General features: G+C 46.2%; 2 protein-coding genes across 2 annotated transcripts; one reads left to right on the top strand and one right to left on the bottom strand.

Moving 5' to 3' along the window:
• Positions 1-26,486: 26,486 nt before the first annotated feature.
• Positions 26,487-77,173, bottom strand: IFT57 (intraflagellar transport 57). The gene is made up of 11 exons (XM_038766144.1): positions 76,926-77,173; positions 69,272-69,434; positions 65,130-65,248; positions 60,535-60,625; positions 56,415-56,483; positions 48,760-48,882; positions 35,836-35,907; positions 34,268-34,399; positions 32,050-32,112; positions 30,122-30,188; positions 26,487-26,812 (listed from the first exon to the last, which is right to left on the bottom strand). Exons 1-11 carry the CDS (start codon positions 77,171-77,173, stop codon positions 26,634-26,636), a joined length of 1,326 nt encoding a protein of 441 aa, XP_038622072.1. The 3' UTR covers positions 26,487-26,633.
• Positions 77,174-105,965: 28,792 nt separating this feature from the next.
• HHLA2 (HERV-H LTR-associating 2) lies at positions 105,966-129,056 on the top strand. The gene is made up of 8 exons (XM_038766143.1): positions 105,966-106,111; positions 108,716-108,773; positions 110,536-110,859; positions 113,218-113,475; positions 115,158-115,475; positions 123,808-123,906; positions 126,739-126,800; positions 128,982-129,056. Exons 1-8 carry the CDS (start codon positions 106,100-106,102, stop codon positions 129,054-129,056), a joined length of 1,206 nt encoding a protein of 401 aa, XP_038622071.1. The 5' UTR covers positions 105,966-106,099.
• The last annotated feature ends 743 nt before the right edge of the window (positions 129,057-129,799 follow it).

Below are 129,799 nucleotides of genomic sequence, written 5' to 3'. Positions count from 1 at the left end.
CAGGTTGTCCCAAGGGGGGCTCACAGTCTTCATCCCCATTTGACAGATGAGGGAACTGAGGCCCAGAGAATAATAATAATATTGACAGCATTTATTAAGCGCTTACTGTGTGCAAGGCACTGTTCTAAGCGCTGGGGAGGTTACAAGGTGATCAGGTTGTCCCAAGGGGGGCTCACAGTCTTCATCCCCATTTGACAGATGAGGTAGCTGAGGCCCAGAGAATAATAATAATAATGACAGCATTTATTAAGCGCTTACTATGTGCAAGGCACTGTTCTAAGCGCTGGGGAGGTTACAAGATGATCAGGTTGTCCCAAGGGGGGCTCACAGTCTTCATCCCCATTTTACAGATGAGGGAACTGAGGCCCAGAGAATAATAATAAGAATAATAATAATGACAGCATTTATTAAGTGCTTACTATGTGCAAGGCACTGTTCTAAGCGCTGGGGAGGTTACAAGGTGATCAGGTTGTCCCAAGGGGGGCTCACAGTCTTCATCCCCATTTGACAGATGAGGGAACTGAGGCCCAAATAATAATAATAATAGTGACAGCATTTATTAAGCGCTTACTATGTGCAAGGCACTGTTCTAAGCGCTGGGGAGGTTACGAGATGATCAGGTTGTCCCAAGGGGGGCTCACAGTCTTCATCCCCATATGACAGATGAGGGAACTGAGGCTCAGAGAATAATAATAATAATGGCAGCATTTATTAAGCACTTACTATGTGTCAGGCACTGTTCTAAGCGCTGGGGAGGTTACAAGATGATCAGGTTGTCCCAAGGGGGGCTCACAGTCTTCATCCCCATTTGACAGATGAGCGAACTGAGGCCCAGAGAATAATAATAATAATAATAATAATAATAATAATAATAATGACAGCATTTATTAAGCACTTACTATGTGCAAAGCACTGTTCTAAGCGCTGGGGAGGTTACAAGATGATCAGGTTGTCCCAAGGGGGGCTCACAGTCTTCATCCCCATTTTACAGATGAGGGAACTGAGGCCCAGAGAATAATAATAATAATAATAATGACAGCATTTATTAAGCGCTTACTATGTGCAAAGCACTGTTCTAAGCACTGGACTAGAAGGGGGAGACAGGCAACAAAACATGTAGACAAACACCATCACTATTATTATTATTAGACCGCAAACTCACGGCGGGTAGGGAACGCACCTATCGACTGTTACGTGGTGCTCTCCCGAGCGCTTAGCCCAGTGCTCGGCCCCCAGCAAACGTTCAATACACTTGCCTGCTGCGTGACCTCGGGCAAGTCACAGAACTTCTCCGGGCCTCGGTTTCCTCATCCGTAAAATCATCATCATCATCATAATGTTGGTATGTGTTAAGCGCTTACTATGTGCAAAGCACTGTTCTAAGCGCTGGGGGGAATACAAGGAGATCAGGTTGTCCCATGTGGGGCTCACAGTCTTAATCCCCATTTTACAGATGGGGGAACTGTCGTCATCAATCGTATTTATTGAGCGCTTCCTGTGTGCAGAGCGCTGGACTAAGCGCTTGGGAAGTCCAAGTTGGCAACATATAGAGACAGTCCCTACCCAACAGTGGGCTCACAGTCTAAAAGGGGGAGACAGAGAACAAAACCAGACTAACAAAACAAAATAAATAGAATAGATATGAACAAGTAAAATAAATAGAGTAATAAATAGGTACAAACATATATACACATATACAGGTGCTGTGGGGAAGGGAAGGAGGTAAGATGGGGGGATGGAGAGGGGGAGGAGGGGGAGAGGAAGGAAGGGGCTCAGTCTGGGAAGGCCTCCTGGAGGAGGTGAGCGCTCAGTAATTATAATCATAATAATGCTTATTTGTTAAGCGCCTAAGGGGGGTCAGGCACTGGTGGAAACCCGTTCCAAGCAGCGGGGCTCAGTGAAAATCAATCAATCGTATTTACTGAGCGCTTACTGTGTGTAGAGCACTGGACTAAGCGCTTGGGAAGTACAAGTTGGTAACATATAGAGACCGTCCCTACCCAACAGTGGGCTCACAGTGTAGAAGGGGGAGACAGAAAACAAAACATATTAACACAATAAAATAAATAGAATACATATGTACAAATAAAATAAATAAGAAAGAGCCCGGGCTTTGGAGTCAGAGGTCATGGGCTCGAATTCCGACCCCGCCACATGTCTGCTGTGTGACCCTGGGCAAGTCACTTAACTTCTCTGAGCCTCAGTTACCTCAACTGTAAAATGGGGATGAAGACTGTGAGCCCCACGTGGGACAACTTGATCACCTTGTATTCCCCCCAGCGCTTAGAACAGTGCTCTGCACACAGTAAGCGCTTAACAAATGCCATTATTATTATTATTATTATTATTATTATTATTATTATTATTATTACGTGGGGCTCACAGTCTCCATCCCCTACCAATCAGCAGTTCCATCAGTGGTAATCATAATAATAATGATGACGATATTTGTTAAGCGCTTACTATGTGTCAAGAACTGGCTTAAGCGCTGGGGTAGATACAGTTCCTGTCCCACCTGGGGCTCACAGTCTCCATCCCCTATCGATTAGCGGCTTCATCAAGGGTAATCATAATAATGATAATAATAATCACAGTATTGGTTAAGCACTTACTATGTGTCAAGCACTGGGGTGGATCCAAGCAAGCCCGGTTGGATACAGTCCCTGTCTCACGTGGGACTTTCGGCCTCCATCCCCAACCCATCAGCGGCTTCATCAATGGTAATAATAATAATACTAATAATACTAATAATACTAATAATGATATTTGTTAAGTGCTTACTGTGTCAAACACTGGACTAAGCACCAGGGTGCATACAAGCAAACCGGGTTGGACACAGTCCCTGTCCCACGTGGGGCTCACAGTCCCAATCCCCATTTTACAGATGAGGGAACTGAGGCCTCAGTGGCGGAACCGGGATTAGAAACCATGACCTTCTGGTTTCTATCTGCTATACCATTCTGCTTCCCACAGTGAGCTCACAGTCTACAGGGAACTCTAAATAAATACCACTGAGTGAAAAATGATATTCAGTAAAGGCCACTGATTGAAAAGTGGGATTGATTCCAAAGAAATCAGCAGCAGCAGTGGTATTTATTGGACCCTCAGTGAGTGCGGGGCACTGGATTAAGCGTTTGGGAGAGAAAAATGCAACAGACTTGGTAGATATTCTCCCTTCCCAGAACAAGTTCATAGGCTAGAGGGGGACACAGACATTAATATAAAGAAATAATCTATAATACATAATAAACGTATTGATGAAAAGCCCAAACAAGACTCCCCCCACCCATCTACGCCGGGTGATAAGCTCGTTGTATTATATTCTCCCAAGTGCTTAGTACAGTGCTGTGCACACAGTAAGCTCTCAATAAATACCATTGATGATGATGAAGATGACAGAGCCTGGCTCAAAGATATGCTGTGACATGATTTATGTTCGGTTTAGCCAAGACGACTGAAAAATGGGCTCAACTCTAGCTCCAAACTGAAACAAGGACAGGGCCTTTGAAAGTCACAAGGAATGAAATCATTCATCCTGAAGCGAAAACCCATTGCAAACTACCTTTAAAGTTGCTCTAAAATGATGTAGTTTCTTGTCAAAGAAGTACAGCCTTATGGGTTATTGTAGTGCACTCAATTGTTCTTCTCTTGCTCCCTTGCTGGAAAGAAAAAAATAAATTATTAAGCAAGCAGCTCTGTGAGCTAAAGACCCACTGAGGGAAGCCTGATTGCCCATGGATGATAAGGAAGAGAAGGAAAATATCAACCAACCTGTCTCTCCACTTCCTACCTAATTCATATCTCCCCCACCACCCCGGGGAGAATCTCTTAAAAGGTCTGTGTCCCTTCCCTCTCGCTCAACCGGTTTTCAGCATATCAATCAGCGGTAGAAATCGAGCACTTACTATGTGCAGAGCACTGTACTAAGCGCCTGGGAGAGTACAATAGATTTAGCAGACACATTCCCCACCCATAACAAGCTGACAGTCTAGAGGGGGAGACAGGCATTGAAATGAGTAAATTAGTCATTTATAAAATATAATTCAAAGATATATATGTAAGTTCTGTAAGGGTGGGATGAATATCAAATGTTTAAAGGTCACAGCCACAGAAAGGAGAGCAAGCTGGAGAAAAAAAGTGTCTTGGAGATGTGATCTTTCTTATGCGTTGAAGGTGGAAAGAGCTGTGGTCTCCCTCCCTCTTCATAGCCAACGGAATTACTGTACACCCCACCATGCCCCCTTCAAAGCCTTATTGAAGGCACATCTCCTCCAGGATGCTTTCCCTGATTAAGTCCTCTTTGCCTCTTCTTCCACTCCTTTCTGCATCGCCCTGACTTGCTCCCTTTATTCATCCCCCCTCCCAGCCCCAGAGTACTCATGTACGTATCCGTAATTTATTTATATCAATTTTTGTCTGCCCCTCTAGACCGTTAGCTAGCTGCGGGCAGGTAACATGCCTACCAACTCTGTTGTATTGTACTCAATATCTAAAACTGAGCCTTGAGGGACCCCCACCGTCAAAAGGTGGGGGGCAGAGGAGCCAGCAAAAGAAATAGAGAAAGAGCACCATCCGATTTGGCGAGAAGATCATCAATTACCTTAGAGAGGGCTGTTTTAGTGGAATGAAAGGGACAGAAGCCAGATAGGTGGGGGTGAAGGAGAGAAAGTGGAGACAGCGGGCATAAATGAATAAATTTGGAGAGAGATGGTAGGAGGAAGTTGGCGGGGGCAGGGGTTAAGGAAGGGTTTTTTTTAGGATAGGGGAGACAGACACACAGCAGGCATGTGGCTGATCCGGGATTAGAACCCAAGACCTTCTGACTCCCAGCATGCTCTAACCACTAGGCCATATCTCGTGCAGTCCCAAATCCCTGGAACAAGAGGGGAACTGAGCCCCCTTTTTCCTCTCCTCCTCCCCCTCCCCACAGCACCTGTATAAATGTTTGTACAGATTTATTACTCTATTTTACTTGTACATATTTACTGTTCTTTTTATTTTGTTAATGATGTGCATCTTGCTTTACTTCTATTCAGATGACTTGACACCTGTCCACATGTTTTGTTTTGCTGCCTGTCTCCTCCTTCTAGACTGTGAGCCCGTTGTTGGGTAGGGACCGTCTCTATATGTTTGCCATCTTGTACAGGAATCAAATGTCTGACTACAAGCTTCTGCCCTCATTTTCAGAGCAAAAGTCGAAAGGGAACATTTGCTTTCACGTAGTGGAAAAACCCTCAGAGTTGGCCTTTCGTGACCAGAAAGCAGCAAGTTTTTTGATCCCCATAACAGTCTCCAGGGCAGCAGCAGCACCTCTAAGATCCTGGGACAGTGCGGTCGATAAACCTCTAATTCAGGGAGAAGTCAGGCTGAAATATGATTAATCGCATAGCAGCGTGGCCTGGTGGGTTGAACACAGGCCCGGGAGTGAGGGGATCTGAGTTCTAATGCCGGCTCTGCCACTTAACCTACTGTGTGACCTCAGGTGAGTCACTTACCTTCTCTGTGCCTCAGTTCCCTCAACTGCAAAATGGGAATTCTCTCTCCTACTTTGACTATGAGTCCCATGTGGGACCTGGCGATCTCAGGCTCAGTACAGTGCTGGTCACTTACTGTGCTTAACAAATATCATTATTATTATTATTATTGTCTACAAAATGGGGATTCAATACCTGTTCTCCTTTCTACTTAGACTTCAAACCCCACATGGGATCTGATTAATTACCTGGGGTGGGTACAAGGAACTCTGGGTCTCTTCTGACTATCCTCTCCCCAATTTAGCAGATGAAGAAACAGAGGCACAGAACTCTGCCTCTGTTTCAAGCACTCTATCAAGTTGGTTCGAGTTGAGAGCCCCTGTCTACGAATAATAGAGCAGAACGATAGCAGTAATTTAGAGAGGGTGTCTTCTCTTTCTGCTGCAGGGGATGTTATTTCATCATCATCATCAATCGTATTTATTGAGCGCTTACTATGTGCAGGGCACTGTACTAAGAGCTTGGGAAGTACAAATTGGCAACATATAGAGACAGTCCCTACCCAACAGTGGGCTCACAGTCTAAAAGTTATTAAATGTTATTTGCACTAATGTCTGTCTCCTCCTCTAGACTGTATGCTCATTGTGGGCAGGGAATGTGTCTATTATATCGTTGTATCGTACTCTCCCACCTGCTTAGTACAGTGTTCTGCACACAGTAAGTGCTCAATATATCCGACGGACTGACCAACTGACCCACAACCTGCCCTACTAGGGCCGTGGCTCTGGGTTAGGGTGAGAAATTTCAGTTTCTTCTCCAGTTTCTTAAGCCTCCTTGCTACATAAGAATAATACTGATGGTATTTGTTAAGTGCTTACTATGTGCAAAGCACTGTTCTAAACATTGGGGGGATACAAGGTGATCAGGTTGTCCCACATGGGGCTCACAATCTTAATCCCCATTTTACAGATGAGGTAACTGAGGCCCAGAGAAGTGAAGTGACTTGCCCAAAGTCACACAGCTGACAATGGGCGGAGCCGGGATTTGAACCCATGACCTCTGACTCCAAAGCCCGTGCTCTTTTACATTGAGCCACGCTGCTTCTCTATGGCACTGCTTCTCTACATGGCACTGAGGTGCTGCTACTGCAGAGTTGGGGCACTGGGGGAGGTTCTTCTAAACCTTTTGACGTCCCCTCTGTCCAAACCATCTCTCAGTTTCTAGTGAAGCAGTGTGGCTTAGTGGAAAGACCACGGACTTGGCAGTCAGAGGGCCTGGGTTCGAATCCTAGCTTCGCCACTTGCCTGCGGTGTGGCCCTGGGCAGGTCGCTTCTCTTCTCTGTACCTCAGTTGCCACATCAGTAAAATGGGGATTAATACCTCTTGCTTAGACTGTGGGTCCCACGTGGGACAGGGGTCCGACTACCTTGTATCTACCCCACCGCTTAAAACGGTGCTTGACACATAGTAAGCGCTTAACAAATAGCATTATTACTCCATTTATTTATTTTATTTGTACGTATTTATTCTATTTATTTTATTTTGTTAATACGTTTTGTTTTGTTCTGTCTCCCCCCGTGAGCCCGCTGTTGGGTAGGGACCGTCTCTATTTGTCGCCAACTTGTACTTCCCAAGTGCTCTGCACACAGTAAGCGCTTAACAAATATCATTATTACTCCATTTATTTATTTTATTTGTACGTATTTATTCTATTTATTTTATTTTGTTAATACGTTTTGTTTTGTTCTGTCTCCCCCCGTGAGCCCGCTGTTGGGTAGGGACCGTCTCTATTTGTCGCCAACTTGTACTTCCCAAGTGCTCTGCACACAGTAAGCGCTCAATACAATTGAATGAATGAATTATTATCATTTTTAGTTCCTCCTCAGGGACCCACCTGGGTTACTCTTTCCTTTTGCCCACAGGAGACAAACCCGCTCAACCTTACCGGAGCCCCAGGGAGTCCAGAGCTCCTCAGAGCGCAGAGAAAGGCAAGCTTCAAGGACGGACTTTGAGCTCCACCTAAGGAGAGGAGCCTTTTTAGGGGAAAGTGGAGCCTAGTAGCAGAGCTGCAGTCTGCGTCAGAGAGGGATGAGATGATCCGACTGCTGCTGAGGGGTCCGTTTCCCCATCCCGCCCCAGCACCAGGCTCAGAAAAGCAGGCTCGCACCCACCCCCAACCCATCAGCGGCAGTTTGGCGTCGCTGAGTTCCTTTCCTCCAGCTGAGTTCCAAGCCATCTGTGTGCCCGCTCTCCTCTGATAATCACTGTGGGATTTGTTAAGGGCTTACTCCATGCCAGGCACTGTAATAAGCGCTGGAGTAGATACAAGCTAATCAGATTGGACATAGTCCCTGCCCTACGTGGACCTCACAGTCTTAATCCCCGTTTTACAGATCAGGGGAAATGAGGTAGAGATTGAAGTGACTTGCCCAAGGTCACACGGCAGACAAGTGGCAGAGCCAGAATTAGAACCCAGATCCCAGACCCCTGCCCTACCCACTAGATCAGCCTGCTTCTCATTCTTATAATTATTATTATTGTATTAAGCATCTACTTTGCATCAAGCACTGATCTAAGCACTTATTATTATTATTATTACTTTTATTGTATTAAGCATTTACTTTGTGTCAAGTGCTGTTCTAAGCACTGGGGTCAATGCACGTTAATCACTGGGGACACAGCCCCTGTCCTACTTGGGGCTCGCGATCCTAGTAGGAGGGAGAACGGGTATTGAATCCCCATTTTGCAGATGAGGGAACTGAGGCACAGAGAAGTGAAGTGACTTGCCCAAGGTCCCACAGCAGGCAGAGCTGGGATTGGAATCCAGATCTTTTGGCTCCCAGACCTGTGTTTCCACTAGGCCACGCTGCTTCAATAATCAGTCAATCAATTGTGACAATAATAATAATAATGATGATGATGGTATAGGTTAAGTGCTTACTATGTGCACAGCACTGTTCTAAGCCCTGGGGGAGATACAAGGTGATCAGGTTGTCCCACGTGCGGCTCACAGTCTTAATCCCCATTTTACAGATGAGGGAACTGAGGCACACAGAAGTGAAGTGACCTGCCCAGAGTCACACAGCTGACAAGTGTGACAGCTAATAATAATAATGATGGTATTTGTTAAGTGCTTACTATGTGCACAGCACTGTTCTAAGCACTGGGGGGGGATACAAGGTGATCAGGTTGTCCCACGTGGGGCTCACAGTCTTAATCCCCATTTTACAGATGAGGGAACTGAGGCACAGAGAAGGGAAGTGACCTGCCCAGAGTCACACAGCTGACAAGTGGCAGAGCCGGGGTTTTGAACCCATGACCACTGACTCCAAAGCCCGGGTTCTTTCCACTGAGTCACGCTGCTTCTGCTTGTATTTATTAAGGGCTTAGAGTGCAAAGCAGTGAACTAAGCACTTGGGAGAATCTCCACCCCTCCTTCCCAGCTCTAGCAGATCTGTAAAGGTCTTTATACTCCGATACTTCTCCCTGCCCAAAAATTATTTTAGTGCCCATCTCCCCATTAGGTTGTAAGCTCCCTGTGGGCAGGGCTCATGTCTGCTAACTCTATCAGACTCTCCCAAGCCCTCATTACAGTGCTCGGCACAGAGTAAGTGCTCAGTGAATGCTATGGACTGATTATATATAATGGCGTTTATTAAGTGCTTACTATATGCAAAGCACTGTTCTAGGCACTGGGGAGGTTACAAGGTGATCAGGTTGTCTCACGGGGGGCTCACAGTCTTAATCCCCATTTTCCAGATGAGGCACGGAGAAGTTAAGTGACTTGCCCAAAGTCACACAGCTGACAACTGGCGGAGCCGGGATTTGAACCCATGACCTCTGACTCCAAAGCCCGGGCTCTTTCCACTGAGCAACGCTGCTGATTGAGGAAAGACGGAGCAAAGGAGACTTTCCCATCAGGCTTATTTTCCCTGGCGGGGGGAACCTCATCTAGAGGCCGGGCAATTATCGCGGAAGTTGGGATGCCTTGAGTCCCGGCTGAATCCCGGAGTTTCTCGCTTGTGTCAGCTGGCTCCTTGCGTCTCCGGGAGAGTCTGTGGTTTCTGGGAGACACAAAACCATCTGCCTTCTATGTTGGGGCCTTCATTTGCATAGATATTGAATTCTCAATGTCTGTCCCTCCCTTGTTTGTGCATCTGTGCTCACACAGGCTGCTGCCGTGTGTCTGTTGGTGTGTGGCGGGGTGCTTTTCCCACCAGGCGAGCTTGCTGTTGCTGCGTTTTCTGGCCCCGTGCTGGAGTCTTTTTTTTTTTTTCCTTACCGTATTTGTTAAGCGCTTACTATGTGCCAGGCACTGTTCTAAGTGTGGGGTAGATCCAAGCTAATCCGGGGGGACCCAGTCCACGTCCCACCCGGGGCTCGCGTCCGTAATCCCCATTTTCCAGAGGAGGGAACGGAGGCCCAGAGACGTGAAGCGACTTGCTCGAGGGCCACGCAGCAGGCACGTGTGCAGCTGGAATAAGAACCCAGGTCCTTCTGACTCCCGGGATAGGGCTCGCCCAGGATCCTCTGCAGCCCAGAGCTTGGTGGTTTGGGGGCCTGAAGAAGAGGGTGAAGGAGAGGGGGGCTTCGCAGACTCCGGGACCCTCAGCTGCCCTCTAAGCAGGCCTGAATCCGGCTGAGGAGGATGTATGCCCAGTGGGGAATGGCTCCCTGGGGAAACAGATCCCTGAAAGACCCATTGACTCACCCAGGGGTTGGCTGGAAGGGGGTGGATAATAATAAAATAATAATAATGATGGTATTTGTTAAGCGCTTACTATGTGCAAACCACTGTTCTAAGCGCTGGGGAGGTTACAAGGTGATCAGGTTGTCCCATGGGGACACAGTTTCAATCCCCATTTTACAGATGAGGTAACTGAGGCCCAGAGAAGTGAAGTGACTTGCCCAAAGTCACACCGCTGACAGTTGGTGGAGCCGGGATTTGAACCCATGACGTCTGACTCCAAAGCCCGGGCTCTTGCCACTGAGCCACGCTGCTTCTCATAATGATGGCACTGATTAAGCGCTTACTATGTGCAAGGCACTGTTCTAAGCGCTGGGGAGGTTACAAGGTGATCAGGTTGTCCCACGGGGGGGCCCACAGTCTTCATCCCCATTTTACAAATGAGGTAACTGAGGCCCAGAGAAGTTAAGTGACTTGCCCAAAGTCACACAGCCGACAAGTGGCGGAGCCGGGATTTGAACCCATGACCTCTGACTCCAAAGCCCGGGCTCTTTCCACTGAGCCACGCTGCCTCTCCGTTGGGTGGATGTGGAGGAGGGTGAGGTCCCAAGGGGTAATGGTCTCCTCCCTTCTCCAGAAACGGCCGGGTGACCACCCTCTTCCCCCTCTGTCCCCTCAATTCCTTCACAAGGCCCTTCACTGATCTGGGAAACAGGATGGCCTAGTGGATAGAGCACAGGCCTGAGAGTCGGAAGGACCTGGGTTCTAGTCCTGCCCACCACCGCTCGTCTGTGTGTGACCTTGGGCAAATCACTTGGCTTCTCTGGGCCTCAGTTCCCTCAGCTGGAAAACGGGGATTAAGACTGTGAGCCCTCTGTGGGACAGGGGCTGTGTCCAACCTGATTAACCCTCTCACGGTCGCACCTGGAGAGTTTCCAGTACTCTACCAGTCTCGACAACAGGAAGGAGAGTCAAGCAGAAGTGTACCTCCAGCGCTTAGAACAGTGCTTGGCACATAGTAAGCACTTAACAAGTGCCATCATTATCATTATTATTATTATTATTATTACCCATTCCATTCCTAGCTGAGGCAGTGGCTAGCGAGTGGAAGGCAATCTCCTACAAGTCAAAACTCACCTGTGCTGGGCAGCAGTGGCACGGGAGCGAGTCGAGGGCGGAAACTCAAATTTACTGTGAGGAAGGAGGCAGTGGTAAACCGCGTCCACACTTTCACCAAGAAAACTCTATTGATCCGCTATCAGAACACTTGCAGATGGAGGTGGGGCGTTCTGGGAGAGATGTGTCCATGGCATCGCTATGGGTCGGAGATGACAACAGCACAAGATAAGAAAAACAACCCCATCTCTTAGTACAGTGTCTGGCACGTAGTAAGCACTGAACATATAGCACAAAATCTGGGCTGCTGCTTCGCTGAGATGGTGCTTTCTGTGGTTAATCTCGTTAGTCTCTCTTTCAGGAACGGAAAGGTTCCTTTCCTCTGTCTTCCCGCCTTGGTCTAAAAATCCTTCATGTGCCCATCTTGGGAGCAAAGGGAAGCTGCCAGTAGAAACTAGAACTAAAGTCATCAGGGGTGCTTCTGGGGCTCGGAGAAGGATGCTAATAATAACGATCGCGGTATTTGTTAAGTGCTTACTGTGTGCTGAGCACTGCGTACTAAGCCCCGGCGTAGGTACAAGATCATCAGGTCCTACATGGGGCTCATAGTCTGAGGAGGAGAGAGGAATCCCCTTTTTTTTTTTGCCAATGAGGGAACTAAGGCACAGAGAAGGTAAGTGACTTACCCGAGGTCGGACGGTTGGTATGCGGTGGAAGCGGGATTAGAACCCAGATCCTGTGCGGTGGGAAACAGAAGCACCGATCGGAAGAGGAAGGCGGAGTGGCGGATCAGCGGTCCTGGGACCTGCAGGACTCAGGATTCATTCATTCATTCATTCAATCATATTTACTGAGCGCTTACTGTGTGCAGAGCACTGTACTAAGTGCTTGGGAAGTACAATAGAGACGGTTCCTACCCAACAGCGGGCTCACAGTCTAGAAGGGGGAGACAGACAACAAAACAAAACATATTAACAAAATAAAATAGAATAAATATGTACAAGTAAATTAGAGTAATATGTACAAACATATATACATATATATGTATATATATATAAAATAGAGTAATAAATATGTACAAATATATACATATAAATATATACATATATATGTATATATGTTTGTGCATATTTATATATATAATTTATATTTTTATATAAATTATATATATTATATATATTTATATATATAATAGAGTAATAAATATGTACAAATATATACAAATAAATATATATATACATATATATACAGGTGCTGTGGAGAGGGGAAGGAGGTAAAGCGGGGGGGATGGGGAGGGGGAGGAGGGGGAGAGGAAGGAGGGGGCTCAGTGTGGAGGAGGTGAGGGATGTTGGCGGCCTGTTTGGATCCTGAGGAAACCGCAACCCAACCTAGACAGGGCCTTGTGGGGTTTAATGTGCCCCAGATGGGACTGAGACAGAGGGACCCCCCAACCCCGATTTTGGCACTGTCTCCCCTTTTCATCACCCCGATAATAATAATGACCCTGCTTCTCATTATGCAATAACCACTTGATTTCACATAGAGCAGAACCAGAGGTGAAGTGATTTATTTTATTTAAATTTATTTTTTCCCAGGCTCACAAACCATGCCAGTGGCAGAGTTGGGGACCAGAGGCCAGTCCTTCTGACTGGCAGTCTCACGCTCTGTCCATTAGCCTATACCGCCTCAGTGTTTGATCATCCAGTTCCTCGCATTTGTAGTTGTCGAGTCTTTGGCTGGGAGTGTTGAGGTCAGCCTTTTGTCAGCTATCTCTGCTATAATAATATCAACAATATTGATGGTATTTATTAAGCGCTTACTATGTGCAAAGCACTGTTCTAATTGCTGGGGAGGTTACAAGGAGATCAGGTTGTCCCACAGGGCGCTCACAGTCTTAATCCCCATTTTACAGATGAGGGAACTGAGGGCACAGAGAAGTTAAGTGACTTGCCCAAAGTCACATAGCTGACAATTGGCAGAGCTGGGATTCGAACCCATGACCCCTGGCTCCAAAGCCCATGCTCTTTCCACTGATCCACGCTGCTTCAGCTTCACGCTGCTATACAGGATCGCCTTCTCCCTGTCTTCGCTTCTCCTCTCAAAACTAGGGGTTAATTCAAGGTTGAAACCCTTAAGTTAGAAATATTGCTCGTTGCTGGGTTACGGGGGTTTTTAATCTAGCTCCACCTTCCGCACCCACTGTCTGCCCAACATCTTGACTTAAAAAAAGCTCCTTTGTTCCTTGCTTGTTCTGGCAAACTGGTTTGTCTGCAGCTATGTTTTTAAATAGAATTTAAGTGCTTACTTTGTGCCAGGGAATACACTAAGCACTGGGGTAGATACAAGATAATCGGGGGCCCCACATGGGGCTCACGACCTTAATCCCCGTTTACTAGATGAGGTAACTGAGGTACAGAGAAGGGAAGTGACTTGACCAAGGTCACACAGCAGACCTGCGGCAGAGACAGGATTACTTCCACTATGAAACACTGCTGCTCATTTTCCAACTAGAATGATGGCATTAGGTAAGAGAAAAAACAAAAAATAGTCCTGCCGCTGTCTGAATTTCTCATTTTGGACCTTAGAAGGGCCAACAGAAGTTAGAACTCTGAGTGAATATCTAGTTGTGGTTAGGATTAATCAATCTATCATATTTATTGAACACTTACTATGTGCAGAGCACGGTGCTAAATGCTTGGGAGAGGACGATATAATAATATAACAGAGTTGGTAGGCACATTTCCTGACAATGGGCTTACAGTCTACAGGGGAAGACAGACATTAATATAAATAAATTATGGATTTGCATATAAGTGCTGTGGGGCTGAGGTGAAGTTGGGTGAATAAAGTGAGCAAATCAGCATGACACAGAAGGGACTGGAGAAGAGGAAATGAGGGTTCAGTCAGGGAAGGCCTCTTGGAGGAGAGGGGCCTTCAATAAGGCTCATAAGCTGTGGAGAGTCATTGTCTGTCGGATATGAGGAGGGAGGGCGTTCCAGGCCAGATGCAGGATGGAGGTGAGAGGTCGGCCACAAAATAGATGAGATCGAGACACAGTGAGAAGGTGAGCATTAAATGAGTGAAGTGTGCAGGCTGGGTGGTAATAGGAGAGTGGTGAGGTAGGAGGGGGCAAGGGAATTGAGTGCTTTAAAGCTGTTGGTAAGGAGTTCTGTTTTAAACGTATTAAGTCTGAGGTGACGGGAGGACATCCAAGTAGAGATGCCTTGACGGTGGGAGGAAATGTGAGACTGCAGGGAGGGAGAGAGAGATCAGGGCTGGAGATGTAGATTTGGGTGTCATCTGCATAAGGATGGTCGTTGAAGCCATGTGAGTGAATGAGTTCTCCAAGGGAGTGGGTGTAGATGGAGAATAGAAGGGGACCCAGAACTTAACCTTGAGGGTCACCCACAGTTAGAGGGTGGGAGGCGGAGGAGGAGCCTGAGGAAGACACTTAAGAGTGAGTGGCCGGAGAGATAGGAGGAGAACCCGGAGAGGACGGTGTCAGTGAAGCCGAGGTTGGATAAGGCTTTCGGGAGAAGAGAATGGTCGACGGCGTCGGAGGCAGCTGAGAGGTCGAGGAAGATTAGGATGGGATAGAGGTTGTTGGATTTGGCAAGGAGATCACTGGTGACCTTTGAGAAGGCGGTTCCTGTGGAGCGAAGGGGATGGAAGCCAGTCTGGAGGGGGTCAAGGGGAGAATTGGAGGAGAGGAACTTGAGATAGCAGGTGTAGCCAACTTGCTCAAGGAGTTTAGAGACGGATAGTAGGCGAGAGATGGGGTGATAAGTGGAAGGATCCTTGGGAGGGTTTTTTTTAGGAAGGGGGAGACATGGGCATGTTTGAAAGCAGTGGGGAAGAAGCCATTGGAGAGTGAATAGTTGAAGATGATAGTCAAGGAAGGAAGAAGGGAAGGGACATGTGCTTTGATAAGGAAGAGAAAGAGCTAAGCGAATCCTCTCCTTCCATCCAAGGCTCTCAACCTTCATTATGGTCCCCAGGCTGAAACCAGCCCCCCTCCGTGTTGGAACCAAGACCAAAATTCTTACTGGTTCAGATGGACTCGCCTATCAGATGGATCAGATGGGCCCAATGATCAAGTTAATAGTATTGTTTTGGTTCTTCCAAAGGCTCAGGACAGTGCTCCGCACACCGGAAGCGATCAACAAATAGCACTGGTGATGGAGAGGGTGATGATGCCCCAGCTGCCAGGGTATTAGATGATCACTCATCCTTCGGGCCTGGTCAGCTCAGAGAAGTTGTAGAACAACTGGCGTGGCCTCAGGGCTGGTGCATAGGAAAGGTCCTAGCATTTATTGGTGATGATTACAACAGTGCTCTGCGCATAGTAAGCTCTCAATAAATTCTATTGATGGATCGATGATATCACTTTCCAGTTAATGGTGAGCACCATGTCCAGAAAACATGGATGAAACCACTTAAGAGGCCAGACATGATGCTTCTAGAGAAGTCAGGGTAAAGAAAAGGGCAAATTAGGAGCAGAATTTTCCTTCTCCAGACAGAAAATAGCCACTTTTGGAGAAGTCCAAGGGTTGGAATAAGGGCCTTCATCAATCGGCTGATAGATTTCTCGGCATGCCTACTTTTTTATGGTATCTATTAAGTGCTGACTATGTGACAAGCACTCTATTAAGTGCTAGGGTAAAGTCATCCACTAGGCCACACCATCTCTCATTCATTCATTATAAGAAATGGCGCAACCGCTGCCATGTTGGAAAATCCATAATGCTGTAGTACAGGGAGTGGGAAAGTAGGGTGTGTGTTGGGGGGGGTCCCTCTTCACCTTCTCCCCTCCCTTCCAGCCCATCTATGCTCATCTTGGGGATTGTTCACACTGTCCCCCAGAACCGAAAAGTTTTTCAAGGCCCAGCTTACGTCAGAGCGTGGGGTTTCTCCTCGGAGATCAGAGTCCCTGGGAGAGGCAGCGTGGCCTGGTGGACAGACCACCGGCATGGGAGTCAGAAGAACCTGGATTCTAGTTCCCGGCTCTGCCACCTGTCTGCTGTGTGACCTTGGGCAAGTCACGTCACTTCTCCATGCCTCAGTTACCTCATCTGTAAAATGATATCATTTTCCAGTTAATGCCGAGCACCGTGTCCAGAAAACAAGGATGAAACCACTTCAGAAGCCAGATACGATGCTTCTAGGGAAGCCAGGGTAAGGAAAAGGGCAAATTAGGAGTAGAAGTTTCCTTCTCCAGAGACCCATGTGGGACGAGGACTGTGTCCAACCTGATTAGCTTGGATCTATCCCAGCGCTTAGCACCATGCCTGCCACATAGAAAGCATTTAGCAAATACCATTTGAAAAAAAGAGGTGGGGGTGAGCCCATAATAACATGCTTAACAAGCCCCGATGAGCAATGAAGCCTTGAGTCGGGGAGCCTCCAGGGTGAGGCAGGCCAGACTAGCAGACAGAATGGGGGGCCAGGGACCCCCAGCTAGCCCTGCTGGGATGCCCGGACAGGCCTCACTCTCCACCCCAGGGGAGAAAGAAGGCCCACTCCACCATGCTCAAATTCTCGGCTGAAAGACCGTTTGTCAGAGCCAGGGAGGATTCTTGCCCACGCCAGCAACACCCTTCACAGCCTAAAATAGACAGCCGACGAAAACGCCTCCAATGAGAGTCCCAGGAAGAGAAGAAAATCAGCTGGCCAGCTTGGCACTTATTGAGCTGGAATTTCTTCAGCACCAGAGGCTCACCCGAGCCCTGATTTTCTGTTTCCGGCCATCCGGAAGGACTGGATCCACTCGCCCCGAGCTTGGTGCTGACTCAGGCTAGAGATTGTTGCCCATTTTTTCTTTTTATAGTGTTTGTTATGCTCTTACTATGTGCTAGGCATTGTACCAGGTGTCGGCGTAGATACCAGCTAATCAGTTTGGACGCAGTCCATGTTCACGTGGGGCTCACCGTCTTAACCCCCATTATCCAGATGAGGTAACTGAGGCCCAGAGAAGTGAAGTGATTTGCCCAAGGTCACACAGCAGACAGGTGAAGGAGCCAGGTCCTCATGCCTCCCAGGGTCTACCCACTAGGCTTCGTCACTTCCTCTCCCCCCCAGCTCAGAGGACCCCGAGCCTGGTCTTCCAACAGAGCTATCCTCTCCATTTCCACTTGCTGCAAAGCAAATTTTCCAGCTGATTGCCCAAATGAATTACCATGACGTTGGCTGTGAATTAGCTCCGGGCTCTGGGCTTACAGGCAGGCAGCGGGGAATCTGTGGGTTTCTTTCGTTTTCTTGTTTTATGGTATTTGTTGAGCGTTGGAATTATGCTGGTCCCTGTGGGCACAAGAAGGTGGGGTGGGATCAGAGGGTGGACACAGTGCTCCCTGCTGCCTGTGAAGGTGGTAAGAGTGCTCTCTGGTGGGAGTGGGCAGTGCTCCCTGCTGCTCATGGAGATGAACACAGTGCTCCCTGGGGAGGATGGGCTTATTGCTCCAGGTTGCCCAGTGGAAGTGGACATAGTGCTCCCTCGTCCCAGTGGGAGTGGACACACTGTTCCCTGCTGTCTCTAGAAGAGAGCCCAGTGCTCCCTGGGGGTGATAGGTACAGTGCTCTCTGCTACCCGGTGGGGGCCTGCACAGTGCTCCCCACTGCCCGATAAAGGAGAACACAGTGCACCCTTGGGGGTGGGCTCTGTGTCTCCTCCTCTTTTCATCTCCAATCACGCTCTCCAGCTGTGCTCCGTCCGCTTCCAACCCCAGGGAAAGTCGAGCCAATTTTTCCCAAAACTCCTCCATGGGTTTGAGGAGGACCGCTCCCTTAATTCGCGGGTCTGAAACCCTTGCAGTCGGTTTGGCTAATTGACTCATTTCATTGTTCCAACGGCAGCTTGGGGCTTTAGGAAACCGCTATGCGTAATTCTGCCAAGCATCACAGGAATCCCTAGTTTTGAGCCGAGAGTCGGTTGGTTCTTCTTGGACAGGGCCACCAGTGACTCCTGGAAGCCGGGAGGCTCAGGACAGTCAGCTCCCCGGCTGAAGTGCCTCTCCCCTGCTTCCCCCCCACCCCCGGGGTCCTTCAGGACAGTGCCCCAGTGACTGCACACAGACCTCCCATTGTCTGCTCTTGTTTTCTAAGGGCCAGGGCGAGCGGGAAGGCCAGTGGCACCATTGTCCGGAGGCAACCGGGGAGTGCAGATGACGGAGGGTCAGAGGGCAGAGGTTACAGGCTGGTGGGGGCGGGGAAGGGGGAGGACCTTATTTGCTTTAGATGTTCAGGGCAGGTGACCGGATAGAAGCGGGGAAGAGCCGATTGCAGGGGGAAAGGGAAGTTGGAGACGGAAATTGGGAAATCAGACTCTCCCTAAGGAGCAGCCTTCTCTCCAAAACAGCAGGCGCACCGGCTGAGCCCAGATACTTAGGGAGTACTTGGACTGAACACTTATTGTATGCAGAAGGCTTGGCTGGGTGCCTCCTGGGCACATAAGCATGAAACTGAGCACCTACTCTGTGAAGAGCACTCTGCTGGGCATCTACTGTGAGCTTGTAATATTGTATTCATTCGATTGTATTGACTGAGCGCTTACTGTGGGAAAATCACTGTACTAGCGCTTGGGAGAGTACAATATAACAATTTACAGACACATTCCCTGCCCACATGAGCTTAGAGTCTAGTGGGGGAGACCTACATTGAAGGGGAGGAGAGTAGTTGTCGGACTTGAGAGAGGGCTTTCCAGGCCAGAGGCAGGATGGGGGTGAGGGATCGGTGGCAAGACAGACGGGATCAAGGTACAGTGAGAAGGTTGGCATTAGAGGAACAAAATGTGCAGGTTGGGTTGTAGTAAGAGAGTAGCGAGGTGAGGTAAGAGGAGACAAGGTGATCAAGTGCTTTAAAAAGCCAATGGTAAGGAGTTTTTATTTGATGCGGAGGTGGATGGGCAACCACTAGAGTTCTTGAGGAGTGGGCAAAACATGTCCTGAAAGTTTTTGTAGAAAAATGATCCGGGCAGCGGAGTGAAGTCTGGACTGCAGTAGGAAAAGACAGGAAACTGGGAGGTCAGCAAGGAGACTGATACAGTAATCAAGGTGGGAGAGGATAAGTGATTGCATTAACGTGGTAGCAGTTTGGATGGAGAGGAAAGGATTTTAGCGATGTTGTCCTATCTTCACTAGAGGATTTAGTGATGGATTGAATACGTGGGCTGAATGAGAGAGAGGAGTCAAGTATAACGCCAAGGCTACGGGCCTGTGAGACAGGAAGGATGGTGGTGCCGTCTACAGTGACAGAAAAGTCAAGGGGAGGAAAGGGTTTGGGAGGGAAGATAAGGAGTTCTCTTTTGGACATGTTAAGCTTGAGGTGACAGGAGGACATCCAAGGAGAGATGTCTTGAAGGCGGGGACGCTGCGGGGGGGGATGCGAGACTGTGGAGAGGGAGAGAGATCAGGACCCAAGATGTAGATTTGGATGTCATCCACGTAGAGGTGGTAGTTGAAGCCATGGGAGAAAATGAGTTCTCCAAGGAAGTGGGTGTCAATGGAGAAAATAAGGGGACCCAGAACTGAAACTTGAGGGACCCCCCACAGTTAAGGGTTGGGGGGGGGTCCCTGGCAGGCTGGCTCGGCAGCTTCAGTCTGGACCAAGGGGCAGTGCCACTCTGTCTCCCTCAAACGACCCTCATTGAGGCTGGCAGAGGTGGGAGTTTCTTTCCTTCAACCCGTCAATATGATGGACCCCGTAGGAGACAGAATTCTGCCAGCGCTGAGGCCACAGCCAATATCAATATGATCCTTAATACTGTGATGTCAATCATTTTGTATTTTTGAGCTCAGTTGAAATTGACTTTTAATTAAGTATTGTATCATTGCCTGGGTCTAGACTTTGCCCAATCTAACTTTAGGAGGCTCTGATCTAGGCCCCTAGCAGATAATTGTTTATTCTCTGAGGGCAGGAATTGTGTAATCTAGTTATAGTGTCTGTTCCTCAGTGCTTAGTTTAATGCTTCACACAGAAAAAGTACAATGCTTAGTACAATTCTTGGCACCGAGAAAACACCCACTAGAGTTCTCTTCACCAAGCAGGGGCTCAGTAAACTGCTCTGCATCCAAACCCTATTCTCCCCCTGACTTTCCCATCGCTGTAGATGGCACCATCATCCTTCCAGTCTCACAAGCCCATCACCTTGGCGTTATCCTTAACTCCTCTCTTTCATTAATATCCTTTCCTCTCCATCCAAACTGCTACCACATTAATACCATCCCTTATCCTCTTCCACCTTAATTTCTGTGTCAGTCTCCTTGCTGACCTCCCAGCTTCCCATCTCTTCACACTCCAGTCCATACTTTGCTGCCCAGGTCACTTTTCGACAAAAACGTTCAGGACAAGTTTCCCGCTCCTCAAAAGACTCCAGTGGTTGCCCGTCCACCCCAACATCAAACGGAAACCCCTCACCACTGGCTTTAAGGCATTCATTCTCCAGATTGTGAGCTTGTTTGGGAAGGGAATGTGTCTGTTGTATTATACTCTCACTTGTGCTTAGTATAGTGCTTTGCACACAGAAAGCGCTCGATGAATACAACTGAATGAATGAACTCAATCACCTCGTCCCCTCCTACCTCACTTCACTACTCTCCTACTACAACCCAGCCCACACAGTTCACTCCTCTATTACTAACCTTCTCACTGTACCTCCATCTCATCTACTTCGCCGCTTACCCCTCACCCACATCCTGCCTCTGGCATGAAAAGCCCTCTCTCCTCAAATCTGACAGACAACGACTCTCCCCCACTTCACCTCCTTATCGAAGGCCCATATCCTCCAAGAGGCCTGCCCTGACTAAGCCCTCCTTTCCTCTTCTCTCACTCCCTTCTGCATCACCCTGACTTGCTCCCTTTATTCATCCCCGTTCCCGGCCCCACAGCACTTATGTACATATCTATAATTTATTTATATTAATGTCTGTCTCCCCCTCTAGATGTAACCTTGCGTGGGCAGGGAACGTGTCTACTGTTATATTGTACTCTCCCTAGTGCTTGGTACAGTGCTCTACATACAGTAAGGACTCAATAAAGATGATTGAATGATTAATTAATTAATAACGGCATTTATTAAGCACTTACTATGTGCAAAGCACCGTGCTAAGCGCTGGGGAGGATACAAGTTGATCAGGTTGTCCCACGAGGGGCTCACAGTCTTAATCCCCATTTTACAGATGAGGTAACTGAGGCACAGAGAAGTTAAGTGACCTGCCCAGAGACCCACAGCTGACAAGCGGCGGAGCAGGGATTTGAACCCATGACCTCTGACTCCAAAGCCCGGGCTCTTTCCACTGAGCCATGTTGCTTCTCTGAATTGAATTCTATATTGAATGAGTACTCTCCCAAGTGCTTAGTATGGTGCTTTGGACACAATAAGCGTTCAATAAATACTGATGATGATGACACTGACTTTCTCTTAGGGCATCGGGCAGCCACCTACCTAGGCATCATAATTCCAAGGCCGCACTGGGCAACCGGAGCCTGTTGGTTTGTTACCTTGGTCTTTCTCGGTCTGTGAGTCAAGAATGTGCGGCTGATAGAGAAGCGGTTCACAACAATCCGGCTGCCGCTTTCTTGGTTAGCGTTCCCCGAATCCAGTCAGCAGAGTGTCGGAATGCCCGGAGAAGTGATTCAGAGACTTTTGAGGAGGCTCTTAGCTTCTTGTGTGTGTACGGGATTTCCCAGAGGGTTGGAATTGCATTCTGACGCCGTCTTCCAGATTTCTTCTCGTGTTTTCAAGCACGGCTGAGTAGAACGGAGTAGAGTGGCCTAGCGGAAAGAGGCCGGGACAGAGTCAGGAGATTCGGGTGTGTTTGTTTTTTTAAGGTATTTGCAAAGCCCGTACCACGTGCCAGACATTGTACTAAGCACTGGGGTAGATACAGGTTGATCAGATTGGACACAGACCCTGCCCCACAAAGGACTCACATTCTTAATCCCCATTTTACAGATGAGGGAACTGAGGCACAGAGAAGTGACTTGTCCAAGGTCACACAGCAGTGGCAGAGTTGGGCTTACAACTGGGAGTCACTTGGCCTGGGAGTCGGAAGGACTTGAGTTTTAATCCCAGCTCTGCCACTTGTCTGCTGTGTGACTTTAGGCAAGTCACTTCACTTCTCTGTGACTCATCACCTCATCTGTAAAATGGGGATTAAGACTATGAGACCCATGTGGGACAGGGGCTGTGTCCAAACTGAAAAGCTTGTATCTACCTCAGTGCTTAGAACAGTGCTTGACATATGGTAAGCGCTTAAGAAATACCATTATTATTGTTATTATTACTATGTATTTGTTGTATTTTATGCTCCATCTCTGCCTGCCTATCTCCACTTAGACTCTAAATCTCGTGTGGGACAGGGAACGGGTCTGACCTAAAGACCATATATTTACCCCAACACTTAGCACTTAGTAAGTACTTAGCAATCCCGGCTCTGTCGCATGTCTGCTGTGTGACTTTGGGCAAGTCACTTAACTTCTCTGGGCCTCATCTGTAAAATGGGGATTAAGAGTGTGAACTCCAGGTGGGACAGCGACTGTGTCCAACCTGATTAACTTGTATCTTCCCCAGCACTTAGAACAATGCTTGGCACCTAGTAAGTGCTCAACAAGCACGGTAATAATAATAATATTAATAAAAACCTTACTCTTGCTACTGCTATAATCATTAAGCATCCTTACATTACTATTCCCCTTATCCACTATTTATTTTGTTGGTCTCCCCTGTAGAGTCTAAACTCCTGTGAGCAGGGAATAAGTCTACCAACTCTGTCGTATTGTACATTTCCAAGTGCTAGTACAGTGCTCTTCACACAATAAGTGCTCAATAAATATGATGGTTGACACAGCACTCTGAACACATTGAGAGATCGAAAAAGACCATCGACTGATTTAGTGGCATTTGTTAAGTTCTTACTAGGTGCCAAGCACTGTCCTAAGCATTGGAGGAGATATAAGATAATCAGGTCAGACACCATCCCTGTCAAGGGGCTCACAGTCCAAGGGGTAGGGAGAACAGATATTGAATCCCCATTTTACAGTTGAGGAAATGGAGGCACAGAGAAGGAAAGCGGCTTGCCCAAAGTCACACAGCAGGTGGGGTGGGTAAGGGAAAAAACAGCGTTGGAGAGTGGTGAGATCCCACCAACACTTCCACAGCCGGCTCTTCCCCTTTCCTTCTGAAAACTGGCGATAATGGCGGTGTCTCCAGAAATCCTGTGGCGTGTTCTCAGTGCGCCATATGTTGAGAAACAGCCTGGGCGACTGATTGAGCGAAAACATTCCCTCCTGCTTGTAAATCTCAGCTGAAACATCACCAGCTCTGGGAGACTTGCTATTCTCCGTAGATTTTCCCGAGGCGGAGATGGAGTTAAATGTTGGGCTGGAGGGGAGAAGAAGAGGGTGGGATGGGGGGATACAGGTTCAGCCTGTGGAACTTTAACCTCTCTGAGGGGAGCTTTGGTGAGGAGAGCCAGCTGGATGCCTGCCCGCCCTGGAAATTACAGTACCTTCTGCATTGCCATGGCAAAATCCCAGCGCGTCAGAAACAGAGACAGATTATCTAGTCGCCAGGGGAGGCCCTGGTGATCATGATGTCTGAGTTCTGGTAGCGATGCCTCAGAGATGGGCTCTGGAATGGGAAACTGGAAGCCATTTTCAATCCCACCGTTCCTTGATGCACTGAAGAAAAAAAAAATAATAGTACTTGTTAAGTGCCAAGCACTATTCTAAGTTAATCAGGTTGGATACAGTCCTTGTCCCACAAGGGGCTCGCAATCTTAATCCCTTTTTTCCAGATGAGGAGCTGAGGCCCAGATAAGTGACTTGCCCAAGGTCACACAGCAGACAAGTGGTGGAGGCAGGATTAGAACCCAGGTCCTTCTGACTCCAGGCCTGTGTTCTATCACCAAGCCACATTTAGTGGAACAAGCGAAACAGATGGGCCCAGGCCTCCAAGATCTTAAATCCTTTTTATTTTAAGATGGGTCGCCTTGAAAATAGGCATTACAAAGCCATCTTGCCCTATAAAATCATATCTTACTCTTTTCTGTAGTGATTGAGTTTTAAGTCTACTGCATTTTTTGGGGAAAAAAAGTAATTGCGGTATTTAAGTGCTTACTATGTGTCAAGCGCTGTAGAGAAGCAGGGTGGCTCAGTGGAAAGAGCCTGGATTTGGGAGTCGGAGGTCATGGGTTCTAATCCCAGCTCCGCCACTTGTCAGCTGTGTGACCTTGGGCAAGTCACTTAACTTCTCTGGGTCTCGGTTACCTCATCTGTAAAATGGGGATGAAGACTGTGAGCCCCACGTGGGACAACCTGATTACCTTGTATCTACCCCAGCGCTTAGAACAGTGCTTGGCACATAGTAAGTGCTTAACAAATACCAACATTATTATTATTATTATTAAACACTGGGGCAGTTACAAAATAACCAGGTCACAGTATAAGGAGAAGGGAACTGAGGTTCAGTGAAGTGACTTGCCCAAGATCACACAGCAGACAAGGGGCAGAGCGGGATTAGAACCCAGGTCCACTGATTCTCAGGCCCATCTCCCTTAAACCATGCCGCTTTGCTGATTCTGGTATTTATTGGGACCTTACCATGTGCTACAAGCTGTGCCAAGCGCTGGGGAAAAGACAGATGAACAGCCATAACCTAGGTGAGGATGTGACCAGGAAACAGGGCAGCCTGGTCTAAGGAAGGGTCTGTCTACAGAATCACTCCCAGAAGCAAATGGCACTGCCTCGGACCCCCGCTTTCAGCTACAAAGGAAAATCATTTAGCGATCAAAATGAGAAAAAAACAACATTTATCAATAGAAAGTGATTGGGCAAATCTCCCACAAACCCCCCAGCCCCCTAACTGCGGTATCTGTTAAGCGCTTACTATGCAGGCACCGTACTAAGCGCTGGGGCGGATACGAGCAAAGCGGGTTGGACACAGTACCTATCCCATGCGGGGCGCACAGTCTCAATCACCATTTTACAGATGAGGGAACTGAGGCCCAGAGAAGTGCAGTGACTTGCCAAGGTCACACAGCAGACACGTGGCAGCGTTGGGATAAGAACCCAGGTCCTTCTGACTCCCAGGCTGGGCTCTTTCCACTAGGTCAAGTTGCTCCCTCTCCAAGAGGCAGTTGTTTCAGCTCAGCTTCGCTGCCCAAGCAGAGAGAGGAAAACAGCTCTGTTTGGGTTTGCCAGCTCTCCAACCGACTGCTTAAATTTTTGTTCCCTGGCCAACCGGAGTCGGTGGCGCAAGCTTCTGCCCTTTCCGCCTGACACCCACAGCTTGGTTGGGTGGTAGAGCTGGGCTTGGATGGCACCCATGGGGCGGGGTTGGGCTGCCGTGGACTCCAGGATCATTAGAGGAAGTCTCTGCAGGTGTGTGGCGAGGGGGGGGCACCTAAACTCTAATGCCAACCTACCTCCATCTCGACGGCCTAACCGCCGACCTCTCGCCTGGCCCTCTTCATAGCCGACAATTTATCTCCCCACCTTCAAAACCTAATTGAAGGCACATCCCCTCCAAGAGGCCTTCCCAGAATAAGTCCTCATTTCCTCTTCTCCCACTCCCTCTTGCCATCGCGCTGGCGCTTGGATTTGCTCCCTTTATTCACCCCTCCCTCAGCCCCACGGCACTCATGTCCATATCTGTACGTCTGCTGTGAACATGGAATGTCTACCAATTCTGTTGTTATATTGTACTCTCCCAGGTGCTAGGACAGTGCTCTGCACACAGTAGGTGCTCAATAAATACAACTAATAAACTCACTAGATTATAGGCTTCTTGGGATCTGAAGCTGATGAACTCTCTATAAGCTTGAACATAAGCAGAGAACGTCTACAACTCTATTGTACTGTACTTGCCCAAGCACTTAATACAGTGCTCTGCACACAGTAAGTGCTTAATAAATACCACTGATTGATTCTATATGTACCTGTTTTTGCTCCTAGACTGTGAGCCCCGTGTGGGACAAGGCCTGTATCACTCCTGATTAAGTTGTATCTTCCCCAGCATTTAGAACAGCAGCCAACACATAGCAAGCGCTTAACAAATACTTTTTTTAAAAAAAGCAGCCGATTGAGTGTTCTGAGCTCAGCAGATGCTGTCGATTCTGTTGCTACCGCTGATATTCCTGCCTCAACAAGGAGACTCCACCAATTGCGATTTTAGAAGCGTGAAACAGTGCTGCAGCGTCAAGTAGGTCCATGGGAAATCTGAGGTTATTTTTATTAAAAAGAAAAGCATGGTAGGAGTTTGAAGTCACAGAATTCACTCCGGCGCGAGCGTCTGGGGCGGACAGACGGGGCGGCGGCTCGGAAACGCCAGAAGCATCCAAAGCCCGTGGTCCCCCCGGGGGGCTTCAGAAGGAGTTGAGCGTGGGGTCTGGGATGGTGGTCACATGCATGTCCCTCGTCATGTTGGATTTCTCCTTCAGCTTCAACTGCAGCAGCGTGTGTCCCACCACCCCGATCCGGATGTCCATCTGAACCGTTTCCTGCTTCAGTTTGGTTAGGCCCTGCTTGATCTTGACCAGAGGAGCTGGAAAAAGAAAATGACATCGGGGTGACCCCCCCCTGCTTACCGCAGTTCGGGAAAGACAAAAGGCATATGTTCATAGGAGTCCGAATGGAAAGCACTTTAGATCGGAGGGGAGGCAGTGTGGTCCAGTGGGTAGAGTACGGACCCGGGTTCCAACCCTAGCTCGGCTGTTTGTCTGCAGTGTGAGTTTGGGCAAATCACTTTAAAAAAAAAAAGGTATTTGTTAGCACTTATATGTACCAAGCACTATACTAAACACTGGGATAGATACGAGCTTGTTAGGTTGGACACGAAGCTCGCGGTCTATCCCCATTTTACAGGTGAAGTGAAGTGACTTGCCCAAGGTCCCACAGCAGACAAGTGACCGAGCCTGAATTAGAAACCAAGTCCTGCTGACTCCGGGGCCCATGCTCTATCCACTAGATCATGCTGCTTCTATTTATTGAGCACTTACCATGTGCAGAGCAGTTGACTAAGCACTTGGGAGAGTATAATTCAACAGAATTAGCATACTTGTTCCCTGCCCAAAATGAGTAAAAAGAAGAAGAATCCTGCTTCCCTCTGCTGGAATCGGAAGCGATGCCCGTTTGGGCAAGACATTGGGAGGTGAAAGCCACGGGAACCAGCGTGGTCTAGTGGGAGTCGGAGTCAGAGGACCTGGGTTTTAATCCTGGCTCTGCCACCTGCTTACTGTGTGGCCTTGGGCTAGTCATTTCACTTCTCTTTGCCTCAGTTGTCTCCACTGTAAAATGGGGATTAAATACCTGTTCTTCCTCCTACTTAGTTCCTGTCCCAACATGGGGCTCACACTCTGTTTCTGACCTAATTAACATGTACCTATCCCAGCACTTCGAGCAGTGTTTGACACACAGTGAGCACTGTAACGAATATTAAAATATGATTCAGGGTCAATTTAGGACTAATGAGAAGCAGGGTAGTCTGGGGACCTAGGCTCTAATCCCAGGCCCACCACTTGACGGCCATGTGACCTCGGGCAAGTCACTTAACTTGTCTGGGCCTCAGTTTCCTCAATTGTAAAATGGGGATTCAATATCTATTCTCCCTCCTCCTTAGACTGCGAACCCCATGTGGGACAGGGACAGTGTCTGACTTGACTATCTTGTATCTACCCCAGTGCTTAGTACAGGCCTTGGAAACATGGTAAGCACTTAAATTCTACGAAGATAATTTTATATTTTTAATGGCATTTGTTAAGCCCCTACTAATGTGCCAGGCACTGTACAATCATGCTTTTGTTCAGATATGGTATTTTTTGAGTGCTTACTGTGGGCAGGGCACTGCATTAAGACCTTGGGAAAGTATAACAAAATATGGTTGGTTGACATGATCCCTGCCCTTGAGGAGCTAACAATGTAGTGGAGGTTATAATAGTCTTGGGGCTATTATCTGAGGCAACAGTGAGAGACAGAGAGGCCTGTTCTGATGATCTGAGCTTGCTTCTCTGGCCCTCTCTGAGGTAATGGACTCCCCTAAATGGGAATGTGAGGATGCCTTCAGGGGGTGGGGTCTCTCTGGGAGGATGCAAGAGATCCATGCTGGGGATGGGGGGCACAATATATGCCAGTTCTCTCCTTTAGGGAACTCTCCCCGATCCCTTCAAGCCCCAAAAGGCAGGCTCCCGGGGTGGATAGCGTGAGACGTCCTGGCCCTCACCCAGGTGACAGGCTTCTCTGTCCCCCTTCTATTCTCCCCTCCCTTCCCCGGCTGCTCTCTGGACAGGCCCGAGGGGGTCCATCCTCCCCTGGCGTGGACCACCAGGAGAGGTGGAATTCAATTCTGGTCCTGGGCCTGCTCTGAGAAGTCAGATGGAGCCAACAGACAGCCCGCCAGAGGACAGGCCCGACCCCCACCAGCATACAGGCCTCTGTGGACAGCACAGGGGCTGCTCAGACCTGCTGGAGCTGGACACGGCTAGCTACTAGGATGGGAGTTCCTTCAGCGCAGCGATTGCATTGATTCTCCCAAGAGCCTTGCACAGGGCTCAGCACTCAGAAAGCTCTCAAGGAATTGATCTGACTGACTGATTGGAAGGTTCAGTAGACTCGGGAACCACCTCTCAGGCGGCCCCAGGTTCCCGTAGCCCAGAGCCCCAGAACCTGCTTCGGGTTCTTTGCCTGCTGCTCCCAGTAGATGCTCTGCTCCGTGGAGCAGCAGAGGCTGCTAGGCTGTGACTGACTCATTAACTCCAGTATGTGGGTGGGGGCCTGCTGGCTCTCCTTTGTGCGCCTGCGCACGCTTTCTCTCTCTCTCTCTCTTTCTGCCTTCCTTTGACTCCCTCTGAGTCTCCCTGCTCCCTCTGACTCTCTCTCCCCATGTCTGTCTTCCTCTGACTTTCTCTGGGTCTCTCTGTCTCTCTCTCTATCTCTGCCTTCCTTTGACTCTCTCTGGGTCTCTTTGTCCTCCTCTTTTTGCCCCTCTCACTCTCTCTCCATGTCTCTGCCTTCCTTTCACTCTCTCTGGGTGTACCTGCCCTTCTGTCTCCCTCTTTCTGCCTCTCTCTCCCTGTCTTTGCCTTTCTTTGTCTCTTTTTGTTTCCCTTTCTGCCTTTGTCCCTTTCTTTATATCTCTGCCTTCACTTCACTCTCTGTCTCTCTCTCCCTCTGTGCCTCTATCTTCCTTTGACTCTCAGTGTCTGAATCTCCCTCTTTCTGCCTCCCTCTCTCTCACCATGTCTGTGTCCTCCTTCATCTCTCTCTCTCTCCCTCCCTTTTCTCTCTCTCCATGTCTCTGCCTTCCTTTGACTCTCTGGATCTCTGATTCCTTCTTTTTGCTCCTCTCTCTCCCCAGGTCTCTGCCTTCTTTTAACTTTCTATAAGTCTCTTAGCCTCCCTCTTTCTATCTCCCCCTCCCTCTCTCTGTGCCTCTGCTTTCCTCTGACTCTCTGCATCTCCCTCTTTCTGCCTCTCACTCCCTCTCTCTCTCTCGTCTCTGCCTTCCTTTGATTCTCTCTAGGTCTCCTGGCCTCCCTCTTTCTCTCTCCCGCTCCACACCTCTGCCTTCCTTTGACTCTCTCTGTGTCTTAGCCTCCCCCTCCCCACATCTCTCCACTCCCCCTTTCTCTTTCACAGTCTAAGAGGGAGAACCAGTATTGAATCCCCATTTTGCAGATGAGGGAACTGAGGCCAGAGAAGTAAAGTGACTTATCCAAAGTCACACAGCAGGTAAAAGGCAGAACTGGGATTAGAACCAGGGTCTCTGACCACCAGGCATGTGCTCCTTCCACTAGGCCACACTGCTTCTGCCTCCTCTCTCCCAGGTGTATGTTTTCCTGAATCAGGGAACACTTACCGCCATCAGTCATGCTGCTCCCTTTCTCTTCCATTTCCTGCTTTACCTTCTCCAATTCTTCAGTAATCTTAGACAGACAGAATAGGTATTCATGAAACCTCATTTTTCAGGACCATTTTAATATTCTGCGTGTTGCTGGCATAAGGGTATTAAGAATGGGAAATCTGGACCCGATTTCAATCATAAGAAATCGTTTGCATAAGCACAAAACCTTTCCTCTTCAAAAAGCCTCCTGCACATTAAAATTAAAACGTGTTCAATCGGTTTCTCATTAGCTTTCCGAGGTGAAGAGAGAGAATTGAGGAAAAAAACTCCCGAGTCACTCAAGATTTGCAATTTTATCACGACATCTGCTCAGGCTATCGTGTTTTCTGCTCATCATTCTTTAATTTTAAAGGTAGACACATACGTTGGAGGGTTTGGATTCCCAAATGGTTGGCATTTAATTCTTCAGCCTGGTACTCTTAGGGACACCAGAAAGGCTATTTTTCTAGTTGGAAATCAAGAAGCAGCATGGCCTCATTGATAGGGTACGAATCTGAGAGTTAGAAGGTCATGAATTCCAATCCTGGCTCTGCCACTTGTCTGCTGTGTGACCTCAGGCAAGTTAGTTCACTTCTCTGGGCCTCAGTTACCTCATCAGTAAAACTGGGATTAAAACTGGGAGCCCCATGTGGGACATGGACTGTGTCCAACATGACTGGCTTGTATCTACCCCAACACTTAGAAAGGTGCCTCGTCCACAGAAAGCACTTAAATATTATAAAAAAAAGGGAAGAAACTCAAAACCCTATATAACGTATTTTAAGGGCTGCTGAGCGGGCATAAAGTGATCTCCTCAAGTCTCACTCTGTTGGACTGAACTGAAGTTAGTCATCAGCAAGTATGTGAGTTGGCACTGGAGATGGCAGGCAATTTTATCAATTTTAAAAACATATTGGAAATTTTGCTAGGTGCCGGCTAAGTACTGATGATTAACAGCCCTATCTACCCATGATCCAGGAGCAAACGCCTCGGCCATTGAAATCATTTGAACCTTTTATTTTTTTATGATATTTATTAAGCACTTATTATGTGCTCATAAATGTGATTGAATGAATGTGCCAGGCACTGTTCTAAGCGCTGGGGCAGATACAACATCATCAGTTGGGACACAGTCCATGTCCCACTTGGGACTCGCAGTCTTAATCCCCAATTTACAGATGGGGAAACGGAGGCACAGAGGAGTGAAGCGACTTGCCCATGGTCACACAGCAGAAAAGTGGCAGAGCTGGGGTTAGAACCCAGGCCCATGCTCTTTCCACCAGGCCACGCTGCTTCTTGCTTGGCTCCCACAAAAATATCAGTCCTTCTGGAACGCTGAACAGCTAGCGCTGAAGGGGCTTAGTACAGTGCTGTGCACACAGTAAGCACTCAATAAATACTATAGATGGACTGATGGAAAATGAGAGATGGGATGACATTCAGACAGCCAAACAGTACACGGGAGGAGCGTGGAACTGCTCAGAAGGCAGCCTCGGAGAAGCTCAGGAAATGGTGTTTCCTGGGGCGGATGGAGAAACCATGGTGAACTGTCAAGGAACTTAACTGGACCCCTAAAATCTTCAATCTTGGGGCCCCGAGCTGATGCGATTTAGACTCTGAATCATACTAATTCTTCGACTGACAGAGGCAAATGGGAGACTTAAGCCTATGGGGAGTGAGACAAATGGCAGACCTTAAATAAAAAATGAAGAGTGCTTTCTCTTCTAGCAAGTTCTTGGCAGTCATTTATTATGCAACAGAACCTTGGGTGTGTGTGCTGGGGGTGGCGGGGTTACTGCCCGGGAGATAAAGATCTATCCCCTGCAAGGTTTTTAGAAAATTAAATCGTGTCCAGAAGTCTGGCAAAAGGTTTGGGAACTGAGATCAAAGCCCCCGGTTTATACCTCAGAAAGAATTCTAGTCCTTTCAGTCACGCCTCCGTTTCGCTGTTGGTATAGTTCTGTGGCCTGGGGGAAAAGAAAAAAAGAAAGCATTTTATTCCACTTCCTTTCACTGACGATCCAATGAAGATGCAGGAGATCACTTCAACCCGGCCCCCTGCGCCATTACCATTCCCGTGTATCATCCTATAACAAAACTCTCTTCTTCTTTCCTCCGTATATTTGTGAAGATGAAAAGCAGAGTAATTACGTGGACCTAACGGATCCCGGGGGCTTCAGGTGAGACCTCCAATTAAGGTCCAACTTCCAAATTCCAACTTCTCAAAATCCCTGAAAGATGGCGCAACTGTCCTCGCTAATTCACAGTCTGGGGCTCATCTGCATCGCAAGCAGAAAAAAAAAAATCTAAAAAAATCAGTCAAAATAGATCATCACGCTCAGCAATTAACCGGGATGAACAAACAGGAGGACATTGCAATCAAACCAGTGCACCCTTCTTAGGAACAAACCTAATGATAAATCGTTCATCTCTGACAGTTGCTGGGTGGCTGTCGGAATGAAAGTCACAGCCTTTGGAGGACCGGTTTGTTTGCTGGCTTGTTTTTATGGTACTTGTTAAGCGCTTACTCTGCGTCAAACACTGTTCTAAGCGCCGGGGATGGTACAAGTTAATTAGGTCAGACACAGTCCCCTTCCACATGGGGGCTCACGGTTTTAAGCAGGAGGGAAAAATCCCCATTTTACTCAAGGCAACTGAGGCCCAGAGAAGTGAAGCGACTTGCCCAAGGTCACACGGCAGGAGATTGGCAGAGCCGGGATTAGAACCCAGGTCCTTTGACTCCTGGACCCACGTTCTACCCACTAGGCCATGCTGCTTCTCAACAGTGGTCTCCCAGGTTTCACTGGGCGGGTGACGAAAACGAGGAAAATGAGAAACTCCCCGACTTCCTGTCTAGCTAGGTCGGAAACGTCAGGTTTATGAGGTAACACTGCATCTGGCTTTATTTCTATTTATTCTGATGACTTGACACCTGTCAACGGGTTTTGTTTTGTTGCCTGTCTCCCCCTTCTAGACTGTGAGCCTGTTGTTGGGTAGGGACCGTCTCTATATGTTGCCAACTTGTACTTCCCAAGCGCTTAGTACAGTGCTCTGCACACAGTAAGCGCTCAATAAATACGATTGAATGAATGAATGAATTGCTGCCACCTATCCAAAGACTCCCTCTCCCCACCCCGTGCCTGCCCAAGACAAATTACAGCCCCTCGCCCGGCTCGGAGCTTGGAAATACGGGAGCCAGAGGATGAGAGCCCCAAATTCAAGTCCTTAGTAACGATAATAATGATGGCATTTGTTAAGCACTTACTATGTGCAAAGCACTGTTCTAAGTGCTGAATTAGCTGCCACAGAACTTGCTGCTGGAGTCAACCTGCAGTGTTTTTTTCCTCTCCTCTGCAAATTCAGGGAATTGGAATATATTTTTTGAAGGCTCTCATTTAATTAATTTATTGCTCATGTGTGGCTCAGAATGTCTCTTGCTTTTACACTGCCTATTATAGATTGTCTCTCTTCTTGACACTTGCCAACGGGGTCTGCATCAAATACACCAGCCCAATTATTACCTTCTCTTCTACAGCTAAAGGTGCTGATGGCACACAATGCAACAAGCAGAAACTGAACCCACGAGGCCTACTTGGTTTTTTTTTTTATGTTATTTGTTCAGCGCTTACTAATGAGCCAGGCACCGTATTAAGCACAGGGTAGCTACCAGCTAGTCAGGTCGGTTACGGTCCAGATCCCACCCGGAGGCTCCCGGTCTTAATCCCCGTTTTACAGAAGAGGGAACAGGCTCAGAGAAGTGAAGCGACTTGCCCAAGGTCACACAGCAGTCAGCTGGCCGAGTCGGATTTAGACGGCTGGTCCTCGGACTCTTAGGCCTGGGCTCTTTCCGCTAGGCAACGCTGCCTCTCTGCCGTCACCCAGATGGGTCCACTGAGCTGTTTGTTTCACGGGACAATTGTAATTATGACGGGGAACCGGGTAGACCGATGAAGCGGATTAAATCCCCCTGGATTTCACTCACCTGGGAAATGAGGAGACCCATATCTGTCCTTTGACTGGCTCCCCTGAACGCCCAGGGAACCACTGGGATGAATCAATGGGAATTTGAGAAAGGGGCCGCGCCAATACCAAGTCATTCGTGCCTGGGTTCTCCTTAGTTACCTCACTCAGCTGGGTCTGGACGGTCCGATACTCTTGAATTAAGGTCTCCAGCTGGTTGTTGATGTACTTCTCCCGGCTGCCGATTTTTTCCAGCGTCCGACTGATTTCATTGTGAAGTTTATCCAGGTAGCCCTGGAAAGTTCATGGAATTTCCAAAGGGTTAGAGGTCACAGACACCCACTTCGGACGGTCGAAGAAATGTTTTCCCAAGCCCTCCCACGGACCCCCGCGTTTCGGGGGAGCTTTTCGATCAATGAAACGTGTTGAGCGCTTAGCGTAGGCGAAGCACTTACCCCGAGTAAGTGCTTATTTATTACTCTATTTTACTCGTACATATCTATCCTATTTATTTTATTTTGTTGGTATGTTTGGTTTTGTTCTCTGTCTCCCCCTTTTAGACTGTGAGCCCACTGTTGGGTAGGGACTGTCTCTATGTGTTGCCAATTTGTACTTCCCAAGCGCTTAGTACAGTGCTCTGCACATAGTAAGCGCTCAATAAATACGATTGATGATGATGATGATGAGTAGGCAGACATGATGTGTCTTGGCCTAGTGGATAGAGCACGTGCCTGGAAGCCAGAGGACTTGGGTTCTAAAACCGGCTCTGCCATGCGACCTTGGACAAGTCACTTCACTTCTCTGTGCCTCGGTTACTTCACCTGTAAAATGGGGATTAAATCCTACTCCCTATTTAGACTGTGAGCCTCACGTGGGACAGCGACTGTGTCCAGACTAATTAACACACGTGTGCTTAGAACGGTGCTTGGCACATAGTAAAGAGTTTAACAAGTACCGTTATTATTACTATTATTGGTATTATTACTATTATTTCCCTCTAGACCGTAAACTCGTTGTGGGTAGGGAATGTGTCTGTTTGTTGTACTCTCCCAAGTGCTTAGTACAGTGTTCTGCACACAGTAAGTGTTCAGTAAATACGACTGACTGATTATTACTGTCCTTGGGGAAATTACAATTTGCAGGATTTACCAACACAAAGGGATGATGCGAAAAGCAAGTAAACTGAAGATTTTGCACTGCACTCAGTTCTGAGGAAACACAGGTCTTGTACGTTTGGGCCAGAGGGCTGTGAGGGAATTACGGGATTGGGCTCAACCTTCTACACAATATGGGAAGAAAACATTTGGGTTCCCGGTGGGAAACTGGAACAGGTGAGTGCCAGAGCATAAGGTTTTCTCAATGGGAATTCGAGCAAAAATGCAACTCTTTTTTTTTAATGGTACTTGTTAAGCGCTTGGTATGTGCCAGGCACTGTACTAAGCGCCGGGGTAGATACAAGCTAATCGGTTTGGACACAGTCCCTGTCTGACATAAAGTTCACAGTCTTAATCCCCATTTTCCAGTCAAGGTAACCGAGGCCCAACGAAGTGAAGTGGAGGAGCTGGGATTAGAACCCATGTCCTCTGACTCCCGGGCCTGTGAGCCATTCACTTAGACCACGCTGTAGCTCAACCCTTGTTCTATAGGCAAGCTAGGCATATAAAACTACATTGCTAATGAGATGATTTGCTTGAATGCCCTTGCCGCAGAAGATTAGGTTTTGGACTCACCTTCGTCTCTTTTAAAGCCGATTCGATTCCTTCTTTATGTTGGTGCATTTGGTCTACGTGGATTCTCCAATCCTACACATGTAAGCACAGGATGATATTCAACTACTCCATTAGCAACAATCTAATGATGAATTCTTATTTGTTAGTAATGTGATCTTTCTCCTTTCCCTGCAGTCCTGCATTCCCTCCAGCCTTCAGGACATCTCTACTTGGATATCCCTCTGACACCTTATAATTAACATGTCCATATCTTCCCACCCAAACCCTGTCCTCCTACCCTCCCCATGAGTTTCCCACTCCCTGTAGACAGTACCACTCTCCTCCCTGTCTTACAAGGCCATAACCTTGGCATTGTTCTACTCATCTCTCTCAATCAACCCACAGTCAATCTGTCCCCAAATCCTGTCAGTTCAACCTTTACAACACTGCTAAAATCCACCCTTTCTTCTCCACCCAAACTGCTACCTCATTAATCCAAGCATTTATCCTATCCCGCCTTGATTACTGCATCAGCCTCCTCGCTGACCTCTCTGCCGCCATTCCCAGTGCTTAATACAGTGCCTGGCACAGAGTAAGTGCTTAACAAATACACTAATTTCCTCTTCTCCCACCCCTTCTGCATCACCACTGCACTTGGATTTGTACCCTCAGTTCACCCCACCCTCATCCCTACTTATGTACAGGTTCGTAATTTATTTACATTAACATCTGTCTCCCCCTCTAGACCCCAAGCTCCTAAGTCGGAAGGAAAGGTGCCTACTAACCCTGTTAAGTGTTAAGCACTTAGTACAGTGCTCTGCACACAGTAAATGCTCAATAAATACGATTGAATGAATGAACTCTGTCATACTGGACTCTTCCAATCGCTTAGTACAGTGTTCTGCACCCAGTAAGCGCTCAATAAATATGATTAATCGATTAAATAAAAGAAATAACTATCAACAAATCAATTAAAGGTTTTTCCTATTGCAAAACACTTGGGACAATACAATGCAACAGAGTTTGTAGACGTGATTCCTCCCCAAGAGGAGATTACAGTCAACAGGCAGATAGAGACATTAAAATAAATTACGGATAGGGGAATCTGTACATTATAAGGATACTCAGGTTAAGTGCTGTGGGGCTGAGGTGAGCGTCAAAATGCTTAAAGGGGTAACACAGTCAAGTGCGTAGGGGACACCAAGGGGAAGGTGAATAGGGGAAATGGGGGCTTACTCAGGAAGGAGATGTGATTTTAGGAAGGTTTCAAAGGTGGAGAGAGAAGGACTGATGAATATGAAGGGGGAGGGAATTCCGGGCCTGAGGGAGGATGTGGGCACAGAGTCAAAACAGGATAGACGAGACTGAGGTACAGAGAGTAGGTTGAGTGGTGGTGAGGAAATCAGTGAAGTAAGGAAGGAGGGAAGAGTTTTTTGAGCCTTGAATCTGACGATAAAGAGTATCTGTTTGAGGCGGAGGTGGATGGTCAACCACTGGAGGTTTGTGAGGAGTGGGGAGATGAGGACCTGAACGTCTCTGTAGAAAAATGACCCGGGGCAGCGGAGTGAAATATGGACTGGAGTGAAGAGAGACAGGAGAGCAAGGAGGTCAACGAGGAGGGTGATACAGAGGCAGAGTGGGAAATGATAAGTGCTTAGATCAGAGTGGTAGCAGTTTTGATGGAGAGGAAAGTGTGGACTTGAAAAGCCCCACATAGACCCATTCTTCTTTTCTTTTTTTCAAACCGACAACCGGCACTGTCCAGTGTTTGTTAATTCGAGGCTATAAAAAAAACGGGCCCATTTCAGCTGTGTTTTTAGGATCTTATATCTAATCTGCAGTCAGGTTAGGGAGCACCAGGAAGAAGACATTTAAGGACGAAAAGGTCGATGTACATGTAAATTCTTTGACGTGCTCACAGAGTGATGTCTGACAACTGGAATACAAATAATTGTAAAGACGGTTTTCTGGTGGTTAATATTTATGACTATCTGTCAAAAGAGCTACAACCAAAAAACATTTGACTAGAAAAGACACGATCGTTTAAATCAATTATATTTGCCAGTAGCATCCCTAGACTCAAATAGTAAATGTCAAATATTCTGTATCCTTTGGGATGAGTTCTGCATCACCTAGGACTCATAGCCCCACCTAAGCATTCAGTACAGTGCTCTGCAAACAGTAAGCGCTCAAAAAAAATGCGACTGAAAGAATGAATTCTCCCTCCTTTCTTCATCACCTATGCACTTACTTAAATCCGTACCCCTTAAGTATTTTAATACTCCCATCTCTCCCACCCCCACAGCCTTACGTGTTCATATCAAAGGTATTTATTGAGTGCTTACTGTGTGCAGAGCACCGTACTAAGAACTTGGAAAAATAAAACAGAGTTGGTAGACATGTTCCCTGCCCACAGTAAGCTTACAGTCTAGAGGGGGAGCCAGACATTGATATAAATAATTCACAGTGTGCAATTTATAGATTTACATGTATTATTATTTATATTTATAGGGAAGCAGCATTGCCTAGTGGATACGGCACGGGCCTGGGAATCTCAGAAGGACCTGGGTTCTAATCTCCGTTCCACCAATTGTCAGCTGTGTGACTTTAGGCAAGTCACTTCACTTCTCTGTGCCTCAGTCCCCTCATCTGTAAAATGGGGATTAAGACTGTGAGCCCCCTGTGGGACAACCTGATCACCCTGTACCCTCCCCGGCGCTTAAAACAGTGCTTTGCACATAGTAAGTGCTTAATAAATGCCATCATCATTATTATTATTATTATTCTGGTAACCATATGGTAATGATGATATTTGTTATGTGAGCCCCACAGAAATCAGTGTCTTTATATGAACTGGCTATCCAGAATCTAACCACCGCTTAGTACAGTGTTTGGCACATAGTAAGTGTTACAATACCCCAATTATTACATACTGTAGACCGTAAGCTTGTTGTGGGTAGGGAATGCGTCTACCAACTCTCTCCAGGGCTCAAAACAGTGTTCTGCACCCAATAAGCACTCAATAAATACCACTGTTGATGATGAAGATGCTGGTACTTGCATTTTTCTCTAGTTTCAAAACCCTCCCCAGATTTTTTGTTGTGGGTTGCACATCTTTCCTGAAGTGAGACAACTCATAAAAACTTGCCAATGTATGCTGAGGGCTTTATTTGGCAACTTGGCTCAGAGGGAGATGGGAAGCCTCAAAGAGTCATTAAAGAAGGTCTTTAGCTGGGGGTTTCACTTATTCATTCATTCAATCATATTTACTGAGTGCTCACTGTGTGCAAAGCACTGTACTAAGCGCTTGGGAGAGTACAACACAACAATATAATAGACACATTCCCTGCCCATAGCGAGCTTACTGTCTAGAAGGGGAGATAGGCATTAATATAAATAAATTAAGGATATGGACATATGTGTTATGGGGCCTGGGAGGAGGGAAGAATGAAGAGAGAAAGTCAAGATGAGGCAGAAGGGAGAGGAAAGAGGAAATTAGGCCAAAATGGCAGGGGTACAGAGGTTGGACAATGGTTTGTGTAGTAAGGTTGAAGAGGAAAAGATGAATTCTAGGGATGATGGGGAAGGCTTTGAAGACTGTTTGGATCTTAGGGGTGGCAGGAATAAACACAAGTACTATTGGTACCTGTGGTACTTGTAAAGTGTTTACTATATGCCAAGCACTGCACTAAGCACGGGGGTAGATATAAGATAACCTGGTCGGACATAGTCCCTGTTCCACATAGGGCATACGGTCTAAGTAAGAGTAAGCATGGGTATTTAATCCCCATTTTCCATAGTTGAGGAACTGAGGTACCGAGAAATTAAGTGACTTTCTCAAGGACACACAGCAGGCAAGTGATCTGGGATGAGAGCCCAGGTCTTCTGACTCATAGGACGGTGCTCTTTCTGCTAGGCCACGGTAAAGTTGTGCATGAGAAATGGGGGAATTGATACGGACTCCCACGGTGAGAGGAAAGGGAGGTAGGGAGGCAGAAAGAGAGGTCGTGGGAGAGAGTCTTTTAAGAGTTCAGCCAGTCCTATGCTGAGCTTGAAGGAACCGATGGAAAAGCCTCCCAGAGCTCCGGGAAACAGAAAGAAATTCAACCTAATCATGAGCCTGAGGAAAAAAAGTGACCCTAATCATCCTATGAGCCTAAACACGGCACAAGAGGTTCAGACAAAGGAGGAAGGCAAAGAGGCAAGCAGAAAAGATGAACTTCAAAGGATACGCTGCCTCCACTTAGCACAAAACCTGTACTTAACTTGCACTTTTAGGAATTCTAACCCTTCATTTTGTCAGGAGCTCCAGTGCCCTTTCAGAGTTACGGTCCACGGCCCCTTCTCGATTCTCCCTTTCTTTGACATTCTACTGCTCGTGACCTGCTTCCCATAATCGTCTCTGACCTCCAATTCTCAACAACTGGCCTCGATTAGTCTGTCTCACCTTCTTCATCGCCCTTTTTCTGTCTTTTTCAGAGGTCTTCTGCCCTTTCACTCCCCTGAAGTGGGCTCGGACCTACGTGATCGATTTATTTTACACAGCCATCTGGGAGAAAGGCCCTAGAATTTGCTTCCAAACTTCTGGGGAACTCTTTCAACTCAAGAAGTAGTTAGTGATATTATAATAATTATTATTAATAACAACTATAATAATAGTATTTCTTAAAATCTTTATTATGTGCCCAGCACTGTTCAAGGCACTGAGGTAGATAACAGGCAGATTGGCCACAATCTCTGTCCCACAGGGGGCTCGCAGTCTAAGTAGGAAGGAGAACAGGTGCTTAATCCCCCATTTTACAGAGGAGGGAACTGAGGCACAGATGTGAGCCCGTCGTTGGGTAGGGACCGTCTCTGTATGTTGCCGATTTGTACTTCCCAAGTGCTTAGTCCACAGCTCTGCCCATAGTAAGCGCTCAATAAATACGACTGACTGAATGAATGACTAAAGTGAACTGACTTGCTCAAGGTCCCACAGCAAGTAAGTACGTGGAGAAGCTGGGTGACCTTGGACAAGTCACTGCTCTTTGCCTCAGTTAACCTCATTTGCAAAATGGGGATTAAGACTGTGAGCCTCATGTGGGACGGGGACTGTGTCCAACCTGATTATTTATAGCTACTCCAGCGCTTAGTACGGTGCCTGGCACGCAGTAAGTGCTTAACAGATGCTATTAAAAAAAGTTCCTCTGACCATCAGGCCTGTGCTCTTTCCACTAGGCCATACTGCTTTAGGGAATCTGGGCCTTAGAGGCAACAGCATTCATTCATTCAATCATATTTATTGAGCGCTTACTGTGTGCAGAGCACTGTACTAAGCGCTTGGGAAGTCCAAGTCTGCAACATATAGAGACGGTCCCTACCCAACAACGGGCTCACAGTCTAGAAGGGGGAGCCAGGCAACGAAACAGAACATGCAGACGGGTGTCAGAATCGTCAGAACAAATAGAATTATAGCTATATGCACATCATTAACAAAATAAATAGAATAGTAAATATGTGCGAGTAAAATAGAGTAATAAATCCGCACAAATATATACAAGAGCTGCAACATTGTCAACCAAATCATATCTGAAACACTTTACAGATGGACGAATAATCCTTCACTGAATATTAACACTTCCCCCTCCTATGCCAGCTGAAAAATGATTAGAGAAACTTGACTCTAGAATCTCAAGAGGAGGTGGCCTAATGGAAGAGCCTGGGCCTGGGAATCAGAGTACCTGGGTTCTCATCCTGGCTCGGCTATTTGACGGCTGGGTGACCTTGGGTAAGTCATTTCACTCCTCTGGGCCTCTGTTTCCTCACCCGTAAAATGGGATTCAATACCTGGTGTCCCTCCTCCTTAGACTGTGTTTCCAAACTGCTTACCTTGTCTCACTCTATCCCGGCGCCTGTGACACATAGTAAGTGCTTAAAGAATATTATTATTATTATTAATAAAAAATGGTCAACACTCATGAAGGAAACCGAGGTTTAGTCTGGCAGCAAGATTTCACCCAAAAGATAGCTATTAGGCCAGGAAATACCTGACAAGGGAATGGAGAAGAAGAAAAAAAAGGATTCAATCTGAGATACTTCAAATCGAATAAGATAACTGAAAACATATTCTTCCAGGCAGTGTCCAGTTACTTTGCTTACAAATGGATGTTTCTAATCAATATTTTAATGGGAAACATTAAACGCCTGCATATTCCATATTGACTAGAATGAAATATTCAGTCTGGAATTTGAATTCAGATCAATAAATATTTATATACCATCTTTCGGGCACAAATGACTGCTTCTATTATACAAACGGCAGGTCGGTTATAAATTTTCTCCAAACTATTTATATGACCTTCTCTAGCTGCTAATTCCTTGTTACTCATTACATATTTCCCAACAATCTTCCGTTGACACCGTAGGTACGGAGGAAGGCAGTTAAAAAAAAAAACCGAACGCATATTCAACTATTTCAACCGCCATGAGGAATAGATGGAACGGAACCTTTGCCCCTCTTGAAACTACCCAACACGCAAAGCCTCTGTGTGTGAGCAGAGCGTCTTCCATATACAAAGAAGCAGTGACAAAAACAACCGATAATACGCTCAAGTCATGAGCTTAGTGCAATGCTCTGCATAGAGTAAGCGCTCCATGAATACTGCTTACACCCTCCCTCAAACCTGGAATTCCCTCCCGCTTCACATCCAACAGTCCCACTCTTCCCACCTTCAATATGCTCCTAAAATTCCACCGCCAAGAGATCTTCCCTAAGCCCTCATTTCACTTAAACGCCCTCTCCTCTGCGTTGACCTATGCCCCTCTAGACTGGATGCTCGTTGTAAGCAGGGAATGTGCGGTTTATAATAATAATAATAATGCTATTTGTTGCTTACTATGTGCAAAGCACTGTTCTAAGCGCTGGGGAGGTTACAAGGTGATCAGGTTGTCCTGGGGGGGCTCACAGTTTTAATCCCCGTTTTATAGATGAGGTAACTGAGGCCCAGAGAAGTGAAGTGACTTGCCCAAAGCCACACAGCTGACAGTTGGCAGAGCCGGGATTTGAACCCATGACCTCCGACTCCAAAGCCCATGCTCTTTCCACTGAGCCACGCTGCTTCTCCAAGCAGTGTATTGTACTCTCCCAAGCGCTGAGTACAGTGCTCTGCACCCAGTAAGCGCTCAATAAAACCATCGATTGATTGATAGGCAGCTACTCTAATCCGAAGATTACTTAACTTGCAAATCTCAAGGAGCGAAGAAATGTAGCCTGGCCATTATTCAATTCAAATCTCCATCCTCCTTGCAGATTTTATTAAGTGTTGGGTTTCCGTTTTCACTCCCTTTGTGAAGCATTCAATTCTCTGTCTCTTGCCTGCTCGTTTCCAGTTTAGAAATGGATAATCTTGACAGTAGCATTTTGTTTTCAACCACCCCCCAAAAAAAAAAACAAACAAAAAAGGCTACTGGGCCCGAATTTGGCTGTGAAACAGGGAAATGAGTGTAAGCCCGTTGTGGGCAGGGAATGCATCTGCTTATTGTCATACTCTACCTTCCCAAGTGCTTAGTATAGTGCTCTGCACACAGTAGGCTCTCAATACAACTGAGTTTCAACACTTTTCATGGCTTAGACATCCAACTGCTGTTCACTTTTGATCATCACTGAGCCCCTTCATTGAGTTTTTCACCTCTCCTGATCAGAGGTATTAGAACTTTTTTTATGGTATCTGTGAAGCTCTATGTGCCGGGCACTGTACTAAGCGCTGGGGTAGATACAAGCTAATCAGGTTGGACACAGTCCACGTCTCAAATGGGGCTCCCGGTCGTAATCCCCATCTTACAGATGAGGGAACTGAGGCACAGAGAAGTGAAGTGGCGTGCCCAAGGTCAAACAGCAGATAAGTGGAAGAGCTGGGATTAGAACTCAGGTCCTCTGACTCTAAGGACCATGATCCAACCACCAGGCCATGCTGCTTCGCAGAATTCCTGAAGAGTGCAGACAAAATACAAATTTAAAAGACACCATTTGCCGGCTTTTCTCTCGTCTGCCTTTAAACTACTAACGTATCCTTGGTACAAGTGACTCAAACCTTTCAGCAAACGTCATTCCTCTAAAAAGCCCTTTTCCTGTAGGGTCAGAGCAGAGAATAGGAGCTTAGCATATGAAGCCTGCTTATTTGTTAAATAAATTGTGAAGTTGCCTGCGGCCATTTTAAATTTAAAATTCTTTTTATATCTCCACTTCAACAGGGAGGAAGCAGCGAAAGCAATCTCTCCGAAAGGTTAGAGATGATACTTCGAGATTTCTTTTTTACTAACCTCTGCCTCCGAATCTGTAGCAAGGAACGCCAAGGTTTACATAACTCTCAGAGTCATTTATCTTGGAATTAAGGTAGTTGTCAGCCATCTTTTACAACAATTTAGTAGGATAAGCTTAATTATACCTTGGAAAAATTGTTACTACAATTTAATTTGGAATATCCAGAGGGCATTAAAGCTTGTTGAAGTTTTGGCTTACTGCATGAACAATCTCACTGTACTGAATTGCAATTTATAATTATTTAGGGGTAGCACTTGGACAATGAGCCCCATAACAACAACAATAATAATAATAATAATAATAATTATGATGATGATGACATTTATTAAGCGCTTACTATGTGCAAAGCGCTGTTCTAAGCACCGGGGAGGTTATAAGGTGATCAGGTTGTCCCACATGGGGCTCACAGTCGTAATCCCTATTTTACAGATGAGGTAACTGAAGCACAGAGAAGTTAAGTGACTTAAGTGACAGCTGACAATTGGTGGAGGCAGGATTTGAACCCATGACCTCTGACTCCAAAGCCCGTGCTCTTTCCATTGAGCCACGCTGCTTCTCAATTATGGTATTTGTTAAGCACTTGCTATATGCCAGCTACTTTACTACGTGCTGAGGTAGGTACAGTTCATTGTGGACAGGGAATATCATACTCTCCCAAGCAGTTAGTACAGTGCTCTGCATACAGTAAGTGCTCAATAAATATGACTGAATTGAACAGACTTGAATACAAAATAATCAGGTTGGACAAAGAGTCTGTTAAACAAAGCGTTCGCAATCTCAATCCCCATTTTATACACGAAGGAACTGAGGCCTAGAGAAACCAAGTGACTTGTCCAAGGTCACATAGCAGACAAGCGGCAGAGCCGGAATTAGAACCCAGGTCCTTCTGACTTCAGGACAGGAGGAGTTTTGCAAGGCTGCTTCGGCCCTCTAATCCACGGGGCTGCAGCACGAACCACCGGCCGGTGAAGATGACAAAGGTAACTGGCGTATGGATGAGGTGCTTACTCTGCGCTAAGCACTGTGGTAGCTACAAGATATTCAGATCAGATAAAGTCTGGTTCCACACAGCCCTCACAACTAAGGGCAGCAGGTTCTTAGGACCTCCGCACACAGTAAGCGCTCAATAAATATGATGGCTTGACCTGGGTGGACTCTATGTTAGGAGGGCAGGGATCAAAATGCAAAGTACAGGTGATCAGGTTGTCCCACGTGGGGCTCACAGTCTTAATCCCCATTTGGCAGATGAGGTAACTGAGGCACAGAGAAGTGAAGTGACTTGCCCAAAGTCACACAGCTGACAAGTGGCAGAGCTGGGATTAGAATCTTTGACTCCGAAGCCCAGGCTCTTTCTACTGAGCCACGCTGCTTCTCTGACTAGAACTTGAGTCCCCTGACTTGCAAGCCTATTATTATTATTATTATTGTCATTGCTGTTGTTGTTATTATTATATTTCTTAAGCACTTCTTAGGAGTCAGGCACTGCTCTAAGCACTGGGGTAGATATAAGGTAATCAGTTTGGATACAGCCCCTGTCCTACATGGGGCTCACGGTCTAAGGAGGAGGGAGCACAGGTGTTGAACCCCCATTTTACAGATGAGAAAACTAGGGCAGAGAAGCAGCGTGGCCTAGAGGAAAAAGCACGGGCGGGGAAGTCGGAGGACCTGGATTCTAGTTCTGGCTTTGCCAACTGCTTAATAATGATGGCATTTGCTAAGCGCTTACTATGTGCGAAGCACTGTTCTAAGCGCTGGGGTAGACACAAGGTTATCAGGTTGTCCCACGTGGCGCTCACAGTCTTCATCCCCATTTGACAGATGAGGGAACTGAGGCACAGAGAAGTTAAGTGACTTGCCCAAAGTCACACAGCTGGCAAGTGGCGGAGCCGGGATTAGAACCCATGACCTCTGACTCCCAAGCCTGTGCTCTTTCCACTGAGCCACGCTGCTGTGTGACCTTGGGCAAGTCACTTCACTTCTCTGTGCCTCAGTTCTCCCGTTCTCCCTCCTACTTAGACTGTAAGTCTATAAGACTGTAAGACCGCAATCTGCATTTAAAAGCGCTTAGTACAGTGCTCTGCACATAGTAAGCGCTCAATAAATACGATTGATGTAAGTCCCATGCGGGACAGGGGATGTACCCAACCTAATTCACTTGTATCTACCCCAGTGCTTAGAACATTAGTTGACACAGAGTAAGCACTTAATACCAAAAAACCCAACAACAGAGAAGCGACATGACTTGCCCAAGGTCACACACAGACCAGTGGCAGAGTCGGGATTAGAATCCAGGTCTTCTGATTCCCAGGCCCTTGCCCTTTCCACTAGGCCTGACTGCTTCCCGGCACGTAAGTGAGGAACTACTCTCTTGGGTCCCATCCTTCCCATTCAGTCGACGCCTTGGGCCACATCCTGACTGAGCAGATCCCTCGAGGTGATGACAACTTCAATTTTCTCGACAGAGACACTCGCTGAGCCTTCAAAATAATCGAGGTTCGAAACCATCCGTTTACTATTTCAATCACCAAAGTGGTGCAAAAATAGTACATAATAGGCATAAATAGATATAAAACTAAGTTCAAAAATAGGTATAATAAAATTGTCCATTTACCCAGAAATCAGCAACACCTCCCCGGTTATCCTGTTTTCGAGCCAATATCTAACCATCTACCAAAATAACTTCAAGAAGTCATGCTATCTTTCTGCACACATAGCTATTGAGCTTGAGAAATACTCTGAGAAATGTTTTTAAGATTAGAAAAGAAAGCTGTACTGGTTATTACTGAATCCTACTTTCGAGAAGTTGGATACCTTGTTAGTGTAATAATCGATCAGTGGCATTTACTGAGAATTTACTGTGTGCAGAGCACTGGACTAAGCGCTTGGAAGAATACAATAGAGGTGGCACACTCAATCCCTGCCCACAGTAAGCTTATATTCTAGAGGGGGAGATAGGCATTAAGTTAATTACAGATCGGGGAGATGGCAGAATATAAGGATGTATACTTAAGTGCTATGGGGCTGGAGGTGAGGGGAATATTAAAGTGCTTAAGGGCTAGAGATTCTAGCGCATAAATAACACAGAAGGGAAGCTGAATATGGTGAATGGGCAAGGGGTCTGTGGCAAGCCAGGCATCATCAAAACATGGTAAGTTGACATTAGTGGAGCTAAGTGTGCTGGTTGGATTGTAGCAGGAGGTCAGAGAGATGACTGAATGCCTTAAAGGCACTGGAAAGGAGCTTCTGTTTAATGCGGAGGCGGAGGAACCAATGAAGATTCTTATGGAGTGGGGAAACGTGGACTGAATGATTTGGTTTTTTTTTTAAAGGCATAAGAAACAGGCAGCGGAGTACGGACCGGAGAAGGGTGAGGTTGGAGACAGTGAGGTCTGTGAGGGGGCTAATGCAGGAGTCAAGGCAGGAGTTCTTGGATACCCATTTGGATGGACAAGAAGGCGTGAATTTTAAAGGTGGGATGGCTGAACCCACAGGTTTTGGCGACAGTTTGAATATTTGGGTTGAATGACATGAATGAGAACGAGATAATGCCAAGGTTACGAACTTGGGAGACAGGGAGAATGGTGCTGTTGTTCTACAGTGATGGGAAAATCCAGGGGAGGACGGGGTTTGGGTGGGAAGATGAGTTCTGTTTTGGACATATTAAGTTTGAGATGTTGGTAGGGCATCCAAGTAGAGAGGCCCCGAAGGCAGGAGGAAACAGGAGACCAGAGAAGGAGAAAGGTCAGAGCTGGAGATGTAGATTTGGGAATCGTCTGTGTAGGGAAGGTAGTTGAAACCTCGGGAGTGAATGAGTTCTCCGAGGGAGTGATGGAGAAAAGAAGGGGGCCCAGGACTGAGCCTTGAAGAACCCCTACAGTTAGCGGATGGGAGGCAGAGGAGGAGATGGCAGAAGACAGTGAGAAGAAGAAGTCAGAGACAGAGAGAGATAGGTGGAGAACCAGGAGAGGACAGTTTCAGTGAACCCGAGGTTGGATAATGTTTCCAGGTGAAGGGGGCAATCGACTGCGGAGGGGTCAAGGAGGATTAGGATGGAGTAGACTGCTGGATTTGGCAAGAAGGATGTCACTGGTGACCTTAGAGAGGGTGGTTTCCATGTGGGGAAGTGATGGTGGCGGCATCAAGTCACTTGAGGAGTTTTGAAAAGAATGGTACATGGGAGATGGGTAACTAGAGGGAACCAGGGAATTCAGGGATTTTTTTTTTAGGATTAGGAGCCAAACACATGTACATGTTCGAAAACAGTGGGGAAGGAGCCATATATATTATTTATTGACGTCTGCCTCCCCTCTAGGCTATGATTTCATTGTGGGCAGGGATTGTGTCCAACAACTCTGTTGTATTGTACTCTCCCAGTACGTTGCTCTGCACACAGTGAACGCTCAATAAATACAATTGATTGATGGATGGGAAAGAAAACGGCTGAAGACAGCGCTCAAGGAGGGAAGGGGTAAGTGTTTTGATAAGGGAGAAGGCAGAAGCACGGATTAGAGGGGAATGATTTTAAAAGGGTCGATTTTATACAGCACCTCCAACTTGCAGGCGCCTGACACAAGTGGTTAATTTTGAAAAAAAAGAAAACCGGATGAAATGTACACACACACACACACGCGCGCACACTTCTGTACCTTATTGTCAGTCCTGATTGTGACTTTCAGTTGTGGTAATACGCGTTCTACTTCGAGATTCCACTCGGCGGCATCTGTTGTGGATTCTAAAATATCCTCCTGTTTGCCAGATTCGCTCAGATCCTAAGAAAAGGAAAACGTCGCACGATTGAGAATTTGTACAACAGGAATGGTAAAATGTTGATGTATCTCAGCCGGAGTTCGTCATTTCCAAAGCAAAATACGCCGCCGACATGCACAAAGTAATGAGATTAAAGGGAAAGAGAGATGTAATAAAGTTATCTGTAGGAATCACGGGGCCCTGGAAATCTCACGTCACTCTCAACAAGATCATTCATTCACTCAGTCGTATTTACTGAGTGCTTACTATGTGCACAGCAGTGTACTAAGCGCTTGGAAAGTACAAGTCGGCAACATATAGAGATGGTCCCTACCCAACAACGGGCTCACAAGTCTAGAAGGGGGAGATAGATCTCACAGTCTAGATAGATTACTATCAATTGTATTTTTAAATGGTACTTGTTAAGCACTTACTATGTGCCAAACACTGGGGTAGGTACTTGATAATAATAACAATAATGATAATTGTGGTATTTGTTAATGTTCACTCTGTGTTCTAAGCGTCAGAGTAGATACAAGAAATCAAGTGAGACCCAGTTCCCGTCCCACAGTTTAAGTTAGGAGGGAGAACATGCGCTGAAGCCCCATTTTACGGATGAGATAACTGAGGCCCAGAGAAATGAAGTGACTTGCCGAAGGTCACCCAGCAAACCGGTGGCAGGGCGGGGATTAGAACCCAGGTCGTCCTACTCCCTGGCCCGTGCTCTGTCCACCAGGCCACACTGCTGCTCAAACTGGCCCTTTTGGATCAATGGCGACAGAAGAGAGAGGCGGACGCCCTTAAAGTAATGTGGGGTGGAGAAACCAAGCGCCGTCAAGGGACCAGAAAGGGAGCAGAGCCGTGTCAGATGATGTGGAGGTGAGAAACTCAAGTGCAGGGGATGGTGAGGTGATTGACACTGGGGTAAATGATGATACTTGACGTTTTCCCTCTCCAGAATCTAAGCCCCTTTGAGGGCAGGGATCGCGTCTACCAACTCTGTCGCATTGTACCGTCCCTGGCGCTTAGTACAGGAGAAGCAGTGTGGCCTAATGGAGACAGCAAGTGCCTGGGAATCAGCGGACTTGACTCTGCCACGTGTCCCTTGGGGGCCCTTGGCAAGTCGCTTAGCTTCTCTGCGTCTCAGTTACCTCATCTGTAAAACGGGCTCCCTCCTACTTGGACTACGAGTCCCATGTGGGGCAGGGACTGTGTCCCACCCGATCAACTCGGAGGCACCGCAGTGCTTGGAACAGTGCATGACACTTAATAAGCACTTAAAAAGTACCATAACCTTTTTATTATTATTATTATGACAGTCCTCTGCACACAGTAAGCGCTCAATACATTCCACTGATTGACTGATTACTGTAAAACGGGGATTAAGACTGTGCGTCCCACGTGGGGCGTGGACTGCGTCCAACCTGGGCTCAGTACAGTGTCTGGCACATAGTAAGACAAATACCATAAAAAAAACAAACAAAAAAAAAGTGAGCCAAAGGATGAAAAACCACGATTCCAAGAGACGCAAAACGAACAAAATAAATAAGCCTGAGTTTTGCAATATTTCCTCTTGAAAAGGCAGACTCTTAGGCTAACCAGCAGGCTCATCAGAAAAAGCAACTCACAAGAAGTAGTCCCCGTCTACAGAACGTGACGCAGAACCGTGACAGACTGGTTGGGCTGAAAATAAAATCGACAACTCGTGGGTTCGGGATTTTTTCTTTTTTCTCAAATGCCTTGTGCCGAGTCAACCCCTGCTTCTGGTGCGTGTTAGAACTGCGGCAATTCTTAAAAACTTAAAATTGCAGAAAACATAAAATGAATGAAGAAAAGTGCGAGTTGTGGGCAGGGAATGGGTCTACTAATTATGTTATATTGTGCTCTACCAAGGGCTTAATACAGTGCTCTGCTTAATAAATACCACTGACTGATAATCGTTCAATAAGGAAAATGAGAATTTTTTTATGATATGTGTTAAGTGCCTATTAAGTAACACTCTACTAAGTGCTGGGGTAGATACAAGACAATTGGGTTGGATGCTCACAGTCTTAATCGCCGTTTTGCAGATGAGGTAACTGAAGCACAGAGAAGTGAAGTGACTTGCACAAAGTCACAGACCAGGCAAATGGCAGAGCCAGAATTAGAACTCAGATCCCAGGCCCGCGCTCTTGGCATTGGGCCATACTGCTTCCTTCCATTTGCTCTCAAAGGCTTCAAAGTCTCCCAGCATGTGATTCATCAACTGCGGTTATTTTTTTTCTTTGGGTGGTTTTTTGTGTTGGGTGGTTTGGTGGTTTTTTGTGTTTTTTGTATTGTGTGCCAGACACTATTCTAAGCGCTGGAGTAGATTCAAGATTAATAGATTAATCTGGTTGGACAAAGTCCCTGTCCCACATGGGGCTCCCAGTCTTAATCCCCATTCTACAGATGAGGGAACTGAGGCACAGAGAAGTGAAGTGACTTGCCCAAGGTCACACAGTGGACAAGAGGCAGGGTTGGGATTAGAACCTGGGTCCTTCTGCCTCCCACTGTCACGCTACTTCTTCTAGTAACACTGCAAAATAATAACACGGGACCTAACTTCCTTCCTTCTTTTATGGTGGAAAATAAAAAGGCTTCACTGAAAAAAGAGCACGGTAGTATTAGGAATCTTAAAAAGAACAAGCAACATCTAGGGCCTCGCATTTCACTATAAATTCTCCATTTTCCTTCACTGACATACGTTGCTGCTGGCTACATTTTAAATTGCCGAACTTGATTCACCGCTTTCTTTGCCCATTGAGTCTGGTCTGATTTAATGGTTTCTCATACCATAAAGATCAATTTGTGAAAGTACAATTTTCAATGTCTGTTTGGGTCTGCCCTGAATGATTCAAATTGTACCTCGTTGTAATCCATCAGAGGAAGGCGATAGATGGTGCCTCGCATTTTCAACACGGTTTGGAACTGCTTAAATATTCAGATTCTGGGCTGATGAGGGAAGTCAATTTTAGGGAAGGTCTATTTTGGTGGAGATTCAATTAAAAAAAAAAATTTTTTTTGAGAAGCAGCGGGGAAAGAGAGTGTGGGAGTCAGAGGACCTGGGTTCTAATCCTGTCTCCCCCATTTGTTTGCTGTGTGACCTTGGGCAAGTCACTTCACACTGCTAGGCCTCAGTTCCCTCATCTGTAAAAGGGGGATTAAAAGTGGGACAGGGACCGTGTCCAACCTGATTATCTGTATCTATCCCAGCACTTAGTACAGTACCTGGTACATAGTAAGTGTTTAAGAAACTCAATTTAAAAAAAAAAAAATTGGAAAAAAAATTGTGGCTGCCACAGGACGGCTAATGTAGTAGGGCTGTACTGAACTTCACCTCCTCAACTCCTCTTATTCTCCCCAAATCCAAGTTCTTTCAGTGGACTCCTCCAAAATGCATCACTACTAGCCCCGGAGGAAGACTGATCCTTGAAACCATCCTTGAAAAGGGAAACTCCATGAACCCCCAGGAAATAATAATGAGGGTATTTGTTAAGCACTTACTATTTGTCAAGCACTGTTCTAAGCGCTGGAAATGGATGTTTTAAGAGAACCTACCATTTGCAAAATTCATATTTGCAAATTATTCCCGTGGGAACAAGGTGGGGGAGAGATGCATCCCATCCCAACCCCCTTCACCACAATAGGTAATAATAATAATAATGATGGCATTTGTTAAAGTGCTTACTATGTGCAAAGCACTGTTTTATGCGCTGGGGAGGATACAAGGTGATCAGGTTGGCCCACAGGGGCTCACAGTAGTAAACATTTAACTGATTCTCAAGTCCTCCTTTTGAAAGAGAGGTGAAATACTGAAATACAGTACTGTAAAGTAAAAACAATCTCTTGGAAAACACACACTCATTCTCTCTCTCTCTCTCTGTCCTGGCAGGTTCTGGGCCTTAGGCAAGTCACTTCACTTCCCTTTGCCTCTATTATCTCATCTGTAAAATGGAGATTAAGACCGTGAGCCCCTGGATTGTGCCCAACCCGATTAACTTGTATCTACCTCTAGCACTTAGTTCAGTGACTGGCACACAGTAAGTGCTTAGCAAATACCCCCCAAAAAGCATACATTAAAAAGGAGGTAAGAAAGGCAAAAAAAGGACGCAAATGAGGTAAATAAGGAAGTAGAAGTATATGAAAAGAAAAGAGATTGTTAAAAATGAACAAAAAGAGTTACTACAACACATTATTTCCTTTCATTGACTGACACTAGAAAATATTTTCTATTTATATTTATAAATAAATAGTTGGGTATTTGTTAAATGCTTACTGTGTGCCAGGCACTGTACTAGCGCTGGGGTAGATACAAGTTAATTAGGTTGGACACAGTCCACGTTCCACATGAGGCTAAGCATCTTAATCCCCATTTTGCAGATGAGGTGAGGAATTCAATACAACAATTTATTTAATGTATAAATAAATAAATACATAATATTTAAAATGATATTTTCCTTCAAAGCCCTAATCTTCGCTCACTTAACGTTTCAGCTATTTAGGCCGAAATCCCTCTCCCTTGATGCGAAGCTCTCGTCGCTAACTAATTCAAAACCAATTGTGTTCCAACCCATTTGGGCGCCCGGTTTGGTGTTGAATGAATCAGGAGCTGGTTTTGAAAATCTCAAATTTAGCATCTTGGTGAAGAATAATGTCTATGACAGGTTGGAAAAAAAAATATGATGGGCGTTTAAAAATAGCATCTGGGATATGCGCTGTTCCTCTATGTTCTTTTTTGGAAGAGAATGAGCCCCAAAGCCCTCTCAAAAGCCACTGGAAAAGCTACTGTTCTTGACAAGGGGAAGGTTCCAGGACCATTAGTAATTACAATGCAAAAATAATAATTGCGGCATATGTTAAGCACTTGCTTGGCATCAAACACTGTTCTAAGCACTGGGGTAGATTCAAGGTTGGCCTGTTCAACTTGGTCTAGTTGACAGAGCTTGGGCTTGGAAGTCAGGAGCATCTGGGATCTAATTTGGCTTCTCCATTTGTCTGCTGTGTGACCTTGGGCAAGCCACTTCACTTCTCTATGCCTCATCACCTCATCTGCAAAATGGGGGTTAAGACGGCGAGCCCCATGTGAGACAAGGACTGTGTCCAAGCTTGTATCTACCCCAACGCTTAATACAGTGCCTGGCACACAGTAAGCACTTAGCAAATACCACCAAAAATAAATAAAAATAAAGGGTCAGACACAGTCCCCGTCCCATAGGAGACTCACAGTCCAAGGAGGAGGGAGAACAGGTATTTTACAGATGAGAAAACCAAGAAACAGAGGAGTCGAACGCCTAGCTCAAGGTCACACAGCAAGCAAGTAGAGGAGCTGGGATTAGAACCCAAGTCCTTTGGCTTCCACGTCTGGGGTCTTCACAGTAGGCTATGCTGCTTCTCCGTACAACCGACGGAGTGATCTGGGTTCTCCAGGACTTGCCCGCTTCTTAATCCGAAGGAGGCTCACTCCCAACGTCCCCGAAACGGTGCTCCTTCCGCCTGGCTGATCTACTTACGGCATGAATCAGAAACCTCACATCTAGCTACACCTCCACAGCCATTCTGCGGATGCGAGTCAGACCCCCAGCTTCAGGGGGGGGTACAGCAGGGTAGCAGTGTGGCCTAATGGGTAGACGCAGGCCTGAGAGTCGGGGGGCCCGAGTTCTAATCCCCCACTCTGCCATCTGTCTGCTGTGTGACCTTGGGCAAATCACTTAACTCCTCTGTGCCTCACTTCCCACATCTATAAAACCGGGATGATCCCTCTAGACTGTAAGCTCATTGTGGGCAGGGACGGTGTCTGCTATATTGTTATATTGGCCTCTCCCAAGCGCTTGCTACAGCGCTCTGCAAAGAGCGCTCAATAAATATGATTGATGGTCTCAGACTGTGAATCCCATGTGGGACAGGGACCGTCCAATTGGATTGTCTTATACCTCCCCCGGTGCTTAGTATAGTGCTTGGCACAAAGTATGTACTTAACAAGTACCATAAAAAAAAAACCTCCCCTCTAGATTGTAAGCTTGTTGTGGACAGGAAACATGTCTACCAACAGAGCTGTACTGCACTCTCCCAAGCATTTAGTACAGTATTCTGCACAAAGTAAGAGCTCAATTCCATTGATTGATTAATCAGGACCCGTTGTTGCGTAGGGACCATCTCTATATGTTGCTGACTTGTACTTCCCAAGCATCTAGTACAGTGCTCTGCCCACAGTAAGCACTCAAAAAACACGACTGAATTTATGAATATGAATAGGAAGGGAACCCATTTCTTCCCTGTAAGTGGATCTGCTCTGTTTCCCTTTCCTTCTTACAGACCACCAAGCTTTTTAAAAATTTCATACCTGTGTTGTTTGAACACATTCTTGGAGGCTTGCCCCATGATAAGAGAGCAGTGTGGCCTAATTTGAGGAGCATGGGCCTGGGAATAATGGGACCTGGGTTCTAATTCCTGCTTAGACTGTGAGCCCCATGTGGGACCTGATTATTTTATATCTACCCCAGCACTTAGTACAGCATTAAGTACAATAAGTACTTAAATACCATGATTAACTATGTTTCTAATAATTATTATTATGATTAATAATAATCATCATCCTAGCTTCACCACTTGCCTCCTGGGTGATCCTGGGCAAGTTCTCTGGGCCTTGGTTTCCTCATCTGTAAAATGGGAATGAAAATCTTGGTCACCCTTCTACTTAGAGTGTGAGCCCCAAGTCAGACAGGAACTGGATCCACTCTGATTTTCTTGTATCTATCCCAGTGCTTAGTACAGTGTTTTACAAGCACTGTTATTATTATTATTATTATTAATTATTGCTAAGGGATCAGGTACCTGAGGCATACGATCTGGGGAGGTGAACTAAGGCCTGCCGCGGCTAGAACTTAATCCCGCTTGGAGTTTTCCTACCTGGGGGATTCGAGTCTGGATTTTAATCCCACATGAATTGTCTTCTGGATTGAATTTTGTAGTTTACCTGAGATTCTAAGTACAGAGCCAAGCACTTGGAAATATAGCTTCCTTTTAGTAGGCTCTACAGTGTGGAGTGGTTTTATTTCATTTTTCTCTCACTAAGAATTGGAATCAGATCATTGCAAAATAGCAGAGCATGGGTTTCTAGACAATGGATCCTGTGGAGACAAGGTATGCAGATAACCAAGCAAAGCAGTGAAAAATCATTCAGCTCTTCCCTCAGAATAGCTCCCACTACAATGGAAAGCAAGAAGGAAAATTGAACTCTCTCCTTTAGGCTGTTTTCCCAATCGAAAATAAAAGCTCCCAAGCAAGTAAGTGAAATGCTTCTGCATTTCCATTTTCCCTGGCCTGCTCGCTCTCCCCTCCACCAACACCTTGGATAATTTTCCCTCAGTGGTTACAACTCTTGTTTAAGACACGGAGATTTACAGAGTCATTTCTCAGATATGAAACAGGATGATGAGCTGCTCTGTTTGGTTATAATGGAGATCTAAACTAGGCTATTTTCCTTTTAACCTCCTCTTGCTCTCTGTCCAAGTCTCAGCAGGGGAACGGAACTTACCATTCGGTAGGTCTGTGCCTTTAAAACATTGAGGTCAATGCAGTTTTCTTCAGTGTCTGTCTCTTCATCCTTCGGAGAAGAAGAGGGATTTGTTTTTGGGTTGTTTTAGAAATTCATGATAGGCAATCATCATTAAAAACCTATTATCCCTCTAGACTGGAAGCTCGCTGGGGGCAGGGAACGTGTCCACTAATCCTGTTGTTCTGTCCTCTCCCAGGTGCTTAGTACACAGTAAGCACTCAATAAATACCGCTGGTGATGTTGATGACAGTGGCCTTTCAGGAACAATGCTGACCAGAAATCAAACGTTTTTTAAAAATGTACTAAGGGCTGTGATGCCCCCAGAGATGTGCATGTGTAATGTATTCTATTTATTTTATTTTGTTACATATCTATTCTATTCTATTTTATTTTGTTAGTATGTTTGGTTTTGTTCTCTGTCTCCCCCTTTTAGACTGTGAGCCCACTGTTGGGTAGGGACTGTCTCTATATGTTGCCAACTTGTACTTCCCAAGCGCTTAGTACAGTGCTCTGCACACAGTAAGCGCTCAATGAATACGATTGATTGATTGATCCTCCCATTCAGAAACTGAATTCTACTTTGGAATTTCATCTGTCTCGTTCGGCTCCCCACTTTGGATTAGATGAGACTCTTTACGGCAGATCGTTGGCAGAAGGAGAAAGAAGGAAGTCCGGGCTGTTGGAGAGGAAGATGATGATTCTCTAGAAATGGGGAAGGCTAACGGCATCGGGCAGGGGACTATACAGTAGATGGGGAAGTGGCTGATGGGATGGTGGGTGGGTGGGAAAGGTGGAAGGAGAAGCATGGAAAACTGAGCTCTTTCCACTACGCCACACTGCTTCCCGTGGCAGACACAATCCCTGCCTTTAAAGAATCTAGCTTCAGATGGGCTATCTAGCTTTTCTTTGCACATAAAAGCAGCAGTGTGGCCTAGAGGATGGGGCACGATCTCGTGAGTCAGAAGGTAACCCCACCATCGCCAATTATCTGCCGTGTGACCTTGGGCAAGTCCCTTCTCTGGGCCTCAGTTCCCTCATCTGGAAAAAGACTGTGAACCCCACATGGGACAGGGACTGTGTCCAACCCGATTAGCGTGTTTCTACCCAATGCCGCGAATATAAGCATTTAGGAAATATCATTAAAAAAAAAACAAACACAAAACCTGATACCCTGATGCCCCAGATACTCGATTCCAGCTCCATCTGAGACTTTCAGCTGCATGGAATTGTGCCCTTGGCTGCCGAGGCAAACTGATGAAGCGCTGACCCAACCAGAGGGCTCCCAGGGATAGGGCCGGCAAGTTAATGTTGGAAAATCTGAGAACCCCATGGATCTGAAGTGCCTAACTCCCTGCCAGGCCTTGAGGGCAATCAAGGGCAGTGAACGATCTTCTGCTGGTAATGGGAATGGGCCAGATTTTCCATTACTGCTCTGTGCCAGCCTGAACCCTCGCCCCAGCTGCGTTTCACAAGCCAGGCCTTGCATTTCAGCTAGGAAAATCACTGATTCGAAACTCAGTGAAATGCCCTTTCCTCGTGACTATGTAATCAGTTAACTGTATTTACTGAGTGCTTACTGTGTGCACGGCACTGTATTACGTGCCTGCGAGAGTACGATGTAACAATAAACAGACATTCACTGCCTACAACAAGTTTACAGTCTAGAGGGGGAGACAGACATGAATATAAATAAATAAATTACAGTTTGGTACATAAGTGCTGTGAGGCTGAGGGGGGGACAATGAAGGGAGTAAGTCAGGGAGACACAGAATTGAGCATCAGCACTTGGTCATGGGTTCCCAGCTCCGCCAATTGTCAGCTGTGTGACTTTGGGCAAGTCACTTAACTTCTCGTACCTCAGTTACCTCATCTGTAAAATGGGGGTGAAGACTGTGAGACCCACATAAGACAATCTGATCACCTTGTATCCTCCCCAGCGCTTAGAACAGTGTTTTGCACATAGTAAGTGCTTAACAAAAGCCATCATCATTATTATTATCATCAGCTGGGTGTGGAGCCTTATATAGAGGGGTTAAATAGGATTTTTTTTTTCATGGGATCTGTTTAGTGTGTAATTTATGCCAGGCATTTTACTAAGCACTGGGGTAGATACAAGACCATCAGGTTGGACACAGTCCATGTCCCACATGGGGCTCACAGGCTTAACCCCCATATTACAGATGAGGCAACAGAGGCCCCGAGAAGTGAAGTCACCCTGCAAAAAATGGCAGAGTAGGGATTAGAACTCAGATCCTTCTGACTCCTTTAGGCCATGCTGCTTCTCCTTGTGCAGAGCACTGTACTGAGCACTTGGAGGAGTATGACGAAAGACAGTTAGTAGACACACTTCCTGCTCTCACATGTACAGTGCTCTGCTTGCAGAAAGTGCTCAACAAATGTGATCGATTGATTGATTGCTGCCCGTTGCTAGGCAACCACAGCTTTAGACAAGGGGCAGAATCTTATTAGGAATCACCATTAGGAATCTCATCTCAGCTCTGAGTGCCCTTTCCCCCAAACCCCCCAGACAACATAAATCCCACTGGGCTCCTGATAATTAATGGTACAGCAGCAGCACACTGCTAGAAGGCAAGGATCAGGTCTAACAAGCGTTTACTACAATCCTCTTTACACAGTAAGCGCTCCATAAAGACCACGGATGGATTGTAAAAACCCCCAATTTTCAGTTTTCATTTACTTTAAGGCCTAGACAATCTGGCCCCTCTCTGTCTCCATCCCTCTCAAAGATATATCTGTTAGCTGATGTATTGAATATATATTTTTTGAGAGAGAGATGCAAATATACATAGCGGGGGGAGGCAAAGGACCTGGGTTCTAATCCTGGCTCTGCCAGTTGTTTGCTGTGTGACCTTGGGCAACTCATTTCACTTCTCTGTACCTCTGTTCCCTCATCGGCAAAATGGAGATTCAATTCCTGTTCTCCCTCCTACTTGGACTGTGAGCTCCATGTGGGACCTGATAATCTTGGATCTACTCCAGTGCTTAGCACAGTGCTTGGCACATAGCAAGCATTTAACAAATACCACAATGATTATGATTACTAACAATATTACTATTACTAATCATAATAAAGAGCGACCACCCATCCCTCTAACAGTAGAGACTTTGTCTTTATTTCTCATGATGGATAGAGCATTATATTACGAATGTTCAAGTGTCCTGAAGCTATGTCACAACGAAACTCTTTCTTTCATGGTTTAATGACCTCAAGGGCATCTAGAAACATCAGTTTATTTGAGCCACATTCCCGTAGGGTGCGATCGGCATCCTTCTAGATCCAGACAAAATCGAGACCCACGAAAATGAGCTCCGTCTCCTGGCGCTAGCAAGTTCGGGGCGAAGCAGGAAATGGGAAACATCAATTCCAATTTGCGGTTTTCCATTCTGACACCCAGATCGCAATCGCTGCTTATTTGTAAATTGATTGGCTCAGGAGAAGCTGAAATCAACCATCGCTCTCCCAGCTCGTTTCTCTACCTGAGAGAATTGCAACTAGAACTCAATCCGAGATGAGAAGAATGGGAAGGCACTACCTTTATCAGGGATCTAAATGCCTGCCCTTGGAGCAGCCCTGAATGTCTTTCTAGAATGTAGGTTCGGTTTTTTGTGTGTGTGGTATCTGTTATTATTAACAGTAATGATAATAATAATGGTGATGATGGTATTTGTTAAGCGCTGACTCTGTGCCAGGCACTGTACTGAGCACTGAGGAGGATACAAGCAAATCGAGTTGGACACAGAGTGTCACAACTGTGACATTGTTAAGACATTTAACTTCTCTGCCCCTCGGTTATCTCATCTGTAAAATGGGGATTGAGACTGTGAGCCCCACCTGGGATAGGGACCATGTCCAAACCGATTTGCTTGAATCCACCCCAGTGTTTCGTAAGGTGCCTGGCACATAGTAAGCACTTAACAAATACCACAATTAGTATTATTATCATTGTCATTATTATAAATACACTGTCCCAAACAAGGAACGCTAGCAGAATATCATCCCTTGGAATATCTTCAAGCAGAGAGAGAAACTCAAAGCTGACAAGTCACCTCAAGACGGGGGATTTACGTTTCCACGTACCAAAATTTCCTCCTCCACTTTATTATGTGTCAACTCTGCTTCATCTTCCATAATTGCTTCCTCTTCTAATTCTTCCACTGGGTACGCTGGCCTAAGAGAATAAATTCAGATGCTTTCAAAAGCCAACGTAGAAGGAATGAAATCCATAAGTTCCTTTGTTTCTTTTTAATGAATCTCCAGACTTTTCAATAAAATGAGAGTTACAAGGGATAAGGGTTAAACCAGGGTCTCTGCAACAACCATATGCAGCTATATGAAACAGCTAAGAAAACCTTAAGTCTGCTTGGGTAAAGACTGCATATAAACAGCCCTCTATTCTCTGGCAATTTTTCAGTTCAATTTTGAGAGTTGCTATTCTGAAGTGGCTATTTCTCCGCCTTTTTCTCTCTATTCCGTTTCACCTACGCACTCAAACTGAAAAGCAGGGTGACCTAGTGGAAAGAGCACAGATCTGGGGGTCTGAAGGAGCTGAGTTCTAATCCCATCTCTGTCCCTTGTCTGCTCTGTGACCTTGGGCAAGTCACGTCACTTCTCTGGTTCTCAGTTCCCTCATCTGGAAAATGAGGATGAAGACTGTGAGCCCCATGTGGGACAAGGACTGTGTCCACCCTGATTAGCTCATATTTACCCACTGACAGCATAATATAGTACCGGACATATAGTAAAAGCTTAGCAAATACCTGAAGAAAACCCTCCAAAATATGGGCCTACATCCCTTTTGCTAGAACTACATAGGAAGAATGGAGGCATGAAGCTCACTGTTAATATTAATGTCTATCTCCCCCTCTATACTCTGTTATCTGGGAATGTCTATCTCCCCCTCGTCCCCCTCTCCATCCCCACCGTCTTACCTCCTTCCCTTCCCCACAGCACCTGTATATATGTATATATGTTTGTACATATTTATCACTCTATTTATTTAACTTGTACATATCTATTCTATTTATTTTACTTTGTTAATATGTTTGGTTTTGTCTCCCCCTTCTAGACTGTGAGCCCACTGCTGGGTAGGGACTGTCTGTATATGTTGCCAATTTGTACTTCCCAAGCGCTCTGCACACAGTAAGCGCTCAATAAATACGATTGATTGATTGGGAACGTGTCTGCCAACTCTGTTGTATTGTCCTCTCTCAGGCACTTAGTCCAGGGCTCTGCACTTAGTAAGCCCTCAATAAATACCATCAATTGACTGATTGATGTTGGATTGCACTCTCCCAAGCGCTTAGTCCAGTGCTCTGCACATGACAAGTCCTCAATAAATACACCTGACTGATGGGTGAGGGGGAATTATTGAAGCTTAGTCAGATTCCCTGAGTGGGCATACTCAGAGGCCTTTGAGGAAGCTGGATGAAGTCAGGAAAAAAGAGCGCCATTTCATGTGTCAAAGCAGGAATGGTGTGGTTTTATGAATGGCCCAACCCCTTGCCCTGTCTAGGAGTCAGTCAATCACATTTATTGAGCGCTTAGTAGGTGCAGAGCACTGTGTAAAGCGCTCGGAAGAGTCGATCTGGTGTCAAGTCACAGGAGGCAGGCAACAAATTTTTGATCCCTTTAAATCCAAGCTTCAGGGAGAAGCGCTAGGAAGGAATGAGGTGGGGGAATGGGATCTGATGGCAGCCCCTTGAAATAACCCACTTTGGCTCGCTGCTCTGGGCAAGAATAAGGCCCCTGAATGTCTCTACTCTGGTTAGCCAAATGGCCCAAAAGAGGGTCAGTCAGTCCATCGTATTTATTGTTTACTGTGTGCACAATTCTTGGGAAGGTACAATATAACCAACACATTCCCTGCTCACAACGAGCTGATGGTCTAGAGGGGGAGACAGACATTAATATAATACATTACAGACATGGACATAAGTGCTGTGGAGCTGGGAGAGGGGATGAATTAAGGGAGCAAATCAGGGTGACGCAGAAGGGAGTGAGAGAAGAGGAAAGGAGGGCTTAGTCAGGGAAGGCCTTTTGGAGGAGATGTGCCTTCATCTGTTGGATACGAGGAGGGAAGGCATTTCAGGCCAGAGGCGGGACGCGAGCGAGAGGTCAGTGGCGAGATAGATGAGACTGAGTTACAGTGAAGAGGTTAGCATTAGATGAAACATTGGAGGGTCCTCAGGACCACCCCATCCACTTTGCTCTCTCAGCTTCAGTTGGTCCTTGGGTGAGAGGGGTTCAGTTGGTCCTTGGGTGAGAGGGGAAAAGGAAAGAAAGACCAGTTTCTCTGCCTAGAGTTCCTTAGAGTATTTCTTTTTTAATGGAATTTTTTTAAGCGCTCACTATGGGCCAGGCACCGCACTAAGCGCTGGGGCAGATACAAGTTAATCAGGTTGGACACAATCCCTGACCTCATCATCATCATCATCAATCGCATTTATTGAGCGCTTACTATGTGCAGAGCACTGTACTAAGCGCTTGGGAAGTACAAATTGGCAACATACAGAGACAGTCCCAACCCAACAGTGGGCTCACAGCTAAAAGGGGGAGACAGAGAACAAAACCAAACATACCAACAAAATAAAATAAATAGAATAAATATGTACAAGTAAAATAAATAAATAAATAGAGTAACAAATATGTACAAACATATATACATATATACAGGTGCTGTGGGGAAGGGAAGGAGGTAAGATGGGGGTGATGGAGAGGGGGACGAGGAGGAGAGGAAGGAAGGGACTCAGTCTGGGAAGGCCTCCTGGAGGAGGTGAGCTCCCAGCAGGGCCTGAGCTCTCAGCAGGGCCTGAGCTCTCAGCAGGGCCGCATGGGGCTATGTGGGGCTCGCAGTTTTAATCCCCATTTTCCAGATGAGGGAACCAAGGTACAGAAAAGTGAAGTGACTTGCCCAAGGTGGTCACGCAGCAGACAAGTGGCGGAGCCGGGATTAGAACCCAGGTCCTCTGACTCATAGGCCCATGCTCCATCTGCTACAACATGCTCTCCTTTATTAAGCACTTACTCTGTGCTACGCACTGTGGGAAGGGAATGAGGGTAAATTTGAGTTAATCAGTTCAGACACAAGGCCAGTGCTTGGCACACAGTAGGTGCTTAACAAATACCATAAAAACAAACAAAAAAAAAGAGGCTGAATGATCTAAGGGTGTGCAGGATGACAGCAGGTGGAACACACACACACACAAAATCATGAATAAGAAAAACATGACAAAATCCAAACGGACAATATTAAAATAAGTAGCTAAAACAAGGCTTCCCTAGGCAACCACAGACAAATACCACTGCCTTCTCCATACCTTACCTGCTGAGAAAGTATGCTTCACTCTAAACTGTAAGCTCCTCGTGGACAAAGAATAATAGGCCTATCACCTCTCCCAAACACTTAGTACAATGCTCTGCACACAGTGCTCACAGACTATAAGCTTGTTGTGGGCAGGGAGTGTGTCTGTTTATTGTTATATTGGACTCTCCCGAGAGCTTAATACAGTGCTCTGCACACAGTAATCCCTCAGTAAATACGATCAAATGAATGAATTGTACCCTCCCAAGTGCTCTGGGCTCTGTCCCCCCAGTAGGCGCTGTAGACTGTGAGCCCACTGTTGGGTAGGGACTGTCTCTATATGTTGCCAATTTGTACTTCCCAAGCGCTTAGTACAGTGCTCTGCACATAGTAAGCACTCAATAAATATGATTGATGATGATGATGTAGACTGCAGAGGACTGTACTAAGCACTTGGGAGAGTACAATACAAGAAAGTTGGTAGTACCGTGCCCTGCCCACGTTTTCTAGGGAAAAATCCCAGGCTATAAGCGCTCAGTACGGTGCTCTGCCCACGGTAAGCGCTTAATAGATACAATTGAATGAATGAGGCCCCAGTGGGGATCAAACTTGTGACCCTCGGTTAACAAGCCCCATGCTCTAACCACTGAGCTATGGAGCCGCCAACCTGCTAGACCTCTCTAGGCTTCGGTTTCCTCATCTGTAGAATTTATTATAAATGACTTATTTATTCAGATTAATGCCCGTCTCCCCCCTCTAGACTGTAAGCTCGTTATGAGCAGGGAACGTATCTATCAACTCTATTATACTGTAGAAGTAATAATAATAATAATAATTACGACACTTGTTACGTGCTTACTATGTGCCAAGCACTGTTCTAAGCACTGGGACAGGTGAGGATAATCAGGTTGGGGACATTCCCTGTCCCACATGGAGCTCACACTCTTGAACAGCATGGTGTAGTGGACAGAGCACGGGCCTGGGAATCAGAAGGTCATGGTTACAGTGAGGAGGTGAGCGGCGGAGGGTGCGGGCTGGGCTGGAGAAGACGTGCCTGAGAAATACCACAGTTATTATTATTATTATTAATCACTATTTTACAAATGAGGGAACCGAGGCCCAGAGAAGTAACTTGCCCAGGGACACACAGAGCAGACGTGGTGGAGCCACATTGAGGACCCAGGTCCTTCTGACTTTTAGGTCTGTGCTCTATCAACTAAACCACGATGCTTCCAAGTGCTTAGTACCGTGCTCTGCACATAGTAAGTGCTCAATAACTACCACTGACTGATTTATTACAGTAGTTCCACTGAAAGAAGTTGTGATTCTTCACATCGAGATATTTCCCAAACCATTAGAATATGATTTGTACCTCTTCCAGGTGAAGCCAATATGTTTCAGTGCTTCTTCAGCTAAGCAATCAAGCACGTAGCACACATGTTCTCCGTGACCAGACTTTAATTTTGAAGGAGGAAAATCCACTGACCTCCCCTAAAAGAAAACAAAATAAAGCTCTTCGGAACTTACGGCATGTCTGAAAAATTGTAAGTACCTGCCGTTCAAGAAATAACAGGTATCCGCTTGCCTACAAGCTGGTAGTTTCTATTTTATTGCGACTGAAGCAATATGGCCTGAATGCAGAAGGAAAGGGTGATTTCTAGTTCTGGATAAAGGTTTGAGCAAGACTGATCGCTTGCCCTTAAACCATTTTTTTTTTGCATCTTTAAAAATAGTGACCCTGATGGTTGCTTTTTTCTTGGGGTTCATGAAATGCTCATGCACTTTTCTGAGCTCTAAAAATGAAAGCTGTAGAAAAATTAAAGACACAATTGCATATCTGTGGATTTCTAAATGCTCCCCAGATTATAACACCAATACCTAGGGAAGGATTCCATGATTATTAATTTACTTTCATTTACTTTGAGCAGTAAAAACTAAGAAAAATATCTATCAACTCCTCCATATAGTAGTATACTGAGCACTTCATTGGTATGTTGTTACTCTTTCATTGAGGTTTAACTTCAACATTGATTTCAAGGCTTTCTATCACCTATCTCCCTTTTCTTCGAGGTTAACTGCAACACTGATTTCAAGGCTCTCTACCACCCATCTCCCTTTTCTTCATCCAACTTTCTCCTGATGCTCACCCAGCTTCCACGCTTCACATCACCCAGACTCGCTTGAGTCTCTATGGACTCCCCGTCCCTCAGAATAATAATTAATCATAATTCTAGTAATTGTAATAGTCTTTGCTTTGTGCCAAGCACTAGGAGAGATACAGGATCAACAGGTGAGAAACAGTCTCTGTTTCCGATGAGGCTCAGTAGGAGGGAGAACAGGTACTGAATCCCCATTTTACTGTTGAGGGAACTAAGGCCCAGAGACGTGAAATGACTTACCCTGGGTCACACAGCATGCAGCGGAGATGGGATTAGAACCCGGGTCCTCGGACTCCCAGGAGTGGGTTCTTTCCACTAGAGTACCTGCCAAATCGTGTCCCTTCCCAATTTTAAAGCCCTCCTAAAATGTCACTTCCCCTCAGAAGCTCTCCCTAATCCCCAACTTTCCTTAGCACTCAGCAGTTTAAATAGTTAATAAAGAAGCGATTCTTTGCTTCCCTTTTTCACAACCAATCGATCAGTACGACAACAGCATGGCCTAGTAGGAAGAGCCTGAGGCAGGAGACATGGGTTCTAATCCCGGCACTGCCATTTCCCTGCACTGTGATCTTGGGCAAGTCAGGTCCTTGGTTTTCTCATCAGTAAAATGGGGATGAGAGCCTCATTTTCCCTCCCCATTCGACTGGGAACTGAGACTGTGTCAAATCTGATTCTCTTACCTCTACGCCAGCGCTTAGTGCAGTGCACTTATTACAGTGCTTTGCAGTCAGTAAGCGCTCGATAAATACGATTCGTGATAATGATACTCTGCCCGGAGGAAGCGATTAACAAATACTCCAGTTATTATTATGACAGCACAGCAAGGAACAGTCTTTATGTGTGTCTTGTGGTTGGGAGTCCAAATTGGCTCTTTCAATCACACACACACACACACGTGTCCACTTCAAAAGTGGAGTCTTCTTTGAGGACTCAAAGACAAACACAGTCTATGTCTATTAAACGCTTTTGATTTTTTTTCATTTTGGTCTTCTCCCTTATCCAGCGTATTCTGTCTTGTCTTATGCCGTCGAGTCGTCTCTGACCCACAGTGACACCGCGTTCACATCTCTTCCAGGACGCACCACTCTCCATCTGCAATCGTTCCGGCAGTGGATCCAGGGAATTTTCTTGGGAAAAATACGGGAGTGGTTTACCGTTGCCTCTTTCCGTGCGGTAAACTTGAGTCTCCAACCTCAACTCTTTCCCGTGCCTCTGCTGCCCAGCATGGGTGAGTTTTGATTTGTAGCAGATTGCCTGCCACTCGCTAGCCACTGGCCAAGCTAGGAACGGAATCATCATCATCATCAATCGTATTTATTGAGCGCTTACTATGTGCAGAGCACTGTACTAAGCGCTTGGGAAATACAAATTGGCAACGGAATGGTGTAGGCCTCTGCTTGACGCTCCCTCCCACAGCCGAGACTGGTGGAGGACTGGAAACTCTCCAGGTGTGGCACCGAGATGGGCAACTAGTACAGTTTCTAGTACGGAGAAGCTGCGTGGCTCAGTGGAAAGACCACAGGCTTTGGAGTCAGAGGTCACGGGTTCAAATCCCGGCTCCGCCAATTGTCAGCTGTGTGACTTTGGGCAAGTCACTTCTCCGTGCCTCAGTTACCTCATCTGTAAAATGGGGATGAAGACTGGGAGCCCCGTGTGACAACCTAATCACCTCCCCAGCGCTTAGAACGTGTTTTGCATAGTAAGCACTTAATAAATGCTATTATTATTATTATTATAGCAGGCGCTTAATGTTCATTTGTTTCCCCCCTTAGGTTTTTTTTGCTTTTGTCGCTTTTTTAATGCTATTTGTTGAGCACTTACGATAAGCCCTGGGGTAGATACAAGATAATCAGGTTAAACACAGTCCACATCCCATATGGGGCTCCTACTCATAATCCCCATTTTCAGATGAGGGAACTGAGGCCCAGAGAAGTGAAGTGACTTACCCAGTATTAGAACCCTGGTCCTTCTGTTTTCCAGGCCTGTGCTCTAAGCCCCTAAAAGGAAGAGTCTTTAATCAATCAATCAATCGTATTTATTGAGCGCTTACTGTGTGCAGAGCACTGTACTAAGCGCTTGGGAAGTACAAGTTGGCAACATATAGAGACGGTCCCTACCCAACAGTGGGCTCACAGTCTAAAAGGGGGAGACAGAGAACAAAACCAAACATACTAACAAAATAATTCTGCTGTAGCGCTCTTAAGTGCCTTCAACAGGGTGTCTGTGCTCAGAATACATCCAGTACAGTGCCTGACACTCACTAATGATTGAGAGGGTTTACTCTGATAGTTAATTTCACCTCCCTCAGCAGCATTTCAACTTTCTGGATGTCTTAAAACTTCATTCAGATCTCTTAAATTCCAGCAGAAGCTCAGGTTATCATTTTAAAATTCCCATCACAAACCTTAGGTGGGGCAATAATGATGGCATTTATTAAGCGCTTACTATGTGCAAAGCACTGTTCTAAGCGCTGGGGAGGTTACAAGGTGATCGGGTTGTCCCACGGGGGGCTCACAGTCTTAACCCCCATTTTACAGATGAGGTAACTGAGGCGCAGAGAAGCTAAGCGACTTGCCCAAAGTCACACAGCTGACAACTGGCTGAGCCGAGATTCGAACCCATGACCTCTGACTCCAAAGCCCGGGTTTTTTCCCACTGAGCCATGCTGCTTCTCCTAGTCTCCTAAATAATGATACATTCAGCTCACTGTGGACAGGGAACGTGTCTACCAACTCTGTTGAACGGTACCCTCCCAAGCGTTTGGTACAGTACACTGCCACAGTAAGTGCTCAATAAATAATAATAATAATAATAGTAGTATTTTGTTAAGCGCTTACTATGGGTCAAGCACTGTTCTAAGTGCTGGGGAAGTTATAGGATAATCACGTTGGACACAGTCCCTGTCCCACACAGGGCTCCCATTCTAAGTAACTGATGCTCTAGATTGACTGTCCTCTCCCAAATGCTTAGCGCAGTGCTCTGCACACCGTAAGCACTCAATAAATCATCATCATCATCATCAATCGTATTTATTGAGCGCTTGCTATGTGCAGAGCACTGTACTAAGCGCTTGGGAAGTACAACTTGGCAACATATAGAGACAGTCCCTACCCAACAGTGGGCTCACAGTCTAAAACGGGGAGACAGAGAACAAAACCAGACATACTAACAAAATAAAATAAATAGATATGTACAAATAAAATAAATAAATAAATAGAGTAATAAATATGTACAAACATATATACATACCACTGATGGACTGTAACGCTCATTCTGTTCTGTTGTACTCTCCCGAGCACTTAGTACAGTGCTCAGCACGCAGTAAAGGCAACTGATTGATGGATTTCGTACTCACCAATGAACGCAGCTCAGAAAGTATGGTAGATATGGTCGCGTTGGGATCATCGTATTCTTGGGGCTGATCGAAAGGCCGCCCGGCTTTATTGATCAACCAGGCCGCAAGGGCACAAAACATATAAAACTGTTCCCCTGGATTCGTGGGCAAAGCGAAATAGTGTCTGTTTGAACAGAGACAAAGAGATTGATAAATACATACGACTAAAAGCAAGAAGTCTTCCCCAAATTTCCTTTTAATCATTCAGCCACAGAAGCAGCGGGCTTTGGAGTCAGTGGTCGTGGGTTCAAATCCCGGCTCTGCCAATTGTCAGCTGGGTGACCCTGGGCGAGTCACTTAACTTCTCTGGGCCTCAGTTCCCTCACCTGTAAAATGGGGGTTGACTGGGAGCCCCCCGTGGGACAACCTGATCACCTTGTAACCCCCCAGCGCTTAGAACAGTGCTTTGCACATAGTAAATGCTTAATAAATGCCATCCAAAAAAAAAAAAAAAAGGCAATTCAACATGAGAAGCGGGGTGGCCTAGGGGTAAGAGTCAGGGGATCTGGGTTCTAATCCCGACTCCGCCAATTTCTTGCTGTGTACTTGGGCAAGTCGCAACTTCTCTGTGTCCAAATTACCTCATCGCCGATAAGGGGATTAAATCCTCCTCCCTCCAATTTGTACTGGGAGCCCCCAGTGGGACAGAGACCGTGTCCAAGGCGATAAATGTGTATCCACCCCAAAGCTTAGAGCAGTGCTTGCCACAGAGTAAATGCCTAACAAATACTGTAAAAAAATTTGCAAATTTCTTCCCTTTTTCGACCTGTCGGAGACTAACATTAAAGTACACTTCTTATATCTGGCAGTAAGGAAAACTCGCGTGGGATGGCAAAACACACTTTCCTATGCCCAAGAAAAATGGTGTTGAAGGCACGTCTCCTCCAAGAGGCCTTCCCTGACTAAGCCCTCCTTTCCTCTTCTCCCTGACTTGCTCCCTATATTCATCTCCCCGCCCAGCCCCAGAGCACTTACGTACATATCCGTAATTTATTTATCATCAATCATATTTATTGAGCGCTTACTATGTGCAGAGCACTGTACTAAGCACTTGGAAAGTACAAACTGGCAACATATAGAGACAGTCCCTACCTTACTTATATTAATGTCTGTCTCTCCCTCTAGACTGCAATCTTGTTGTGGGCAGGGAATGTATCTGCTTAATGTTACAATATTCGCTCCCAAGCGCCTAGTACAGTGCTCTGCACACAGTAAGGGCTCAATAAATACGATTGAATGAACGAATGAAAGAAAACCCATGTTCCAAATTAGGTCGAGGAGCTCCCCTACACTGGAAACCTGGCCTGCTATGCGTAAGATATACAGACATTCTTGGTGCCTAGAAATCTCTATTTTTACACGTCCATATTGTTCCTAAATGTGAATTACACAGCATCTCGAAAATCAACCAATCAATCGTATTTATTGAGCGCTTACTGCGTGCAGAGCGCCGTACTAAGCGCTTGGGAAGTACAAGTTGGCAACATATAGAGACAGTCCCTACCCAACAGTGGGCTCACAGTCTAAAAGAGAAGCAGCGTGACTCAGTGGAAAGAGCCTGGGCTTTGGAGTCAGTGGTCATGGGTTCAAATCCTGCTCCACCAATTGCCAGCTGTGTGGCCTTGGGCAAGTCACTTAACTTCTCTGTGCCTCAGTTACCTCATCTGTAAAATGGGGATTGACTGTGAGCCCCCGTGGGGCAATCTGATCACCTTGTATCCCCCCAGCACTTAGAACAGTGCTTTGCACATCGTAAGCGCTTAATAAATGCCATCATTATTATTATTATTATTAAAGGGGGAGACAATCAACACTCTGCCCAGATACTGATCTAGTGAACTAGTTATCATCATCATCATCAATCGTATTTATTGAGCGCTTACTATGTGCAGAGCACTGTACTAAGCGCTTGGGAAGTACAAATTGGCAACATATAGAGACAGTCCCTACCCAACAGTGGGCTCACAGTCTAAAAGGGGGAGACAGAGAACAAAACCAAGCATACTGACAAAATAAAATAAATAGAATAGCTATGTACAAGTAAAATAAATAAATAAATAAATAAACAAAAAATAAATAAATAAACGATAATAAATAAATAAATAAATGAATGAATGAATGAGTAAATAGATAAAAAAATAATAAATAAATAAATGAAAGATAAATAGATAATAAATAATAAATAAATAAATGAAAGATAAATAAATAATAAATGATAAATGAATGAATGAATAAGTAAATAAATAAATAAATAAATGAATAAGTAAATGAATGAATGAATGAATGAATAAGTAAATAAATAAATAAACAAATGAATAGTTATCTAGCAGGACTAATTACTTAATCTACCAGACCTAGAGCCAGGAACTGGAGAGTCAGGGGACCTGGGTTCTAATCCCAGCCCCGCTATTTGCCTGTCTGTGAACTTGGGCAAGTCACCTGACTTTTCTGGGCCTCGGTTTCCTCATCTGTAAAACGGGGGATGAGAAAGGTTGGTTCTCCTTCCTGCTTAGACTCTGACCCCTTGTCAGGAAAGGACTTTTATCTTCTCCCCCAGAGAGCGGCCCACAATAATGGCTAATAAATAGCATCATTGTTATTAATTATTAGATGTGAGTGGCGCTTTGAGGGGGCAAGTCCCCCCACTTTCCCTCCTGTTGTTTGGAGAAGAGTTTCCTGGCTCCCAGCTCCATCCCGGCAGCAACTTGCCCTGCCATCTTGACGCCTTGGGGCTCTTCATCCTCATCCCCCTCTGCCTCTTCTTCCTCTTCCTCCTCCTCCGGCCAAGAGGGACTGTACCAACCTGCTTGAGCACTGCGGCCTGGCGGGGAGAGCAAAGGCTTGGGAGTCGGAGGGTGTGGGTTCTAATTCCGGCTCCACTCCTTGTCTGCTGTGTGCCTGCACGTCTCTGGGTCTCGGTTCCCTCATCTGTGAAATGGGGGTGAAAACCGTGAGCCCCATGTGGGACAGGGACTGTGTCCAACCTGATTAGCTTGTATCTACCCCAGCTCTTAATATAGTGCCTGGTACACAGTGAGTAGGCACATAATAGGCGCTTAATAAATGCCATTATTATTATTATAAGTGCTTAGTACAGTGTTCTGCACACAGTAAGCGCTCAATAAATACGATTGATGATAAGTGCTTAACATATACTTATTACTCTATTTATTTATTTATTTATTTTACTTGTACATATCTATCCTATTTATTTTATTTTGTTAGTACGTTTGGTTTTGTTCTCTGTCTCCCCCTTTTAGACTGTGAGCCCACTGTTGGGTAGGGACTGTCTCTATATGTTGCCAATTTGTACTTCCCAAGCACTTAGTACAGTGCTCTGCACATAGTAAGCGCTCAATAAATACGACTGATGATGATGATGATGATGACCACAAGATTCAATCATACTTATGGAGCACTTCCTGTGGGCAGAGCTTGGCTCAGTGGAAAGAGCCCGGGCTTTGGAGTCAGAGGTCATGGGTTCGAGTCCTGGCTCCACCACATGTCTGCTGTGTGACCTTGGGCAAGTCACTTAACTTCTCGGAGCCTCAGTTACCTCATCTGTAAAATGGGGGTGATGACTGTAAGCCCCACGTGGGACAACCTGATCACCTTGTATCTCCCCCCCCCCCACAGCGCTTAGAACAGTGCTTTGCACATAGTAAGCGCTTAACAAATGCCATTATTTTTATTATTATTATAAGTGCTTAACATATACCATAACATTCAATCATACTTATGGAGCACTTACTGTGAGCAGAGCGTGGCTCAGTGGAAAGAGCCCGGGCTTTGGAGTCAGAGGTCATGGGTTCGAGTTCCGGCTCCGCCACATGTCTGCTGTGTGACCTTGGGCAAGTCACTTAACTTCTCGGAGCCTCAATTACCTTATCTGTAAAATGGGGATGATGACTGTAAGCCCCATGTGGGACAACCTGATCACCTTGTATCTCCCCCCCACAGCGCTTAGAACAGTGCTTTGCACATAGTAAGCGCTTAACAAATGCCATCATTATTATTATTATTATTATTACTAATTGCTTGGGAGAGTAAAATACAATGATAGACACATTCCCAGCCCACAATGAGCTTGCAGTCTACACCATAGGGAATGTGTTTATTGTTATTTTGGACTTACTCCAAGCGCTTAGAAGCAGCGTAGCTTAGTTGAAAGAGCACGGGCTTGGGAGTCAAAGGACGTGGGTTCTAATCCTGACTCCACCACTTGCTGCATGGCTGCATGACTGTGGGCAAGTCACTTCACTTGGATTAAGACCGTGAGCTCCATGTGGAATAACCTGATTACCTTGTATCTACCCCGGTGCTTAAAACGTTGCTTGGCATCATCATCATCAATCATATTTATTGAGCGCTTACTATGTGCAGAGCACTGTACTAAGCGCTTGGGAAGTACAAATTGGCAACACACAGAGACAGTCCCTACCCAACAGTGGGCTCACAGTCTAAAAGATATGGTAAGCGGTTAACAAATACCATAATTATTCATTATTATTAGCACAGTTCTGTGCATACAGTAAGCACTCAATAAATACGATTGAATGAATGAATGTGTGTGCATTTATGTTACGTATATATAAATACAAAAACACATATATACTCCCCCCTCTCTAGACTGTGAGCTCATTGTGGGCAGGGAATGCCACTGTTTATGGTTGTACTGTACTTCACCAAGCGCTTAGTACAGTGTTCTGCATACAGTAAGTGCTCAATAAATATGACAATGAATGAGTGAATGTTTGTGCATACATACATACATAAATATGTGTGATTTATGTTATTATTATTATTATTAAGTGCTGTCATTTCCAATTCATTGCAACTCCCCTGATATACTTTTTCCAGAATGTCCTGTCCTTTGCCATTGTTGTACTGCATTTTCCCAAGTGCTCTGCACACAACAGGTGCTGAATAAATTTGATTGAATGATGATGACGGTATTTGTTAAGCACTTACTATGTGCCAAGCACTGTTTTAAGCACTGGGATACATACAAGGTAATCAGGTTGTCCCACAAGGGGCTCATGGTCTTAATCCCCATTTTACAGATGAGGTAACTAAGGCACAGAGAAGTGGTTTGCCCACTTAACAGCTGGCAAGTGGTGAAGCTGGTATTAGAACCCATGACCCCTGACTCTTTCCATTAAACCACTAATGACACACACACACACACAAATAATACTAATGAAAATAATAACGATGGTATTTGTTAAGCACTTACTACGCACCAAGCACCGTTCTAAGCTCTGGGGTAGATACAAGGTAATCAGGTGGTCCCACGTGGGGGTCACAGTCTTAGTTCCCATTTTACAGATGAGGGAACTGAGGCCCAGAGTAGTGAAGTGACTTACCCAAGGTCACACAGCAGACAAGTGACGGGGTCAAGATCAGAACCCACGACTTCTGACTCCTAAGCCTGTGCTCTTTCCAACAAACCACGAATGAATATACCTATATATATATATATATATATATGCACACACACACCCAGATATATATTGATAAAGAAAATAATAATAATAATAATAACGATGTTAAGCACTTACTATAAGCCAAGCACCGTTCTAAGCACTGGGGTAGATACAAGGTAATCAGGTAGTCCCACCTGGGGGTCACAGTCCCCGTTTTACAGATGAGGGAACTGAGGTCCAGAGAAGTGAAGTGACTTACCCAAGGTCACACAGCAGACAAATGGCAGGGTTGGGATTAGAACCCACGATCTCTGACTCCCATGCTCTTGCCATTAACCCACGTCGCTTCTCTCTATATTGTCTATTATATTCTTTCCTCTCCCCCTCATCCCCCCGCCCTACCTCCTTCCCACAGCACCTGTATATATGTTTGTACAGATTTATTACTCTATTTATTTTACTTGTACATATTTACTATTCTATTTATTTTATTTTGTTAATATGTTCTGTTTTGTTGTCTGTCTCCCCCTTCTAGACTGTGAGCCCGCTGTTGGGTAGGGACCGTCTCTATATGTTGCCAACTTGTCCCAAGCGCTTAGTCCAGTGCTCTGCACACAGTAAGCGCTCAATAAATACGACTGAATTAACCCACACTGTTTCTCTCTATACTATTGTCTATATTGTCTATTATAGTCCTTCCTCCCCCCCTCATCCCCCCCGCCCTACCTCCTTCCCCTCCCCACAGCACCTGTATATATGTTTGTAAAGATTTATTACCCTATTTATTTTACTTGTACATATTTACTATTCTATTTATTTTATTTTAATATGTTTTGTTTTGTTGTCTGTCTCCCCTTTCTAGACTGTGAGCCCGCTGTTGGGTAGGGGCCTCTCCCCCTCCTCCCCGCCTTACCTCCTTCCCCTCCCCACAGCACCTGTATATATGTATATATGTTTGTACAAATTTATTACTCTATTTTATTTGTGCATATTCATTCTATTGATTTTATTTTGTTAATATGTTTTATTTTGTTCTCTGTCTCCCCTTTCTAGACTGTGAGACCACTGTTGGGTAGGGACTGTCTCTATATGTTGCCAACTTGTACTTCCCAAGCGCTTAGTCCAGTGCTCTGCACACAGTAAGCGCTCAACACCTGTATATATGTATATATGTTTGTATGTATTTATTACTCTATCTATTTATTTTACTTGTACATATCTATTCTATTTATTTTATTTTGTTAATATGTTTTATTTTGTTCTCTGTCTCCCCTTTCTAGACTGTGAGCCCACTGTTGGGTAGGGACTGTCTCTATATGTTGCCGACTTGTCCTTCCCAAGCGCTTAGTCCAGTGCTCTGCACACAGTAAGCGCTCAATAAATACGATTGAATGAATGACCGTCTCTATATGTTGCCAACTTGGACTTCCCAAGCGCTTAGTCCAGTGCTCTGCACACAGTAAGCGCTCAACACCTGTATATATGTTTGTATGTATTTATTACTCTATTTATTTTACTTGTACATATCTATTCTATTTATTTTATTTTGTTAATATGTTTTGTTTTGTTCTCTGTCTCCCCCTTCTAGTCTGTGAGCCCACTGTTGGGTAGGGACCGTCTCTATATGTTGCCAACTTGGACTTCCCAAGCGCTTAGTCCAGTGCTCTGCACACAGTAAGCGCTCAACACCTGTATATATGTTTCTATGTATTTATTACTCTATTTATTTTACTTGTACATATCTATTCTATTTATTTTATTTTGTTAATATGTTTTGTTTTGTTCTCTGTCTCCCCCTTCTAGACTGTGAGCCCACTGTTGGGTAGGGACTGTCTCTATATGTTGCCAACTTGGACTTCCCAAGCGCTTAGTCCAGTGCTCTGCACACAGTAAGCGCTCAACACCTGTATATATGTTTGTATGTATTTATTACTCTATTTATTTATTTATTTTACTTGTACATAGCTATTCTATTTACTTTATTTTGTTAATATGTTTTGTTCTCTGTCTCCCCCTTCTAGACTGTGAGCCCACTGTTGGGTAGGGACTGTCTCTATATGTTGCCAACTTGTACTTCCCAAGCGCTTAATACAGTGCTCTGCACACAGTAAGCGCTCAATAAGTACGATTGAAGGAATGAAGTCTACAAGTATACACATCTGTTGATGCCGTCCGCGGAGGGATCGCACCTGGACGGGGGCTTGAGGCCGTTCTTGCGAAGGATCTCCTCCTCGTAGTGGAGCAGCTTGAGCTTCTCCAGCAGGTCCTCCATGACGACGAACATGTGATAGGCGGCGCCGGGGCCCCTTTCCCAGCCAACCGCCTCCCCGTCCCCGCCCCGGGGCCGAGCCCCCGCCGCCCCGGACCCCTGCCCGGGCCCCTGCCCGCCCGGTCCCGCCGCCTCGGCCTCGGGCCCCGCAGACATCACCGCCGCCATGACAGGCTTCGGGCCTAGTCCCGCCTTCGTCGTCCCAAGCTCCGGTTACTAGGCAACGCGCAGGGGACGCGTCGCCGGGGAAACGGGCCCCGCCTTCCGCTCGTCCAATCACCGCCCTCGGCCCGCCCCGCCTCCACCAATCACCGCACCGCCCGATGACGTCACCCGAGGGGAGGTGCCGCGCGCCGGCCCGGCCCTCGGACGGAGGCGCGGGGAATAATAATTCATTCATTCATTCATTCATTCATTCATCATCATCATCATCATCATCATCATCATCATCATCATCATCATCATCATCAATCGTATTTATTGAGCGCTTACTATGTGCAGAGCACTGTGCTAAGCGCTTGGGAAGTACAAATTGGCAACATATAGAGACAGTCCCTACCCAACAGTGGGCTCACAGTCTAAAAGGGGGAGACAGAGAACAAAACCAAACATACCAACAAAATAAAATAAATTCATTCATTCATTCATTCATTCATTCATTCATTCATTCAATCGTATTTATTGAGCGCTTACTGTGTGCAGAGCACTGTACTAAACGCTTGGGAAGTACAAGTTGGCAACACAGAGAGACGGTCCCTACCCAACAGTGGGCTCACATTGAGCGCTTACTGTGTGCATAGGGATTGTCTCTATATGTTGCCAATTTGTACTTCCCAAGCGCTTAGTACAGTGCTCTGCACACAGTAAGCGCTCAATAAATACGACTGATTGATTGATTGCAGAGCACTGTACTAAGCGCTTGGGAAGTACAAGTTGGCAACTAGACTGTGAGCCCGCATTGAGCGCTTACTGTGTGCAGAGCACTGTACTAAGCGCTTGGGAAGTACAAGTCAGTAACATATAAGGGACTGTCCCTGCCCGGCAACGGGCTCACAGTCTAGAAGGGGGAGGCAGACGACAAAACAAAACATGGAGACAGGTGTCAAAATCGTCCGAACAAATAGAATTATAGCTATATGCACATCATTAACAAAATTAATAGAATAGTAGATACGTACAAGTAAAATAAATAGAGTAATAAATCTGTACAAGTATATACAAGTGCTGTGGGGAGGGGAAGGAGGTAGGGCCGGGGGGATGAAGAGGAGGATAGGAAAAAGGGGGCTCAGTCTGGGAAGGCCTCCTGGAGGAGGTGAGCTCTCACTCCCTTCTACATCTCCTTGACTTGCTCCCTTTACTCTTCGCCCCTCTCCCAGCCCCACAGAACTTATGTATATGTCTGTAATTTTATTTATTTGTATTGATGTGTGTTTATTGTATTGATGTCTGTCTCCCCTCCTCTAGACTGTGAGCTCATTGTGGGCAGGGATTGTCACTGTTTATTGTTGTACTGTGCTTTCCCAAGTGCTTAGTACAGTGCTCTGCACACAGTAAGGGCTTAATAAATGCAATTGATTGATGGATGGATTACAATTGATTGATTAGCTTGTATTCTCCCCCTTCTAGACTGTGAGCCCGCTGTTGGGTAGGGACTGTCTCTATGTGTTGCCGACTTGTACTTCCCAAGCGCTTAGGACAGTGCTCTGCACGCAGTAACTGCTCAATAAATACGATTGATTGATTGATCTACCCCAGTAAGTGCTTAACAAATACCACAAAAATAAAAGATGCGGATGTGGATATAAAGGAATAACTGAGAGGCTTTTTAAAAGTTACCTCTAAGAGTTAGGTGGTCGTGACATTCTCACCCTTTGACTGATTTGTGCTGAAGAATTCAGAGGAGTTGATCCGATTGCCATGTGAGCTGTTTGGACAAATAGCAACATTGAGCACCTTGCATTTGCTGTAATGGACACCCAGAGAACACATATTCGGACTCTCCAAGCGGTGGTCTCTGTCCTGGAGGAGCTTACAGTCTCCTGGATTGTAAACAAATCCTAGGCATTCGGTGCCATCCTCCTGGAGAAAGTTGGAAGGAAAGGTGCAGAATTCTTGAAAGAGGTTTGTAAGAAGTTCCTCATTCCTCACTTTCAAAGCCCTCCTAAAATCCCCTCTCCTCCAGGAAGCCTTCCCTGACTCAACTCTATTCTCCCCACCTTATTCTCCCTCCATCTCTGCGTCGCCTACACAATTGAACCTGTATCCTCTAAGCGCATTGATAGCCATCGCAGCCCCTGCCCCTCATCACTTATACTAGGTTACTTCCCCTAACTGTAATTTATTTTAATGTCTGCTTCCCCGCTAGACTGTACATTCCTCAAGAACAGGGAGCATATCTACCAGCTCTATTGTGTTGTACTCTCCCAAGCGCTTAGTACAACGCTCTGGACGCATTAGGTGCTCAGTAAATACCATCGAATGCTTGATTTTCTGCCTCCTCTCAATCCTGGGTAGAAAGGAGAGAGAGAGAATCAATCAATTAATCAATTTATTGTATTGCATTTATTGTACAATATTTGTTGTATTTATCGAGTGTTTACTAAGAGTATAATACAGCAGAATTGGGGAAGCAGCGTGGCTCAGTGGAAAGAGCCCGGGCTTTGGAGTCAGAGGTCATCGGTTCGAATCCCGGCTCCGCCACTTGTCAGCTGTGTGACTTTGGGCAAGTCACTTCACTTCTCTGGGCCTCGGTTCCCTCATCTGTAAAATGGGGATTACGGCTGTGAGCCCCCCGTGGGACAACCTGATCACCTTGTACTCTCCCCAGCGCTTAGAACAGTGCTTTGCACATAGTAAGCGCTTAATAAATGCCATCATTATTATTAATTAGCAGAGAAGCAGCTACAGGAAGCTTGGGGAAAGTGGCAAGGTCAGGACATGTTATGTTCCCAAAGGCACTCTCTTGTCTAGCGCACTGATCGTAGATGTTTAAAGGGAACACAATCAATCAGTGGCATTTACTGAGCACTTACTATGTGCAGAGCACTGTACTAAGCGCGTGGGAGCGTACATTACAACAGAATCAGCAGACTCATTCCCAGTCCAGAACGAGTTTACAGTCGTGAGGGGAAAAGCTTGAAGCATTCCCCAGTACCGTTCCTGGCAACCTGAGACACAGCTGATCATAGTACCACTCTGTGCCAACAAAACCATTCCGCCCACGAGCTAGTAGTCATTCAAAGAACAACGCACGGGAGACTCGTGCGGAATTGCTAATAATAATAACTGGGGTGTTTGTTAAGCCCTTATTATGTGCCAGGATCTGTACTAAGCGCTGGGGTGGATACAAGGAAATCAGATTGGACACAGTCCCTGTCCCACGTGGGGCTCACAATCTGAATCCCCATTTCACAGATGAGGTAACTGAGGCACGGAGAAATGAAGTGACTTGCCCGAGGCCACCCAGCAGACAAGCGGCGGAGCTGGGATTAGAACCCAAGTCCTCCTGACTCGCGGGCCCGCGCTCTATCCATTATGCCGTGACGGCCCAGGGCGTGATTTGCCTGACCGGCTTCCTGTCGGTGAAATTAGAATCGAGGAAGGGCTGGAAATCGCAAAATCTTGGTGCAGAGTTCGGGTTCTGTGGGATTGTTGAGACCATGTGCGCTGTCAGGCGGAAACAGAAAAGGGGACGTTCATGCAGTAGACGGACGCTCTCAGCCTGCGGTTCTTCCTCAGCGTTTCCAAACGCGTTTGGTTTTGTTCTCTATCTCCCCCTTTTAGACTGTGAGCCCACCGTTGGGTAGGGACTGTCTCTATATGTTGCCAATTTGTCCTTCCCAAGCGCTTAGTACAGTGCTCTGCACATAGTAAGCGCTCAATAAATACGATTGATTGATTGATTGATTTACCCACGCGGCCCACATTTCAAATAATGTGCCGGTGGGAGTTTGATTTAGGATGCGCGCGGGCCTCCGCTAACAAGCGGGTTTGAACTCATTGCCAGGAGTCTGACGGTTAAACGGGAATTGGTTTACTCTTCGAGGGACAGATTGAAAGGATTCGATTCATTTCACAGCCTGGGGAGAGCTCTCATTTGGAAAAGAAATCAATTCGTTTCTGAGATGAGGGAGTAGAGTGAGTGACAACTGTTGAAAAGGAGGCCAGAGTAAGTTGGGCTGGGGTTATTTTGCGTGTTCGAATGTGTAAAGGCCCAGCAGCTGGAAAGATGGTGTGGTATTTTTTAAGAACTTACTATACGTCAAGTTTTAGACTGTGAGCCCAATGTTGGGTAGGGACTGTCTCTATATGTTGCCAATTTGTACTTCCCAAGAGCTTAGTACAGTGCTCTGCACATAGTAAGCGCTCAATAAATACGATTGATTCAGGGGCAGATACAATACCATAAATTCAGACCCAATCCCTGTCCCCCATGGTGCTTACAATCTAAGGGGCAGCAGGAATCGCATCCCCATTTTCTAAATGAGGAAACTGAGGCACAGTGAACTTCAGTGGCTTGGAGAAGTTCGAGTCGGAAAAGCGGCGTGACCTAGTGGAAAGAGCACTCTGGGACCTGGGTTCTAATCCCGGCTCCACCACATGTCTGCTTTGTGACCTCGGGCCCTCGGGCCCAAGTGAAGTGACTCGCCTGAGGTCACACAGCAGACACGCGGCGGAGCTGGGATTAGAACCCACATCCTTCTGAATCCCGGGCCTGGGTTCTGTGTGACCTTGGGCAAGTCACTTAACTTCTAGGAGCCTCAGTTACCTCATCTGTAAAATGGGGATGATGACTGTGAGCCCCACACCGGACAACCAACCTGATCACCTTGTAACCCCCCAGCGCTTAGAACAGTGCTTTGCACATAGTAAGCGCTTAACAAATGCCATTATCATCATCACTAGGCCACGCTGCAGTTCTAAGCCATTGCTTCCTGACATACTGCCAAGTAAGTCGGCCTCGATTTCTTTTAGATCTCCCATGTTCTTTTCTTCCCCAGAAACTTTTGCTGCTTTCATCAGAATAACAGAACATAAAGCTGGGAGACAAGAGGGTTGGATTCTAATCCCAGCTATGTCACCGGCCTGCTGTGTGACCTTGGATAAGTCACTTAACCCCTCTGGGCCGCTGTTTCCTACAGAAACCCCCTCCTTCCCCTCCCCATCCCCCCCACCTTACCTCCTTCCCTTCCCCAGAGCACCTGTATATATGTATATATATTTGTACGTATTTATTACTCTATTTTTTTTGTACATATATATTCTATTTATTTTATTTTGTTAATATATTTTGTTTTGTTGTCTGTCTCCCCCTTCTAGACTGTGAGCCCGCTGTTGGGTAGGGACCATCTCTATATGTTGCCAACTTGTACTAAGCGCTTAGTCCAGTGCTCTGCACACAGTAAGTGCTCAATAAATACGATTGATTGATTGATTGATTAGTACAGTGCTCTGAACACACTAAGCGCTCAATAAATACGATTGAATAAAAAAGAAAGCGAAAGACATTAAAATACATTATAGATAGGGGAAACGAGTATTAGAATGAAAATATCCGCCTCCACCTCCCTTGCGGTATCTGGTATATAGTAGGCACTTAATAATAATAATAATAATGATAATAATAATGGTATTTGTTAAGCACTTGAGTGTAAAAGCACTGGGGTAGATACAAGGTAATCAGGTTGTCCCACATGAGGCTCACAGTCTTACGAATGAGGTAACTGAGACTCAGAGAAGTGAAATGACTTGTCCCAGGTCACACGGCAGACAAGTAGCGGAGCCAGGATTAGAACCCACGTCCTCTGACTCCCAAACCCTGGCTCTTGCCACTGGGCCTAGAAACAAAACAAAACAAAAAAACTCTGAGCCTTGCCTGGAGAGGAAATACGTCCGTTACAGTCAAAACACCTGTTCATTTATGGTCCAAGACGTACACATTAGATTAGCAAAATTCAAAAGATTAGCAAAATTTGTGACACCATTTGGAGAACACATGGACACGGGAGCTAGGATTTTTCAACGCCCAGCAGACTTAGGAAGGTAGAGATGAAATAGTAGGTAAAACATAAATAATAGGTGAAAATATAATAGGCATAAAATCACCTTGTAACCTCCCCAGCGCTAAGAACAGTGATTTGTACATAGTAAGTGCTTGACATTATTATTATTATTATTACTATTATTATTATTATTATTATCAGTGCTTAGAGCAGCGCTTTGCACATAGTAAGCGCTTAATTAATGCCATTATTATTATTATAACAGACTAATCATAAATAAATTATTTATTCATATTAATATCTATCTCCCCCTCTAGACTGTAAACTCGCTGTTGTTAGAGAATGTGTCTACTGACTCCGTTGAATACTCGCCCAAGTATTTATTACAGTGCTCTGCACACAGTAAGCATTCAATAAATACCATGGATGATGATGAGGATGATGACGATGAAGAGCATCGTTATTTTAATAAAGAGCTTTGGGATTGCCTAGGGAACGCAGCACGGGCCCGATTACAGCAATATCATTAATATAATCCTGACTGCAATTTCAGCTCTGACCTATCCAAGTTAATATAAAATTCCAGTCCATTCTCCTTTTCGGCTACAAATGTCACTTCATTTTATTTGAATATACTGAGTTGGTCCGCCGGATCTTGCGTGCCTTTGTAAAGTTCCTTCGCGGAAATCAAATTACAATATCGAGCTCTTTGGAGGAAGAGTTCTCGGACTCATAATGTGCCAGTTCTGGAGGAAATATGCAAGCTGGAAAAGACGTAGCGTGGCCTAAGGGCTTAGTACAGTGCTCTGCACACAATAAGCCCTCAATAAATACGATTGAATGAATAAAAGAATAGAGCCTAAAGAAGGACCTGCTTCTAATCCTGGCCCCGCCACTTGTCTGCTATGTGGGATCTCGGGGAAGTCGCTTCACTCCTCTGGGCCTCAGTTCTCCCTTCTGCAAAATGGGGATTAAGACTTGGAGCCTCCTGTGGGACGTGAACTGGGGCCAACCTGATTATCTTGTACCTACCCCAGGGCATAGCACAATGTCTGGCACAGAGTAAGAGCTTAACAAATCCCATTAAAAAGACAATATCGTGGCTGTCAGGCTAGAGTGAGCAGCCTCTTCATTCACTCAATTGTAATTATTGAGTGCTTACTGTGTGCAAAGCACTGTACTAAGCGCTCCCCTGCTCACATTCTCACATTTGTACATATTTGTTACTCTATATATTCATTTATTTTACTTGTACATATCTATTCTATTTATTTTATTCTGTTAGTATATTTGGTTTTGTTCCCTGTTCTCTGTGAGCCCACTGTTGGGTAGGGACTGTCTCTATATGTTGCCAACTTGTACTTCCCAAGCACTTAGTACAGTGCTCTGCACACAGTAAGCGCTCAATAAGTACGATTGATGATGATGACGATGATTCCTTTTCTCTTTCTCCATCCCTTCATCGATCCTCGGGAGGCTTCAATAACCACATGGGCGTTTCTCTGTCCTTTAAACTCGTCCTCTAGACTCTAAGCTCAAAATGAGCAGGGAACGTGTCTGTTTATTGTCATATTGTACTCTCCCAAGGGCTTAGTGCATTGCTCTACACAGAGTAAGCGCTCAATCAATACATCCCTTAAGTCCATATCTGTAATTTATTTATTTAATAATAAAAATAATAATAATTATGGTATTTGTTAAGTGCTTACTGTGTGTCAGGTACTAAAGTTTTCCCCTCAGAAAATGTTCACAGTGTTTACGTGCCCTGTGATGATGTCAGTCAATCAAAAGATCAATCAGTGGCACTTGTGCACTTACTGTGTGCAGAGCACTGTGCTAAGCGCTCCTGAAGTCCCCAACCTCTCATGTCTGATTGGCCAATTACTTTGAGGACAGAAACTGCGGCCATCGGGTTTGAGTTCTTCCAAGTCTTTTCTTCATCTTCTGGGGGTGGATACAAACAAATTGGCTTGGACATAGTCCCTGTCCCCCATGGGGCTCCCAGTCTTAATCCCCATTCTACAAATGAGGTAACTGAGGCCCAGAGAGTGACGTGACTCGCCCAAGGCCACCAGCAGACGAATGGCAGAGTCAGGATTAGAACCCAGGACCTTCTTATTCCCAGACCCGTACTCTATCCAATTACGCCATACTATCTGTCTCCCGGTCTGGACCTCAAGCTCACTGTGGGAAGGAAATGTGTCTGTCATATTGTTGGGTTGTACTCTCCCAAATGCTTAGTACAGTGAGCTGCACACAATAAGTGCTCAATAAATACGATTGATTGGTTGATTGATTGTCGCTTCTAAAACTCGTCATGGATCTTTTGGTTCCAGGTCTTCCCGCCCTACAGCCACTTCGCAGAACCTTTGGGTCTCCTTTGGCTGATGGAAAAGTAAGCGTCTATTCATTCATTCAGTCATATTTATTGAGCACTTAGTGTGTGCAGAGCACTGTACTAAGCGCTTGGGAGAGTATGATACAAGAATAAACAGATACATTCCCTGCCCACAGCAACCTTACAGTGTAGTACCCACTTGCTGTCGGCTCTGAAAGCCTGTTACAAGAGTCTGCTTCTGTCATCCTGTGATAAGTTGATAACTTTTGAGGCTAAACTGTGTCCAATCTGACTGACTTATACCGAACCCAGCGCTTAGAACAGTTTCGGACTATCAGTCAGTCAGTCCCTGTCCCACATGGAGCTCACAGTTGAAGTAGGAGGGAGAGCAGAATTGTAGAATTGCCCACTCCCAAGTGCTTAGTACAGTGCTTTGCAAACAGTGAACGCTCAATAAATACCAATGATTGATGGATTTCTGGCTAAGACGCCTTGCCTCAGAAGAAGCAAATTAAAAGCCAAGCGCTAAACGTGAATGAAGACGAATCCAATTCGGCACCCGGTGAAAGACTATGAGCCTGAAGCCAGAGAATACTTTTGAATGGGACTCTTTTCAGAGCCTAAATTTAACCATCTGGAATTCTTTTTTAAGAGCCACTCTATTCAACCTTTTGAAACGAAGGATTTGCCTTTTAATGAGAAATCCGCATTGCTCTGGAAGTACGGGACTCAGCATTCTCACTTAGTCTGCGGAGAAGGAGAACTGTTCTGTCGTGCAGGTTTAGTATAATTAGACCTCTGTTCTTCGCTTTCCAAGAGATGCTTGTGGTAACATGAGCCAATGGAAGGGCCCAGGAATCCCGTGGTGTTGGACAGAGCTAAGGGGAAGTGGATCAGGAGGACAGCAATGTGCGGAAATAGAAGGGAGAAAATAAATCAGGTTGCAGGAGAAGGGAAGAGAGACTGTTGTATAGTCTGTCTCTCCTGCTAGATTGTAAGTCTTTGAGGCCAGAGAACATAACTGTCAACTCTACTGTATTGTAGTTGCCCAAGTGCTGAGAGAAGCAGTGTGGTCTAATCAGTCAGCCAATCGTATTTATTGAGCACTTACTGTGTGCAGAGCACTGTACTAAGCGCTTGGGAAAGTACAATACAACAATAAACAATTTCCCTACCCCAGATGAGCTTACAGTCTAGAGGGGGAAACAGACATTAATATCTATAAATAAATGACAGATATGTACATAGGTGCTGCAGGGCTGGCTCTGGGGATGAATAAAGAGAGAAAGTCAGGGTGATGCAGGAAGGAGTGGGAGAAGAGGAAAGTCAGGAAAGGCCTTTGGGGGAGATGTGCCTTCAATAAGGCTTTGAAAGGGCAGGGAGTCATTGGAGAGTGAACGGTTTAAGATGGCTATTAGGGAGGGAAGAAGGGAGGGGACGAGAATTTTGATAAGGTGAGAAGGAATGGGGTCCGATGCGTAGGTGGAAGGGGTGGTATTTGAGAGGAGGCTGGAGATCTCCTCTGGAGATACTGCTGGGAAGGATGGGAAAGCTGAAAGGGAGCCAGAAGGGGGAGGGACTGAGGAGGGGCAGGGGAGATTTTAGGGAGCTCACTCCTGATGTTGTTAATTTTCTTAATGAAGTAGATGGCCAGGTCATTGGAGATAAGGCGGGAGGGAGGTGGGGGGAGCAGGGGGCCTGAGGAGGGAGATAAATGTCTGGAACAACTGGCAAGGGCGATGGGCATGGGTGTCAATAAGGGAAGAGAAATAGTTTTGCCGGGCAGAGTTAAAGCAAGCAAAGATAAACTTGAGGTGGACAAAGTCGGCCCGGTATTTCTATTTCCGTCAGTAGTGTTCTGCGGCTAGAGCACAAAAGCGAAGCAGGCGGATTGTGCAGGTGATCCAGGGCTGTGGGTTGGTGGCAGGAGAGTGGTGAAGGGATAAAAGGGATAGGGGAGTGAATTAGTCGAGTTCCGTAGAGAGGGTGGTGTTGAGAATGTCTTTTTGGTCATCAAGAGAAGCAGTGTGGCTCGGTGGAAGGAGCGTGGGCTTTGGAGTCAGAGGTTATGGGTTCAAATGCCATCTCCGCCGCTTGTCAGTTGTGTGACTTTGGGCAAGTCACTTAACTTCTCTGGGCCTCAGTTACCTCATCTGTAAAATGGGGATGAGGACTGTGAGCCCCCCGTGGGATGACCTGATCACCTTGTAACCTCCCCAGCGCTTAGAACAGTGCTTTGCACATAGTAAGAGCTTAATAAATGCCATCATTATAAGAGTGGGTAGATTAGGTATGGAGGCTAAATGGGACGTGATGAGTTGAGAAAGTTGGATGGGGTTGGACGACAGGGATGATTAGAGATGATGAGATCAAGTGTTTGTCCAAGTCAGAGAGCAGGGAATGAGGGGTGGAGGGGTAGGTTGGTTTCCTTCCAAGAAAACAATATACCAGCTGAATCATCAAACACATATGAGGAAACCTTTACACCTGATCAGGTGTAAGCTTTCAAGACACGCACTTTGTACTTTCACTTGACCTTCCCCCTTCAGTTATTTCACAAGCATTGAGTAAGCAGTAACTACTTGCCCACTGACTTCTGAGGAAGGTGAGTGTCTAAACCGAGCAGAATCAGCCATGAGGCCCCAGATTTGATACCTTCTTTGTTTCCGTCTGTGGAATAGTGAGCTGGAATTGGGTTCTTAGCTTTCTTTTTATTATTGTCTTGATGATATTTGTTAGGCGTTTACTATGTTGCCGGGTACTCGACTTCGCTCTGGGGTAGATACAAGATTGTCAGATTGTTGAAGTCTCAGGGGAATGGATGGGTGTTTGTGCGGGGGTACATGTGAATGTGTGTGAGACTTCCCATATAAATAGCCGTATTTATATTTGTGAAGTTTTAAAGCCGAGTGTAAGTACTTGGTAACTCAGTTGGAAATGGGAAAATTGCTAAAGACTGTTCAACCTTCAGGGCTTTAAAAGAAAAAGCAAGATGTGATCATGTCATACCCGTAAATGGGAGGAGAAGCAGGGTCTTTATTCAGAATGGATCTTTAACGGCAACCACTTCTAAGGTGATCGGGTTTCTTGGATTGGCTCGATCGTATTTATTGAGCGCTTACTGTGTGCAGAACGGGCATCGTTGTACGTACTTGGGAGAGCAATAATGATGATGGTGTTTGCTAAGTGTGTCAACCAGTGCGCTAAGCGCTGGGGTGGATCTAAGTTAATCAGGTTGGACACAGGCCCTGTCCCACATGGGACTCACTGCCTAAGTAGAATTCAGTAGAATTGGTAGATATATTCCCTGTCCATGAGCCAGAAACAGAGGGGAAAGAGGTGCAGAGGGGAAAAGACGGGGGCAAAGGGAAGGAAAGTCAAAAGGGAGAGAGGAGGGGATAAGTGTGATCTAATGGAATAAAACACCACCACAGAGTTGGTAGACACGTTCCCCACTCACATTGAGAAGCAACTTGGCTTAGTGGAAAGAGCCCGGAATTGGGAGTCAGAGGTCGTGGGTTCTAATCTAATCTAATCTATTTATTTATTTATTTTACTTGTACATATCTACTCTATTGATTTTATTTTGTTAGTATGTTTGGTTTTGTCTCCCCCTTTTAGACTGTGAGCCCACTGTTGGGTAGGGACTGTCTCTATATGTTGCCAATTTGTACTTCCCAAGCGCTTAGTACAGTGCTCTGCACACAGTAAGCGCTCAATAAATACGATTGATTGATTGATTGATTCTAATCCTGGCTCCACCACTTTTCAGCTATGTGACTTTGGGCAAGTCACTTAACCTAACTTAACCTTAACTTAAGTCACTTAACCTGATTAACTTGTATCTACCCCAGCTCTTAAAACAGTGTCTGACACAGGGGAAGTGTTTAACGACCAATCGATCAGTGGTATTTGTTGAGCACTTACTAAGTGCAGAGCACTTGGGAGAGTACAATACAACAGAATCAGCAAATTCCCCGCATGTAACGACAAATTCAATTATACTAATTATACTAATCAATAAAACTGATTGATTACCTCCACAACAAGGTCATTCATTCATCCAGTGGTATTTATTGAGCACCCAACATTGTGTACTAAGCACTGGGGAAGAATCCGATTTCTGACTGAGTTCCTGGTCTATTTGCTCACAATCAAAGTGGAGGTGGAAAGCAAGTGAGAGGTTGAGAGCATAAAGGAAAAACACAGGACAATCACCGGGAGGGCTACAAACCGCAGTCATTTCTCCATGTCAGAGAGGTTGAAGGAGCTATTATCCGACAGACAGTGATTCTCCTCCCACCCCCCTTTCCAAGCCTTATCAAAAGCACATCTCTTCCCAGAGGCCTTCCCTGACTAAGCCCTCCTTTCCTCTTCTCCCACTCCCTTCGACGTCACCCTGATTTGTTCCCTTTATTCGTCCCCCCTCCGAGCCCCACAGCATTATGTCCGTATCCATAATTTGTTTATTGATATTAATGTCTGTCTCCCCTCTAGACTGTAAACTCATTGTGGGCAGGGAATAGGACTGTTTATTGTTATATTGTCCTCTCCCAAGAGCTTAGTACAGTGCTCTGCACGTAGTAAGGGTTCAATAAAGACAATTGACTGACCGAGTGACTCCTCTCCCTTCCCAGGCAGCGCTGTCTTGGGTCCAAGAGTCCCAAGAAATTCAGACCGCTCCCAAGTGCAAATATTTGTGGAGGAAAAATTCTGTTCCCACTCTTCCGTCTCTCCCAGCCCTGTTCTAGACCATTCACTGGTTCATTGTGTGCACGGAATGTGTCTACCAACTCTGTTAATAATTAATAATGGCTAAAAATTGTGGTATTTGTTAAGCACTTACTATGTGCCATTACTGTTCATTCATTCATTCATTCAATCGTATTTATTGAGCGCTTATGGTTCTAAGCGCTGGGGTAGATACAAGATAATCAGGGTGGACACAGTCCCTTCCCCATACAGAGCTCACACTCTCAATCCCCTCAGTTCCCTGAAACTGCGAGCCCCCCATGAGACAGGGACTGGGTCCAACTGGATTTGCTTGTATCCACTCCAGCGCTTAGTACAGTGCCTGGCACATAGTTAGCGCTTAACAAATACCATCATTATTATTTATAATAATAATAATAATGACATTTATTAAGCGCTTACTATGTGCAAATCACTGTTCTAAGCGCTAACGTGATCAGGTTGTCCCACGGGGGGCTCACAGTCTTAATCCCCATTTTACAGATGAGGTAACTGAGGCACAGAGAAGTGAAGTGACTTGCCCAGTCACACAGCTGGCAATTGGCGGAGTCGGGATTTAAAATGGGGATTTAGACTGCAAGCTCCATGTGGGGCAGGGACTGTGTCCAACCTGATTAATATGTATCTACCCCAGCGCTTAGAACTTGGGACTTAAGAAGAGCTTATTAAGTATCATTATTATTATTATCACTTTTATTCTCCAAAGGCCAAAAATGGGGGGTGGTGGGGGGAAGGACTGCTGGGATGGGCTGGGAGACAACAAGGATCCGGGGATAGAAAACAGAGGCAGGCCAAGTGTCCACCTGGATGCCGCCAGCCTGCTTTTCAGCTGGGTTAGCCTTTTCTGCCCTCTTTCCTGTGTCCCATGCCTCCCTCCTGCTGCTCTACTGCCCATTGTGAAGACCACTACTCTGACAACCCACTACTCTCCCCAACTTTCTAAAATTCCACCTCCTTCAGGAAGCCTTCCCCAACTCCTCTCACATCTCCCCACCCTACTCCCTCCCTTCTGCATAATCTATGTGTTCAAGTCTTTTAGACTGTGAGCCCACTGTTGGGTAGGGACTGTCTCTATATGTTGCCAATTTGTACTTCCCAAGCACTTAGTACAGTGCTCTGCACATAGTAAGCTCTCAATAAATACGATTGATGATGATGAAGTCCTCTGCGACAGCCCTTATGTTCATGTCCTTATACTCTGGTGCTGCCTCTCTCCTGTAATTTATTTTATGTTTCTCTCCTTCAGAGGACTGTAAGTTCCTCTAGGGCAGGGATCATATTTACCAACTCTCTCGTACTCTCTCAAGAATTTAGTTCAGCTCTCCCAAGAACTTAGTTCTGTACTCTGCATGAAATAAACTGTCTTTGTTGCCGAATTGGGCTTTCCAAACATTTAGTACAGTGCTCTGCACACAGTAAGACCTCAATAACTACAATTGATTGATTGATTGAAAAATGACTGATTGATGTACAGCAGCTGGAAAAAAAAACAGATTTCTTGACAGGACTGTATCTTGATTTCTCTGTCTTGAACATACCTACCTGCCATTAGGGTTTCAAGATGACTCTACTTCTTGGCAGTGAAACTTTATCTTTATAATCGGATGTAGCTGGGAGAAGAATTCGTGACTGGCCACCCCTCCCACAACTGGCACCAGAAAGATTATTTCCTTACAATAATAATGATAATAATAATAATAATAATATTTGTTAAGCGCTTATTATGTGCCAAGCACTGATCTAAGCGCTGGGGGAGATACAAGGTAATCAGGTTGTCCCACATGGGGCTCACAGTCTTAATCCCCATTTTACAGATGAGGTAACTGAGACATAGAGAAGTTAAGTGACTTACCCAAATATCCTGTCAGGAGGCCTTCCCAGACTGAGCCCCTTCCTTCCTCTCCCACTCGTCCCCCTCTCCATCCCCCACATCTTACCTCCTTCCCTTCCCCACAGCACCTGTATATATGTATATATGTTTGTACATATTTATTACTCTATTTATCTTACTTGTACATATCTATTCTATTTATTTTATTTTGTTAGTATGTTTGGTTTTGTTCTCTGTCTCCCCCTTTTAGACTGTGAGCCCACTGTTGGGTAAGGACTGTCTCTATATGTTGCCAATTTGGACTTCCCAAGCGCTTAGCACAGTGCTCTGCACACAGTAAGCGCTCAATAAATACAATTGATTGATTGATTGATTATTACTCACATTGCGCTCTTTTCATTTTTCCCTTCTAGCATCACGATCTTCCTCAAATCTCTGCTCCCAGACAGACCCTCCTCTTCTGATTCCTGCTCACCGGGCTATGTCTCCCTTTTGTAAATGGTATTTGTTAAGCGCTTACTAGGTGCTAGGCACTGTACTAAGCAGTGGGTTAGATGCAAGTTAATGGGGTTGGACACAATCAATGTCCCACATGGGACTCGCAGCCTTAATCCACATTTAACAGCTGAGGTAAATGAGGCATACTACTGTGTGACTTTGGGCAAGTCACTTCACTTCTCTGGGCCTCAGTTACCTTCTAGACTGTGAACCCGTTGTTGGGTAGGGATTGTCTTTATTTGTTGCCAAATTGTACTTTCCAAGTGCTTAGTGCAGTGCTCTGTACACAGTAAGCGCTCAATAAAATATGATTGAATGAATCTGTAAAATGGGGGTTAAGACTGTGAGCCCTATGGGGGACAGGGACTGTGTCCAACCCACTTATCTTGTATCTACCCCAGTGTTTAGTACAGTCTCTGGAACATACAAATCAATTTACCATTCATATTTATTGAGTGTTTACTATGTGCAGAGCACACTGTACTAATCGCTTGGGAAAGAGGGGTTAACAAGTTGGTTGACACGTTATCTGCCCAGGTTGAGCTTACAGTCTAGAGGGGGAGACAGAAACTAATATAAATAAATTAATTACAGATATATTCATCAGTGCTGTAGGGCTGAAGAAAGGGTACAAATCCAAATTCAGGGTGACACAGAAGGGAGCGGAAGAAGAGGAAATAATGAACACTTAACAAATATAAATAATAAATAAATGAATTTAGTGTTTCCTGCCCTCAAGAAGCTGACACTCTAAGAGGAGAGACAAACCTGAAAATATTTACAAATGAAATTATCAAAATAAATAATCAAACAGACAAAGAAATGATCCTGATAAACACAAGCGCTGAGGGTGGGTATAACTAAAGATGCAGGTACTGGAAATAGTGAGCTTTGAAGGTTTGGGGTGTTGAAGGTTTGGACAGTGTGTTTCTCTTGGACACAACCTGCCCGTCTTTTTATGGTATTTGTTAAGATGATGTCATTGATGTGAGTCCTAATTTAGTTGGATTCTGACTAATTGCCTGTCCTAATGCTGGGAAGCGATTCCTTGTGCCCTCGTGTCTTCTTGGATGGATACTTCCAGTGCCCATCTTTCGTAGGATGGTCTGGTGAGGAAGGGAAGGAAAGAGACGGCCGAACTGGGGATCTCAGACAGTCGAGACGTTTTGGTTGTCAACAGCTGAGTCTTGTGCTGGGCACGGATAGGGGAGAGGCCAAATTGTCAACACTGTCCACGTCAGTACTTACGGAACACTTCCTGGACTGTACTAGATGCTTAAGGGAGTATAAGAAAAGTCAAAAACATGGCCTCCGCCCTTACAGAGCTTGTACTTCAGGAAAGGGACTTGCACAGAGTAAGACTGGCAGATGCAAATGACGTGCAAAAGAAGTCGAAACAGAACAGAGAGGTTCAGTGGAAACAACGTGGGACCCAGGGTTAAACAACCTGGATTCTAGTTCCCGTTTTCCTGTTGTATGGCCTTGGAAAAGTCACTTGATTCCTCTGTGCCTCAGTTTCCTCATCTGTAAGGGGAGGTTTCCCTATGTAGGACAGGGACTGTGCCTGGCCAGATTAGCTTGTATCTATACCGGTGCTGGGCACATAGTAACTGCAAAATTATTATTATTACTAGTGTTATTATTAGTAGTAGGCTACAGACAAAAGAGTCTGAACCTGTGAAAAGAGAGCAGGGTTCTGAAAAGCTGCCATTTTCTTTCTCTAAACCCATTCTGAGCCTCCTACGAGCACAAACCACCCTGCCACAAACCACCCTGCTGTTTCCTTTCAAACTGTAGGGAAAGAGGCAAGGCTGCCGTGTCACGCGAGCACCTGTGTTTCCTTCGGCTCACTGATTTAGAAGTGGTGGAGAAAAAAACAGTACTTTGGAAACTCATAATTAGCTTGTAATCACTTCAGTGCAGAATATATCCCTTCAGAGCTCAACAAATAACAACAGTGATGAATGCAACCTGAAGCGAGGCAACTCCGTTTGGGCGTACCATGAGAAATCTCGTGATTCGGGTATTTTGGTGTCTTTGGGCCCTTTAGGCAGTGTCGCTCGGTGGAAAGAGCACCGAACTTGGGCAAGTCCACTTCTCTGGGCCTCGATTTCCTCAGCTGTAGAAATGGGGCTTCTATCCCTGTTCGCCCTCCCTCTTGGATTGTGAGCCCCATGTCGGATAGGGACTGGGTCTGATCTGATTGTTTCTACCTCAGTGCTCGGCACGGAGTAAGACTTTCAAAAACGCTATGATGATTACTCTTTTAGACTGTGAGCCCACTGTTGGGTAGGGACTGTCTATATATTTGCCAACTTGTACTTTCCAAGCTCTTAGTACAGTGCTCTGCACACAGTAAGCGCTCAATAAATACGATTGATTGATTGATTGATTAATAAGAGCATCTTTAGGAATTGGTCACTGAAGTGGAATCTTGGTTCCCTGAAGGAGGGGGCTGAAGAGAAGCAGTGGCAGAGTCAGAAAGGGTCAATGGTCCCTGGAACCCCACTCCATCCTCCGGTGCACTGCGGGAAGCTGCTCCTCCTGGCTGGGATTCAGGAGCTTTGCTTGGGAATTCTCTCCCACAGCCCTCCCTGTCTGGAGTGAGCAGGGAAAAGTCAGCTGAGCTGCTATTCTTTCACTGCCCTCAAATTCGTCCCCGCAGCGGGAGGCTGTGGAGTTGTAATAATCATAGCATCACTGCTCATTTATCCCTTTCCTGCCTTAACCATGAACTCAGCTTGGGCCGAGGCTGTAGGGAAGGGCCTGCCCAATGCTGCCAGTCCATCAATGGTATTTGTTGAGTGTTTGACTGCGTACTGAGCACTACACTAAGTGCTTGGGAGAGTACAATGCAGCAGAGTTGGTAGACCCGATTCCTGCCCTCAAGGAAGCAGCATGAACTAGTGGAATGAGCCCTGGACTGAGAGGTAGAGGACCTGGGTTCTAATCCCGGCCCTCAAAATTGCTTACTTTGTGACCTTGGGCAAATGACTTCACTGTGCCTCAGTTCCTCAACTGCAAATTGGGGATTAAAAACCTGTTCTCCCTCCTACTTAGACTGTGACTGCCATGCAACCTAATTAATAGTAATAATAATAATGGCATTTATTCAGCACTTACGATGTGCAAAGCACTGTTCTAAGCGCTGGGGAGGTTACAAGGTGATCAGGTTGTACCACGGGGGGCTCACAGTCTTAATCCCCATTTTACAGACGAGGTAACTGAGGCACAGAGAAGTTAAGTGACTTGCCCAATTGGTGGAGCCGGGATTCAAACCCATGACCTCTGACTCCAAAGCCCGGGCTCTTTCCACTAACCCACGCTCCTTCTCTGTACTATTAACTTGTACATACCCCAGTGCTTTCGAACAGTGTTTCACATATGTGCTTAAAAATACCACAAAAAGGGTTGCAGTCAAACGTGAGAAATAAATTACCGATAGAGGAAGTGGTGGAGCGTAAGGATGTAAGTGAATGTAAGGGCTCAGTGGAAAGAGCCCGGGCTTTGGAGTCAGAGATCAGGGGTTCAAATCCCGGCTCTGCCAACTGTCAGCTGGGTGACTTTGGGCAAGTCACTTCACTTCTCTGGGCCTCAGTTACCTCATCTGTAAAATGGGGATGAAGACTGTGAGCCCCCCGTGGGACAACCTGAACAACTTGTAACCTCCCCAGCACTTAGAATAGTGCTTTGCACATAGTAAGCGCTTAATAAATGCCATTATTATTATTATTATTATTATTATTGTTAAGTGCTATAGGGCTGAGGACAGGAGTGCTTAAGAGGAATGACCCAAGGAGACACAGAAGAGGAAAGAAGGCTTCTTGGAGGAGACTTGTTGTGGGAGAGTGGCAGTCTGTCTGTTATGAAGGTGGAGAGAATTCCAGGGAGGAGGGAGGACATGAGCCAGGGAATGACGGCAAGAGAGAGACGAGATCGAGGACAAGTAGAGGTGTGAGAGGAGTGAGATAGGTGAGCTGGGTTGTAGTGGGAGAGGAGCAAGGTGGGTAAAAGGAGGACGGTGACTCTGTTTCCTCAGGATTCCCAGCCCAGCCTGGAAGAAATGTGTTTGGAGTAGTTATTCTGCAGTCAGTCTCTCATTTCCTCCTCCACACATCTCACCCATTCCATACTTGTTCTCCCTCCAACTTAGACTGTCAGCCCCATATGGGACAAGGACTGGAGTCCAATCTGATCATCTTGTACCTGCCCCAGGACTTGGCACAGAGGAAGTATTTAACTCATACCATAAATAAATTAAATGACTTAGAATGCGAGGGAGTTGGACGGGGCCTGGGTGAAAATTGGTTAGGTCAGGAGCTGGTGGATGAAGGAGAATTTGGGGAGAACCCTGCGGGATGGAATACCTAAGTCATGGGGGAAATGGGAAAGAGGGGAAAAAGGAAGAGAATACAGATGTCAGAAGAGAAACTCCCCACAAGTTTCACAGAGTCAGGTGGAATCGGCTGTGTGACCTTGGGCAAGTCATTTCACTTCCCTGTCCCTGAGTTTTACCTCATCTGGAAAATGGGGACTAAGACTGTGAGCCCCATGTGGGACATGGACTGTGTCCAACCTGATCAGCTTATAATAATAATAATAATAATTATGGTATTTGCAAAGCACTTTGTGCCAGGCACTGTACTAAGCGCTGGGGTGGATACAAGCAAATCGAGTTGGACACAGTCCCTGTCCCACATGGGGCTCAGATTCTCAATCCCCATTTTACAGATGAGGCACAGAGAAGTGAAATGATTTGCCCAAGGTCATACAGCAGACAAGTGGCAGAGCTGGGGCTCCATCTGCTGTGCTATGCTGCTCCTTTTATCTACCCCAGCGCTTACTACAGTGCCTGGCACATACTGAGGGCTTAACAGATAGCTCAGTTACAAAATCCTCCCAATCCCTGAACCCACCCATATCTCTCCCTTTGATTTTGACACCTGTGTACATGTTTAGTTTTGTTTTCTGTCTCCCCCTTCTAGACAGTGAGCCCGTCATTGGGTAGGAACCGTCTCTTTATGTTGCCGACGTGTACTTCCCAAACACTCAGTACAGTGCTCAGCACACAGTAAGTGCTCAATAAATACGACTGAATGAATGAATGATTGTTCTCCTAATGATGACGGTATTTGTTAAGCACTTATATTCTCCTGTGTCACATCCAGGAGACAGTAAAGAAGCACCTGTTAGCTAATCCGCTCCACCATAAAGCCTGCCAGTGTCTTCGATCATGCTTGAAAGTTAATTAGGGTTGATCAGCATAAATTTATTTTGAATTAAAAGCCTTTGATTTGAAAATAATAACAGAAGTCGGGGTTTAATTGGTATTTGGCCCCCGCTTTAAATACTGCTTGCAAGTCAGCGACGGGTGTTGCTGAGTAGTGTCATTCACGCACACTTTGAAAAGGCAGGACAGACGCGACATCGCGTTAGTGGAAAAGATTTTGGGCATTCTTTGAGTTCTTTTAGAAAGTACCTCAGCTGTCAGCTGGCTCTCCGTGGCAGCTTAAAGAGAGGATAATGAACATAAATGATGGTGGGTATTTTGTGATTTTTAAAAAAAGGGCTTCCCCTCCCCCCAGCCACCCAACAAGTTAGCCGGTTCCTTGCATTTTATTTCTCTCAAGTTCTAAAATCCTCAGGGTCTGTTAACCAGTGCTAACTTGAAAGTCTGATCTTTCTTTAGTTGATGCACGTGATTCTTGTGCTTTGAATAAGCTCTTATGTGTAAGCTCATTGTGGGCAGGGAATGTGTCTGGTTATTGTTGTACTCTCCCAAGCACACATGGTAAATGCCCAGTAAATACAATTGCCTAATGAATATTAATAATGATGGTATTTGTTAAGCGTTTACTATGTGCAAAGCACTGTTCTAAGCGCTGGGGGGGTGATCAGGTTGTCCCATGTGGGGCTCACAATCTTAATCCCCATTTTACAGATGAGGAAACTGAGGCCCAGAAAAGTGAAGTGACTTGCCCAGGGTCACCCAGCTGACAAGTGGTGGAGCCGGGATTCAAACCCAGCCCAAGCCCAGGCTCTTTCCACTGAGCCATGCTGCTTCTCTATGAATGAGGAGAGGAACCTGTCCTGATCGATGTAGGTTTTAAGTCTTTGAAAGGCAGGGAAAGTGTTCGCTAATTCTGTTGTAATGTACTCTCCCAAGCACTTAATACAGTCCTCTGCACATAATAAGCGCTCAATAAATACCAATGATTAATTGATTTGCTCCCTTTATTCACCCCCAGCCCAACTTCGCATATGTTCAGATCTGTAATTCATGTATTTATATTACGGTCTCCCCCTCTAGACTGTAAGCTCGTTATGGGCAGGGAATGCATCTGTTTACATTGTACTCTCCTGAGTGCTTAGTACAGTGCTCTGCACACAGTAGGCGCTCAACAAATACCACGGATTGAGGGCAGGGGTGGTGTCTCTTACTGTATTTACTTTCCCATGTATTTAAAATAGTGTTCTATCCTGCAGATGCTCAGTACAGTGAATACAGTAGGCGCCCAATATATATTATTGAATGAATGAATCGGGTCACCACTTTATTTCAGGAGCAGGTGAACTGTTGCTTTACACCATACCAGAGTCTAGATTTGCTGAAATATTTTAGTGAGATGCTTATACACTATCACAATTGCCCCAACTTAGATCTTCCCAGCCCTGTCTCTGCTTCCTCATATGGGTAAATAAATGGGGAGAAGAAACTGTAGGATGGCAGTGACATGATGTGTGTTTTGGACAAGACCTAAGATTTGGGATTTTAATCTTTTAATGCCTCTAACTCCAGTCTGGGAGCAGTGTGACCTGGTGGAAAGAGCACGGAAAAAGGGGTTAGAAGACCAGCGTTCTCATATTAGCTACTCCTCTTGCCTGCTGTGTGGCCTTGGACGTGTCATTTATCCTCTCTGTCCCTCAGTTTCTCAGTTAGTTCATCTGTAAAATGGGGATTCAATAAAGGCTCCCCTTCCCTCTTAAACTGTGACTGTCGTATGGAAAGGGACTGTATCTGACATAAATATCCCGCATCTACCCCAGTGCCTAGCACAGTTCTTCGTTTAAGGTCACAAGAGAAGCAGCGTGCCTCAGTGGAAAAGAGCCCGGGCTTTGGAGTCAGAAGTCATGGGTTCAAATCCTGGCTCCGCCAACTGTCAGCTGTGTGACTTTGGGCAAGTCACTTAATCAATCAATCAATCAATCGTATTTATTGAGCACTTACTTTGTGCAGAGCACCATACTAAGCGCTTGGGAAGTACAAGTTGGCAACATACAGAGACGGTCCCTACCCAACAGTGGGCTCATTTAACTTCTCCGTGCCTCAGTTACCTCATATGTAAAATGGGGATGACGACTGTGAGCCCCACGTGGGACAACCTGAACACCTTGTAACCTCCCCAGTGCTTAGAACAGTGTTTTGCACATAGTAAGTGCTTAATAAATACCATCATTATTATTATTATTAATATTATCTCCTCCAAGAGGCTTCCCCAGATTAATCCCTCTTTTCCCCAGCTCCTTCTCCCTTCTGCGTCATCTAAACATTTGGCTCGTTTGATCTCTGCCCATTTTATATTCTCCCCACCCTCAACCCCTCCACACTTATGTACCTATATATATATGGTACCTTTATATAAAGGTATTATGTACCTTTATATATTCTAAATGATTTCTATTAATATCTGTCTCCCCCTCTGGACTGTAAGCTCGCTTTAGGCGGGGAACTTGTCAACCAAATCTGTTATATTGTACTCTCCCAAACAGTACAGTGCTCTGCACAGAGTAAGCGTTCAATAAATACTGTTGATGATGATGATGATGATGATACAGGGTAAGTACCATCATCATCAGTGGCAATTATCGAGTCCTATGTGCAGAGCACTGTACTAGGTGCTTGGGAGAGTACAATATAACAATATTCAGGCACATTCTCTGTCCACCACTTTGTAAGTACCATTATCACTATTCATTCAATCGTATTTATTGAGTGCTTACTATGTGCCGAGCACTGTACTAAGCACTTAGATGGTGGTGATTAATAATTATGCTGTTAGTTAAGGGCTTACTTTGTGTCTGTTCTAAGCACTGGGCTAGAAACAAACGAATCAGTCCCTGTCTCACCTAGGGCTCCACAGTCTAACTAAGAGGGAGAACAGGTATTGAATCCCCATTTTACTGTTGAGGAAACTGAGGCACAGAGAATTGAAGTGACTTGACGAAGGTCACACAGCAGAAATGCGGCGGAGCGGGGATTAGAACCCAGGTCCTCGGATTCCCAGGCCCGTGTTCTTTCCACTAGGGAATTCAGCTCAGGTAGAGGAACTTGTTCCTCAGACTGGCCCGATGCAGAGGAAGATGAACTCTTCGTGGGCAGGGAATGTGTCTGTTCATTGTTGTATTCTCCCAAGTGTTCAGTACAGTGCTGTGCACACAGTAACCACTCAGGAAATACGACTGAATGAATGAATGAGATCTGATCCCTTTTTTAAAAAGCCGTGTTGAGGCAGAATCTCCCAGGAATTCCTGGGAGGGAATTAGGTCTGGCCAGGCTGGAATTCCTCTGCCAGGCAGAGTTTCTCATTCCCCAATAGGTAGAAAAGGGGTGAGGGGGGGAGTCTAGGGCCCAACCCCCACTCAGCGTCTCCCTGGGAGACAATGTGGTATAGTATTCTCTCCAGCGCTTAGTACAGTGCCTTTTCCCATCCTTAGCAGCCCACTGTTGGGTAGGGACTGTCTCTATATGTTGCCAACTTGAACTTCCCAAGCGCTTAGTACAGTGCTCTGCACACAGTAAGCGCTCAATAAGTACGATTGATGATGATGACTCCCAGGCCCGTGCCCTAACCCCATGCAGCAGACAAATGGCAGCAAACCTTGTGACTCCCAGGTCCATGCCCCATCCCTATGGAGCAGAAACCTTGTGACTACCTTTTAGACTGTGAGCCCACTGTTGGGTAGGGACTGTCTCTATATGTTGCCAACTAGAACTTCCCAAGCGCTTAGTACAGTGCTCTGCACACAGTAAGCGCTCAATAAGTACGATTGATGATGATGACTCCCAGGCCCGTGCCCTAACCCCATGCAGCAGACAAATGGCAGCAAACCTTGTGACTCCCAGGTCCATGCCCCATCCCTATGGAGCAGAAACCTTGTGACTACCTTTTAGACTGTGAGCCCACTGTTGGGTAGGGACTGTCTCTAGATGTTGCCAACTTGTACTTCCCAAGCGCTTAGTACAGTGCTCTGCACACAGTAAGCGCTCAATAAATACGATTGATGCTGATGACTAGCAGGCCCGTGCCCCAATCCTATGCAGCAGACAAATGGCAGCAAACCTTGTGACTCCCAGGCCCATGCCCCGTCCCTATGCAGCAGAAACCTTGTGACTACATTTTAGACTGTGAACCCACTGTTGGGTAGGGACTGTCTCTAGATGTTGCCAACTTGTACTTCCCAAGCGCTTAGTACAGTGCTCTGCACACAGTAAGCGCTCAATAAATACGATTGATGCTGATGACTAGCAGGCCCGTGCCCCAAACCTATGCAGCAGACAAATGGCAGCAAACCTTGTGACTCCCAGGCCCATGTCCCATCCCTATGCAGCAGAAACCTTGTGACTACCTTTTAGACTGTGAGCCCACTGTTGGGTAGGGACTGTCTCTAGATGTTGCCAACTTGTACTTCCCAAGTGCTTAGTACAGTGCTCTGCACACAGTAAGCGCTCAATAAATACGATTGATGATGATGACTGCCAGGCCCGCGCCCTAACCCCATGCAGCAGACAAATGGCAGCAAACCTTGTGACTACCAGGCCCGTGCCCCAACCCTATGCAGCAGAAACCTTGTGACTACCTTTTAGACTGTGAGCCCACTGTTGGGTAGGGACTGTCTCTAGATGTTGCCAACTTGTACTTCCCAAGGGCTTAGTACAGTGCTCTGCACACGGTAAGCGCTCAATAAATACGATTGATTGATTGATTGATATCCGACAATGACTCTCCCCACCTTTGAAGACTTATTGAAGGCTCACCTCCTCCAAGTGGCCTTCCCTGACTAAGCCCTCCTTTCTTCTTCTCCCACTCCCTTCTTCACCATCTTGACTTACTCCCTTTATTCATCGCCCCCATCCAAGCCCCACGGCACTTTTATCTATATCCCTAATTTATTGATTGATATTACTGTCTGTCTTTCCCTCTAGACTGTAAGCTCACTGTGGTCAGGTGGGCAGGGAATGTATCTGTTTATTGTTACATTGTTCTCGCCCAAGTGCTTAATACAGTGCTCTGCACACAGTAAGCACTCAGTAAATAGGATTGACTGACTCACTGACTGAAAGGAAAATGAAGCCCCTTATCACAGACGTGGAAACTGAGGCCCAGAGAAATGAAGCGACTTGCCCAAGGAGGGAAGTGGCAGAGCACGGGTGTCTGTATCAGAGAATCTGGGTTCTAATCCCGGCTCTGCTACTTGTTTGCGGTGTGACCTTGGGCAAGTCACCTCACTTCTCTGGGCCTCGGTTACCTCATCTGTAAAAAGGAAATAAGACTTTGAGCCCTATGTGGGATAAGGACTATAGCCAATCTGATAAACTTGTATCTACCCCAGCGCTTAGTAGAGTACCTGGCATGTAGTAAACACTTAATAAATATCATAAAAAGAAAAAACCCTGTGAGCCATCCCTGACTGAAGTGTAGTGGAATGCAATGCATCTAAGTTGCCAACTTGTACTTCCCAAGCGCTTAGTACAGTGCTCTGCACACAGTAAGCACTCAATAAATACGATTGATTGATTGGTGGTTGTCACAGGGTTTATTAAGCACTTACTGTGTGCAAAGCACTACTCCAAGCACTAAGAAAAAATCTACGGCTGAGAAATAGGTGGTCTCAGGGCTTCAAGGGGCTCACAATCTAAGTTTAAGAGGGAAAAAAAAGATTGGTGGATTAATATATCGATCAATCAGTAGCATTTATTGAGCACTTACTGTGTGCAGAGCACTGTTCTAAGTGCTTGGGAGAGTACAATACAACAGAGTCAGCAAAAACATTCCCTGCCCATTAAGGGGCTTAAAGTCCAGAGGGGGAGACAAACTTTAGTATGAATAAATCAGTAGTTTATGATATATAATTTAAAGATATGTACGTAAGTGCCGTGGGGTTGTGGGTGGGGTGAATAGTAAATGTCCAAAGGACACAGATCGAAGTCCACAGATGAGGTAGAATGGAGAGCGAAGCGGGGAAAAGAGGCCTTATTTTGGGAAAACCTCATGAAGAAGCAGCGTGGCTTAGTGGAAAGAGCAGGGGCTTGGGAGTCAGAGGTTGTGAGTTCGAATCCCGGCCTCATCACTTGTCTGCTGTGTGACTTTGGGCAAGTCACACTACTTCTCTGTGCCTCAGTTACCTCATCTGTAAAACGGGGATTAAGACTGTGAGCCCCATGTGGGACAACCTGATAACCTTGTATATAGCCCAGTGCTTAGAACAGTGCTTGGCACATAATAAGCGCTTAACAAATACCATTATTGCTATTATTATTATTATTACTAAGAAGATGTGGCCTTAATTATGGTTTGAAGGTGGGGAGAGTGGTGGTCTGGCGTATATGGAGGGGGAGGGAGTTCCAGTCTAGGGGGAGGAGGTGGGGAAGGGGTCAGCGGCGAGATAGACGAGATGGCCAATAAATATGATGGATTGATTGACTGGTGACAAGTTCACAAGAAAGAGAAAACAGTAAGAACTCAAAGAAATCACAGAAGGCGAGGACGGGGCTAGCGGAGAGAGCTTGGGCCCGGGAGTAGAAGGATATGAGTTCTCGTCCTGGCTCTGCCACTTGTCTGCTACGTGACCTTGGACAAGTCACTTCTCTTCTCTGGGCCTCAGTTACTTCACCTGTAAAATGGGGATTCAGACTGTGTGCCCCATGTGGGACAGGGACTGTGTCGGCTCAGTGGAAAGAGCCCGGGCTTGGGAGCCAGAGGTCATGGGTTCTCATCCCGCCTCCACCACTTATCAGCTGTGTGACTTTGGGCCAGTCACTTAACTTCCCTGGGCCTCAGTTACCTCATCTGTAAAATGGGGATTATGACTGTTAGCCCCTCATGGGACAACCTGATCACCTTGTATCCCCCCAAGAGCTTAGAATAGTGCTTCATGCATAGTAAGCGCTTAACAAATGCCATCATTATTATTATTATTATTATTTGCTTGTATCCCCCTGCCCAGCGCTTTGTACAGTGCCCGGCACATAGTAAGTGCTTAACAAATACCGCAGTTACAATTATCATTAAATACAAAATTAATCAATTAACCGGTGGGATTTGTCGAGTGTTTTCCATGTGCAGAGCACTGTACTAAATGCTTGGGCCAGCAAAGTCACTTACTCTTTCAACCATATTTATCGAGCACTTACCATGCACAAATCACTGTACTAAACATTTGGGAGAGTACACTATAACAGTGAACAGACACATTCCCTGCCCACAACAAGATTACAGTCTAGAGTAGGAGGCAGTGCTTGGGAAGCACTTAAATACCACAATACCAAATATCATTATTATTTTTCTCTCTCCCCATTTCCCCTGCAAAGCAACTCCCTGGAACTGACTGGCAACGGTTAAACCGTGAAAATCTCACTGATCAAAAATGAAACACACTGATAACCTCACTCGTTATGTTCGATACCTATGAGAAGCAGTGTGGCCCAGTGGAAAGACCAGTCTGAGGACCTGGCTTCTAATCCTGGCTCTGCCAGTGGCTTGCTGGGTGACCTTGGACAAGTCACTTTACTTCTCTGGGCCTCAGTTTACTCAACTATAAAATGAGGATTTATTTTATTTTGTTAGTATCTTTGCTTTTGTTCTCTGTCTCCCCCTTTTAGACTGTGAGCCCACTGTTGGGTAGGGACTGTCTCTATATTTTGCCAATTTGTACTTCCCAAGCGCTTAGTACAGTGCTCTGCACATAGTAAGCGCTCAATAAATACGATTGATGATGATGATGATGATGTTGAGGATTAAATCCTACTCTAGTCTGTGAGCCCCATGTAGGAGAAGCATTAGATCCAACTGATCAGCTTGTATCTACTCCAGCGCTTAGGACAGTGCATGACACAAAGTGCTTAGTAAATACCATAAAAAAGCTCCGTGGTACTGTACTTTGTACAGTGCTCTGCACCTCGTAAGTGCTCAATATTGATGACTGCTATACCATTGGTAAGTGCTCAATTGTTGATGATGAAGATGAGATCTTTAAGGGTGGAAAAATTGGATCTGGGAATGGGTGGAGCCCATGCAATCCTAGATGGAAACTTCCCGTGCTTCTTTCCTGAAATGAAAGCGTTTCTAAAAATACGTCGGAGGGCATGGAAATTCAGTGCCAGATTCCGCCTAACTGGCTGAGCCCAGAAATCGTGTTCACAGGGCTATTTATAAGCCAGGCACTTAGGCAGAAATGAGCTTTTACATCCTGTTCTTTCGAAGCTCGGACAGCCACGTAACTAAAGTGGGTCGGTTTTTCCGCAGGCATGTGTCAAGTTCGTTCTAAGGTCCCGGATCCCGACTGGACCTCCAGCTGACGGCCCTCTCCATCCACGCCCCCCCATCCCGGGCCCTGCGGTGGCATGATCTTCGGACAACAGACACGACTGCGCTGACTGTGAAGGTCGTGACCCGATGTGTGTGCAGGTATCTTGTACTGCCCGCTTCCAAGCCAAGAAAAAAACAGCATCGACGCTTGAAATAGAGAACTCCGGGAGCTAAGAGCCCTGGAAAAGCAGCGTGGCCTAGTGGGATAGAGCAGGGCCTGGAAATCAGAAGGACCTGGATTCTAGTCCCGGCTGTGCCACTTGTCTGCTGTGTGACCTGGGGCAAGCGACTTCACTTCTCTGGGCCTCAGTTCCCTCATCTGTAAAATGGGGATTAAGACTGGGAGCCCCATATGGGAATGGGACTGTGTCCAATCAGATTATCCCAGAACTTATTCATTCATTCATTCAATCGTATTTAACGAGTGCTTACTGTGTGCAGAGCACTCTACTAAGCGTTTGGGAAGTACAAGTCGGCAACACATACTTAGTACAATGCCTGGCACATAGAAAGCGCTTAACAAATACCATAATAAAATAATAAGAGCCCCCCCAGCATCCCTTTCTCGAGGGATTAAACATATCCCAAGGTGGCTTTCATTTTGAATATTGTTATTATTGATTCATTCAGTCGTATTTATTGGGCACTAATTTTGTGCTAAGTGCTTTGGGAGAGTACAATACAACAATGAACAGACACATTCCGTGCTCACAATGACCTTACAGTAAAGAGAAGGGTAGGGGAGACAGACATTAATATAAAAAATCAAAGATTTTTAACCTTTAATTAAAGGAGAGGGAAAGGACAAAGGGGGCGAGTCAGGGCAACACAGAAGGAAGTGGGAGAAGAGGAAAGGGGGTGTTTATCCAGGGAAGGAAGGCCTCCTGGAGGAGATGTCTTCATTAAGGTTTCGAAGCGGGGGAGAGTAATTGTCTGTCAGATATGAGGTGGGAGGGCATTCCAGGCCAGAGGCCAGACATGGACAAGGGTCAGTGGCAAGATAGGAGAGATCGGGCTGGGTTGTAGTAGGAGAGTAGTGAGGCGAGGTAGGAAGGGGCAAGGTGATGGAGTTTTTACTCGATGCGGAGGTGGATGGGCAACCGCTCGAGATTTTTGGGGAGTGCAGTGAATATTTTTGTAGAAACATGATCCAGGCAGCAGAGCAAAGTATGGACTGGAGTGGGGAGAGACAGGATGCTGGGAGGTCAGCCAGGAGGCTGATGCAGTAATCCAGGGTTAGGATGAATGACTGTATTAACACGGTAGCAGTTTGGATGGAGAGGAAACGGTGGATTTTAGCGATGTTGTGAAGGTGGGACTGACAGGATTTAGTGATGGACTGAATATGTGGTTTGATTGCCAGAGAGGAGTCAAGGATAATGCCAAGGTTATGGGCTTGTGAGACAGGAAGGATGGTGTTACCATCTACAGTGATGAGAGAGTCAGGGGGAGGACAGGGTTTGAGTGGGAAGATAAGGAGTTCTGTCTTGGACATGTTAAGCTTGGGGTGATGGGAGGACATCTAAGTAGAGCTGTCTTGAAGGCAGAAGGAAATGCAAGACTGCAGAGTGGGAGAGAGATCAGGGTTGGAGATGTAGATTTGGGTATCGTTCACGTAGAGGAGAGAATGAATTCTCCAAGGGAGCGAGTGTATATGGAGAATAGAAGGGGACCAAGAACTGAACCTTGAGGGACCCGCACAGTTAGGGGGAGGGAGACAGGGGAGGAACCCGCGAAGGAGACTGAGAATGAACAGCCAGAGAGATAAGAGGAGAACCAGGAGAGGACAGAGTCAAGCGAAGCAAAGGTTGGATAACATTTCCGGGATGAAGGGGGTAGTTCTCAGTGTCGAAGGCAGCCGAGAAGTAGAGGAGGATTAGGATGGAATAGAGGCCATTGGATTTGCTTAGAAGGAGATCATTGGTGACCTTTGAGAGGGTGGTTTCTGTGGAGTGAAGGGGATGGAAGCCAGACTGGAGGGGGTCAAGGAGAGAATTGGAGGAGAGGAATTTGAGACAGCGGGTGTAGACAACTCGCTCAAGGAGTTTGGAGAGGAAAGGTAGGAAGAAGATGGGGTGATAACTAGAAGGAGCTGTGGGGTCAAGGGAGGCTTTTTTTAGGATAGGGGAGACGTGGGCATGTTTGAGAGCAGTGGGGCAGAAACCATTGGATAGTGAACAGTTGAAGATGCTATTAGGGAGAGAAGAAGGGAAGGGGCAAGAGTTTTGATAAGGTGAGAAGGAATGGGGTTGGATGTGCAGGTGGAGGGGGTGGATTTTGAGGGGAGGCAGGAGATCGCCTCTACAGATACTTCTGGGAAAGATGGGAGTGTTTAAGAGGGGGCTGGAAGCGGGTGGGACTGAGGGAGGGTAGGGGAGATTTGAGGGAGCACATGCCTGATAGTGTCAATTTTCTTAATAAATTAGGTGGCCAGGTCATTGGAGGCAAGAGAGGGGGAAGGCAGGGGAACAGGGGGCCTGAGGAAAGAGTTAGAAGTCTGGAACATCTGGCGAGTGCAATGGACATGAGTGCCAATAAGGGTGGAGAAATAATTTTGCCGGGCAGAGGAGGGGGCAGAGTTAAAGCACGCAAGAATAAACTTGAAATGATGGAAGTCAGCCACAATTACTGTTATTATTTCCTACCATGGGCTCTGTTTCAAGATAGTTTTTAATCTTAATTTTTCTTTACCCCCTCCTTTAGCTGTGTAAAGGAAAGATTCTCTTGCTTCTCCTCATCATTGTTCTGGCAATAAAACCCGGTAAGGTCAATTTACCATATGGATTTCTCAGATTTTCAGACTTGGACAAGAGAGGGATGTTTCCGAGGCCCGAGCAATTCAGCCATGAGCTGAGGAGGGGCCAGTGATTGGGAAGCAGTGGGGCCTAGTGGAAAGAGTATGGGTTTGGGAGTCAGAAGACTTGAGTTCTAATTCTGACTTCTCCACATGCGTGATGGGTGACCTTGGGCAAGTCACTTAACTTCCTTGCCCCTCAGTCACACAGTCTCTAGACTGTAAGCTCGTGTGGGCAGAGCATGTGCCTGCTTATTGTTATACTGTACTCTTCCAAGAGCTTAGTACAGTGTGGTGCACACTTAATAAATACAAACTGACTGACTGACTGACCTGATTATCTGGTATCTACTCCAGCACTTAATACAATGCTTGGCACATAGTAAGCACTTAGCAAATAATATTGTTATTAATATTGTCATTATTATTATTAGTAGTAGTAGTAGTACTGACTGACTGACCTGATTATCTGGTATCTACTCCAGCACTTAATACAATGCTTGGCACATAGTAAGCACTTAGCAAATAATATTGTTATTAATATTGTCATTATTATTAGTAGTAGTAGTAGTAGTACTGACTGACTGACCTGATTATCTGGTATCTACTCTAGCACTTAATACAATGCTTGGCACATACTAAGCACTTAGCAAATAATATTGTTATTAATATTGTCATTATTATTATTAGTAGTAGTAGTACTGACTGACTGACCTGATTATCTGGTATCTACTCCAGCACTTCATACAATGCTTGGCACATACTAAGCACTTAGCAAATAATATTGTTATTAATATTGCCATTATTATTATTATTAGTAGTAGTAGTACTGACTGACTGACCTGATTATCTGGTATCTACTCCAGCACTTAATACAATGCTTGGCACATACTAAGCACTTAGCAAATAATATTGCTATTAATATTGTCATTATTATTATTAGTAGTAGTAGTAGTACTGAGCCTATATTCGTGAACCTTCCACCAGCATTTCTGACCTCAGTCAATCAATCAAATGATGGTATTCGTTGAGTGCTTACTGTGTGCAGGACACTTACTGTGTACTCTTGAGAGAGTACAATATAATTAATCAATCAATTACATTTAGACCGTGAGCCCACTGTTGGGTAGGGACTGTCTCTATATGTTGCCAATTTGTACTTCCCAAGCGCTTAGTACAGTGCTCTGCACACAGTAAGCGCTCAATAAATATGATTGATGATTTATTAAGGCCTTATTGTATGCAGAGCACTGCACTAAGCGCTTGAGAGAGTATAATAATAATAATAATTATGGAATTGGTTAAGTGCTTACTGTACGCCAGGCACTATGCTAAACACTGGGTGGATACAAGGAAACTAGGTTGGACACAGTCACAGTCTCTATTTTACAGATGAGGCAACTGAGGCTCAGTGAAGTGACTTGCCCAAGGTCATCCAGCAAAGTGGCAGAGCCAGGATTAAAACCTATGAGCTTCTGACTCTGGGGTCTGTGCTCTATCCATTAGGCCTCTCTGCTTCCCGATACAACAGAGCTGACAGACATGTTCCCTGCCCACAACGAGCTTACAATCTAGAGGCCTCAAGTGCGTTGGTGAGGGTGGTGGGAGAGTGGGTTGGGGGTGTGAGGGAGTCTAGATACTTCCAAAGCAGCTCCCCCTTTCTCTAAAGGTTATTTGCGTCGCATTGACCTACCCTCTGGTGATTCTCTTTCTACTGTCTCTGCTTCAGGAAATGGAAGAGCCTCACTCCTGGGGGAATTTCAGCAGGACGTGATTCTCCCTTGCTCTTTCAAGAGCGGAGACAGTCTGGTCATACACTGGCGTGTGGGAGCGGAGAAGAGGGTGGTGCACAGCTACTACAAGGGACAGGACCACTTGTCCGATCAGGACAGCCAGTACATGAGCAGAACATCGCTTTTTCACGGTGAAATCGGTCAGGGGAATGCCTCTCTGAGACTCAGCCATCTGCGCCCGGACGACGCTGGGGTTTACTCTTGCTATGCGGGGTCCGTGGCTGGAAAGGTGGAAGTGGAAATGGAACTGAAATTTGCAGGTGCGTGAGGGTGTCCAAGTTGGGTGGCCCGGAGCTAGCTAGCAGAAGCACGAGGCGTGGCCATAATTCATCATCATCATCATCATCATCAATCGTATTTATTGAGTGCTTACTATGTGCAGAGCACTGTACTAAGTGCTTGGGAAGTACAAATTGGCAACATATAGAGACAGTCCCTACCCAACAGTAGGCTCACAGTCTAAAGGGGGAGACAGAGAACAAAACCAAGCATACTAACAAAATAAAATAAATAGAATAGATATGTACAAATAAAATAAATAAATAAATAAATAGAGTAATAAATATGTACAAACATATATACATATATACAGGTGCTGTGGGAAAGGGAAGGAGGTAAGATGGGGGGATGGAGCGGGGGATGAGGGGGAGAGGAAGGAAGGGGCTCAGTCTGGGAAGGCCTCCTGGAGGAGGTGAGCTCTCAGTAGGGCTTTGAAGGGAGGAAGAGAGCTAGCTTGGCGGATGGGCAGAAGGAGGCCATTCCAGGCCCGGGGGAGGACGTGGGCCGGGGGTCGATGGCGGGACAGGTGAGAACGAGGTACGGTGAAGAGATTAGCGGCGGAGGAGCGGAGGGTGTGGGCTGGGCTGGAGAAGGAGAGAAGGGAGGTGAGGTAGGAGGGGGCGAGGTGATGGACAGCCTTGAAGCCCAGGGTGAGGAGTTTCTGCCTGTTGAGCAGATTGATTGGTAGCCACTGGAGATTTATTCATGTCATGATAATTCATGTGTTTACATTAATGTCCGTCTCACCCACCCTGGACTGTAAGCTTGTCATGGGCTCTGGGCCTCAGTTACTTCATCTGTAGAGTGAAGGTTAAGACCGGGAGTCCTATGTGGGACATGGACTGTGACCAACCTGATTAGCTTGTATCTTCCCCAGCGTTTAGTACGGTGCCTGGCACCGCAGTAGGTGCTTAACAAGTACCAGTGAAAAAGGAAAAAAGAAAAAGGAACACGTCTACCAGCTCTGTTCATCATCATCAATCATATTTATTGAGCGCTTACTATGTGCAGAGCACTGTACTAAGCCCTTGGGAAGTACAAATTGGCAACATATAGAGACAGTCCCTACCCAACAGTGGGCTCACAGTCTAAAAGATTATACTGGACTCTCCCAAGTGTTTACTATAGTATTCTGCACACAGTGGATTTTCCATAAATATGATTGATTGGTCTAGTGGAAAGAGGAGAGGATCGGCTCTACCCCTTGCTGGTTGTGAGACCTAGAGCAAGTCACTTTGCTTCTCTGTGTCTCTGTTTCTGCATCTGTAAAATGGGCTGTGAGCTCCGTGTGGACTCAAATCCAGTTCTAGACCATTATCATCATCATCATCATCATCAATCGCATTTATTGATCGCTTACTATGTGCAGAGCACTGTACTAAGTGCTTGGGAAGTACAAATTGGCAACATATAGAGACAGTCCCTACCCAACAGTCATCAGTGGTATTTAGAATGATAACAATAATTATGGTACTTGTTAAGCGCTTACATTATATGTGACACACTGTACTAAGAGCGGGGGTAGAAACAAATTAATCAGATTGGACACAGTCCCTGTCCCACATGGGGATCACAGTCATAATCCATTTTACAGATGAGGTAACTGAGGCAGATGAGGTGGCCGAGGCCCAGAGAAGTTAAGCGACTTGCCCAAGGTCACACAGCAGACATGTGACAGAGCTGGGTTTAGGACCCAGGTCCTTCTGACACCCAGGCTCATGCTATATCCACTAAGCTAATGAGTGCTTGCTGTGTGCAGAGCACTGCACTAAATGCTTGGGAGAGTACAGGAAACAGAGTCAGCGGACCCGTTCCCTGCCCACAATGCATTCATTCCATCGTATTTACTGAGTGCTTACTGTGTACAGAGCACTGTACTAAGCGCTTGGGAAGTATGAGCTTACAGTCTAGAGATGGGCCAGTTAGAAAGAAAAAATCATGGCCCCATCTAAAGGGTTTATACTGTTTGGACACTTGAATTTTAGATAGGCCCTTGATAGACAGAGCACTGTAGTAAGCGCTTGGGAAGTATGAGCTTACAGTCCAGAGATGGGCCAGTTAGAAAGAAAAAATCATGGCCCCATCTAAAGGGTTTATACTGTTTGGACACTTGAATTTTAGATAGGCCCTTGATAGACAGCGGGAGAGGATGGGGGTCCCAAAAGGCAACTTTTTGTTTCAAGGTATTTCCGGACAATCTCGCTGGTCTCCCCTACTGATTTAAGCGCTTAGTACAGTGCAAGCGCTTAGTACAGTGCTCTGCACATAGTAAGCGCTCAATAAATACGATTGATTGATTCAGGGCAACGCTTCACTTGCTCTTCCTTGTGTTCCCCCAGCTTTCCTCACCCCTGCCATGGAGTACACGATACAGGACGACGGCAGCCAGCTGACCTGTCGGGCATTTGTGATATTCCCCGACGTAGAGTGGACGTGGAGTGGGGCCTCAGATACTAAAAACCTCAAGGAAGGGAAGCCGGGGGGTCTCTTTTACGTCGAAAGTCAACAGAGTGTCACAAGTTCCAGCTCTCCCACCTGGTGCTCCATCCGGAACTCCCTGCTGGGACGGACGTGGAACGGGACCTGGACAAGGGCAGGTGGGTCTCACTCCTTTCCTGCCCACCCCCGGGGCCTCTGGGCTGCGAGAAACGTGGCGAGGCAAAGGCTTCCGGGAAATCTCACCTCGTTCGGGGGACTCAGGTGAAATCAGGAGAAGTCAGTCGATGACTCTGTCCTCTATACCTGAGCCCACCCGCAAAAGGTGCAGTAGAAAGCACTTGGGAGAGTAGAATTCATCAGAGTTGGTGGGCATGTTCACCGCCTGTGTATGTACATAGATAGAGACAGAGATTGAATAATTGTGGTACTTGTTAAGCGCTTACGATGTTAAGCCTGGGGTAGATACAAGATAAGCGGGTTGGACCCAGTCCCTTCATAGGGCTCACAGCCTTAATCCCCATTTTCCAGATGAAGTAACTGAGGGCCCGCAGAAGTAAAGTGACTTGCCCAAGGTCACACAGGAGACAAGTGACAGAGCTGGGATTAGAACCCAGGTCCTTCTGATTCTCAGACCCGTGCTCTTTCCACTAGGGCACGCTGCTTGTATAGATATAATTATCTATGTGTAGATATGTATATCTATCTACATATACATTTACCATTATTTGCCCAGGATGGATAAGCATGGCTGGGTGGCTGAGATGACATGATCAGCAAGGTAATGGTAATCCCAGGCATCCCTCCTGGAAGAGGAGGCTTGTTAAGAGGAAGATAGCTTGGCAGATATGGAGCAAGGAAAGAGTTCCATCATCATCAGTCGTATTTATTGAGCGCTTACTATGTGCAGAGCACTGCACATAGTGCAGTTCCATGCAGGGATTCAGGCCTGAGCATGGGAAGGCCATGAAGGAGGAATTTTTAAAGCTGAGTTGATCAGTTAGTCAGTCCAGTGTGGCCTAGTGGAAAGAGCCCAGGCTTGGGAGGCAGAGGTGCTGGGTTCTAATCTCAGCTCTGCCACTGGCCTGCTGTGGGATGGTGGGCAAGCTTAGTACAGTGCTCTGCACATAGTAAGCGCTTAATAAATACAATTGATGATTTACCGAGTGCTGTGTGCAGAGAACTGAACTAAGCACTTGGGAGAGTACAATACAACAGAGTTGGTTGACACAATCCCCGCCTACAAGGAGCTTACAGGTTAGCCACTTGACTTCTCTGGGCCTCAGTTTCCCCAATTCTAAAGTGAGGATTCAATACCCGTCCTCCCTCCCTGTTAGGCTGCTAAAGACTGTGTCTGATTTGATGATCTCATATCTCCCCCATGCTTATTACGGTGCTTGGTCCATCATAATTGTTCAATATCTCAGTGGTCTCCCTGACTCTAAGCCAATTTGACCCTTCTCTGAGTTTCTAGAACAAAATCCCCATCCACAGGAAACAGCGCTTCTGCTAAGGACACCAGCTACATTGAGCTGGTGAAGAAAAGAAAAGAGTCTCTTTGAAAAGGCAAAGTGCTAATTATTAGGGTGGTTTAAATAGTTCACGGGTTTTCCTTGCTGAGCAAAGGCATCAGGTTATTATCTCCTCTGCCCCTCCAAATACGCTCTCCTAAACGATCAGTGTCCTAATAAGGCATCCAGGTAACGCTGACACAATCCTATCCAAATTCCCATTAGGAAGATTCTCTTGAGAAGTCTCAGGAACCATCTTAACCTCTCAGGAACTGTTGGCGGCTTAAAATAATCTCTTTTCATGGTTTCTTTTTCTGATTCTGTGCTCATAGAACCTCTGTTTGGAAGAGAAGGTGAAGAGGTTTCATTTCCCTCTCTCTATGCAAAGGAGAAATTATCACCCAGCACACCTTTTATCATCACTTGGTCTAAAGTCACTAAAGCTTCTCTGGTGGTCCTGGCGTCTTTTGATAACGCCTCACAAAAGCTCAACAACCACGAACCTCGACTCTCCTGGGATACGAAGGCCATCAGTCGGGGAGTTAGCAATGTGACTTTAAAGAATCTTCTCCAATCGGATGAGGGAGAGTACCTGTGTAACATTTCGTCACTATCCTTCACCCAACTCACCGTGCGAAAACTCAGTGTGGGTAAGTCTCTCGGGCCAGGAGAGGACTTTGGCAGGAGAATTTGGACGTGGCAACGATAGTGGTACTTATTGAGCACTGACTGTGTGCAGAGCACTGTTTTAGCCCTTAGAAGAGTACGATACAGCTGGTAGATACGATCCCCGCCCCCAAGGAGCTGACAGTCTAACAGGACAGCAACAGAAAGGTGTGCTTCATGAAGCAGGAAGGCAAGAAGCTAACTTGGATCAGGGAAAGTGTCTTTTTTTGCTCAAAATTCAGCTAAAGAGTTTCCTTGGACTCTAAACATTGGTAAATACAACAGGATGTAGAATATGCCACTGCCAATCCTTCTGGGGGTCTGCCACTTGTGCTGTTTGGGCTGAGGAGCATACCCTAGACTGTAAGCTCATTGTGGGCAGGGAATGTGTCTGTTGGTTGGGACACATAGTAAGCATTCAGTAAATACAATTAAATGAATAGTTTTCTCCAACTAGACTACAAGCTCCTTGGGAGGTGAGGGGAGGGTCCCCTTTAGGGCTCGCTTCAAAGGATGGGGGGGTGGTGGCGTTTAGCCGAATTCTCCCTCAGACCCCAGGGAGGGCAGGGCAAGGGTTTCCATTAGAAAGTAGCATTCATTCATTCATTCATTTAATACTATTTATTGAGCGCTTACTGTGTGCAGAACACTGTTCTAAGCACTTAGGAGAGTACAATTGAACAATAAACAGATACATTCTTTGCCCACAGCGAGCTTACGGTCTAGAGGGGGAGACAGACATTAATACCGATAAATAAATGACAGACATGTATATAAGTGCTGGGGGGTTGGGAGGGGGGATGAATAATAATAATAATAATAATAATGATAATAACAGTATTTGTTAAGCACTTCCTATGTGCCAAGCACTGTTCAAAGCACTCGGGTAGATACAAGGTAATCCGGTTGTCCCACGTGGGGCTCACTGTCTTAATCCCCATTTTACAGATCATCATCATCAATCGTATTTATTGAGTGCTTACTGTGTGCAGAGCACTGTCCTAAGCACTTGGGAAGTACAAATTGGCAACATATAGAGACAGTCCCTACCCAACAGTGGGCTCACAGTCTAAAAGGGGGAGACAGAGAACAAAACCAAATGGCAGCAAACCCTGTGACTCCCAGGCCCCTATCCAGTCCCCATGCAGCAGATAAATGGCAGTAAACCTTGTGACTCCCAGGCCGGTACCCTGACATCATCAATCATATTTATTGAGCGCTTACTATGTGCAGAGCACTGTACAAAGCGCTTGGGAAGTACAAATTGGCAACATATAGAGACAGTCCCTACCCAACAGTGGGCTCACAGTCTAAAATGGGGAGACAGAGAACAAAACCAAATGGCAGCAAACCTTGTGACTCCCAGGCCCCTACCCTGTCCCCATGCAGCATACAAATGGCAGCAAACCTTGTGACTCCCAGGCCCCTACCCTGTCATTATCAGTCGTATTTATTGAGCACTTACTATGTGCAGAGCACTGTACTAAGCACTTGGGAAGTACAAATTGGCAACATATAGAGACAGTCCCTACCCAACAGTGGGCTCACAGTCTAAAAGGGGGAGACAGAGAACAAAACCAAATGGCAGCAAACCTTGGGACTCCCAGGCCCCTACCCTGTCCCCATGCAGAAGACAATCAGCAGCAAGCCTTGTGACTCCCAGGCCCCTACCCTCTCATCATCAATCATATTTATTGAGCGCTTACTATGCGCAGAGCACTGTACTAAGCACTTGGGAAGTAGAAATTGGCAACATATAGAGACAGTCCCTACCCAACAGTGGGCTCACAGTCTAAAAGGGGGAGACAGAGAACAAAACCAAATGGCAGCAAACCTTGTGACTCCCAGGCCCCTACCCTGTCCCTACGCAGTAGACAAACGGCAGCAAACATTGTGACTCCCAGGCCCCTACCCTGTCATCATCAATCGTATTTATTGAGCGCTTACTATGTGCAGAGCATTGGACTAAGCACTTTGGAAGTACAAATTGGCAACATATAGAGACAGTCCCTACCCAACAGTGGGCTTGCAGTCTAAAAGGGGGAGACAGAGAACAAAATCAAATGGCAGCAAACCTTGTGACTCCCAGGCCCCTACCCTGTCCCTACACAGCAGACAAATGGCAGCAAACCTTGGGACTCCCAGGCCCCTACCCTGTCCACATGCAGCAGACAATCAGCAGCAAGCCTTGTGACTCCCAGGCCCCTACCCTCTCATCATCAATCGTATTTATTGAGCGCTTACTATGCGCAGAGCACTGTACTAAGCGCTTGGGAAATAGAAATTGGCAACATATAGAGACAGTCCCTACCCAATAGTGGGCTCACAGTCTAAAAGGGGGAGACAGAGAACAAAACCAAATGGCAGCAAACCTTGTGACTCCCAGGCCCCTACCCTGTCCATACGCAGTAGACAAATGGCAGCAAACCTTGGGACTCCCAGGCCCCTACCCTGTCCACATGCAGCAGACAATCAGCAGCAAGCCTTGTGACTCCCAGGCCCCTACCCTCTCATCATCAATCGTATTTATTGAGCGCTTACTATGTGGAGAGCACTGTACTAAGCACTTGGGAAATAGAAATTGGCAACATATAGAGACAGTCCCTACCCAACAGTGGGCTCACAGTCTAAAAGGGGGAGACAGAGAACAAAACCAAATGGCAGCAAACCTTGTGACTCCCAGGCCCCTATCCAATCCCCATGCAGCAGATAAATGGCAGTAAACCTTGTGACTCCCAGGCCGGTACCCTGACATCATCAATCGTATTTATTGAGCGCTTACTATGTGCGGAGCACTGTACTAAGCGCTTGGGAAGTACAAATTGGCAACATATAGAGACAGTCCCTACCCAACAGTGGGCTCACAGTCTAAAAGGGGGAGACAGAGAACAAAACCAAATGGCAGCAAACCTTGTGACTCCCAGGCCCCTACCCTGTCCCCATGCAGCAGACAAACGGCAGCAAACCTTGTGACTCCCAGGCCCCTACCCTGTCCCCATGCAGCATACAAATGGCAGCAAACCTTGTGACTCCCAGGCCCCTACCCTGTCCACATGCAGCAGACAATCAGCAGCAAGCCTTGTGACTCCCAGGCCCCTACCCTCTCATCATCAATCGTATTTATTGAGCACTTACTATGTGCAGAGCACTGTACTAAGCGCTTGGGAAATAGAAATTGGCAACATATAGAGACAGTCCCTACCCAACAGTGGGCTCACAGTCTAAAAGGGGGAGACAGAGAACAAAACCAAATGGCAGCAAACCTTGTGACTCCCAGGCCCCTATCCAGTCCCCATGCAGCAGATAAATGGCAGTAAACCTTGTGACTCCCAGGCCGGTACCCTGACATCATCAATCGTATTTATTGAGCGCTTACTATGTGCAGAGCACTGTACTAAGCGCTTGGGAAGTACAAATTGGCAACATATAGAGACAGTCCCTACCCAACAGTGGGCTCACAGTCTAAAAGGGGGAGACAGAGAACAAAACCAAATGGCAGCAAACCTTGTGACTCCCAGGCCCCTATCCAGTCCCCATGCAGCAGATAAATGGCAGCAAACCTTGTGACTCCCAGGCCGGTACCCTGACATCATCAATCATATTTATTGAGCGCTTACTATGTGCAGAGCACTGTACAAAGCGCTTGGGAAGTACAAATTGGCAACATATAGAGACAGTCCCTACCCAACAGTGGGCTCACAGTCTAAAACGGGGAGACAGAGAACAAAACCAAATGGCAGCAAACCTTGTGACTCCCAGGCCCCTACCCTGTCCCCATGCAGCAGACAAATGGCAGCAAACATTGTGACTCCCAGGCCCCTACCCTGTCCCCATGCAGCAGGCAAACGGCAGCAAACCTTGTGACTCCCAGGCCCCTACCCTGTCCCCATGCAGCATACAAATGGAAGCAAACCTTGTGACTCCCAGGCCCCTACCCTGTCATTATCAGTCGTATTTATTGAGCGCTTACTATGTGCAGAGCACTGTACTAAGCACTTGGGAAGTACAAATTGGCAACATATAGAGACAGTTCCTACTCAACAGTGGGCTCACAGTCTAAAAGGGGGAGACAGAGAACAAAACCAAATGGTAGCAAACCTTGGGACTCCCAGGCCCCTACCCTGTCCCCATGCAGCAGACAATCAGCAGTAAGCCTTGTGACTCCCAGGCCCCTAACCTCTCATCATCAATCGTATTTATTGAGCGCTTACTATGCGCAGAGCACTGTACTAAGCACTTGGGAAGTAGAAATTGGCAACATATAGAGACAGTCCCTACCCAACAGTGGGCTCAGAGTCTAAAAGGGGGAGACAGAGAACAAAACCAAATGGCAGCACACCTTGTGACTCCCAGGCCCCTACCCTGTCCATACGCAGTAGACAAATGGCAGCAAACCTTGTGATTCCCAGGCCCCTACCCTGTCCACATGCAGCACACAAACGGCAGCAAACATTGTGACTTCCAGGCCCCTACCCTGTCATCATCAATCGTATTTATTGAGCGCTTACTATGTGCAGAGCATTGGACTAAGCACTTGGGAAGTACAAACTGGCAACATATAGAGACAGTCCCTACCCAACAGTGGGCTCGCAGTCTAAAAGGGGGAGACAGAGAACAAAATCCAATGGCAGCAAACCTTGTGACTCCCAGGCCCCTACCCTGTCCCTACACAGCAGACAAATGGCAGCAAACCTTGGGACTCCCAGGCCCCTACCCTGTCCCCAAGCAGCAGACAAACGGCAGCAAACATTGTGACTCCCAGGCCCCTACCCTCTCATCATCAATCGTATTTATTGAGCGCTTACTATGTGCAGAGCACTGTACTAAGCGCTTGGGAAATAGAAATTGGCAACATATAGAGACAGTCCCTACCCAACAGTGGGCTCACAGTCTAAAAGGGGGAGACAGAGAACAAAACCAAATGGCAGCAAACCTTGTGACTCCCAGGCCCCTATCCAGTCCCCATGCAGCAGATAAATGGCAGTAAACCTTGTGACTCCCAGGCCTGTACCCTGACATCATCAATCGTATTTATTGAGCACTTACTATGTGCGGAGCACTGTACTAAGCGCTTGGGAAGTACAAATTGGCAACATATAGAGACAGTCCCTACCCAACAGTGGGCTCACAGTCTAAAAGTGGGAGACAGAGAACAAAACCAAATGGCAGCAAACCTTGTGACTCCCAGGCCCCTACCCTGTCCCCATGCAGCAGACAAACGGCAGCAAACCTTGTGACTCCCAGGCCCCTACCCTGTCCCCATGCAGCATACAAATGGCAGCAAACCTTGTGACTCCCAGGCCCCTACCCTGTCCCCATGCAGCATACAAATGGCAGCAAACATTGTGACTCCCAGGCCCCTACCCTGTCCCCATGCAGCAGGCAAACAGCAGCAAACCTTGTGACTCCCAGGCCCCTACCCTGTCCCCATGCAGCATACAAATGGAAGCAAACCTTGTGACTCCCAGGCCCCTACCCTGTCATTATCAGTCGTATTTATTGAGCGCTTACTATGTGCAGAGCACTGTACTAAGCACTTGGGAAGTACAAATTGGCAACATATAGAGACAGTCCCTACCCAACAGTGGGCTCACAGTCTAAAAGGGGGAGACAGAGAACAAAACCAAATGGTAGCAAACCTTGGGACTCCCAGGCCCCTACCCTGTCCCCATGCAGCAGACAATCAGCAGTAAGCCTTGTGACTCCCAGGCCCCTAACCTCTCATCATCAATCGTATTTATTGAGCGCTTACTATGCGCAGAGCACTGTACTAAGCACTTGGGAAGTAGAAATTGGCAACATATAGAGACAGTCCCTACCCAACAGTGGGCTCACAGTCTAAAAGGGGGAGACAGAGAACAAAACCAAATGGCAGCACACCTTGTGACTCCCAGGCCCCTACCCTGTCCCCAAGCAGCAGACAAACGGCAGCAAACATTGTGACTCCCAGGCCCCTACCCTGTCATCATCAATCGTATTTATTGAGTGCTTACTATGTGCAGAGCATTGGACTAAGCACTTGGGAAGTACAAACTGGCAACATATAGAGACAGTCCCTACCCAACAGTGGGCTCGCAGTCTAAAAGGGGGAGACGGAGAACAAAATCCAATGGCAGCAAACCTTGTGACTCCCAGGCCCCTACCCTGTCCCTACACAGCAGACAAATGGCAGCAAACCTTGGGACTCCCAGGCCCCTACCCTGTCCACATGCAGCAGACAATCAGCAGCAAGCCTTGTGACTCCCAGGCCCCTACCCTCTCATCATCAATCGTATTTATTGAGCGCTTACTATGTGCAGAGCACTGTACTAAGCGCTTGGGAAATAGAAATTGGCAACATATAGAGACAGTCCCTACCCAACAGTGGGCTCGCAGTCTAAAAGGGGGAGACAGAGAACAAAACCAAATGGCAGCAAACCTTGTGACTCCCAGGCCCCTATCCAGTCCCCATGCAGCAGATAAATGGCAGTAAACCTTGTGACTCCCCGGCCGGTACCCTGACATCATCAATCGTATTTATTGAGCGCTTAATATGTGCGGAGCACTGTACTAAGCGCTTGGGAAGTACAAATTGGCAACATATAGAGACAGTCCTTACCCAACAGTGGGCTCACAGTCTAAAAGGGGGAGACAGAGAACAAAACCAAATGGCAGCAAACCTTGTGACTCCCAGGCCCCTACTCTGTCCCCATGCAGCAGACGAACGGCAGCAAACCTTGTGACTCCCAGGCCCCTACCCTGTCCCCATGCAGCATACAAATGGCAGCAAACCTTGTGACTCCCAGGCCCCTACCCTGTCATTATCAGTCGTATTTATTGAGCGCTTACTATGTGGAGAGCACTGTACTAAGCACTTGGGAAGTACAAATTGGCAACATATAGAGACAGTCCCTACCCAACAGTGGGCTCACAGTCTAAAAGGGGGAGACAGAGAACAAAACCAAATGGTAGCAAACCTTGGGACTCCCAGGCCCCTACCCTGTCCCCATGCAGCATACAAATGGCAGCAAACCTTGTGACTCCCAGGCCCCTACCCTCTCATCATCAATCGTATTTATTGAGCGCTTACTATGCGCAGAGCACTGTACTAAGCACTTGGGAAGTAGAAATTGGCAACATATAGAGACAGTCCCTACCCAACAGTGGGCTCACAGTCTAAAAAGGGGGAGACAGAGAACAAAACCAAATGGCAGCAAACCTTGTGACTCCCAGGCCCCTACCCTGTCCCTACGCAGTAGACAAATGGCAGCAAACCTTGTGATTCCCAGGCCCCTACCCTGTCCACATGCAGCAGACAATCAGCAGCAAGCCTTGTGACTCCCAGGCCCCTACCCTCTCATCATCAATCGTATTTATTGAGCGCTTACTATGTGCAGAGCACTGTACTAAGCGCTTGGGAAATTTGGCAACATATAGAGACAGTCCCTACCCAACAGTGGGCTCACAGTCTAAAAGGTGAGCTCACAGTCTAAGCGATGAGGTAACTGAGGCACAGAGAAGTTAAGTGGCTTGCCCAAGGTCACAGAGCAAACAAGTGGCAGAGCCGGGATTAGAACCCACGTCCTCTGACTCCCAAGCCAGGGCTCTTTCCACTGTGCCATGCTGCCAGGGTGAGGCCGAAGGGAGAGGGAGAAGAGGAAAGGAGGGGTTTAGTCAGGGAAGGCCTCTTGGAGGAGATGGGCCTTCAATTGGGCTTTGAAGTGAGGGAGAGTCATTGTCTGTCAGATTTGAGGAGGGAGGATGTTCTGGGCCAGAGACAAGATCATCATCATCATCATCATCATCAATCGTATTTATTGAGCGCTTACTATGTGCAGAGCACTGTACTAAGCGCTTGGGAAGTACAAATTGGCAACATATAGAGACAGTCCCTACCCAACAGTGGGCTCACAGTCTAAAAGGGGGAGACAGAGAACAAAACCAAACATACTAACAAAATAAAATAATAGGATAGATATGTACAAATAAAATTAATAAATAAATAAATAAATAGAGTTAAAAAAAATGTGGATGAGAGGTCGGCAGGGAGATAGACGAGATAGATACAGTGAGAAGGTTGGCATCAGAGGAGAGAAGTGTGATGGCTGGATTGTAGGAGAAGATTAGTGAGATGAGGTAAAAAGGGACAAGGTGATTGAGTGTTTTAAAGCCAATCGTGAAGAGCTTCAGTTGGATGGGCAATCACTGGAGGATCCTGAGGAGGGGGGAAAAACATGGCCCCGAGCCCTCGTTGGGTTTAGGGAGGGGCAAAGTTTTGGGAATGGCCTGTTTCCCTGGAAATTTACCATTCTCTCTCTGAATTTTTCTGTTTTTCAGAACCCAATGGAGGACTGGCCGCTTGGAAAATTGGGGTGATCATCCTGGGGTTGTTCCTGATAGTAATCTTGCTGGCAGTCGTAATCGTCTGGGGGAAGAGTATGTTTTATCTGGGCCCGTTCAGCCTAGGACCATGGGAAATGATGATAACTATAATAACAACAGCAACAATAATAACATTTGTGGTATTTGTTGGGTGCTTACTGTGTGCCAAGCGCTGTACTGAAAGCTGAGGGAGATACAGGTGCAGTCTAAGCAAGAGGGAGCGCAGGTATTTTATCCTCATTTTACAGATGAGGATAAAACGAGGAAATTGAGGCCCAGAGAAGCTAACTGACTTGCCCAAGTCACCCAGCAGAAAAGTGGCAGAGCTGGGATTAGAACCCAAGGCCTCTGACTCCCAAGCCTGTGCTCTATCCATCACGCCACGCTGTTTCTCAGGATCCTGCAGGATTGGGAGTTTCAAGGATTGGGGATTTGAGAAGCAGCATGGCCTAGTGGATAGAGCATGGGATTGGGAGTCAGAAGGACCCGGGTTGCTGTGTGACCTTGGGCAAGTCACTTCACTTCTCTGGGCTTCAGTTCCCTCGTCTGTAAAGTGGGGATTAAGTCTGTGAGCCCCACGTGGGACATGGACTTTGTGCAGCTGGATTATCCTATATCTACCCTAGGGCTTAGAAAACGTCTTGACACATATTAACAAATATTATTATCATTATTATTATTATCATTCAAGACCCTACCTTTCCTTCCCGTGATTTGTTGGGGCTCCCAACTCTTGGTTGACTCATTTTCACGGGCATCAAGCCCCAAGATTGGCGACATGGAACTGCCAGCCACGATGACGAAGTTCTGTGGAGGCTGACAAGCTCCGAAGGTGGAGAAAGATGCAGGCCATGAGGGAGGTTCAGTGCAAGAGATTGAGACCACCCCTACTCAATCATATTCATTCAATCGTATTTATTGAGCGCTTACTGTGTGCAGAGCACTGTACTAAGCGCTTGGGAAGTACAAGTTTGGACGGTCCCTACCCAACAGTGGGGCTCACGGTCAAGAAGGGGGAGACAGACGACAAAACATTTAAACCAATAAAAAACAAGTAGAATATGTACAAGTAAAATAGAGTAATAAATATGTACAAACATATATACAGGGATTATTCATTCATTCAACAGTATTTATTGAGTGCTTACTGTGTGCAGAGCACTGGACTAAGCGCTTGGGAAGTACAAGTTTGGACGGTCCCTACCCAACTGCGGGGCCTGAGGCATTAATGATGATGTTGGGTAGGGACTGTCTCTATATGTTGCCAATTTGTACTTCCCAAGCGCTTAGTACAGTGCTCTGCACATAGTAAGCGCTCAATAAATACGATTGATGATGATGATGATGATATTCGTGCTGCTAATAATCGCGGTATTTGTTGAGGTTTTTAGGCCAAGTTGTGGCGTAGTGGATAGACAATGGATCTGGGAGACAGAAAGACCCGGGTTCCAATCCTGTCTCTGCCACTTGTCTGCTGTGTGACCTCGAGCGAGTCACTTCACTCCTCTGGGCCTTAATTCTCTCATCTGTAAAGCGGGGTTTGGGACTGTAAGCCCCACATGGGACAGGGACTGTTGTCCATCTTGCCTGTATCCACTTCAGCACTTAGTATAGTACCTGGCACATAGTAAGCACTTAACAGATACCACAATCATTATTATATGATATGATATCTGGCATGAGAGTAGTATATTACTCTATTTATTTATTTATTTATTTTACCTGTACATATCTATTTATTTTATTTTGTTAGTATGTTTGGTTTTGTTCTCTGTCTCCCCCTTTTAGACTGTGAGCCCACTGTTGGGTAGGGACTGTCTCTATATGTTGCCAACTTGTACTTCCCAAGTGCTTAGTCCAGTGCTCTGCACACAGTAAGCGCTCAATAAATACGATTGATTGATTGATTGATGAGAAGCAGCCTGGCTCAGTGGAAAGAGCACGGGCTTTGGAGTCAGTAGTCAGGGGTTCAAATCCTGGCTCCTCCAATTGTCATCTGTGTGACTTTGGGCAAGCCACTTAACTTCTCTGCGCCTCAGTTACCTCATCTGTAAAATGGGGATTAAGACTGTGAGCCCCCTGTGGGACGACCTGATCACCTTGTAACCTCCCCAGCACTTAGAACAGTGCTTTGTACCTAGTAAGCGCTTAATAAATGTCATCATCACTGTTATTATAGTCAGACACAACCCCCATCTTGCATGAGGCTCACGATCTAAAGGACAGTAGGGATATTCAGTCCCCATTTTACAGGTGAGGATACTGAAGCACGGAGAAGTCTAGTGACTTGACCCAAGTCTCACAGCAGGCCAGTGGCAGAGTCAGGATTAGAACCTGGTTTCCCTGACTCCCAGGACTGCGCACTTTCCACGAGGCCATGCTGCCTCTGTATCCTTCCACCGTTCTCCATGGTCGTTACCTTGTTCAAAGGCCGAAGAGGAGGGTAACCCTACTTCTCATCCAGTGTGGAACCCAAAGAGCAAAGAAAATCCGCAACTTCTGATCGTTCCAGGCAGGAAGAGGCATGGACTTTCGGCTATTTTGGTCACTGTCTTGCCTCTCAAATAGGCCCAAATAGTCTCCTAACCTGGCCTTGTCAACTTTCCCTCTTTCTCTCCCTCTCCCACCCCATCTGTCTCTCTCCCCCTTTATCTCTCCCCCTCTGTCTCTCCCTCCCTCCTCTGTCTCTCTCTCCCCCTGTCTCTCTATTGCTGTGTATCTTTCCACCCATCCCTTTCTCCATCTCTGCCTCCCCCCTCTGTGTCTCTCTTCCCCCAGGCTCCACAGGGAGAGGCTGAGTGGGGAGAGTGTCCTTCACCTCCTCTGCCATCATCCAGTAGGGAGCTAACAGCAACCCCTTAACTGAGCTTCTCTCCTCGTTTGTAGGTAAATGCCAGAGCGAGCCGTTGCCGGAGAAAGTACAGCCACCTGAGAAGGTCTCGTTAAAGGTACGAGTTTCTCCTTTAATCTGAATTCAGGACTTTGAAGACTGATCAATAGCAAACTCCTTCAACACAAAGACTTGGTAAAAGGTGGCAACTGGGACCAGACACTAGACTGTGAGCCTTCTGGTTTTTTTGTTTGGTTTGGTTTTTAATGATATTACTTATGTGCCAGGCACTGTACTAAGCCCTGAGGTAGGTACGCGATAATCAGCTTGGACCCAGCCCCTGTCTGACATGGGGCTCTCAGTTCTACCCCCCCTTTTACGGAAGAGGTAACTGAGGCACAGGCATGTTAAATGACTTGCCCAAGTTCACGCAGCAGTCAAGCGGCGGAGCAGATCTTAGAACTTGGGTCCTGCAACTCCCAGGCCCATCTTGCTTTCACAGGGCTTCGCATCTTCTCAGTACTAGAGCCTACCAACTCTGTTGGATGGCATCCTTAATCAGTGCTATCTATTGAGCACTTATTGTATGCAGAGCACTGTACTAAGTTCTTGGGAGAGTACAATGCATCTTGTCATTGTTAAATTGTTGCTTTCACTGACTGGCCCCTGATATTCTTCTCCTGGTCTCCTCTCCCTCCCGCTTTGGCAGTCCTCTGGTGGGCAGGAACTGTGTCTAATTAAATATCCTCACACTTTTCCCCAGCAACTTGTAAGCTCCCCAAGGACAGGAAATAGGTCTACCGACTCTATTGAACTCTCCCAAGTGCACGCAGCAAGCGCCCAATAAATACCACTGACTGATCGGTAACAAAAGAAGCAGCACCCACTAATAATGATAATAATAGTACTTATTAATTAATCAATCAACCAATCGTATTTATTGAGCGCTTACTGTGCACAGAGCACTGAACTAAGTGCTTGGGAAGTATTAAGCACTTACAATGTACCAAACGCTGTTCTAAGTGCTGGGACAAATATAAGCCAAGTCAGAAACAGTCCCTGTCCCACGTTGGGCTCACACTTCTCATGCCTGTTTTTTACAGAGGCGGTAACTGAGGCCCAGAGAAGTGAAACGACTTGCCCAAGGTCACACAGCAGACAAGTGGCAGAGCTGGGATTAGAACCAATGCCCTCCCAGGCCTGTGCCCTTTCTACTACGCCATCAAGGCTGGAAGAGACACATCTAGAGCTCGTCACTGTTCCAACCAAGCAAGCACTGAACATGTCTTTTAGACTGTGAGCCCACTGTCGGGTAGGGACTGTCTCTATATGTTGCCAACTTGTACTTCCCAAGCGCTTAGTACAGTGCTCTGCACACAGTAAGCACTCAATAAATACGATTGATGATGTCCCACATTGTGACAGTTGTTCTAGGGGACAGTTGTCCACCCTGCTTCCCCCTATCTATACTTACATTTCAACGTCCGTCTCTCGCTGCTGTGGACCGTAAGCTCCCTATGGGTTGGGATCGTGTCTATCAACTCTATTATATTGTCTTCTGCCAAGCTGTTCATACAATTCTCTGTACAAAGCAATTGCTCCAATACCGATCAATTAATCCATCAGCGGTAGCTATTGAGCCCATACTAAGAAGCAGCATGGCATAGTGGATACAGCCCAGGGCCTGGAGTCAGAAGATCATGGGTTCTAATCCCGCTCCTCCACCTGTCCACGGGCAAGTCACTTTACTTCTCTGTGCCTCAGTTCCCTCATCTGTAAAATGGGGATTGAGAATGTGAGCCACAGGTGGGACAGGGACCGTGTCCAATAGACTGTGAGGCCGCTGTTGGGTAGGGACCGTCTCTATATGTTGCCAACTTGTACTTCCCAAGCGCTTAGTACAGTGCTCTGCACACAGCACTCAATAAATACAATTGAATGAATGAACGAACTTGATTTGCTTGTATCCACCCCTGCACTTAGTACAGTGCCTGATACATAATAAGCGCTTCACAAACGCCATAGCTATTATTATTATTACATACAGTGTGCAGAGCACTGTAATGAGTGCATGGAAGGGTACAATGAACAGTCTGGGGATGAGCTTACGTGGACTGCTTGATTGATTTCCAACACCCAACATACTTTTAGACTGTGAGCCCACTGTTGGGTAGGGACTGTCTCTTTATGTTGCCAACTTGTACTTCCCAAGCGCTTAGTACGGTGCTCTGCACACAGTAAGCGCTCAATAAATACGATTGATTGATTGATACTGACCACGGTTATTGTATCTTCTCAGACTGCAAACAAAGGCGATGGAGTGTCCGAGCAGCTGACTTCCTCCGAAACAAAGACAGAAGCGGCAGAAACTTGATGGACAGTGTCTCCCGCTCCTGAGCTGGTCACTGCTCGGGGATTAAGATTTGACTCCATCCAGCGTGGCTCGGTGGAAAGAGCCCGGGCTTTGGAGTCGTCATCATCATCATCATCATCAATTGTATTTACTGAGTGCTTACTATGTGCAGAGCACTGTACTAAGCGCTTGGGAAGTACAAATTGGCAACATATAGAGACAGTCCCTGCCCAACAGTGGGCTCACAGTCTAAAAGGGGGAGACAGAGAACAAAACCAAACATACTAACAAAATAAAATAAATAGAATAGATATGTACAAGTAAAATAAATAAATAAAGAGAGTAATAAATATGTACAAACATATATACATATATACGGGTGCTGTGGGGAAGGGAAGGAGGTAAGATGGGGGGATGGAGAAGGGGACGAGGGGGAGAGGAAGGAAGGGGTCATGGGTTCATATCCCGGCTCCGACAATTGTCAGCTATGTGACTCTGGGCAAGTCACTTAATTTCTCTGGGCCTCAGTTACCTCATCTGTAAAATGAGGATTAAGACTGTAAGCCCCCCGTGGGACAACCTGATCACCTTGTAATCTCCCCAGCGCTTAGAACAGTGCATAGTAAGCGCTTAATAAATGCCATTATTATTATTATTATCTTGCATTAAGCTTCGCGGGGTGAAGGTGGGGAGAACGGTGGACTGTCGGATATGAAGCCGGAGGGAGTTCCAGACCAGAAGCGGGATGTGGGCAAGGGGTCGGT

Source organism: Tachyglossus aculeatus, chromosome 24, assembly GCF_015852505.1.
Source record: "Tachyglossus aculeatus isolate mTacAcu1 chromosome 24, mTacAcu1.pri, whole genome shotgun sequence".
Classification (NCBI taxonomy): domain Eukaryota; kingdom Metazoa; phylum Chordata; class Mammalia; order Monotremata; family Tachyglossidae; genus Tachyglossus; species Tachyglossus aculeatus.
This window is presented reverse-complemented; position numbering and strand designations above follow the sequence as displayed.

Coding starts and splice junctions, on each gene's coding strand:
- HHLA2 (XM_038766143.1), top strand. Junction 115,476..123,807: donor CGTGCGAAAACTCAGTGTGG/GTAAGTCTCTCG, acceptor TCTGTTTTTCAG/AACCCAATGGAGGACTGGCC. Junction 126,801..128,981: donor CTGAGAAGGTCTCGTTAAAG/GTACGAGTTTCT, acceptor GTATCTTCTCAG/ACTGCAAACAAAGGCGATGG.
- IFT57 (XM_038766144.1), bottom strand. CDS start 77,173: ATGGCGGCGGTGATGTCTGCGGGGCCCGAGGCCGAGGCGGCGGGACCG. Junction 69,435..76,925: donor GGCCTCAAGCCCCCGTCCAG/GTGCGATCCCTC, acceptor CTGTTCAAACAG/ACACTATTTCGCTTTGCCCA. Junction 48,883..56,414: donor AGGCACAGACCTACCGAATG/GTAAGTTCCGTT, acceptor TCCTTTTCTTAG/GATCTGAGCGAATCTGGCAA.